Source organism: Rattus rattus, chromosome 10 (genome assembly GCF_011064425.1).
Source record: "Rattus rattus isolate New Zealand chromosome 10, Rrattus_CSIRO_v1, whole genome shotgun sequence".
Taxonomy (NCBI): Eukaryota; Metazoa; Chordata; class Mammalia; order Rodentia; family Muridae; genus Rattus; species Rattus rattus.
In genome coordinates, this window is record NC_046163.1 from 59,257,244 (window position 1) to 59,400,161 (window position 142,918).

The 142,918-nt window shown below is 48.8% G+C and overlaps 2 protein-coding genes and 2 pseudogenes across 3 annotated transcripts; 2 read left to right on the top strand and 2 right to left on the bottom strand.

Moving 5' to 3' along the window:
- Nucleotides 1-2,676: 2,676 nt before the first annotated feature.
- Tmem63a (transmembrane protein 63A) lies at nt 2,677-36,522 on the top strand. Its single transcript, XM_032915227.1, is given in 25 exon segments — nt 2,677-2,937; nt 6,520-6,719; nt 8,437-8,516; nt 11,444-11,507; nt 12,395-12,432; nt 14,191-14,333; nt 15,157-15,172; nt 15,174-15,206; nt 15,650-15,758; nt 17,618-17,688; nt 20,804-20,884; nt 21,084-21,207; nt 21,397-21,530; nt 22,646-22,695; nt 22,698-22,782; nt 23,279-23,432; nt 26,492-26,598; nt 26,711-26,797; nt 27,203-27,265; nt 29,887-30,049; nt 31,284-31,389; nt 33,252-33,419; nt 33,968-34,083; nt 34,378-34,440; nt 35,601-36,522. Coding segments are annotated over 25 exon segments (2,427 nt in total). The 5' UTR covers nt 2,677-2,933; the 3' UTR covers nt 35,769-36,522.
- A 16,329-nt stretch (nt 36,523-52,851) lies between these two features.
- On the bottom strand, nt 52,852-82,039 carry LOC116911348 (epoxide hydrolase 1). 2 transcript variants are annotated; one of them, XM_032915267.1, is made up of 9 exons: nt 81,889-82,039; nt 65,417-65,604; nt 63,300-63,480; nt 58,838-59,065; nt 57,838-57,967; nt 57,150-57,358; nt 55,220-55,328; nt 53,700-53,825; nt 52,852-53,272 (listed from the first exon to the last, which is right to left on the bottom strand). In XM_032915267.1, exons 2-9 carry the CDS (start codon nt 65,597-65,599, stop codon nt 53,071-53,073), a joined length of 1,368 nt encoding a protein of 455 aa, XP_032771158.1. In that variant the 5' UTR covers nt 65,600-65,604; nt 81,889-82,039; the 3' UTR covers nt 52,852-53,070. The 2 variants fall into 2 exon arrangements, with proteins under 2 accessions (XP_032771158.1, XP_032771159.1); XM_032915268.1 differs by lacking the exon at nt 81,889-82,039 and adding an exon at nt 69,101-69,268.
- A 33,934-nt stretch (nt 82,040-115,973) lies between these two features.
- LOC116911284 lies at nt 115,974-128,847 on the top strand (annotated as a pseudogene).
- Nucleotides 128,848-137,314: 8,467 nt separating this feature from the next.
- On the bottom strand, nt 137,315-137,706 carry LOC116911081 (annotated as a pseudogene).
- Nucleotides 137,707-142,918: the final 5,212 nt, after the last annotated feature.

Consider the following 142,918-nt stretch of genomic DNA (forward strand, 5'->3'; position numbering starts at 1 on the left):
AGCCACCTCTCCAGTCCACTTTTTCTTTTTCAAGACAAGACAGGGTATCTCTGTGTAGCCCTGGCTGTCCTGGAACTCACTCTGAAGACCAGGCTGGCCTCAAACTCAGATCTGCCTGTGTCTGTCTTACAAGTGCTGGGACTAAAGGTGTGCACCACCTTACCTGGTTTTAGTTTTTTTATTTTTGTTTTTTGTTTTTTCCAGACAGGGTTTTTCTGTGTAGTCTCAGCTGCCCTAGAACTCACTCTGTACGCAAAGCTGGCCTCGAACTCCCAGGAATTTGCCTGCTTTTGCCTCCTGAATGCTGGGATTAAAGGCATGCACCACCACTGTCCATCTGACCTTAAATGTTTTGTCTTTTTTTTTTTTTTTTTTCCGGAGCTGGGGACCAAACCCAGGGCCTTTCGCTTGCTAGGCAAGTGCTCTACCACTGAGCTAAATCCCCAACCGACCTTAAATGTTTTAAAAGATTAAATTGTGTGTGTTTGTGTGTGTGTGTGTGTGTGTGTGTGTGTGTGCGTGCGCGCGCGCCACCAGGTGCTGTCGAAGTCGGATGGAAATTTTAGGGAGCCAGTTCTCTCTTTCAACAGTGGGTTCTGAGAATCAGACTCTGCTAGTCAGACTTCTGTGGCAAGCACCTTTATGCCCTGAGCTTAAACCTTGAACTTCTCCTCCCGTGTCCTCATCCAGAATGATGCACCAGAATGATGTAATAACATTACAGGCTTGTGCCACCATGACTGGCTCATGGCTCACTAAGTATCATGCATGCTACCCAAACTCTCTGCCCACTCGAGCTACATCTCTGGGCTTTGTCAGCTCACACACTCTGACCCCTTGCAGTCTTCTGGATTTTGAGACAACTGTAACATACTGCAGACCAGACATGGAAAGCCTTTCCCCTCATTACGGGCTCTGAACCTTTTCTTTGGTAGTCACGACATTATCCTAACATAACTGGGGCTAGACCCCAGGGCACAGACCAGGCAGGTGTCAGCATCATCAACAAAGACAGAAATGAGGACTAAAGATGTGTCGAATGAGAGCCAGGAGATCAGTCAGAGCCAATCTGAGGAGCCAAGGGAATGACCAGGGGCCTACAGTCAGGGACCTAGAGAAGCTGGTTGTGGGGTCCTTAACAAAGAAACAAGGACAGAGGAAGGCTCTGGGAAATTAACTATTAGCTAGGTGCTTACGGGGATGGGGGACGGAAGTCGGAAGAGACAGGAAAGAGGCAACCCTTTTCAGATAGCCGCTGGCTGGGCTAGAATCAGGACCAGGGAGGCTGCGAGGGTATTTTTGTCTTTACTGTAGAAGATGAAAGCTCGGGCGTGGAAGTGAGGTCAGAGAGGCAGCTGTGCCTTGGGGAAGGAGGAGCTGTTCAGGCTTGGCGGTGTTAGTGCTGGCAAGAACTCCACAGCAAGCTTTGGTCCCACTCTTTTCCTTGTGGAAACTGAGCCCTGCAAGTGGGTGCTTTGTGGCAGTGGCCCTGCCAGGGTCCTTACTCCATTCCTCTAACACATCCAGCGCCGGTCCTGCCCTGCGTGAGGACACAGATCAGGTGCAGTGGCTGCTGGTTAGCTGAAACCTCAAGTCCCAGCCAGAGCACACCTGATGCTCAGCGGGTTTGGCCCCAGTTGGCAACGCTGGTAGCCGGGACGGATGTGTAACGTGTGTTCCTAGGGAACGCTGGAAATGCTGTACTTTATTTGGGAGCAGGACAGAGCTTTGGAACTTTCAAGCTCTCTTGGCTACAGATGGCTGGGAGCAGAGCAGCGTAGGTTCACTGTGTCCTGGTGCTCCCCCGCCCTGCAACCCAACTGGGCCAGCTTAGAAGTTCCTGCGGACATTCAATCACGAACATTTGCAGATGCTCTCCAACGCCGCAACCATCCTAGACACAGTGTCCTCTCAGTGGGGATGTGCTAGGGCACAGAGAGACAGTCGGGACACGCTCTCCCAGCCTTGTGGGCGTCAGCTGGTTTGGTCCCGCCCGTAGACCTCCGTGAGGACGGCCACGCGTGGACCAGAGTCAGAGAACCACAGAGAGGCTCATTGCTCGGCGCACAGTCCTCAACGTTCAGCTGGCGCCGGCGGGAGCCAAGAGTCCAAATTAGGCAACGCGTGGAAACAGTTCTGCGCATGTGCAAGAGGCGCCGGAGTTTCACTTTGTAACTTTTAAGTGGTGGGGACGCCGCCCCGCCCCGCCAGGTACCGACTGACCACTCCCCCGGGCGCGCGCGCCGCGCCGCCGCCGCCGCCGCAGGTAAAGTGGGAAGGGGAGCAGAGACCCAGGCCGGACCCTCCCAGGACGCGCCGGCCCGGGTCCTCTCGGGGCGGGGCACCTCGGGTCGCCTTCCCCGGGGACTGTCTGGTGACAGTAGCCGGGTAGGTGGCTAGAGAGTGCCAATCAAATCCCGCGCCGCTGGGACTTCCTGACAGCCCTTGGCTGCGTGGCGGATCCTTCCCTCCACCTCCTCCGCGGGCTTTGGAGTTTGTCTGTGGGGTCCGATCTGCCCGCCTAACCCGAAGGGCAACGTAGGAGCCCTCTCTTTAATTCTTACCGGGCTAGACCCGGCCTGAGCGCGCTTCGTACGGTCCGGGTGACCACTCATTCCTGCCCCGGTAGCACCTGGTGGAGGAGAACTGGGGACTTGGGGAAAGGCGGGAGGGGGAGGGACGAGCTGCCACGGCAAAGAAACCGGATCCGACCACAACTTACCCAGACCCGATAAGCCTGGCTACCTGACACCTCGGGTGAGGTGGAGTTGTTGTCTTTCAGCCCCAACCAGGGGCCAACAGCTGTAGGGACTTTTGTAAAAGGCCTGGGAACATCTTTTCTGTCCCGAAGCTCTGATTGGGTCCCAGGGCCTGCCCCGTTGAGAGTTTGGGGTGCAAATGAGAAGATGGTGGGGTGCTGAGCATTTGTTTGCATGTGTGAGTATTCGTTGGATGTGGGATGGTGGCAATTGCAAAGTGTGTGTACCTAGGCACGGCTCCTGAGACCACAGTGTCGAATTGCTTTTTAAAAGGCCCCCTCACCCCGCGTAGTGATGCGGTTGGAATACAGCCTTTTGCCTTGCACATTCTAGGCTTGCGCTTTGCTCTGAGCACCATTCCCGCCCCTCGGGGACTTGTTTGATTTCTTCCCCACACCCAGTGCCTCCTCTGTCTGGCCTGGCTGCCCCTTGGTGAGTGTGTTTCCCCTGCCCTCTCAGAGATGTTCCTGCGGAAAGGCAAGAAAGTTTTGTCGGGCTCATCCCTCTGTCTGCTCCTGCTGCTGCTGGGTGGGGACAGGCTGCTCCAACTGGAGGAGCCTAGGGTCTGGGACTGTGGGTCTCAAAGGCCTTCACTTGGCTTCTCACCCTTTCACTTTCCAAGCCTTCCTTGTTTGCTCTGTTGTATTTGATTTCCCTGATTCTAGCCCACGGGGGTGGGGGGGTGGGAGGGTGGAGGTTGGAGGGTGGGAGTGGGTGGGGAGGATGTCAAGGCAGGGCAGCTGCCCTTGGTGACTGCACCAGGCAGAAGGCCACCTGGTCGAGGAGGCCTGAGACTGGACCTGCCTGTGCCCAGGCTGTCCTCTCTGCTGGCTGACCTCCCTTAGTTCTTCTGTTGTGTTTTTGAGTCAGGGTCTTACTAGGTAGCCCTGGATGACCTAGAACTCACAGCGATCCACCTGCCTCTGCCTCCTGAGTGCTGTGGTTAATGGGTGTGTACCAACATACCCAGCCTCCCTTAGTTCTTACCAAACTTTATAGATTCTCCTGTGAAACCTGCTTGGCAAGAGAAAAATGACTTAGGAGTGTGGCTGGTCATTAGGGAAAGGGAGCCACAGGAACCCTCCGGGGGTCAAGGCTCCTCTGTTTCTCCAGGCCCCTGAAAGAGACTTTGGTGAGTCACCCTTCCTACCCCCAGCACCGCCCCAGCCCCTCCCTTCCTAGGGCCGGCATTCCGTCTGTGAGCATTTATGAGGATGTTTTTCCTTTTCTCTTTCTGAGCCTTCCTTATTTGTTCTGTGGTGGCTCATTTCCCCTAATTCTAGCTTTAGGGCACCTTGAGGTGCTGCAGCAACCCTCTGGGTGTCTAGATGAGGCCTTGGCTTGGTTTGCCACCTCAAGCACCAGAGCCACTGCGCTCCTGAGGGAGAGAGGCCCTCCTGACTTTGGCAGGGCCTGGTTCCAATGGACAAGAGATGTGAAGCCTGGAGCTGCCAATCCTGCTTGGTGAGGAGAGAGGAACAGGGAGCCACAGAGGAACCCTGGCAGGTGGTGGGGAACTTGTTCTAGGAATTTAGGTGCAGAGACAGGTAGGAAGAAACTCACTGGGCAAGACCAGAAAATGGGATGAGAGTCACTTGGGCAGGCCTCAGAGTAACAGCAGCGTAGAGAGAGTTTCTGCTCTAAAACACAAACTGGAAGAAAGTGGCTCCCCTGTGACTTATGTGACCCTGGTGGCATCAGGACAGTGTGTGGATGTTGGTGCTGCAGGGGCAGGTTAAAGTGGACAGCCTAGCAGGAAATGAGAAGCAAGCCAGAGGCCCGACTGACTCATTAAGACTTGGAGCTGTCTGGGGTGGGCGGTGTGAGGATCTGACCCAACTGAGGACTTCTCCAGCAGATGCCCACAGTCCTTCCTCACTAAGTGTGTCAACAACGCAGCCTTGCATCACCAGGCAGGGATGTTTCGAAGTATTGATGTCCTGGTGATTTTTTTTCCCCTTTGAAACAGCCTTATGTGGAGATTTCCATCAGTGCCTGGGGTGCCTGGAACCTCAGGAGGTGTCAGCCCTGAGGCAGGAGCCTTGTCTGTTGGTCTCAAGCTTTCTGTGTAGCCAAGGCTGGCCTTAAAATCCTGATCCTATTTCTTCCTTGAGTGCTGGGATGGCAGGTCTTCTGGGACCATTCCTTGCTTCTCTGGGTGAGGTTTAAAGGAGAGAAGCAGGAACGTCAGCTCTAGGTAGAAGTGCCATTCGTTTCAGCCACTAGCCCTATGGCACCAAACACATGTCTACCTCCAGCCACCGGACGTTCCGTATAGAAGGAGAAAGTGATCCAGTCTCTTAAGCCCAGTCTCCTCCCTCATGCTTCCCTCACCTTCTGTCAGGCAATTGTAAGTGTGAGTCTATGCTTGAGCGTGTGTGTGTGTGTGTGTGTGTGTGTGTTGCATATGTGAGTCTGCACAGGCATGTGTGTGTGGGTCTATGTGTGTCTGCACAGCAGGGTCAGTAGTCAGAACTGGGACCCTACCCCACCCAACACAGAACACCTCACCAGCACTTTCCTAGTTCACACATCTGCTTCCGGTTTGTTATACCCTCTTTTCTTGTCACTAATACTTCTGCCACTCTTGCAGGCAGAAGAAACAGACTTTGAGGAAGGAAGTGCTCTGAGAATTACGATTTGAGCAGACTTTGGGAGGTGGCAGCCTAAGGAGGGAGGTGGGTTCTTACGACTTCCCACTCATAAACGATGTGAAAAGCAGGCCAGAACCTGGGCACCAAAGTCCTTGGGCTTCAGTGCCAGGGGACAGACTGTAGATTTCCATTAAATTTGCCAGGGGTTCTGGAAGCCTTCGGAGTCAACGCACAGCCTGCAGCTGTGCCTATTTGAAACACTGAACCTTCTGTTAGAGGGGAGGCATGACCGTAAGAGGGTGGGGCTGAGCACAGCTGTGCCCTGAGCCTTGCCCAGAAGAGGGCGGAGGCTTCGCTGCTCTGACTGCCCCGCCCACTTTTGCCTCTCTGGGAAGCCCTCTGTGGTCGCAGTTACAGGCTCTGCGACTCAGGGTTGGAGGTGCCATCCTGCGGCACCGAGCTTCTTAGTCTGGGAGATGAGTGGCTATTAAGTGTTTGGAACTTGGATTTCAAGAAAAAGCCAACCAGCTTTGGAGACCCCAGCTCTGACATTCTGAGGATAGCCGGAGTGGGCTCTTGTTCTCTCTAATGGACCAACAGTGTCCCTGGCTGTTCCTCAGCTGGCAGCTGAGGCTTCTTCCTCTCCCTAGCCTTTGTGGACCTCTCTCCTCTCTCCTGTCTGTTTCTCAGTGCCCTGAGGATTCCCAGTTATTTTCCCAGCAGTACTTGAGGCTAAAGGAAGCTTAACAGTGGCTACCTCTGACCACCCCCACCCCTTCACCTTCTTTACTCCTTTTTGGGGGCATCTGGTCTTTGTATCCCTGAACTGGTCGTCTAATTTTTTTTTTTTTTTTCCAGAGCTGGGGACCGAACCCAGGGCCTTGCTAGGCAAGCGCTCTACCACTGAGCTAAATCCCCAACCCCTGGTCGTCTAATCTGACCATCTAGGCTGTCCCTGCAAATGGAGCTAGTCTTTATGGACTCTACCAGGCACAGAGAGAAGTCAGGCTCTCCTGACTCTGTGCTGATGGTTCTCTCTCTCTCCTGGTTCTGTGCCCTACCTGTGTGGGGCTGGGAAGATGGGAAGCACTTACCTTTAGCTGTGGCAGCATTGGCTGGTGGGAAACTCCAAGTTCACACTCTGTTCTTATACTTCTTGTTCCTAGGGAGAGAAGACATAATGACCAGCTCCCCATTCCTGGATCCCTGGCCATCCAAGGCTGTATCTATCCGTGAGCGTCTGGGTCTTGGGGACCGTCCCAATGACTCCTATTGCTACAACTCAGCCAAAAACAGCACTGTGCTCCAAGGGGTCACCTTTGGAGGCATCCCCACTGTCCTGCTCCTAGATGTTGGTTGCTTTCTGGTAAGATCCCCTCTCAGTTATTTGTTTAACCCCTGAGGTTCTGTGACCCTGGACATGGGGTAGGTAGACCTTGAGTTCTGGAAACATTATAATGTGTCCTTCCACAGAGGATCTGGAGATTGAGTAGGGCCTTGGGTGTCAGTGTGATCCAGATTACACAGCCACTAGCCAGTCCCTGTCTTATCTCACTGGCCCTCAGGGTGGGTGGCATGAGAGATGGGAATGGGAGACTATGGACCAGGTTAGAGCAGGTGCAACTTCTAGTGTGTGAGTGGTGCTTCCTTTTGCCCTGGGATGCCTGGGGCTTTTGGAACCAGAAATAGATTCTTTGAGCTGACCTAAGGGGACATGTGTCTCTTTCCTTAATGCTGACTGCCTGTTCACAAAGATTCTTCCCATTTGAAACAGGAAGGGCATTTCTTCCTAATTTTGGTTTCTAGGACCAAGGTCTACATTGTTGCCCTAGAGGTTGGCTACATAGTTGCTCATCAGGGTTGCTATGGGAACTGCCTGCTTCCACCTTGGCTTTCAGGGAAAATGAAATTCCTACTACCAACAAGCATTCCCAGCACACTCCTTTGGGCAGGAGAAGTTATCCATGCTTGTGGGCCCAAGAGAGGGGAGCAGGCAGAGTGTGGCAGATGGGAAGAGTTGGCCAAGGTGAGGGGTCTGGGCAGGACTAAGTGGGGCCCAGGTGGGTTGGGGAGCTGCTTAGGGAGAAAGTCACTTTCATCTAGATTGTGCTGGTACATGTGATTTTTTTTTCGTGAGGGACGGGGTCTCACTATGTTGCTGAAGATGGTCTCTGAGCTCCTGGCCTCAAGCAATCCTCCTGTCTCAGCTACCCAAATAGGCTTTAACAACCATGATGGATTTGGAAAGATTATCGTTATTTGCACGGGAGAGTGAATCTAAGTCTTCTCATACTGTACCATTCCGTGCTACCTCCAGACCCTCTGAGTTTGGATTTTTATTGTGGGAATTTATACGGTCAAGTGGGGACTATGTTCGAACCAGAGAAGACCTAGATGTGGGGGAGATGACTACACCATGTGCAGAGAGGCAAGCAGTGACAGATGGTGACTACGTCCCAGGGGGCTTGTGTTCTACAGTGGGACTCATCTGTCTTTGGGAACGTATCACCCACTTCTGGCTCACCTTAAGAAAATCCCCCAGAAATTCAGGGTCGTGGATTTCCCTTAATGAAATAACATCTGCCCTCAAAAACCTAGTACATCTAGGGCGCCAGGTTCCACCCCAGCACTAAATAAACACATGGCCAGAGCAGGCAAGCCTGTGCTACTTGAGATGTCTTTCCCCCTCTCTGACTCTCAGAGAAGCCCATATAAGTTGGGGAGAGAGGCAAAGACACACTAGAGATCTGGCGTTAGTGGCAAGCCTGGGCAACCTGGTGAGGGCTTTACTCTAAGAACAAGGTTTTGGGATGAGGTAAAGAGGAGAGTGGTCTTTCCAGTCTGGTCAGGCCAGGCCTCACCTTCTGACTTGGGGTCTGTTGTGGCTGATAGGCTTCACTAGAAAGACTGCATCCAAGCCCGAGGCTGTGTGACACTGTTGGTGATGTGGGCACGGTGGAGGAAGGTGCCAGGCTGCTGAGCTGTGGGCTCTTTCTGGGCTGGATGGAGTCCTCTGCCCTCTGAGTCTGGCTGCCCTAGGGCCCAGACAGTCTACCTTGACTTGATTTCCTTTTTCCTTTCAGATTTTAATACTGGTGTTTTCCATCATAAGGAGAAAATTCTGGGATTATGGCCGCATAGCCCTGGTATCAGAAGCAGGCAGGTAAATAAAACAGCAGAACATTTTTTACCTAGAATGTGAGCACGTCTGTGCATCCTTCTGAGTGTAAATATTGTATATACACATGTGTGCACTGCAAATATATGTATGTATGTTGATGCATGTATGCTTACATGTATGTATGTATGTATGTATGTATGTATGTATGTATGTATGTTTATGTATCTGTGCTTCTGGGATGGGCTGGAGCCAGGCCTATGCCAGGAGCTGTATCTTCCTTTCTGTTGCTCACCAAAGCCCCTGTGAGGCCTCACTGCTTAGAGCTCTGTTCACAGGAAACCAAGGGCTGGAGATCCTCTGTCTCCTGGGGCTCTGGTTTCAGGCTGCGGAAGATCAGCATTGCTTTTAGGGTTTTGTCACCACTGAAGGAGGATGCCATTTTCTTGCTCACCTTGCACACGTCTTGTCTCCCTTAGACTATCATATTTGAAGTTAATTACCTTGGCCAGGGCTGGCTTAGTGAGTAAGAAGGAAGGCAGGTGTGGGGAAGATGGCCGCCTTCCTTCCTGTTCAGGGCTCAAGTTGGACAAGCCTGTTAACAAAACATAGGCTCTCTGGCCAGACCGAGGCCCTTCTGGTTCCGTGCTGGGTGGGGACAGCTCTGAGCACTTTACAAAAGGTGAAGAGGAGTCCTAGAACCAGACTTTCCTGTTCTGTCTGGCTGCCGTGGACCTCTGGAGCTTGTGTCAGATGAGGCATCTTGAAGCAAGTGGGAGACTTCAGGTGCCCCCTCCAGGTCTGTCCCAGGGGCCCATGGTCACTGCTTCATCTTCTGAAATGTTGCAGTGGTGGGATGAGGAAGGAAGGTACATTTAGGGAGATGCTTCTCTACCCCCAGAAGGTAGATCTCTTCGACAGTTCCTAGTCAGCATGGGCCTGAGCATGTCCTACCTCAGACTGCAGGAGAGACTGTGCGAAGTGTCTTCAGTGTGGATGGCTTACTTCCTGTTAAGGATACAACCATTCACACTTGGGGCTCGTTTGCTATCCTCTTCCCTCTACGTCACGGAGCTGAGGAGGGACATCTCATTCCCTGACAAGGGTCTTGGAGTACACTTTGAGACAGAGCTGTCTGGTTCCGAGATGCAGTGAGAGCTGGGATGAGTCCCAGAGACAGCCTCTCGGGGAGCTCAAACAGCACCTGACAGCTTACTAATGTAATTTTATACCCCTTAGCCATAGCACCATGCTCCAGGTTCAGTGAGAGACACTGAGGAAGATGCCATGTGTTGGCCCCTGGTCTCTACATCTACATGTGTGTGCACATACATCTGCACCTGAGTGCACACACCAGACACACACACCCACACACACACACACACACACACACACACACCCCACTGTATTTAACATGTCTGTTCATTCACTCTGAGATATACACTTTAGTATTTTCTCACCATTTCTCACTATCTATCTATCTATCTATCTATCTATCTATCTATCTATCTATCTATCTATCTATCTACCTACCTACCTACCTACCTACCTACCTGGATGTCTTTTCTGTCCTGGCCTCCCAGGTAGGCCTTCTTTGAACTTGTGATCCTCCTATGTCACCCTTCATTGAGTTACATTGTTACAGATGGTTGTGGGCCACCATGTGGTTGCTGGGAATTGAACTCAGGACCTCTGGAAGATCAGTCAGCTCTTAACTGTGGAACCATTTCTCCAGATTTATTTATTTATTTATTTATTTATTTATTTATTTATTTATTTATTTATTTATCTATCTATCTTTCGGAGCTGGGGACCGAACCCAGGGCCTTGCGCTTGCTAGGCAAGCGCTCTACCACTGAGCTAAATCCCCAATCCCCTATTTTTATTTTTTTAAGACAATCTCTCACCTTCATTTTTTTCATTAATTAATTTATTCAATACACATCCCAATATCAGCCCTTCTTTCCTTCCAGACTCCCCACAGTCCTCCCCCCACCCCATTTCTCTTTCTCCACCCCTCCAAAAAGGGGAAGCCCACCCTTTTACAAATTTTTATTTTTTTCTTTTTCTTTTTCTTTTTCTTTTTTCTTTCTTTTTTTTTTTTTTGGTTCTTTTTTTCGGAGCTGGGGACTGACCCCAGGGCCTTGCGCTTCCTAGGCAAGCGCTCTACCACTGAGCTAAATCCCCAACCCCACAAATTTTTATTTTTATACGCATGGGTGTTTTTGCATGCATGTCTGTGTACCACTTGTGTGCTTGGTGCTGGCAGAGGCCAGAAGAGGGTGTCGACAAGAGGATGTGGGGTCCTCTGGACCTGGAGTTACAGATGGTTGTGAGTCATCATGTGGGGCTGGGATTTTAACTCAGGACCTCTGGAGGAGGAGCCAGTGCTCTTAACCACAGAGCCATCTCTCCAGCCCCATATGCATGTGTTTTGAGGGGGACCCATTCCAACGATGAGGCTTTGCAAGTATTGTTAGTTTTCCCTAACAGTTTCCTGGGTGCAGGGGTAACTTGTTCCCCTGCTCCCTCGCGTCCCTGTGTCCGCTCTTTCTCAGGCTGTTTCTCTGGAACGAAGCCCCTATTTCCTGTCATTCCAGTCACTATGGTAGGATAACATGCAGCATTACACATTGGTTTGGATGTGTTTGGAAAGGTACTGTAAACAGGCAACACCCTCAAGTTCCTGCAGGTGGACCAGTTCAGCGCTGAGGTTGGAGGGTGTCACATTGCTGTGGTCCCTTGATGCCCTGGCCCTGTGCACAGCCCATCCAACACAGTTTTACGCCTTGTGGGTTTATGAGTGTTGCTTCTGGTTTTTGAAGTAGTTCGTATTTGCTGCCACCACTGAGAGTCAATAGCTTTGATCCCGAACTCTAAGATTAGAAAACAAAACACTGGGCTTGTTGTATTCAACCTTTTTAAATTTCAGAATGATTTATCTTTTCTTCCCCTCCCTTTTGTGTCTGCAGTGAGGCCAGATTCCGGAGACTGTCATCTTCTTCCTCAGGGCAACAAGACTTTGAAAGTGAACTGGTTGGTATCCGATGGATGGTTGTTTTGTGGCTTGAGGGCAGAGGGTTCTGCCCGGTAGTAATGATTAATGGAGGTCTAGGCAGTCGCACTCCTTGTTTAGTGACTAACAGCACTGTGGTCCGGGAGTGGTCAGCTCTGGAGAAAGCTCCCCTCTGTATGAACAGAAACGTGAGGACTTGGAAGTACCTGGAAGGAGATAGTGGTTAAATGACCCCTCACTGCGAAGCTCCATTGGCTTCCAGGTAGAGCAGGTTGTGCATTTCCTGGGCTTTGCCAGCAACTTCTCTCTGACGCTTAGGGTTTTTATAGAAGAGTTAATTATTGACGCGTCTGCTAGATTTTGAGCCAAATGTGGGCAGGAATCCCGCCTCATACAACCTTGTCCCCAGCACTAGATATCTGGCAGGTACTCAGTTACTGTTGACTGAGTGATGAGCAAATATTTGTCTTTCCCAGATGGTAACAGGCTAGCTTTATAGAGCAGTAAGACCCAAGAAATCATGGAACCTACACATATTCCTTCCCCTCTCTAAGGCCTGTGCTGGGGTACTCTCCAATTCGTCAGACTGGTTCCTGCCGTGTCTTTTTTTTTTTTCTTTTCTTTTTTTTCGGAGCTGGGGACCGAACCCAGGGCCTTGCGCTTGCTAGGCAAACGCTCTACCACTGAGCTAAATCCCCAACCCTGTCTTTTTTTTTTTTTTTTTTTAAATCCCCACCTGCCTTATAAAATGTAAGAATTAGGAGGGCAACTCACCAAATGTATGAAGGGAAAAAAATCCTCTTTTACACAGCTCGGAGTAGAATGGTGATTTAATCTCAAGGATCTGATTGAGTTTGCCTCCCAAAGACATAGGTGCTGGATGCTAATACCTGTTCTCTGTCTCCAGGGATGCTGCTCTTGGCTATCGGCCATCTTCCGCCTACAGTGAGTAAGACGGGGGTGTCTGTTGGGGCATGTGACTTTGTGTGGGTGCTTGGCCATTCAGGAGGAAGTAGTTGAGATGTTTGATTCTGAAGTGGTGACTGTCATACTTTTCCAGTGTATAAGGCCTAGAGCAAAGGTGGCTGTGAAGTCCCTGTGGTCAGGGTTACAGGGACGAAGGAGGCCTTCTGTGTACACAGTCCTTCTGGGGCTCAGACATCTCCAAACTGCAGTTGGATTTCAGAGGTTCTCGAATCTAGTGATAAACTTTTGAACCAAATGAGGTGTCTGAGTGGAATTGAACCCAGGGCTTCGTGCATAGTAGGCAAATGAACTATATCCCCAGCCCTTAGCTAAACGAATTTAATTTCCCCACTTACTCATTCTGATGCATATAAACCCATATAGCACAGTTCCTATCCGTATCTAGTCAACGCTAGATATCAGGTAGAATCATTCCTGTCTAAAGCAAAACAAAACAAACACCCCTCTAAAACAAAACAAAATTTTAATTAGATTCCATAATATTATAAAGGAAAAGGACATTGTAGAACGATTGGGGAAATTGGCTTGGGAATTCTGAGGTCCTCTCCCAGGGCCTCAGTTTCCCCACCTGATTTGTGTGGGAGTCTGGTGGGAGTTGTCCCTGAGGTTGCTGGCAGGAGGCAGGGTCACAAGGAGAAGCCAGTGAACTTCCTGAAGCAACAGGAAGCAGATGGGCGGGTGCGTGGCTTGCTTGGAAGAGGGAAGATGTTAGGCGCAAAACTCATCCGAAATGAGGCACTGAGCAAGTGTGGTGCCCGCTGCCGCTGCGTCTGTGAGCTCCCTTGGGAGTCGGATGTACTTTAACTCATAGCATCCCGGAGCTCTGCTGGGTGTGTGAGGCAGAAATGGACAGTCAGTTCTGAGCCCATTCGGATGTGACAATCGGATGTGACCGTGTAACTCCACAGTATGGTTCCGGACATCAGTGCTGGGCTGTGCAAATTCACTTTTTTCATGCTTCTTTGCTTGTTTTTCTGGCCTTACCACACAAGGCTTCCCTGGTCTCTGGAGCAGGAGCCTTGGAACCCCTCTGTGTGCAGAATGGGGAGGAGTAGGTGGAACCTCTGACCCTCCTCCCTCTATGAAAAGGAAATCTGGCTGTTGTGAGCCTGGGACTTTCCAACCGACCCAGAAATTCTTTGTGGGTCGGAAGGTCCATCAAGTTACTTCCCTGTTTCTGGGGTCATGGCGTCGGCAGAGTTATACAGTTGGATGGAATGAGACAGAGAATGTTCAAAACACAGTTCACCGCAGTCTCCCAGCCCATCCTGGGGTTGGGGAAAGGGAGATACAGTGAGGAGGAGGGCCCAGGTGAATTGTATGGCATTCCCAAAGTGGCTTTCAGTAGCCATCTTGCCATGGAAGCGAGTAAGGATTGTGGAGAAGTTGTATGCACACGCTTCATCCATCCACCATGTGACAGGATCTAGCAGCAGAACACGGGAGATGGTAATTCATTTGCTGAGAGCATGATGCTAGCATGGGAGATGGCCTGGGATCTCGTGTCAGTAGCTTCACCTTGACACGTTGTGTGGTCCTTAAGGCCATGCAGTTTTTCTGTGCCTTTGTACCCTCGTATATCTACATTAAAGATGTAGCATAAAATGCCATCTCCTACGATTCTCATGATGGCTGGATGAATTCTCCGTGCAAGGCCCTGCAGGCCTGGCTTCCACCGCTACCTGTTAAGAGTGTCTCTGCGTGTGTCTTGGCCAGTGATGACCAGATCCTGGAGTGGTGTGGAGAAGATGCCATCCACTACCTGTCCTTCCAGAGACACATCATCTTTCTGCTGGTGGTGGTCAGCGTCTTGTCCCTGTGCGTCATCTTGCCTGTCAACCTCTCAGGAGACTTGCTAGGTGAGACCCTGACTTGGCCAGTACCTGTGTTGGGAGAGAGTGGGGCTCTAGGGAAGGGACTCAGTTTGGTAGAGTAGACCCCGGGGAATGTGACACAGTCTTAGGGTGACTTTGGGAAAATTATCATCCAAATAAAGATCTAGAAGAGAATCCTTCCGAACCTGGGGTGCAGGATGGGACCCCTTAAATATCAATTTTTGGTTCTAAGTAGGGAAAAAACTGGCAAACCAACCACAAAGCCTATAGAATTGGGCAGGTTTCAGCAAGTGTCTTTTTGCTTGTCTTTTTGAGACAAGCTCCAACCATGTAGTCCAGGCTAGCCTTCCCTTGCCCTTCTGAGTATTGGAATTATAAATAGAGCCACCACCCCCAGCTTTAGAAGTGTATCTTTCAATTTCCTACCTTGATCCAAGTCCGGAGGCCACCATTCGTAGGCCTACATGCCTATGATGACGTAGTCAAAGTCATTGTGGAATAATTATATCTCCTTAGCTTCCAAAACGCCTCCACAGATCCACTTGTGACATCCAGGTTCTCCACTTTCTTTCTGGGGACAACCAAGGATGCTACTAATTCTCATCAAAGCATCTTTAAAACAAGCCTCAGTGCCAGGCGAACTTAAATTCTGCCTTTGCCGGCACGGTGAGCTGTAATGGAGGTCCTGAGTGACGGAGGTTTAAGTTGATAGATGTCGTCTTCTGTCTGGTCTAGGCATCTTATACTGCCTCTCCTCCGAGCTCCAGACCTCTATAACCCAAGGTCAGTTAGTCCTCTTCCCGATTTCTCACTGTGACCCTGCCACTAAGTGTCTGTTTCTCTGCAGATAAGGACCCTTACAGCCGGGAGGACAACAATAGCAAACCTGCAGACAGAGTGAGTATGGTGGAGCCCTGGAGACACCTCAAAGCTGCTGGGCTGCTGGACTGCTGGGCTGCTGGGCTGCTGGGCTGCTGGGCTGCTGGGCTGCTGGGCTGCTGGGCTGCTGGACTGCTGGACTGCTGGGCTGCTGGGCTGCTGGGCTGCTGGGCTGCTGGTGTGAACATGTCTTGGGAAGCTTATTTTTCAGGAGGCTTAGAGCCCCACGTCAGGACAGAGAAGCTGGGGTGTGAGCGAGCGTGTCTCAGGCAGCTTCGGTTTCGTAGACAGCTTAAAGCCCACATAAGAATAGGGGTCTCTCCGAAGTACTGTGGCCTCTGTTGGGGGCAAAGTCACTGGCTCTTAGCAAAGTGCCCATTGAGGGTGACTGAGCCCCAGCCTTGTACCTCATCCTTTCTGTGGGGATGCCCAGCCTTGGTAACAGGTGATATCTTCCTTAGCAATGACCTCCTCTGGCTGCACACTGTCTTCTCCGTCATCTACCTCTTCCTCACCGTGGGCTTTATGTGGCACCACACGCGGTCCATCAGATACAAAGAGGAGAGTCTGGTGAGTGAAGCTGGGGCTGGGGGGATGTCCTAGGAGGGTCTCAAGTGAGGGAGAGGGACAGTTCCCATGGCCTCCACAGAACCACATCAGTAGTGAACTTGAGGGGTGCTGGAACCTAATTTCTGTCTTTATGCACTCACCCGGCATCACCACTACCACCTCCACTACCACACCACCACCTCCATCACCACCACCACCATGTCCACCACCTCCACCATCACCACCACCATTACCACCTCTACCTCTACCTCCATCACCACCACCACCACCACCACCATCACCACCTCCACCACCACCACCACCACCACCACCACCCACCACCACCACCACTATCACCTCCACCACCACCACCACCACCATCACCTCCATCACCACCACAACCATAACCACCACCACCACCACCACCATCACCACCATCACCACCACCTCCACCATCACCACCTCCACCATCACCACCTCCATCACCACCACCATTACCACCTCTACCTCCATCACCACTACCACCACCATCACCACCTCCATCATCACCACCACCACTACCACCACCACCACCACCACCACCAGCAGCACCACCACCATCATCGTCATCATCATCATCATCATCATCTATCATTGTTTTTGTAAAGACAGGGTCTTGTGTAGCCCAGCCTCATTTGAGGTAGTCATGCAGCCAAAGATGACCTCATGCTCATTTTGCCCCCACCTCCCAGGTGTTAGGATTACGGGCACGTATCAGCATCTTCAGCTTAGTGGTAGGGTCATTATTATTTAACTTACTGGTCAACGGCAGTGGAAATTTTCCTTCATTTTGTCTGTGGCTACTTGATCTGTGGGGTCAGGGCTTTAGCTGCTGCTCTGAGGTGAAGAAGTCTGTGGAGGACTGTTGGCCCGTGGTTAGAGTGCTTGCCTGACGTGTGCCAGACACTGGTTGATAACTCAGCATGCAAAAAAAAAAACCACACCTCCCACTCTAGTTTGCTTCCGGTTACTGTGATAAACACCATGGTCCAAAGCGACTTAGGGGAGGCAAAGAGTTTATCTCAGCTTACCCGTCCAGAAATTGAAGGACGTCTTGGCAGGAACTGAAATAGAAAGGAAGAATGCTCCTCACTGGCTCACCCCTAGGCTCACAGCCTTCTAACTTTCCTATACAGCCCACAACCACCTGCCTAGGGATGGTGCCGCCCACAGTGGGCTGGGGCCTCTGACATCAATCATCTATCAGTAAGACTGTGACAGTCTCTCACAGATATGGCCACAGACCAATCGGATCTGAGTGATTCCTCAATTAAGGTTCCTTCTACCGAGGTGTGTTAAATTGACAAAAAGAAACGGGCTGGAGAGATGGCTCGGTGGTTAAGAGCACTGACCACTGCTCTTTCAGAGGTCCTGAGTTCAATTCCCAGCAACCACATGTTGGCTCACAACCATCTGTAATGAGATCTGATGCCCTCTTCTGAGGTGTCTGAAGACATCGACAGTGTACTCACATACATAAAATAAGTAAATAAATAAGTAAGCAAATCTTTAACAAACAAACAAACAACTAGCATCTCCTCCTCCAAGCCAAAACAGCCTGGCTAAGGCCAGGTGACCCCCTGTGATTTGTTGTGTGACTCCTTAGAGCCGTGTCCCTTTCTGGAATCTTTCTCAGTTTCCTCGCTGTGCAAAGGAGGCTCATGATTCGCTTTGGAAAGAGATACCATGCATCTAACACCCCTGGGCCTCTTCAAGGCCAAGCATGAGAAACGTGAACCTCCTATCTGCCATCTTTCTTGTGATGTGAGAGAGATGACACCCCGCCTCGCCAGTCACCCTGGACTTTCTCTGTGACTTTCTCATGGTATGTTCCCTGGCAGGTGAGACAGACCTTGTTCATCACAGGACTCCCCAGAGAAGCCAGAAAGGAGACCGTGGAGAGTCACTTCCGGTAAGAGAGAGACCCTGTGAGCCACTCATGGTGAGCAGGGCTGTGGAGGCCCCGCCCCTGAGGCCTGTGCTACAGTGGACGTCTGTGTCTTCTGTCTGAATATGCAGGGCTGGTCCCTCTCTGCTCTAGGTATGGAGTGGCTTCTTGGTGTGGCCCTGATGAGCTGTGCCAGCAGCCTGGCTGGGTTGGTATGCACTCTGTGTAGCAGTTGTGGTTAAGGCTCGGGGTCCCAGGATCCAGTGTGCAGGCTGAAGTCCACGCTGGATGAGAGCTGTCCCCAGGTTCCTGGATGCTGGCTGTCTCTAGGGAAAACGTCTGACTCTCAGGGGCTCTGGGACAGCCTCGGCAGCCACAGGCCCTGCAGGTAGAGTAGGAATGCTCACAGCCACGAGCACAGGAAAAGGCTCAGCTTTGGCCCAGAATTCCACAAGGCCACTCCCTGGCGGGGGTGTCAGCCTCTCTTCATCCCTTGTCAGTTCTGCCACAGCAGCAAATACCAGGAGTTAGCTGCCGGTGAACTTTGTGCAGCCTGTGAAGAAAACGCTAGCTGAGTAGTTAGCATAAACAGAACTGTAAGAGAATGTTTAAAATTACTGACCGGTCTCCAGCAGCCACAACTATTTAGAAAACATTTGCATATACATCAACATATCTGCATATCGACAAACATTTGCATATATAGAATATATTTGCATATTTACTTGACACTGGAATGATTATAATTTTTTTTTCCCCATTTCTTGAAAAAGTTCCTCCAAGTTGCCTGGTAGGCGGCTTTTGGAAATAGTGTGCCCACTTCATGCCCGGACTTTAGGAAGATGTGTGTCCTCATTGCCATGTAAACATTGTGTGACTTAGACACCCCCTGTTTAGGAAGGCTTCCGGGGGGAGACTGTGGCTGTGCACAGCCACGAACTTGTGACTCTGCTCCACACCGGGTCCCGTTCACTGCGAATCTCCTTCTCAAGGCCTTTTTCCCCCTCATCTTTTTGTGGTTCTGATTATCGAATCTTACCAGACAGAGGCTCTACCACTGAGCTTCATCCCCACTCAGCCCTCTTCTGAGCTCTTGTCGGGGTCAGAACTGGTCCCACTACCAACAAACTTGTTGGCTCCTCCATGGGCTTGCCTTCTCACACACTCACTGAAACCCAAGCTGAAGCAGGCTGTGTTTCCAGGACCCAGACTACAGCAGGTGGTGCCTGAGAGGCCCTGGAGTCCCAGGGGTCACATGGACAGCGTTTTGTGTATGGAACAGGGGCATTTTGTGGTTACTCTTGGCTGACCTTGGAGCTAGGCTGCCTGGATCAGCTTCTGGCTCAGATATTCACTGTGTGATCCTAAGCCTTCCTTGGTGAGGCAGGCATTTTATTGACTGGTGTGTGTGTGTGTGTGGTGTGTATGTGTTTGTGTTTGTGTGTGTGGTGTATGTGTGGTGTGTGTGTGTGTGTGTGTGTGGTGTGTGTTGTGTGTGTGTGTGGTGTGTGTGTGTGGTGTGTGTTGTGTGTGTGTGTGGTGTGTGTGTGGTGTGTGTGTGAGTGTGTGTGTGTGTGTGTGTGTGTTGTGTGGTGTGTGTGGGTGTGTGTTGTGTGTGTGTGTGTGAGTGTGTTGTGTGTGTGTGGTGTGTGTGTGTGGTGTGTGTGAGTGTGTGTGTGTGGTGTGTGTGTGTGTGCGGTGTGTGGTGTGTGTTTGTTTGTGTGTGTGTGTGTGTGTGTGTGTGTGTGTGTGTGTGTGTGTGTGTGGTGTGTGTGTGTGTGGTGTGTGTGGTGTGTGTGGTGTGTGTGTGTGTGTGTGTGTGTGTGTGTGGTGTGTGGTGTGTGTGTGTGTGTGTGTGTGTGTGTGTGTGTGTGTGTACATCTTCCTGCTGTTTCCTACTGTTGTTAGACCCTGTAGAGGTCTGTTGCCGTTAGGAAAGCTGTACGATTTCAGCCATAGCCAAAAGTAGACCCATCCCTAGAACAGATGACCAATCTCTTCCTTTGAGTAGCTGGAAGAGCTCTTTCTTTTTGGTGCTGGGGATGGGACCTGTGACTGAGCCTCACCAGTGAGCCGCGCCTCAGTCCTGGTATGCTCAAATTTCCCATGAGAAATTTCCACCAACCCCAAAACAAATGAATATAAATTTGTCAATTTAAGGCAATTACTTTCATGTTTTTGAAAAAAAGATGCCTCTGGGGCTAGTGATGTAACTGTAATAAGCAATTCCTATATGTTTAGCATCACATGGTCATGGGTTCAATCCTAGCAACACACACACACACACACACACACTCACCACACATCACACACACATATCCCACACACACCACACACACACACACACAGACACACACACACACACACACACCACACACACACACACACCACACACACACACACACACACACCACACCACACACCACACACACACACGCACACACACACCACACACACCACACCACACCACACACACCACACCACACCACATACACACACACCACACACACACACACCACACACACTCACACATACCACACACACTCACACACACACACAGCACACACAAACACACCACAACACACACACCACACCCACACACACACCCACACACACCCCCCACACACACCCCACACACACACACCACACACCACCCACTGCCACACACATGGGACTTCCCTCTTTATGTAAGCGGCTCAAGTGGTACTAAATTCTAACTGGCAGCAGACACAGGCAAATTCCACCGCACCGCACCACACCACATACCATACCACACCACATACCACACCACACCACATACCACACCACACCACATACCACACCACACCACATACCACACCACACACACACATACACACACACACACACACACACACATTCCACACACACACACCACCCCCCCACACCCCCCACACACCACATATACCACACACCACACACACACATACACCACATGCCACACACACACACACACACACACACACACACACACACACCCCTCTTTGTATTTGGAAACTTAGGGGCACTTATCAGACAGAAACGTCATGACTCCCATGGAAGGGTGAGTGGGGTGGTCAGTCATTCCTGCAGGGATGGTCTCCTTCAATGGCTTTCTTTGTCCCTGTCTTGCTGGCCACAGGGATGCGTATCCCACATGTGAGGTGGTGGACGTCCAGCTGTGCTACAGCGTGGCTAAGCTGATAAACCTGTGCAAAGAGAGGTAAGCGAGGTGGCCTGCAGTTTTCCCATCCCATGCCCCGGGATGCCCACTTCCTACCTTCAGCGGGCGGCGGGGAGGATGCTCCTGCCTCTTTCTGGATCTCAAAGCTAAACTCTCAACCCTGCCGGTGACTGATGGCTGGCTGTGGTGTGGTGCCGGGATGGAGGATCTGAGTTTGTGTCTCACCCCAACCTTACAGGAAGAAGACCGAGAAGAGCCTTACCTATTACACAAACCTGCAGGTGAAGACAGGCCGACGGACCCTCATCAACCCCAAGCCTTGTGGCCAGTTCTGCTGCTGTGAAGTACAGGGCTGTGAGCGGGTGAGGCATTGCCTCCTATCTCTCTGGATCAGGGGACAAGCCTGGGTCTGGGGCTAAGGTGGTAACAAGTGATAGAGTATATGTTTAGCATGCACGCACTCACGCACGCACGTGAGCGCATACATACACACACATACACACACACAGTCATGGTCACGTCACCCACCCAAGGGCTGTGTCTCCCGGCAGGAAGATGCTATTTCTTACTACACTCGAATGAACGACAGCCTGACCGAGAGAATTACAGCGGAAGAGTGCCGGGTCCAGGACCAGCCCCTAGGAATGGCCTTTGTCACCTTCCGTGAGAAGTCCATGGCTACCTTGTAAGTATGGCTGAACCCCTGATCCCACCTGCTGACTCTTGTCTCTTGTGTAGGGGCACACTGCTCTCACCTCTCGGGGGAAGCCCAGTTTATGTCTGAGTGACAACCAATAGGGCATGTCTCCTGCTGACCCCTACCAGGTGCTGTCACCAGCCACCCCAGTCCACCCTGTTGCTTCTGTGTGTAGCATTCTGTCAGATGGATTGACACTCAGGACCCAAGGCCCTCCTCTGTTGACAAGTGGACAACCGCAGGGAACCCCTGGAGCACTCTGGGTGTCCCTAGCTACAGGATCCTGGAGCTGCAAGCTTATATGATGCCCACAGGCCTAGGCTCTTGTGTCATCTCACCTTAGAGCATTGAGTGTGTGTAGGGTACAGAGAGGGGGAACCAAGCCTTGTGTGCTTTCTGTGCCTAGGGCATGGTGGCTCTGGGGTGGGTCTCTGGGATGTTACCTCTTGCCTCAGACTGTACCAGGAGGAAGAGGAGACAATGGGGTAGCAATGGAGATTCTGTGGGTTTCTTGATGGGCAGCCAAAGTGGACGGAAGCCTCAGATGGTGGGGATGGGCCAGAGTCCTAGGAGGGAACTTCAAGAACGGGCAGTGTGTAATGTGACTTGATGCTATTCCTGACCTGGGGACAGAGTGAGGGCTGGGAAGGTGGAGCCACTGGGCTGGAACAGAGTCAGCTTTAAGGTCCGGTGTCACGAGGAGGCATAGAGGTGGCCCGTTGGAGCACGCTGTAGTAGGGCAGTGCAAACAACACGTGAGCTGGGCCAGGTATCTGGGATGCTAACCTTTTGCCCATTGAGTCATGGTGAGGACGAATCGCCCCCTGAAGTGTGGCAGGCCTGGCGTTTCCTTCTGATCGTTTGAGACAGGGTCTTACGTAGCTAAGATTGGCTTGAACCTTACTCTGTGGCCGAGGCTGGCTTTGTCTACTCGTGATCCTCCTGCCTCAGCCTCTCCAGGGTTGGGATTACAGGCCAGTCTTTCCTCGCACTAATTATAATAAGGTAGCGACAACGGGGTGGCGTCTGTGTTCTCGCTCTTTTCTGTCTGCAGTCGCTGTGGCTCACAGTGAACTCAGTAACAGCCTTGTGTTTCTTGACAGCATACTGAAAGACTTCAACGCCTGCAAGTGCCAGGGCCTCAGGTGTAAAGGGAACCCCAGCCATCCTCCTACAGCAGAGAGCTCTGCGTCTCCAAGTGGTCGGTCACCTTTGCCTCCTATCCTGAGGACATCTGCTGGTAAGTGCAGACTGGGGACCTGTGGGAGAGAGACCCCGCTTCCTGCGGGGGATGCCTGCTTACCTGGGGCATAGATGTGGCCTGGCCCTTTTTTTTTTTAACTTTTAAAAACAAATTATTTATTTATTTATTATTTTATTTTATTATTATTTTTTTGTTTGTTCTGAGACAGGCTCTCAGTATGTAGACCAGGCTGTCCTTGAACCCAGTGATCCGCCTGCCTCTGCTTCCTGAGTACTGATAATAAAGGCATGGGCCACCACTGTGCCCAGCTTTTAAACAAATGTTTAAACATCTACGGTATGCCAGATACTCTCCTATTTTCGTTGGTTTAGTTATTTTAGTTTTGCTCTTGGGGTCCAGAGGGGCCTCAGCCACAGCCCTAGTCTGGCCTCCCTACGGTTGACCGGCCGTGCCTCAGCCACAGACACCACTGTTGTTGTAGAAGGTCTGTGTCTGAGAGAGTAAGCCTCTCGGCTGGTGTCACCCTCCGCAGGAAGAACCTCTCCATCCAGGGTGTGCGCTGGTGGCTCCAGTGCCTGGGCATCAACTTCTCCCTGTTTGTGGTGCTGTTTTTCCTGACCACACCTTCCATTATTATGTCTACCATGGACAAGTTCAACGTCACCAAACCCATCCATGCACTGAGCGTGGTGACCAGCCTGCAGAAGGGGGCGGCGGGGAGCAGTGAGGCCTGGGCATGGAGGGTTTGAAACGGGGGCCTGGATTACTCAGCTTTGTCGTGTGTGTGTGTGTGTGTGTGTGTGTGTGTGTGTGTGTGCGTGCGCGTGTGTCGTGTGTTTGTGTGTGTGTGTAAGTTAGAGAAGGACACTGGTTGTCTTGCTCTATTGCTTTGAGACAGTCTCTTGGACCTGGCAATAGGCTGGTGCCTAGAAACCCCCCACCCCCACCCCACCCCACCCCATGATCTTCCTGCCTCCACTACCCACAGTGCTGTGGGCACAGGCATGCTCAAACCTGGCTTTCTACAAGGGTGCTGGGGATTTGAACTCAGGTACTCATACTTGCACAGCAAGCAGTCCTATCAAATGGAGCAGTCTTTGCCCTTTTAAGCTGAAACAGGCCTGGCGACGTTTATTGTAGTGCCTTATGGTAGTGCAATTATATTCACTTAATGGGACCAGTCTAATGCTCATCAGGAAGGGGCGTTTCAGTTGAATAAAGTGTATTTAGTCTGGAAAAAATGTGAAAACTTTATGAAAAGTCACATAGCCATTTTGGTAAGGTTATAATGAAAGTGGAATATGCAGGGGCATGATGGCTCACACCTGCAATCCCAGCACTTGTGAGGGAGAGGCAGGAGGATTAATGGAAGTTCAAAGCCAGAGTGAGAGACCCTCTTTCAAAAACAGACCAGCCAGGTCCGGAGAGATGTCTCGTGGTTAAGAGCACCTACTGCATTTATAGAGGACATGGGTTCTGGTCCAGCACCACGTCAGAGAGTTTATAATTGCATGTCACTCTGCTCTCCACGCCTGACTGAACGTGTGTGCATATACCCACAAAGGCAGACACACACACACACACACACACACACACACACACACACACACACACACACCAACCAACCAATCAAAATCCCCAATACAACGTAGAATTCCTTTTAAGCAGTGATTCCAATGATACACACACACACACACACACACACACACACACACACAGAGACAGAGGCAGACAGACAGACAGACATACAAGGGGTGTAAGGCACAAGACACATGAAAAGAGCTTTGTTGGTTGGGGAGATGGAACAGCTTAGATCAGAGGTTCTCAACCTGTGTGTCAGTACTCCTTTGGGGGTCAAACAACCTTTTCATAAATGTAGCATATTAAATATCCTGCATACCAGATATTTACATCACAATTCATAATGGCAGCAGAATTACAGTTATGAAGAAGCAATGAAAATAATTTTTTTTTTTTTTTTTTGGAGCTGGGGACCAAACCCAGGGCCTTGCGCTTGCTAAGCAAGCGCTCTACCACTGAGCCAAATCCCTAACCTGAAAATAATTTTATGGTTGGGGACCATCACAGCCTGAGGAACTGTATTAAAGGGTGGCAGCATTAGGAAGGTTGAGAACCACTGCGTTAGAAGGTCAGGCGTGATAGATATTCAGATGTCATACTGCACATCTGTAATCCAGAGTGTGGGAGGGACCCTGGCACTGTGGTCCTGGCTTTTCCATCCATCGATGGTGAATTCTCAGCCTTAGTTTTTCATTGATGAGCTGGAGTGATACCTAGAAGGAGCTCTCATCTGACTCAAAATACATTAGAAACCACGTGAGTATACACAGCCTAGTTTTCTTTAGACTGACAGCTGGTCAAATTCATCCTTTTGCCAATTGATGTGGGGACAAGGCCTGTTCTTTGGAAGAGGGATCTGCTGGTTAGAGTTCCCTTTGTCTGTCTTGCATAAGCTACATTCTTTTTTTTTTTTTAATATTTATTTATTATGTAAGTACACTTGTAGCTGTTTTCAGACACGCCAGAAGAAGGCATCAGATCTCATTACAGATGGTTGTGAGCCACCATGTGGTTGCTGGGAATTGAACTCAGGACCTCTGGAAGAGCAGTCGGTGCTCTTAACCACTAAGCCATCTCTCCAGCCCCATAAGCTACCTTCTTGATAATCACTTTGATTCTATCTTGGCTTTCTTTAAGTAAAGGAAGAGTTTGAACTGTGCCTGTTGCTCCACAGTAAAACAAGAAAGCAGGCACAAAACACTTCATTCTGTCCTGTGAGAACCCCAAATAGATGAATAAGTAAAGCAATCACTTAAACATATTTGCAAAAAGCACTTAAAATCTAGAACCTTCTAGAATTCATGTTCCTTGGTTTTTCATACTCAATACACTCTTTTAAAAAATATATATTTTACTATTTTATATAGGTATATTTTGTCTGCAGGTATGTCTGTGTATCCCATACATGCCTGGTGCCAGAGGAAGCCAGAAGAGGGTGTTGGATCCCCTAGACCTAGAGCCACAGATGGCTGTGAGCCACCATGTGGGTGCTGGGAATTGAACTCATGTCCTCTGGAAGAGCAGCCAGTGCTCTTAACCACTGAACCACCTCTCCAGAACCTGGTTTACTCTTATGTAATTCAACAACATATTTTCAGAAATTTTTCTTTTCAGAAAAAAATTCTTTTAGAGATTTCTTTTCAAAATGTTTAACTTTATCTTTTAAAGTTTTTATATAATTATTTTTGAGGTGCTGGTGATGGAATCCAGGGACCCACACATCCTCAACAAGCACTCTTTATGGACCCATACCCCTAGATAGCCCAGATTGGTTTTTTAAAGCCAATTTCTTTCTGTTTTTATGTCCCTTCAATCAGTGAAAATAAATTCTGTAACGTTTGTAACTAGTATGAACAGGATTGGGATCAGACAGCTTAGAGTTGACTGGGGGGCCACGTGGAGAGGAGCCTGGCCTCCAACTAGCAGCTGCCAGCTTTGCACTGGCGTTGGAGAAGCCTCCCGCATCAGCCTGTAACTCCTTTCTTTGCTGTGAATGGCTGTGTAGCCGTAGAGTGTAATGTATGTTCACTCGCCCACGTTGGAGGACTTTCCACCCTTTACCCAACACAGCTTTGGCTCTGGAGGATGGCAGTGAGCCCCTAGGACACCAGCGACTCCAGCCACTGCACCATCTTGACTCTCTATGTTGGTCCTTGTCTTCCAGAACCCCGTCATCAGCCAGTTCTTCCCCACACTCCTGCTGTGGTCCTTCTCCGCACTGCTCCCAACTATTGTGTACTACTCCACGCTGCTGGAGTCTCACTGGACGAGGTGAGCATGGCCTGGGCCTCTCACCCCTCCGCAAGGGCAGCGGCCACATTGCGGGAATCTTACTTTGACAGCTTACAAACTCACCAGTGGTTCCCCCCTCCTCCCCATGCAGGTCAGGGGAAAACCGGATCATGGTGTCGAAGGTCTACATATTCTTGATCTTCATGGTGCTGATTCTGCCCTCCCTCGGTCTCACCAGGTACCTTCCACCTCCTGCCTAGCCCCAGTCAGACTCAGGACCTGTCCTTGCTGTTAGTCTGGAAATCTAATAGCCCTGAAAGGCAAAAAGCTTGTGAACAAAACTTACTGCCAACTTCCCTGGTAGGGAGGAGCTAATCCTTGTTGTGTTTATCTTGTTCAAGGAAGTGCCAGTTAAAGTATGTGTGACCTCAGGGGACAAATGTCTCAAGATTGGGGCTGCTTTTAGAGTGGAAGAAATCGAAAATGTCTCACGCTTTCCTCACGAGAGTGTGAGGAAGAAAACTGGAGGGTTGAACTCTTGATTGGTGTTGAGCAACACCTTGGGTTTCAACTCTAGTATTGAAAAACAAACAAGCAAACGAACGAATGAGTAAGAAACTTATGGAATTAATTTGCTTTTCAGCTTGGATTTCTTCTTCCGGTGGCTCTTTGACAAAACTTCCTCCGATACCTCCATCAGACTAGAGTAAGGACTGGCTCAGCCTCCATCCAGAGTGTGGGGGGAGGGTGGCAGTGGGTGGGGTGAGGGAGGCTGTAGCTCTGGGTAGGGCTGCAGTGTGCTGCTCCCCCCCTCGTCCCCCCACCCCAGCTTCAGAACTGGCACTTCCCTGGAAATAACAGGCCGTGCACTGACAGCAGCCCCTCCCACATTCCTGGAACCTGTTGTGGGAGCTGACCTACTTCGTGTCTCCTTGCAGAAATGTGGTTGTCTTTTAGCCCAGGACTCAATTAGCGGCCTCTACTCTCCTTGTTTGAGGCTTACTTACAGATCACAGAGCCTCTGGGGAAGGTACTTCTGGGTTTTAGTGATGCCCCAGCCACAGAAGGATAATTATTAAACGTAATGTCGGTGTAGCGTGTGGGTGGTTTTTGTCAGGAGAATGGAGCCCAGTTTAAGGCTGGTGTGCGTCCCTGTTTGTTCTCGAAGCCTATGATACAGCTAACTCCCTAATAGTAATATTATTTAAAATGGCTCTATGCGAAATGTTTATGAGTCCTTTACTTAATTAACCCTCACCAGAAGCTATGCGGGTGGGTGAGGAGATGGATCTGTTTGTAACCTGTGTGTAAAGTGCTTGCCGTGTTTTCTAGGCACCAGGGGACAGAGACAGGAGGATTGCAGGAGCTCATTGACAAGCTCTAGTTCAGTGGGAGAGAGACAGAGTCTCAAAAAATAAGGTGGAAAGCCATAGACAAAGATATCTAGCATACACACACACACACACACACACACACACACACACACACACACAGAGACAGAGAGACAGAGAGACAGAAAGAGAGAGAGAGAGACAGAGAAAGAGAGAGACACAGAGACAGACAGAAACAGAGAGAGGGGAGGACAGGAGGAGGAGGAGGAGGAGAGGAGGAGGAGGAGAGAGAGAGAGAGAGAGAGAGAGAGAGAGAGAGAGAGAGAGAGAGAGAGAGCCTGTGAGGTAGATGTTATTCCTGTCTCCATTTCACAGATAGTGGGGTGCGGAAATATTGGTTATCACCCAAGGTTATCCAACGAGTTTCTCATCCTATGCCACTATACTTGAGGGCTTTCAACAGCCCCAAAGGTTTGGGAATAATTACGGGGGAGGTGAGCCTGTAAAGATGGAGCAATTGTTTCTTGCTGACTTGGCAGCTGACTCGGCAGCTGACTGGGCAGGAGCAAGTAGCTACAGACACACACACACCTACCCACCTCACTCCTTCCTGGGTAGATGTGGCTTCTGACTCCCACATCCAGTAGCCAGCTCGACTCCCACATCCAATAGCCAGCTGGCGGTTCCTATTCTCTGACTTCTCAGCCACACCTGACACACTGGCTGAGGCTCTTCCCAGACACAATGTTTCCATTCAGATCAAACCCTGCTCTTGCCTTCCCTACCCACAGCATCTCCTTTGCAACTCCTTGTGACATCCTGCAATGCTAGTTGTTGGCTAAGGAGGGCTCTATCCTAGCCCCTCCTCCTCTGGTCTCATGGCTTCATTGCTATTTGGTTACTGTATTAAAATACGTACAGGGCGAGGGGTATGCTGGGCTGGGCTTCATCCCCAACACCAAGAAGTTAAAGAAAAAAAATCTGAGTATCCACACTACCACTTTGGAGTCTTCTGTCTCCTGCCTCAGCTTCAGGTGAGCCCCTGCTGGGCACTGTGGACTTTACCTGCCTTACCCAGATCTGCTCTGCCCCAGTTCTCCTCATAATTCTCCCATGTTGGCACCCCCAAAAGCCTCGGAGCGTACCCTATCTTTTCCCTCTCTCTCCTCCCCCTCCGGTCTTATCCACAGACTTCCCCAGTTCCATCTCCAAGAAAGACAGAGAATCAGACCCTGCCTCCTTACCTCTCCCAGCACCACCCTCCTCCAGCACAGCCCTACAGCAGTGTCTGCCGCGTCTTTCAGCCTCCCGTTCTGCCTCCCCTCGCCCACTGCTTTCCAGACCCACCTGCCCTGCCCTCCTACTGTTACTTGGCACTGCCAGGCCCACAGCTCTTCACCGATGTCATTATCCATGGTCTCTTGGTGTCCAGGTGCTCTGCATGCTCAGTGGCCTTTTTTTTCCCCCTGGTGCTGGGGACTGAACCCAGGGCCTTGCGCTTGCTAGGCAAGCGCTCTACCACTGAGCTAAATCCCCAAACCCCGCTCAGTGGCCTTTTGATGGGTCTTCCAAGCTCATTGACATTGCCCTCCAGCTGGACAGCCCCCGCCCGGAGCACTGCCTGCCACCCTGTAGATACCTATATTTGATTGTGTCCCCAGAGACTGTGCAAGTGCAAAGAGAGCAGAGTCTGAGGCCTGTTTTTTTTTTTTTTTGTATTTTGTTTTATTTTAATTTTGAGAAAAGATCCCGCTGTGTAGCCTAGAAGGGCCTAGAATCATGATCCTCCTGCCTCCGCCATCTCAGTGCTGGGATTACCCATGTCACGGCTTGATTTTATGCTTGGCTTTCAGTACAGTAGCTGACACACAGATGGTCACCACAATGTGTGCTGAATGAGGGGTTTGGGGAGAGCCCTCCCAGAGGTCCCCCATTATTTTTCTAGCTAGAAGGAAGCTCTGAGCCCCCCAACTAACAGACCTGTATCACGTCCTAGGTGTGTCTTCCTGCCGGACCAGGGTGCCTTCTTTGTGAACTACGTCATCGCCTCAGCCTTCATCGGCAGCGGCATGGAGCTGCTGCGGCTGCCCGGCCTCATCCTCTATACCTTCCGCATGATCATGGCCAAGACGGCCGCTGACCGCAGGAATGTTAAGCAGGTACCACCTTGGGTCCTGCCCAGTGCTCCCTGTCTGTGGGTCTCTCAGTTCTCTGGGATAAATCCTAGGCACAGTGACAGGAGCTTTTCAAACCTGGGCTCAGGGTCGCCTCTGCCTGGAACCTCTTTGGATCGTGGCAGGTCTTTCTCTAGCTTCCTTTCTGACTCATGGGCCAGAGAAAAGAGCTTGGGGTTTTTGTGGTCTAATGCGTCTGGCCACACAGTGTTTTACTCCTCTCGTTGCCGGTACAGAAGGAAGGAGCGATTTGCTTTGGCTTTCGGTTTGAGGGAAGAGCTCATCATGATGGGGAGGTGTTGGGGGTCCGAGCATTTCTACCTGCAGTGTGGTGGATCACTGGTTCACTGGGTCCGATTCGGAAGCAGGGAGAGAATGCTGCTGCTCAGCCCTTTGTCTCTTCCTCCTTTCATTCAGCTAGGGACTTTAGCCCACAGAATGGTGCCGCATACATTGTAGGGATGGCAGTCTTCTCTCTCAGTTAAGCCTCTCTAGAAACTCACAGAGAACTGTCTCTGAGGTGATTGTGACTCCAGACAAGTTGAGAATCAAGGTCGATCACCACACAGAAAATTCATAGCTAAAACCTATGCATCCAACGCTTTAAGCCCCTGCGGAGTAAGAGAGAGATAATATACAGCCCCTAGACCTCTTTCCTGGGGACCTCTGTTTGGACCTTAGGAGCCCCTCCGATGTCCAAGCTCTTTCAGGCTCTGCCACTCATTCCAGAACTCTGAGTTGTGTGGTGTGGGGTCACTTGTGCCTTGGTGAGTTCTGTTAGGGGGAGCAGGAGGCCAGCAGTCCTCTGAATTTTGTGATGGACGTCCCTGATCTTGTTTTACAGAGGTACAAACTGAGCTGGCCCAGGTTACCTGAACGAGGGCTTAGCTGATGGCAGGGAGGATGCCCAGTCTGTGTGGAATCTCTCTATGGTGTATCCTCCCGCTGTGTCTGCCCCAGGAGCTCATAGCCCTGGTGGGTGGTACAATTAGAGAAGGGGAACCCCGTGAGAGCACACACCACCATGCCCTGGAAGATCTGGGTGTGGACTGAGAGAATCTGGAGCTGGTTGGAGAAGAGAAAGCCAAGTGTTAGCATTCCTGACTACCTAGTCCTCCCTGACCCATTGGGCACCCCCCACCCACCATGCTCTGAGAGCATAGAAGGAAGTCTGGGGACAGAAGCAGCTTGTGAGCTCCTTAACCCTTTCTCTCCCTAGAACCAGGCCTTTGAATACGAGTTTGGAGCCATGTATGCATGGATGCTGTGCGTCTTCACCGTCATCATGGCTTACAGCATCACCTGCCCCATCATCGTGCCCTTTGGTAAGTGGCCCTGGTGTCCGTCTCAGGACTCATGGACAGCTGACCCTGTCACACCTGCCGGAGATAGCTTATCACCAGGTCACACGGATTCCCAGCAAAGTGCCCTCTCTAGTTACTGAAATATAAAATTTCCTTTCCTTTCCAAATCGTTGCTGCTGCTGACCTCTACGGTGGCCTCTCCCAACATGTCTGCTATGAGTCTCTGTGTTGGCACATCATGGTATCTTGTTTGGATTGTGAGTGTACATGTGTGCCTGTGTGCATGGGTGAGCATGGGTGCCCGTGTACTCAGCGTATAGACCAGAGACAGATATTTCCCTTCTTTTCCTCCCCTCTCCTCCCCTCCCTCCCCTCTCTTTTCCTTCTTTCCTTTCCCTCTTCTTCCCTTCTCTTGTCTCTCCTCCCTTTTCTTCCTTTCCCTTCCCTTCCTTCCTCTCCCCTTTCCCTTCCCTCTTCTCCCCTGCCTTTCCCTCCTCTCCCCTGCCTTTCCCTCCTCTTCCTTTCCCTCCCTTCCCCTGCCTTCCCATCCTTTTCCCTTCCCCCCCCCCCTCTCTTTTCTTTTCTTCCTTTCCCTCCCCTTCCCAACTCTTCCCTTTCCTTTCCCCTGTCTTCTCCTCCTCTTCCCTTTCCCTCCCCTCCGCTGGCTTCCCCTCTTTTTCCCTTTCCTCCCCTCTCCTCCCCTGCCTTCCCTCCTCTTCCCTTCCCCTCCCCTCTCTTTTCTTTTTTGAGACAGGGTCTCACTTTATAGCCTTGGTTGGCCCGGAACTCACTATGTATATATGTACACTAGATTGAGGTTGGCTCAAACTCCCGAAGATCTTCTGGCCTGAGCCTCTGCCTCCCAAGTTCTGGTATTAAAGGTGTGTGTTATCTTGTCCACTATATTTTTTGAAATGGTCTCTTGATAAACCCAGAGATCTCTGACTGGCTAGACTGGCTAGCTCTGGGGCTCTGCCTGTCTATTCCCTCCTCCCAGTGCTGTAGGCACAGAAGTGCTCCTACACCCAGTGCTTACACGGGCACTGCATCTGATCTCAGGTCCTCATGCTTGCGGCAGGCAACTCATGATGTTGTCGTCATCGTCGTCGTCATCATCATCATCATCATCATCTAAACCATATAGAGTTTACAAAGACTAAGTCTTGCTATGTTGTAACACAGGTCAACTTCAAACTTGGGACCTTCTACCTTCCCCTTCCAAACATTGGGGTTGTAGCTATGTGTGCTACAATGACTGGCTCTTTTTAAAAAAACAAAACAAAGCAAAACAGATTTATATATTTTAGTATATGAGTACATTGTAGCTGTCCTCAGACACACCAGAAGAGAGCTATCAGACCATCCCATTACAGATGGTTGGGAGCCACCATGTGGCTGCTGGGAATTGGACTCAGGACCTCTGGAAGAGCAGTCGGTGTGCACTTAACCACTGAGCCATCTCTCTAGCCCTGACTGGCTCTTTTTAATGTAATTTAATTTTTTAATTAATTAGAGGCTAGAGAAGTGGCTCAGTGGTTAAGACAAAGCACACACTGTTCTTGCTCAGGACCCGAGTTCAATACCCAGCATCCCCACCAGGCCCTCTCTGAAACCCCAGTTTCAGAAAACTGACACCTCCCTTATCTCCGTGGTCACATGCACAAACTCATAAACACTCACAAAAATAGATAGTGAAATCAAAACTGTTAATTTATTAGGTAAGTAATTGATTTTTTGAGGCAGGGTCTCTGTAGCTCTGGCTGTCCTGGAACTCACTGTGTAGACTATGCTGTCCTCAAACTCAGAGATCCACCTACCTCTGCCTCCCTGGTGCTGGGATTGCGGCCCTGCAAGGTCTCCAGCTCACAGCCTCTCTTTTGCAGGCCTCATCTACATCCTGCTGAAGCACATGGTGGACCGGCATAACCTGTACTTTGCTTACCTCCCGGCCAAGCTGGAGAAGAGGATCCACTTTGCTGCCGTGAACCAGGCCTTGGCTGCTCCCATCCTCTGCCTCTTCTGGCTTTTCTTTTTCTCCTTCCTCCGTCTGGGTGAGGGGCATTCCGTTCTATGCCCAGTGCCAGGCCTCATGGTACCCCCCCCCCCAGCCAGTAAGATCACTAGCCTCAGTGTGGTAGAACATGGCGCTCCTGGGGGAGGGCTGGTTGATGTGGCATTGACAACCCAGCTACTGAGCTTGGTCAGGTGTGACAGAGCCCCAGGAATCCCCATGGAGAAGAAGCTGCTGTCAGTTCTGGGGGGGACTAGCCAGAGGATATGGTACTCTGCAGTCAGCCCCGGGAGCCCCCATCCTGTCTAGCGAGCCCTAGGCTCTGGAGGTTGGTGGTAACTGTCCTAGCAGGCTCACTGTCAATGGCTACTTGGGGTCCCAGTGTGTAAAACCCAGTCAGGGATGGGTCTAGCCATCATGTGGGTCATATACCCTGTGTTGTGTGCTTTTAGCAGCGAGGCTACCATTTTGACTGTTGGACTGAGGGGCAGGGATGGGGACTGGGGAGAAGTCACCCATAGTTTGTGCACCCGGCCTGACCCCTTCCTCAACAGGACAAACATGACAGGAAGGCCCCTGTGTTCCCAGGTCTGACGGCCCCTGCTACTCTGTTCACTTTCCTGGTGGTTCTGCTTACCATCCTGGCCTGCCTGCTCTACACCTGCTTTGGATGCTTCAAGCACCTCAGCCCATGGAACTACAAGGTACTGGGCTGTCTACCACGCCTCAGGGTGGACAGCAGCGAGAGCGGCTCTCTCTTCTTCCCCCCTCCCCATGTGAATGCAGTACCAGTCTTCTCCAGCGTTTCTTTGGGAGTGGGGTGTGTTGTGGCTTCCCTCCCTCCCGCCCCTATTCCGGGCTCCTGTTCCTGGTCTCACTTGAGCTGCACTGGGAGCCTGGTGCCCGCTGGTCCTATTGTTCTTCTGGGTTTGTTTGGAGGGACCTTAGTTCAGAGAGATTGGCTCTGTTTGTCATTGTGTTTCTGCTGTTGTCCACAGACGGAGGAACCAGTTGGTGACAAAAGAAATGAAGCTGAGGCCCCCGCGCCCCCGCCATTCACAGTAAGCTTTCTGTGTTTCTGCCCCGTGGTGGCTACTGTTTGCCATGCTGGTTGCCCGGTCCCACCCAGAGAAGCCACTGGGAACATGCTGGAACAGTTCTAGCTAAAAAGAAACCCCAGGCCAGTTGTCAGTGTCGTTTTGAATTAATGTCAGTTAAGAGAAGTCCCTAGTCAGTCGGGATGCCATATCTGTTCACTGGAAGCCACCTTGATGACTGAGATGTGCCCAGTCCACTTGTCTCTCTGTCCCGCTGCCTGGAGAGTTGGGTCTCCAGCTGTATCAGGAGGTTCTCTGACAGCCATGGGGCAGACAGCAAATGCATGGGGCGCCTATTCCAGAAGGGGGTGCCAGGCTGGAAAGTCCCCCTCTTCTTCCTGGTGTTCCCTGACTCTATCCTCCAGGGTGCTCCCTCAGGGAAGAGTGTGGCCCGTGAGCCCCGGATGGTAGAGTGTTAACCTCTGCTCCTCCTAACAGAGGTGAGGGTAGGATGCTGGTCTCCTCAGCCTCAGGACTTCCAGCAGCTACCTCCTTAGGGAAAGGACTCCTCAAAGCCCGGGAGTGCTGGGGTACGCCTTTAATGCCAGTACCTGGGAGGTAGAGGCAGGTGGATCTCTGAGTTCAAGGCCAGCCTGGTCTAAGAATGGAGTTTCGGGACAGCCAGGGCTATGTCTTGAAAAAAAAAAAAAAGGACTTAAACCCCCGATAAGTAGGTATTCAGGAGCGTAGTTACCCAGAGGCAGCCATGGCACTGGCCCTGCCAGCCAGGAGAACAGGTCATGTGGAGGTTTCAGATCCTTCATTCCAGCTTGGGCCTGGGAGCTAACAGACACACATTCCTACGGACAAACAGACAGTTCCCAAATAAACAGACAGTCACCCAGAGTACAGTACCAGGAAGGAGTGTTTCCTCTGAGAGCTGGAGGAAGCTGATCTTCCTTTCTTCATTCATACGATCGTGAGAACTGGGTTGTAGATGGCTTCCCATTTGGCTCTGGCCTCTGAGAAGTGTACGGTTGACATATTTTGGGTCCAGGTGCCCCATGCGAATGCTGTTTCTTGGTCTGTGTCCTGTTGGGAGAAAGAGGGGCAGTGGGCATGACCAGGATGTGGGATGTCAGACTTGCCACCATCCAAGATTTAACTCTTGCCTTTGCCAACAGCCCTATGTGCCTCGGATTCTGAACGGTCTGACCTCAGAGAGGACAGCACTGTCCCCACAGCAGCAGCAGACCTACGGTGCCATCCGTAACATCAGTGGGACTCTGCCTGGACAGCTCGTGGCTCAAGATCCTAGTGACACTGTGGCTGGTGCCTACCAGGAATCCTAAGAATGGGCAAACTGGAGCAAGCCGGTCTGGCAGGCTGGGAGCACCTAGGAATACTGAGGGACACTAGGGGCTAGTGCCCCAGTCAGGTTCTTGAGGTTTTTGCTGTTTAAGGCTCCTGCCTTGTGAGAAGTGGGAACCAGCAGGTCTTGGGACTTAGGTCCTTGACTGAGGGTATACCGTGTGACTGCAGTCCCTAAGCGCCATCTGTAGGTTTCTTTTCTGTTCCCAGTGTGGGGAACATTTGCAGCTCCCTCCTGTGGTCATCTGAGGAAATGCACTTTTGTTCCCACATCCACTGCTAGGGATGATATGCAGTGGACATGACGTCCCTAGTGGTTTGCAGCCAAGGTCATGTGTTGGAATTTTGCCCTTAGAGTGATCGTATCTGGAGACTACTGGTTGATGGAGAGGTGCGTCCAGGGAAGACTTGGTCCCTCTGAGTCCTGGAGCTTAGCCTTCTGCAAGCCCTGCAGCGGTTGGGTCTGAGATGGCGCCCACGTGACTCCGGGATCCGTGGATTTGCTGTAGGGTCCAGGAATATCTTGTTCTTGTTGAGGGCAGCAGGGCAGCAGGCTACGGCCCACGGGCTTTGTAGCCGCCTCTGCTCCTGCTGTGCTTCTGGGTTTTTGTATCATGTTGCCTGAGATTCTGTGATGGGGTCAGCAGACAGGGACACTAATAAAGCACCCACTGGGCTGGCCGTGAGACCCCACCGCTCGTGCCTCTCCCAGGTTAATGTACGGTTTTCCATGTCCACGCAGCCTTCATCCAGCCTCTACCTGATAAGTCCGCTCTGTCCAAGATAGGAGGGGCAGTGTCAAGGGCACCCTGGAATTAGGAGAGGTCAGAGAGAAGAGGGTGTTGTCCCTTAGTTTCTTCTGAGTTGGGCAGCTTTTTCTGTCTTTTTTTTTTTTTTAAAGAATTATTTATTTATGTATATGAGTACACTGTCACTGTCTTCAGACACACCAGAAGAGGGTGCCAAATCCCATTGTAGATGGCTGTGAGCCACCATGTGGTTGCTGGGAATTGAACTCAGGACCTTTGGAAGAGCAGTCAGTGAGTGTTCTTAACCACTGAGCCACCTCTCCAGCCCCACTCATTCTTCTTCTATAGTGGGATCTGAGATTGGGCCCTAGCGGTCAGGCTGAGGCCCAGGTCCACATGGATGAGAAGGAGAATGCAAGACACATATGGGGATGAGTGGGACTTAGCATCCGTTGGGTAAAGGTGTGGGCCAGGCCAGGGCTGTGGCAGACCACAAGCCAACCATTTGGGCCTTCTCCATTCCAGCCCCCTTACGACAATGGACAAGGCAGGGTCTCCCATTCCTCCTTTCACAGGTCTGGTGGCCCTTGGCTACTCGAGCCAGCCAGCCAGCCGCACTGCCTTTTCTCCTGAACTTTGTGGGTGTCGGGATGGTACCATCACTACTCTGGGGGCTGCTTGGCACAGGGTGGCCCTGGCCAGTGACTGTTTGCCAGTCCGGATTGATTCAGAGGGCCCAGTGGGCACCAAAGCACCGGGCAGAAGTGTGAGCTGACCTCTGGGAGGAGAGCGAGTGTGGCTTGTTTATTAGTTTTATGATGCACAGGACGGTCTGAAAGAAGGGAGCAAGCCAGAGATCCTTCGTGGGCGTGGGGCAAGTGGGGAGATCTAGCTTAAGGGTTAGGTGAGCAGGAAGGCACTGGATAAGAGTAAAATCCTCAAAGTTGCCTTGGGTCTTGGCAGCTTGGGGGTGCTTGCCACACCTGCAGGGTGGAAGGAGAGCTTTGGGGACAAAGCAATGGTTAGTTTTCTTTCCTCCAGGCTAGTCCCTCTGTGGGGAGGCATGGCTACATCTGTCTGGAGCTGGGGTACCTGGAGGCACCTATTTCTTAAAGTGGCCTCGTGTTTTAAAGTCTGAGACATAACTTGGGGATGGTAAGAGGTAGAGGAGCGGACCTAGGCTCCCAGAGCCTGCAGGGCACAGAGACTTAAGTTCACTCAGAATTGTGCGTGCAGCATCTTACTTCAGGAAGACTGGGGAGGAGGCAGGGCTGCTGAGGCTGCAGGTGAGCCCTGCGGGCATCACTGGCTCCCTGCCACTGATACAAACTTGCGGATGTCCTGGGCGGGAAGCTTGGGCTCTTCAGAGGCAGCAAAGTGACCCCCACATTCCTTACAGGAATAGGAGATGCATTTGGGGTTCTTGATGTACACCCATTTTTTTTTCTGGGACATGCAGTATTTCTCAAGGAAAGGCAGGATAGTGGTGCACACAGAGGCCTTCATTCTGGGCAGTGTGTGTGTGTGTGTGTGTGTGTGTGTGTGTGTGTGTGTGTGTGTGTGTCTGTGGCTTAGCACTGAGGTCCTGCTTCCATGTCTCTAAAGTGTCACTAGAGTCTCAGGGCCAAGGCAGGCCATGTGGAACTATACTGACAAGGGCAGACTCAGGAATTAGTGAGCCATTTCATAAGGCCTGGGTTCTACTTACTAAGGGCCCAGTGCCTGGGAAGACCATGTAACAGGTCATGCTAGCCTCTAAATATCCATGTTGCTAGTCTGTTTCCTGTCTGTCACTTGAGGGTCTCCATACAGTCCTTGCAAATCCCAAAGCCTCTGTCCCAGTCGGTCAGGATCCTCCTGAGGACGTCCTGTCTTTCTTACCATGCCACCGTGCCTTCTTTGGATTAAAGACCAAGAGGTTACCAGCTCCAGCCCCAGAGGTCCCCGCCCTGCTCAGCCAGGCTTTCCTCTCATGCCTATGGAGTATGACAGACACCCTGACCCATGTTCTCCTTGCAGAAGCTCTGGGAGGAGATGATGGTTGCTGTCATCCGGTCGATCATGATGCTAGCCAACAGGGAGAACCTCAGGGAAAGCACACAGGATGCCCAGGCTCAGTGCCCAGGCTCCTGCCTATTCTGCTTCCCTCAGATGACCAGTGCCGTATTCTTCCACGGGCCGCTTAGGCCAAGGTCCTCTGGATCCAGGCAGACAGCTAATAAAAGTCCTGACCACGGCAGGCAACAGTTCCTGAACACACCAGCTTTCCTTCATGAGTTCATCTCAGTAACCTGTCTCCATGGGAAGTAACATCACCTCTATTTCACCACCAGGTGGCACTCTGCACCCAGGTGCTTTGAGCCCAGAGGTGCACACCAAACTGCCCCCACCGTCCTCCTGGGCTCTCCAGGTCTCTGCTAACACTACTTTCCTGTGACCGGTCTTCTACCCCAGTTCAAGATTCCAGGTTTCTCAGTGCAATGAATTTCCCACTCTTAGGATCTCAAGGGACTTGAAACTGGCAGAGGAAGACGCTGGTCTCCTGTCTAGTGGCAACATGCTAAAAGTCAAGGCACCCAGAGGCTACATTTGGCCATAGTAATAAAGAGCCCTGGAACTCTTGACAGTGATTTGCCGTGTCTGGGTCCCAGTTTGTCCTCTGGTACAACAGAATGAATGATACTTGGAAGACACGGGGTGGGGCATCAAAGCACAGAGAAGGTAGGTCCCTTACTTTGGCCACATGTCAATCAACTTGACGAGGACAAAGGCTTAGAAACCGACTGGAGCAGAATTTGAGGAGAGGCTTTGGGGAAGTGATTGGACGTGAGGGCTCGGACCTCATTATTAGGCAAATCCACAGATGGCCTTGTAATATGATAGCATTTGGGAGGTGTTAGAAATCAGGGGGGAGGCCTGACTGAAACAGGGTGCTGCGGGCCTGTTCTTGGGGCTCTGTCCTGCTCTCTGTCCATCTGCTTGAGGCTCCACATACCTGCCTTGATGTTCTGCCTCACTGCAGACCCAAACCAGCCAGATATTCCAGCTAAGAGCTCTGAAACCATGAGCAGGATAAATTCTCCTTTTTAAGTTCACCATTCCTTGGTAGAGATGGGGAAAGGCAAGACTCAGGGACAGGTTTAGCCAGGTTGGGGACAGTTAGGAAAGACATCTCTCATATATGACCTTGACCGAGTCTCGAAAGGAGTGCAAACGTGGTGGTGGTGGTGGTGGTGGTGGTGGTGGTGGGGAGGTTGCAGAGAGAAGGCTAGCTTGGCAAACACCACAGGGCTACAGGGGGGCAGGCAGCCTTAAAGCCCAAACCGTACTGTCTCGGGGACCAAGTCTTGTGCTGGGGGGTCCTGAGAAGCCCACATTCTCAGGAGCTGGGAGCTCATCAAGGGGCTGATGAATCCCAGTTGTCCCGGAAGGATGTGGCCTTTGGCAGGGTTATAACCACTGAGATGCCCCAGAGCTTTCTGCCCTGTGCAGAGCCCCTGCTCTTGTCTCAGGCTGCCTCCTGGGGAGGATTGCCATGGCTCCTGTGCTGTCCCCTGATCTGTTGTCTAGAACTTCAGTGGTCCACAGTTGTCATGTAGTTTCCTGTCCATCCAAAACACTGCTTCCTCTGAGTTTCCCAAACTGGTTCTTTCTAACAGGCTGGGATCCACGATTGGCCCCCATTTCTTGCTGCCCTCTTTGAGGACATCTTAACCCAGCAGATAGCAGTGTCAGCATCTGTCTTTATTTTCAGGTCTTTCTGCTGGAGAGGAAGAACTTCAGTCACTTCCTTCACACAGTCTACAGGACCCTGATGGCACTAGGGTCCTCCTACTCCCACCCTGGCTACTCTCCACATCCCTGTCACCTGCTCCCAACCTCCTCTGCAGCTCTTCTCAGTCCTGTATTCAGAAACTGTCCCTGCTGCTCGGGCCCATAGAAGGGCACCCTCTACTGTTTGTGTGTGTGTGTGTGTGTGTGTGTGTGTGTGTGTGTGTGTGTGTGTGTGTGTGTGTGTGTGTCTCCTGTCTTCCTGTCTGTCTCTCTGTCCTTTTCTTTTTCCTCTCTCCCTGCGTTGTATTCAACAAAGCTTCCCAGCTTCCCTATCCTTCGAATTTTCCCTATTAGATCAAACTTGGCTCTGAAAGACCCCTCCTCTGAGCTCTGCATCCGTGGGTCCGGACTCTGAGTGAGCATCTTTACCTGAATGCTCTGCAAACTTTGTCCCTCAACACAGCCATGCCAAAGATGATCTTAGTGTCTATGCTGGGACAGACCATTTGACGTTCAGGCCAGTATGCATGTATGTACACACTGATGCGTGTACGCACACCTACTTAGTCACAGCGTTCAGTGGCCTGCACATTTATACCCATGCACATGCACACATGCACAATGTGTATACACACACACATATGCAGTGGTCAAGAGCATGTATGTACACTTACACACCTGTGATTGCTGATACACATACACACTCATAGTTGTGCACACTTGCCTGTGTACACGTATGCATACACATGGTCCAGGAGCCTGCACCATTCATACCTGTGTTGGCTCTTAGGAGTGTTTGCACACAGACACACACATGTCTATGAACACTCTAGCATGCGAACATGCATGCTTAAACACACAAGGTTCAGGGGTCCTCACACTTATGCCTACAGGCTCCTTCCCTCCATCCTCCATTTTCAGACATTAACATCTGGGCCAGAAACCTTGTCCTGTGTCCTCCCTGTAACCCCAATTTCAGCTTCCCTGGCTCTCCTCTCTTCCCACTGGTGTCTGTCCCTGCCCCTGCTCCTGGTCCCCAGACCACAATACACAGGCTGCTCTCCCTATCTGGCCATCAGCTTAGCTCCAGGTCATAACTTAGCTGACGTATCAGCAGCCATTGGCTGAGACAAGTCAGTCACTGGAAGAGTTTGCTGCTTACCTCAGCTTTTTGGCCAATGACCTTTTCATTCTCTGAAGCGTGCTTTAAAGGACATTGATTTGCCTCTGCCCTGCTTTTGCTAATGGAGAAGAGGCAAGGAGATCCTAGAGTTTTGAGGGCTAAGGAGGCATGGCAGAAATATTCCCATGGAATGGAAAATAGGACGACTTAGGTGACGAAGCTTCCTTGGAAGGAAGACGATCCCCAAGACTAAACCAAATATGAATCATGTGGACTGGAGCTGTGCCATGTCCACCCCCTTACCTCCCGCCTGAGTCTACCTTCTCATTTACCACATCTACCGCTTCCGCCTGGGGTATGCGTCTTCTTTCTGGACCCATAACTACCTGGCTGTCACTGCTTGGACATCCACACTTCCCACACCACTATGGTGCTGCAGGCATCAGTGTAGGGAGCGTACCGTGTCCTTGCCAGGGCCCTAGTGGGGTTCCATCACTCATGGATCCTGCTGAGTGTGCTCTGGGCAAACAGACTCAGGGCGAGGACTTGTCCAGGTGACCTCCCCGGGGAATGATTTTGTGACCCGTCTTTGATCGGTGACCCTGTGATCTGCTCAAGCCTCTGAACAAGTCCAAACTCCACTTGCATTTAAAAGGCCCTTCCCTATGCTTCAGTTCCTTCTCCCACCCAGTAGATGCTTGCTCCCTAGTTCTTCAGGGCCGGGGTTCACATTCTCTGTCATTTCCCCGCTAGACAAGGCAGATGCTTCCTCTGGGCTGACACAGGCTTTTGTACACATCGTTAGGCCTTGTTCATCCACCATCCATTTCTTCAAAGCTCACTATATCCAGCTGTTGTGGGTGCTGAGCTGAGAGTTGGGCCAGAACAGCGTTCCTGTCCCTAGGCAATCCTGTCCGGTTTCATTCTCTCTTTGTCCCCACAGCTCTGAGATTGGTGCTTTCTATGTCACCGAACACGGAAAGAAGGCACCAGCCCTGGGACTGGGTCAGAGCAAAAGCCTACACTAGGCTTAGGAACAGGATTCAAGCTCTGTGCTCTTGTGGCTTTTGTCCACCGGGATTTCTAGATATAAAAGCCATTCCTGATAGTGGCCACAGTGTAAGAGAAGGTCGCAGGCTACCTTTGGCTGGTGAACCATGGTGTGCCGACATTTGCTGACAGCTGAGTGAGTCACCTGGTCCCAGTGAGAAAAGAATGGACTGTCTAGGAGACAGGGTCCAAGGCGCTGGGAGTGAGATGGGATAGCAGTCCAGCAACCCAGCCTCGCATGTTAATTCAGCTCGTGAACAGCTCAGTGCGACCATTCACTTTTGTTCTTGCCGGCAAAGGGTGTCGATCCTTGATGCCCTCACCTGATGTTTCCACCTTGAAAGGTTGGAAGCTCCCATTTCTGTGGCTGAGGGCTTCCACCCTGGGCTTTGCCAACCCTTTTCAAGTGGTAAGGTCTCCTCCGTATCCTGGGAGACAATCCAGAAGATGACAAGACCCAGCTCGGGAGCCAGGAGACTTCTGGGAGATCGAATGGGCAGGGAGAGATAATGAGCTGAACATTACTTCAATATGACAAAGGGGGTTCACGAATAGACTTGCTTAGGAAGCACTGGATTGTATAGAAATAAATTAAGCTGAAGGGCTCTGCCTCAGTGTCACTGGGACGTAACTGTGAGTGAGGCGACGCTCCACCTGCTCTTCCTGATCAGTTTCTAGAACAATGAGAAATCGTTGTCCTTCTGATTTAGTAGGAAGTTAGGTTTGTTGAAGCTGGGCTCACCAGGAGCCTCTCCTCTCGTTAGAGCGGAGCAAACATTTGACAAATTGCCTTGAAGGAATGGCCTCAGAGCTGCTCAATTCTAGTTTAAGGCATAGACAACCGTGCTCTTCAGCCTCTGTGACATTCAGTTGCTCAAAAAAAAAAAAAATGCCCTTAGAGATAACCAAAGGTCTTCATTTTCTCCTTCTGCATCTCTTGCTTAATTGCTTAAAAATGTAACTTTCATGGGGGTATGTATGGACAATGACACACGACATGGGACTTAAAGACTGTCTACAAATGGAAGCATGTGTAAGATTGCATCACAACTGGGCTGGAGAGATGGCCCAGTGGTTTAGAGCACTGACCTCTTCCAGAGGTCCTGAGTTCAAATCCCAGCAAGCACATGGTGGCTCACAACCATCTGTAGTGAGATCTGGTGCCCTCTTCTGGTGTGTCTGAAGACAGCTGCAGTGTACTTATATATAACAAATCTTCAAAAAAAAAAAAAAAAAGAATTAATGAAGTCCCTCCTTTTGCCTCTGAGTGCTGGTTGAATTTCTCTTGGGTTGGGTGATTTTCCATTACAAGATGAAGGAAGTAGCAAAAGGAGTGACTTGGCCAAGACTTGGTGCCTGGCAGGCCAGAGGCTCCAGCTGCTTCTGCCCCATGGACCCCTGACTTTAATACCTGACCCCCGACTTTATTCATGTTTGTCCTGTGATATGTTTTTCAACAATGACAGAATGAAAGCCATGCTTCTTGTCTCAGCTGTATCAGAAAACACAAACATCCCACAATCCATGAGGAAGATCCTTCTGTGTGACTGCTTGACAGTAGCTGTCACAAAACACTGACCCTAGGCCTTCACACAGCCACCATGGCCTCAAAGAAATGCTTCTGCAAGGAGTCAGTGCAATAACTGTGTATGGGATCTCAGTCTGAGGCCACTATCCTTACTGATCACCATTGGCAAGGACCATTAAAACAAACAAACACACCCTGCCATGGTCTTTTTGTGTTTTCAGTTGCTCTGGCTGGGACTATAATCTACAATCTTTTTTTAAAAAAAAGACTTATTCGTTTATTATATATAACTACACTGTAGCTGTCCTCAGACACACCAGAAGAGGGCATCAGATCCCATTATAGATGGTTGTGAACCACCACGTGGTTGCTGGGACTTGAACTCAGGACCTCTGGAAGAGCAGTCGGTGTTCTTAACCGCTGAGCCATCTCTCCAGCCCTATAACCTACAATCTTAACCACACTAGGCTGTTGCAGGATATTTGATCAACTGTGAGCCCTAAGGTAGTGTTTACTGGAAAAACCTGGTTCTAGTTGAGGTGTGGCTTGTTGGCCTGCATGCAGGAAGCTCTCCACGGAGATCTCTGGTTCAGCTAGGTGTGCAGGGTTCAGGCAAAGGGAAGAGAACTCGGGCAGGGAGGGGAAGGAGGGGAACTGCTCGCTTCGGTTGTTTGGCAGGGCTGAGCCAGCAGGAGCTTCTGGCGGCGATTTCAGGAGAGCAGATCTCTTTCCCAAGCAGCAGCGTTACAGCTCTTAGGACAGAAGCTCTCAGACGATGGAGTAATTCCTGCACACCTTTAATCCTTCTGAATAGGATTCTTAAATACAGTTTTGGGATGGGTCAGGGTATGACAGCAGGTACTTCCTATTGGTTTGGCCTGAGAGCTTGGGAATACATCATCTACATATTTGGGGGCGTGGTCCTGCGTCTACGTGATTGATCTGTCTAGAGCCTACATGACCTGTGGTCATGTCCTCATCTGTGGAGGAGGGGTTTGGGGTGTTGCCCTATGCGACTAATCTGTCTCCAACTTCTCTACAGGGGGCTGGGGGGGTGCTGTAGCTAAGTGAGAGGGGCCTGATCTCCTGGGAGACCGGGAATGCTCCTGCCATCCCTTAGGGTCCTCAGGGATTTGACCTATCTCAACCAGGAATCCTGATACCTGGTACCTTTCACAGCCCACTGCTCCACAGTGGCTCAGCCTTAGCATACACCTTTAATCCTGCTGGCTGGGATACAGACAAGTCCTTAGTCCACACTTTTGATCCCAAACAATGACGGTAAAGTTAGTTTGTACAAGTGTTGAGGGTTGGTCTTTTGCTATGTATTATAATGCTAAATTCTTCATCCCAAGGTCTAAGTCACCTCAAGAGAAATGTTCGAGTATGCCAAGCTTTTGTTGTACAAACCTTGCTCCTTAATTTAAAACTATTGGTTGAATAAAGATGCCTGTAGCTTGTAGCTGGGAAGTAGAGAGATAGGCCAGGCTTTGGTTTCCAGGGTTGGGATCTGAGGAGAAACCAGGGAGAGAGGAGGAGGAGGAGGAGGAAGAAGAAGAGGAGGAGGAGGGCAGTGGCTCCATGTAGTAGATAGATCATGAGCATATGATCATGAGGCTGGCCAGATGGAGAAGGAGCAGCCCAGGCAGAATATGACAAATGGTATCTTTGGATCATTGACAAAGAAGTAGATAAAATCGCACAGAGGGTTGATATCTGCTCAGCTCTAATGCTTTTTAAGGCTTATTATACATATAAAATTTTATGTCTTTTATTTGGGAACTAAGTAATTTAAGATGGGGTTTCTACCCCCAAATTATATTTACTGCATCATAGAAGGAAGCATCCATATTTGAAAGTGATGACTAATTGAGTGGCAGACAAAGTGACGAATCAGAGAAAGACTCGGCAGAATAGGATATGCCCAACTCTGATAAGAACAGAGAAGAAAGAGAGGTGACTTAAGAGAGAGCAGCACAGAGAGGGGAGAGAGCAGTTCTACAGGGGAAGCTGCACAGCGACAGGCTAGGCACAGGAAGACAGAATGAACCAGAGAATGGGAAGAAGCCAGAACATATTGCCAAAGGTAGTGTGAGGCCAAGCAGAGCAATTCTGTCAGAAGCAGAAAGAAGCCCGTCTGATTCAGTTAGTTTGTAGAGGATTTTTGAGCCAGAATAGCTGAGTTGAACCATCCAGCCAGAGTTCAGAAAGAACTAGAAAGATTGAGCTTATTCAGCAGCAAATCTCAGAGGCTGAAAACATTCTAGGCCTATGTTAGATTGTATGGAGGCTGGAAGCTTCCAGGACTGAGGCTTAGGGTAGCAGACAGGGACAGTAAACCTCTGAGACAACAATTACTTCAGGCAGAAAGATACATTTACACCAGGCCTTCCCTTTGGAAACATCCCTCTGTTCCAGCCTCTTTGACTGTGTGCATTTCTTATGATGCTCATGTTCTGTCTTTGGGTTCCTATTCCTGCACAAAACATCAGAACCAAGAAGCAAGTTGGGGAGGAAAGGGTTTATTCAGCTACACTTCCACATTGCTGTTCATCACTAAAGGAAGTCAGGACTGGAACTCAAGCAGGTCAGGAAGCAGGAGCTGATGTAGAGGCCATGGAGGGATGTTACTGACTGGCTTGCTTCCCCTGGCTTGCTCAGCTTGCTCTCTTAAAGAACCCAAGACCACCAGCCCAGGAACGCACCACCCACAATGGACTGGGTCCTCCCCCTTTGATCACTAATTGAGAAAATGCCTTACAGCTGGGTCTCATGGAGGCATTTCCTCAAGGAAGGCTCCTTTCTCTGTGATAACTCCAGCTTGTGTCAAGTTGACACACAAAACCAGCCAGTACATGTTCCCAGCACTGCTTTAGGCTTAGATTTTTAAAACCTACTTTAATAAGGGTTCTTAAATGCTTAATCCTCCCTTCTAGCCCACCACCCACCAGAAGTAGTGGAAAAAGAAAGGTTGATAGAGCAAAGGTGGGTCTGTTTAGAAATAGTTCTTTGGAGTGATTCCAATGTTTGTTGCCAGCAGTCCAGCCCTCTAGCAAAACACCCACAGGAATCGGCAATGGCAGTCCAGTCCACTCGGCAATCACCACCTATGAATCAGCAACAGGCAGTTTGATCCAGAAGAAACTGCAAGGCTCTACCAATCAGTCTAAGTCTGTGGAAGTGACAAGAAGCTGCTGGAATATACAAGCAGTTCTTTGGTGAGTTACTCTCAACAAAGTCACTTAGGGGTCATTTATATTCTTCCTAAACGTCATGCTTCCTCACACGTGTCGGCTTCAACAAAACATTCACGTGTTTGCTTCAGGAAAACACTACTGTTTCACGTGTCTGCTTCAGCCAAACATCCTTTCACCTGTCTGCCCCAGCAAAACATTATATGACATAGCTGAGTTTCCAAAGAAACCAGAAGTTTTCACTTCACTTTGCTGTTTTAAATAAATGGTAGCATCCCAAGACTGCTTTTTGTATTTATTCTGAGGAGGGTTCTGGTTGTGACCCCCATGGTGGCCACAAACCTTGGACCTCCAGACATTTTTTTTCTATTTTTTTCTTTTTTTTCTCCATCTTTATTAAATTGTGTATTTCTTATTTACATTTCAATTGTTATTCCCTTTCCTGGTTTCCAGGCCAACATCCCCCTAACCCTTACCCGTCCCCTTCTATATGGGTGTTCCCTTCCCCACCCTCCTGCCATTACCGCCCTCCCCCCAACAATCCCATTCACTGGGGGTTCAGTCTTGGCAGGACCAAGGGCTTCCCCTTCCACTGGTGCTCTTACTAGGTTCTTCATTGCTACCTATGCAGTTGGAGCCCAGGGTCAGTCCATGTATAGTCTTTGGGTAGTGGCTTAGTCCCTGGAAGCTCTGGTTGGTTGGCATTGTTGTTCAGATTGGGTCTCGAGCCCCTTCAAGCTCTTTCAGTCCTTTCTCTGATTCCTTCAACGGGGGTCCCACTCAGTTCAGTAGTTTGCTGCTAGCATTCACCTATGTATTTGCCGTATTCTGGCTGTGTCTCTCAGGAGAGATCTACATCTGGCTCCTGTCGGCCTGCACTTCTTTGCTTCATCCATCTTATTTAATTGGGTGGCTGTATATGTATGGGCCACATGTGGGGCGGGCTCTGAATGGGCGTTCCTTCAGGCTTTGTTCTAAACTTTGCCTCCCTATTCCCTCCCAAGGGTATTCTTGTTCCCTTTTAAAGAAGTAGTAAAGCATCCCCATTTTGGTCATCCTTCTTGAGTTTCATGTGTTCTGTGCATTTAGGGTAGTTCAAGCATTTGGGCTAATAGCCACTTATCAATGAGTGCATAGCATGTGTGTTTTTCTGTGATGGGGTTACCTCACTCAGGGTGATATTTTCCAGTTCCAACCATTTGCCTATGAATTTCATAAAGTCATTGTTTTTGATAGCTGAGTAATATTTCATTGTGTAGATGTACCACATTTTCTGTATCCATTCCTCTGTTGAAGGGCATCTGGGTTCTTTCCAGCTTCTGGCTATTATAAATAAGACTGCTATGAACATAGTGGAACATGTCTCTTTGTTGTATGTTGGGGCATCTTTTGGGTATATGCCCAAGAGAGGTATAGCTGGGTCCTCGAGTAGTTCAATGTCCAATTTTCTGAGGAACCTCCAGACTGATTTCCAGAATGGTTGTACCAGTCTGCAATCCCACCAACAATGGAGGAGTGTTCCTCTTTCTCCACATCCTCGCCAGCATCTGCTGTCGCCAGAGTTTTTTTTTTTTAATTAATTTATTTATTTTATGTATATGCGTACACTGTTGCTGTCTTCAGACACACCGGAAGAAGGCATCGGATCCCCTTACAGATGGTTGTGAGCCACCATGTGGTTGCTGGGAATTGAACTCAGGACCTCTGGAAGAGCAATTGGTGCTCTTAACCTCTGAGCCATCTCTCCAGCCCCTATTTGGGACTATTTTGAAGGGTGTCATTTCCCTAATTTCTTTCTCAGCTTGTTTCTCTTTTGTGTAGAGGAAGGCTACTGATTTATTTGAGTTAATTTTATACCCAGCCACTTTACTGAAGTTGTTTATCAGCTTTAGTAGTTCTCCGGTGGAACTTTTGGGATCACCTAAATATACAATCATATCATCTGCAAATAGTGATATTTTGACTTCTTCCTTTCCAATCTGTATCCCTTTGATCTCCTTTTGTTGTCTGATTGCTCTGGCTAGGACTTTGAGAACTCTATTGAATAAATAGGGAGAGAGTGGGCAGCCTTGTCTAGTCCCTGATTTTAGTGGGATTGCTTCAAGTAACTTTTCTTCACATTGTATGAAGGTGTGTCTCTGTATTTTTTTTGTTTTTGTTTTTGTTTTTGTTTTTGTTTTTGTTTTCGGAGCTGGGGATCGAACCCAGGGCCTTGCGCTTCCTAGGCAAGCGCTCTACCACTGAGCTAAATCCCCAACCCCGTGTCTCTGTATTTTTAATTGTTAATTCTGTTCGGGTTTTTTATTTTCTAAATATCCATCCTTCCTCAACTGTCTAAAGGCAATCTAGAAATGTATCAGAGGTTGTCTCTTCTACTGATTGGTTGTAATAAAGATCTGACAGCCAACGGCTAGGCAGGAAGTACTAGGGCAGAATTTCTGGCACAGAGAGGAGGATACAGGAGAGGAAACCAGATGGGGGAGATTCAGAGTGGACATGGAGGGAAATGAATGGATCAGAGCTGAGCAGAGAGGTATGGAGGTGCCCACATGGCAGGTTATAGCCTAGATAGTCAGTTTAAGTTAAATGAGGCAGCTGGGAGACGGCCCCAGCAAAAGGCCTAAGCTTTAAACTGTAAGAGAAGTCTTGGGTAATTATTATCTGCTGGTGTGGGTCCTGTTTGCTTTCTTAGTTTATTGTTCCTCTCTGTACAATGTCCTCTGCTGCCCCTGTCATTGGAGGCTGGGTATGTGTAGGGACTGTGGGAACGTGGAGAGCAATCGCTCTAGCTGCAGGGCAGATGCCTGCAGTTCACTCAGCCTGAGGCTGAAAACATCGAAGACCCTGTTTCCAGAAGGTGAGACCATGTCCCTCTCGGCTCCTGTCACAGTCCTCAGTGCCCTGCACCACAGCCAGCACAGACAACCATTGCCATTTCAGACCCAGCTCTCAGGTCCTGGAAGCAGATGAGAACAATGTCATCGGGAGAGCAGCAAGCAGGGGCAGCAGGAAAGATGGCCGACTTGCAAATCAGCTCTCTACCCAACTGCAGCAGGGAGAGACCAAAACACTGCTGTTGTTCTCCTTGGGGACACAAGTCAGGCCTTTTCCCCTTTCTGGGCAGAATTATCCCAGCATGCTCTGCTGTCCACCAGGGCTCAGCGCTGGCACCTCGAGCCCTCCTGAAGCAGAAGGCCTATGGAGCTCTGTACACCATGGCATCCAGAGCCCTTGGGAAAGGCAGGGTAGACTGAGCCTGAGTCCCCACCCCTCTCCCTCTGTACCCTGCACAGTCCCAATGACTCAGCTAATCTGCTGCGTGCACAGAGCGGTTACACTCTGGACTTCAGACAGCAAACTGAACTGCAGTGACCCAAACCAGATGCCAAGAGATCATTGCTGAAGCCCCATCTAAAGAAAGGGCATCCAGGGTGTCAGGGCGGCTCATGCCAGCTTTGCCCAGTAGTCTCCTTTTGTGTGGAGCTTTGGTTGTGTGTGGGAAACTGCAACCTGAAATGTCAGAAATAATTCACCATGTAAACCATGTGCCATTCTGAATGCCATGATGAGGTCCCCATTGTCCTGCTCCATCCCCCCCACATCATAAGCCTCCTTAGCCCACTGCATCAAACTGTATGCTAGGTGCCCGTTAGTCACCTCATAGTGCTTAGCTGTGTCCAAGCCTGACTTCGCTGATAACAGTCCCAAAGCTCAGGCCCAGTGTCTCTCACAACACTGTACAGAATAGAGCTGTTAACACTCAACTGAATTACTAGTTGTTATTAATGTCTCACTAGGTCTCATCATAAGTAGCTTCAGCATGAGTGTGTGTGCATGGGTCAATGTGGTGTAGTCTAATATTTTCATCAGTAAGTGGTGGGTGAGGCTTCAGCGATTTCCTGTATCTGTCTGCTGGGAATCTACAGACCTCCTCTCTAGGTAAAGGGGCAGCTTTGTAGGGTAGATGCCCATCCCCTGGGCTGTAGTCACTGGGCCACAACAGAAGGTTCTGGGAATGCTGGAAGCATTCACTGGCTGTTTGTGAGGCCATGTGAGGACCTGTGACAGCCACATGGGGGCGGCAAACGTGTGCCCTCCTGAATTCAGCAATCTTATTTGGCATTTGCTACAGAGGGAAGTGCCAGATAAGACACCAGGAGACACCAGGACCCATTTCCTTCCTGGGCCTCCTCTTCTTTAGCCCTCAGATGTTGCTATATAAAGAGAGACTGAGTCTCTGAGCCCCAGGACCTCAGAGCAGTAATGGCTGCTACCCAGGGCAGGAAAACAGCCTTGGATTTTCCAGTTGGTATCTCCTTGAAGTCAGAGACTCTTCTTAGAAGTCTGTCCTTGGACAAGTCCCTGATGAGAAGGTCTCTGGATACCATCATTACCAAGGACATCTGAGGCCTTGCCAACACCAAGAGAGCCCTGGTGAGAAGGTCCACAGAGGTCATCATAACCCAGGGGCACCTGGAGGGCTTCAGCAGCAAGAGAATAGGTCAGAGGGGTGTGGGGGAGCCTCATTCTCAGCCTGTGCCAGGGAGGAGGTATAGTTGACACACACCCAGCTCCATAGCCAGCCTGGTCTCTCATATAAAGTGGGAATCTTCCAGAATGCAGCGCCGGGAAGCTGTGTTTCCTCAGAGAAGTGAGGGGGAGCATCTCTGTGTCTACCTTGCAGTGGTCGGATCTGAGATGGAGTCAAGGTGGGTTCCAGAGCCTCAGTACAGCCCCACTTAGGGACTTGATCGCTGATTGTGGCAGGCCCCTAGCAGCTGTACACATATGTCCACATATGTTGTTCTGGGCGTTTCTATCATGTTACCTGGAACTCTGGCTGGATCAGAGTGGAGGTTTGAGGTCACCAGAGTAAACAGAGATAGGAAGACTATAAGTAAAGCACACACTGGGCCCAGCTGGTAAGACCCCATCTCGCTGCCCTCCTAGGGATTCTAGCAGGCTCCTCGAGTGTCTGCTCTTTCTAAGATGGAGGTGCAGTGCCATGGGGGGGCCCTGGAAGGAGATGAAGACAGAGTGGAGGTAGAGCGGGGGCCGGGGGAGCAGGTTGGGGGTTGGAGTGTCCTCAGTCCTGAAGCTGCCAACTGCAGAAGGTCAGGCAGCCTCTTGTGCTGCCCCAGTGTGATCTTGGAGCTGGGCAGCCATATTTAGCTAAGGCATCCCTGCTGCCTCTTGGAATGCCTAAGATATAGGATCATGGCAGGGAGAGGCCCTGCTCTGGTAGAGCAGAGTCAGCATGGGGGATCCTTCCTTCTACCTCAGCTGACCAACATGGGACCAAATGTAGCTTTGCAGACCACGCTGGGCTCGTTTGGAGACATGGCTGGACCTGGGATACTTAGAACTCCTCAATGATGACTGCGAACCATACAATCTCTGCTCTCAGTGCCCTCTGTACTGTGAGTGGGTCAAGAGGTGTCAGTAGTCTTCTGAGGCTGCCTAGTTCAGCATGGCCTTGACTGCTGGTGGCACCTAACTGTCCCTCCTTCCTAGTCAGCAGGGCCAAGTTCAGAAGTCCCAGCAGGACTCTCCAAGACAGGGGATGGGGAGCACATGCAACTCTCTTTTGGAAGGGAGGGCCCCTGTGGATATTGAAGAAACACATGGCATTTGGCCCACACACTCGTAGAAATAAATCCATTTATCATTAAAGCCATGTAGCTAACACAGCTATGTAGTGGGATGAAGTATATGGGGGTAACATATGATTCTGTGGGGTTTAAGTCTGGGTCCTCGAGTGTGGTCAGGGAACAAACTTATTCCTCAGAAAGGGGTCATCTTCCATAAGTGTGACTCGGGAGGAACCAGGGCTGCTGCTAAAGCCACGGTTGGTATCCAGTGTCACTACTGCAGCTCAGCCAGGGACACGAACTTGCGGATGTCCTGGGCCAGAAGCTTGGGCTCTTCAAAGGCAGCAAAGTGGCCCCCACGTTCCATGTAGGAATAGGAGATGAGTTTGGGGTACTTGGACTTCACCCACTTTTCTGGGGCATGCACTAGCTCGGAAGGGAAGGCTGAAAAGCCAGTGGGCACAAAGACCTTCATCCTGTGGAGAAGAGGGATGAGGTGAGGCTAAGGCCCTGTGTTCCCCTGTCTCCAGAGAGGATACTCAGGGCCTGGGGAGGACTCAGTTAGTTCAGATGGAGCCATAAGGACAGGGCTTCCATTACCCTCCGTTATAGTCCCTCCTTTTTATTCATTAGGGAACTTCTCTGCCAGGGAGGGTCATCCAGGCAGGGCATGGGCAACCTCTGAGGCCCATTTTGCTGGTCTATCTCTTTGCTCTCACCTGAGGGTCTCTATATAGGCCTGTGAATCCCAAAGTATCTGAAAACAGGCCAGAACCCTGACGGAGTGGATACTTAGGACACTTGGTGTCTTTCTTACCTTGCCATCAAGCCTCTTCTGAGTTAAAGGACAGATGGTAACCACCCCCAACCCCAGGTGTCCCCTCCCTGCTCAGCCAGGCTTACCCCTCATGTTTATGGACCATGATGCCCTGGCCTAAATTCTCCTTGTAGTAGCGTTGGGAGGAGACAATGGTTCCTGTCGTCCAGTAGATCATGATGTTAACCAGCAGATCATCCAGGGAGAACTTCCTAGGAAAGCACACAGGAAATCCAGGCTCACTGAAAGCTGTGGTGTCAAGAACAAAGGGGCTGCCCCTGCAGGGTCACCACATCAGACAATGCCTAGCTCTCATATGCTGGCAGCCCAGAGAAGGACTGGACACTCAGGGGTGTGGCCTTCACAGAGAACAGCTCCAGCACTCCCTGGTTGTAGAAGAGCCCCTGTGTTTAGCCGTACACAGTCCACTACAGAGTGTTCAAATCCATTCTGTGACATTGGCTGACATCCTGTGTCAGGCCTATGGTCTTCTGAGTCTTAGCTGTGGCCAGCTACAGCTCCATGTGGCCCAACCCTGCTGATCCTTTTAATCCCAGTTGCTGACTCCTCCACAGGTCTCAGCATTGGATGTGTTCTCATGGGCCACGGGTCTACCACAGCCCAACCTCCCTTGGCACCCTGTTTACGAACATCTTAGTTTTGAAGACACCAATGCCCACTGTGTCTGGGTCTAGAATTTCAAGGTTTCTATGTCCCACAGGTGTTGTGATCTGTGAATCACCACATCTGCCTCCTTCGCCATGTCACCCCCTCTTCCTAGGCTGCTGCACTATCTCGTCTAATGTTACCCCTTCTACCAGCTGCTCTCCCCACCCCCATCTCCACTCCTATCCCTTCTCAGTCAGGCACCCTGAAACTACTCATACTGCTTGGGTCTGTAGCAGTGAGGCTCTTATCAGGTTCTGTCCTCTTAGTCTGTCTGTCCCTCTGTCCTTTCCTGTCTCTCCTCTGTAGTCAGCAGGGCTTCCCAGCATCCCTAGATGCTGCTACTCACATTTTCTGTGATATCTACCCAAAATCAACCAGACCACTTGGAACTCGCTCTCCCACACAGTATCTTATCCAAGCTCTACCTTTGTGAATCCAGGCTCTGAATAGACACCTGACTCAGATGCCTTGCAGTCTCTGCCTCTCAATGTCACCGTGCCAAAAGTGAGCTTGGCACCAGTGCTAACCTCCTGTGACATAGCACTGTGTCAGAGGGACACAGCAGCTCACTCTCACACCCATGCACTCTCACAGCTCTGTTCCCTCCCATTGCTCTCCACAGAACTCACGGGCTGTATAGGTCCCAAGTGAGAGGGCTCAGCTCTTCTACCATAAAGGGTATTTGTTATTGTGGGGAATTCCTGGCACACATATTTTGTCTGACCAGCAACTGTGGTGCTGAACTAATCACAGGCCTTTTCTTGCCTCAACCTCCTCATACAGAACTCCACTGACCATAGAGTAGGAGGTGCACAAGCCAAGCACTGGAGAAGCTTGCTGGCTTCCCCACAGGGTGCCTGGAGACAGGGATGGAATGTCAGACACAGAGAGGCAGAGCCTTGGGCTGAGGTCTGACAGAAAGGTGGTGGGGCCTCACCTCTCCAGGCCTCCGTCCTCCAGTTCACGGTATTCTGACTTGGTCCAAGTGGAGAACTTCTCTAAGATGTAGGCAGCCAGGCCCACGGGAGAGTCATTGAGAGCACAGCCTGGATGGGAAGGAGCAAAGGGGGGATTCAAGCCTGGCACCAGAGAGTATGTGACTCCAGGAGACAGGCGTGGGGTGCTCCAGAGGGGCAGCAGGTCCAGCTGGGCAGAGCCCTGGCCTCAGTAGCCTCATACACAAGTGGAGATCAGTATGCCCTCTCATTGTACAGGACTCACAGACCATATGGGCTCCAACTTGGTGTAAAATTGGGTAATCAAGTATAAATAAATATTCATATACTTATGAGTTAAAGTACAATTCCAGTCATTGGAACAGCAGGGGCAGCGGCAGGTCACTGGGTGCGTAGCATCTGTGAGGCTCAGGTACCAAGACCACGGTTAAAAACCACGGCAGGGATGACAGGAACCTCACAGGAGTCATGGAGCTAGAGGAGCAAGGGCAGAGTCCATGCTGTGTGACTTCAGTCACTGAAGGTTAAGACAGGCAACTGCTCCCTAGAACCCCTAGTTAGGGGAGCAAGGAGGACTGAATATTCAGGTCCTGAAAGAGGCCATTAACTATGTCTGGGCACATGCGGACATGCGTTTACAGCATGTGTGAGGCACCGGCAAGCTCTTATGGAGAGTGCAGCAGGAGGTAGGAGAGCTGGAGTCTGACTTCTCTCTGTTGTAGTTTGCATTTTTTTTTTGACATTTTTGGTCACAGTACGAACATCTGCTTTATAACCTGAAAGAAAGCCTGACTTTATAAAGTGCTATTATGTGGGCGTGGAGCTACCATGGGAACTGTGGGAGTCTCCACAGCGGGCAAAATGTCCTGAGTGGACTCCGGGAAAGATCCAGGGGACACCTGACAGTCCTTGAGTCTTCTAGGGCATCAACAGTCAAACTGTGGGCCATGGCTCCCTTTGGGTCAAATGACCCTTTCGTAGGGGTCACGTATCAGATACCCTGAATATTAGATATTTATTTACACGATGATTCATCACAGTAGCAAAATTATAGTTATGAAATAACAAGAGAAATAATTTTATGGTTGGGAGTCACACCGTGAGGAACCATTTTAAAGAAACAAAGCCTTGGAAGGTTGAGAACCACTGTTCTAGGGTGGTCCTACCTAGCTTTGCCTTCTCGCTTCTTTATAGCTCTGTAAACAACAGAAAACCAGCAAACGGTTCTGGCCTATCAGGAAGAAACAAATATTTTCAGTAGTTTTTTTTTTTCTTCCTTCTGTACTGAGGGTTGGACCTTGGTATTTAACAGGTCGCATTCTGCCTGCCCAACATGTTTGCCTGTTCTGAAATACGGACTCAACCTGAGGCACACGGGTTGACTTGGCGTTCTCCATCCTCTTGCTGCAGCCTCCAGTGCAGCTGGGTTACAGACCATCCAGAGGCACTCGGCCTCTGTGTGTCCTCAGGTCTGGTTACTCTGGGTCTTAATGAGTGTTGTATTCACTCGGAAACAAATTCGTATTCTCAATACCTTTAAACAAACTATTATTGTTTGGTCATCTGTAATTTTCTGTATAAATTACATTTTTTAGTTTCTTTTCTTTCTTTCTACCTCTTCCCCCCAACCCCCACTCTCCAAGTAGAAAGTCTTGCCATGTAGCCCAAGATACACTATGTAGACTAGGCTGGCCTAAAACTTGTGGGGTTCCCCTAGCCTCTGTCTCTCATACGTGACACTATCGCTGTGATGAATGGCGGATCACTTGTCACTCAGTGTGATGCCCTGGGTTCAGTTCTCAGTACAGAAAACAAAGATTTCTGCTTCCTTGTCAGGGGTTTCTTGCTGTAAGCTATGTTCTTGGGGGGCAGTGAGATGCCCTCCGGGCCTCACTGCCCTGGTGTGCTTACCCACAGTGTCTGGCTTGGTGGCTTGGATGTGGAAGTAGCCACTCTCCCTCATGATGCTGTAGAAAACCTTCTCCTTATAGGGGTACAAGAGCTCGATATCCTTCTCTGTGTAGCCAAGGAATCTCCCGAAGCGTTGGCCCAGGAGAGGAGTCACGGTGTAAAAACTTCTCGAAATGAAAGCCATATTTAAGTGCAGGCCTTTCACGTGGCTGTGGGCAGAGGAAGGGGCATGGGTGAGCTTGGCTGCTGTGAGGGACAGGACTGAGAGGAGATGGAGGAGGAAAGGAGAAGCCACAGAATGGAAAAACACAACCCAGCTTCCTTCAGCACCTGTCCCTCTGGGGCAGACACAGAGTCGGACCTGAGTGGTTGGGAAAGAGGAAAGTGTTCTAGTGTCCTTGTCTTCTGGCTGTTCTAGACCTTGTCCCACATGGACTACTATAGACCCCTTCCTCTGCTTCAGACAGCCGCCAAGCTATCCCAAGGGTCAACCTGTCCTCTCCCACCTAATGAGCGAAGATCTGTTTACTCTGCCCAGGTCCATGAGAATCCGGGATTGGGGGACCTGGCTAAGGGAGTCCCAAGTCTCAGACACTCCTGAAGAGGGCCTGGGGTGTCCTGTGTAGATTCCGCCCACCCGCAGAGCCTAGTGAGGCTGCGCCATGACTGTAAAACTATGTCAACTCACTTGGGAACCATCTGGGCCATGTTGGTGCAGATGAGGGACCCCCAGTCCCCGCCTTGAATGTAGAATTTCTGGAAGCCCAGCCGTGTCATCAGCTTGTAGAAAATCCTCGCAGTGGCCACCGAATTAAAACCTGAGTATGAAGGGGACAGACAGGCTGTTCTGTATGGTCTGGAGAATGGTCTAAGGTTGCTATGCTTTGGGCTTTGAATGAGTTTCTTGAGTACAGCATTAGAAGATAAAATAGCAAAACCTCATCAAATCACAGGTTCACATTAGGCTGTAGAGGTGAGTGGAGGCACCTCCCTGAGAAAGCAAGCAATAAGGGGACCTTGACACACCCAGCAGTAGTCAACAAGGGAAGTCGAGGCAGTCAGCTAGAATTCCCAGGGGAGAATTTTCTCCCCATGGATGAGCCTCCATTGTAGGCATTTTATGTTATGGAAAAAACAATAGCGGCGTCTGTTGGAAATAAGTTTGTCTTCTCAGCTGTCCTTGGAATGCAGCGTTTTTAATACTCTGAACCACTTGCTGTTTTTTCCTCTCCCCATTACAGAGTTAGGGCCAGCCTGACCCACGACTGCATGTCCTGGAGAACACTTGGAGATAAATGTGCTTGAGACTCAAATAGGGAGTTGCAGTGGAGTGACAGCATCCTTGCTTCCAGAGCCTGCTTTACTGAGATCCAAAAGCACGTGACAACTTACCAGTGCAATGAGCACTGAACAGGGAGTCATGGGTAGGCGCTAAGGAGTCTGGGAAATCCCCCAGACCTTTTTTCCCTAGGCTAAGGAGAAGGTAGCTCACAAGAGACCAGAGAGTAGAAGCCTTGGTGCCCCAAGGAAGACAGAGACCACAGGGCCGCACGCCTGGTTCTGCCTTCCCAAGGGCACTGCAGCCACCAAAGGATCTGGGCTCACACAGCATAGAGCTCAGGGTGTGGCTGCCCCTAGCAGGCACTGCGATGATGGAATACAGTCTGGATGTGCCCCCTTCATAATACCTTTCTTGCTGGATGCCTCTGAGTAGCCATAGCCAGGAATGGAGGGACAGATGACTTCAAACACGTGCTCGTCACTCAGACCGTGGGTCTTGGGGTCAGTCAGTAGTGGGATGATCTTGTAAAACTCATAGAAGGATCCAGGCCAGCCATGCACCATCAGCAAGGGCTTTGGGGTGCGGCCTGAGGGCAGCTGGGGAGGCTTCACATGGATGAAGTGGATGTCAAGTCCTGGGGACAGAACAGTCAGGTGAGGGACAGGGCATTTAGGCTGAGGGAAGGATGGTCCACTGCAGCACAGTCCTGTGGAGCAACTCTCATCCATGTGCTCACCTAACACACGAAAGAGCTCATGGCCATCAGATTAATGTCCATGTCATAGCCATGGTATAGCTCAGTTTTACAAACACTTCTGTGCACTGTATATTCACTTACATGGGGCTATATTCTTATAAAAATGAAGTATTTTAATTTAATCTTCAACTATTTTCTCTATATATGTGCATTATATATAGTATATATAATACACTAATATATACATAAACACACACATATGTAGGTATCCTGATAGTATCTCACTCCCAGGACTCCCTCTCATGATCTTGTTCTCTGGTTTTCTAACCCATCACATCTGGGTAGTGTTGCCTGCATGCACACAGCCATGGCCAATCTAGAAACAGCTACTACCCCAAAGAAAAGTGACTTCCCCACTGGTGATGGTTTGCATGTGCTTGGCCAAGGGAGTGGCACTATTAGAATATATGGCCTTGTTGGAGGAAGTGTGTCACTGTGGGGTGGGCTTGGAGACCTCCTCCTAGCTGCCTGAGGATGCTCAGTCTGTTCCTGGCTTCCTTCAGGTGAAGATGTAGAACTCAGCTTTGCCTGCACCATGCCTGCCTAGATGCTGCCATGTTTGTGCCTTGATGATAACAGACTGAACCTCTGAACCTGTAAGCCAGCCCCAATTAAATGTTGTTCTTTATAAGACTTGACTTGGTCATGGTGTCTGCCCACAACAGTAAACTAAGACCTAACTAAGACCCTTAGCAGCCACCAGTATCCAACAGCATCTCACCAAGGGGATGCCATGCTGGAATTATTGACTGGCTTGACCTTGTGCATGAATGCCACAGTCATGTGTGGCTTATATCCTGATGAACCTGCCTGACCTGAAAAATTTAGAAGTTAAAAAATGTATTAAATATCCACTTATTTAATGTTTTAACAGGCTGACAGATCACTTGCCTAGGATATGTGAGTCCACGTGTTCAGTGTTCAGCAACACACACACACACACACACACACACACACACATGCACACACACAGACACACACACATGCACACACACAGATACACACACACAGACACACAGAGACATATACAAACACACACACACTCTCACACACACACACACACACACACACACTCACACACAGACACACACAGACACACACAGACACACACAGACACAGACACAGACACACACACACACACACACACACACACACACACACACACACACACACGAGAGCATTTAACATACCTAACTAGTCAAACATGAAAGCTTAGCTTCCCAGTTCCCTACAGAGTAGCTTGCTTGTTCTGTGGTAATGCGGCTGAGTGAGTTGTGCCTAGTGTGAGTGTCACTAGCCTGGGAAAAGGACCAAGTGTGGTCTCTACAGAAAACACATTGACTTCACACTACAGAAAACCATGAGCTACACCACCGAGGGCCAGAGACTTTATGCAACTCTGTAGGCAGAGGATTGAAGTTCTCAAGTATAAATTACAAAACTGTACAAAGTAATCCTTCAGGAGGATTAAGGTACAACTGAGTAATTTTGTTGTTAGTGGTATATGTATTTAAGTTTTTCTACTATGAACAGATCTAAAATGTGTCAGTTTTCCACATGATTGGGCTTAAGCATTTCTTACCATTTTTTAATTATAAAACCAAACTTTTTTAGATTTATCTTATTGTATGCATGAGTGTTGTGCTGCACGTGTACTTGTATACTGCATGACTGCATGGTGCCTGCAGAGGTCAAAAGAGGGCACCTGATGTCCTGGGACCTGTTGTGAGCCATCAGGTGGGTGCTGGGAACCCTGGCCTCTGCAACACTAGAAAGTACTCTTAATTGCCCAGCCTTCTCTCCAGTCCCCAGACTAAACCTTCGCCTTCTTAAAATTATTCATTAAAAATGTTATCTGTTCACTTTGAGGAGCTGGAGCGTCTCCCCACCACAGCACCCTGCACACGGGGAGCGTCTCCCACCACAGCACCCTGCACACGGGGAGCGTCTCCCCCACAGCACCCTGCACACGGGGAGTGTCTCCCCCCACAGCACCCTGCACACGGGGAGCATCTCCCCCATAGCACCCCCATGGGGAGCGTCTCCCCCACAGCACCCTGCACAGGGGAGCGTTCCCCAACAGCACCCTGCACACGGGGAGCGTCTCCCACCACGCAGCACCCTGCACACGGGGAGCGTCTCCCCCACAGCAACCTGCACACGGGGAGCATCTCCCCCTCAGCACCCTGCACACGGGGAGCGTCTCTCCCACAGCACCCTGCACACGGGGAGCGTCTCCCACCACAGCACCCTGCACACGGGGAGCATCTCCCCCATAGCACCCCCACGGGGAGCGTCTCCCCCACAGCACCCTGCACACGGGGAGCATCTCCCCCATAGCACCCCCACCGGGAGCGTCTCCCCCACAGCACCCTGCACACGGGGAGCTTCTCCCCAGCCCACTTAGTCTTTCTGGAAGTTTCTCTGCTTCAGACACCACACAGGTGGAATTGTGAGTCTGCCCTGTGTGACGACATCTCTCACCCAGGACAATGCAATACCCTTAAGATTTGCCATGGTATCGCACCAAAGAATTTCCTTCTTTCATTTTGAAACCTGGTATCTGGTCCCAGGTTGACCCTCAGTCGTGATCCTCCTGCCTCTGCCTTCCAAAGGCTAGGACAACAGACAACCACCCCTGATTCGCTGTCTCCCTTTTCTAAAGTGAATGACATTGATGAACACACTCAGTGCTGTGCAACTCAGGGCTCTGGGCTTTAGTCTGACCTCACTTTTCAGGATCCTTCCCAGGCCCTGCTGACCTGTGCTCTTAGGTTTCTTTCAGTGTAGTTCACATGTCCAAGAAGCACTTCCAGAAAACAACTCACTTTTAACAAAACCAACGTTAACTTTTCCCACTTTAATTTGCCAGGGTCCTTCTCTGTGGGTAAACTTATTCCCACTTTCAAGTTCATTTTTAATGGATAATTTTATCATTTTTGGACTAAAATGCAAGGAATGAGGTTGTTTTTTATTCAAATTTTCATACCTCATCATCTGATATTGAAATTAGAAATAGGGGGCTGGAGAGATGGCTCAATGGTTAAGAGAACTGACTGCTCTGACCTGAGTTTAATTCCCAGCACGCACATGGTGGCTCACAACCATCTGTAATGGGATCTGATGCCCTCTTCTGGTGTGTCTGAGGACAGCTATAGTGTACTCACATACATGGAATAAATAAATAAATCTTTAAAAAAATTAGAAATAAACACACGTCCCCACTTGCATGCTCACAGCTCTCCCTAGAAGCTCAGGTTAGCGACACAGTGACAGGGACACTTGTCCTAGTCTTCCCTCATAACAGTCGCAGTCTGATAATTTAAGGTTACTGTTATCATTGTTAATTCTTATTAAATCAGATATAGAGCCTGCCCAACGGTGGATCACCTTAGTACCATGGAACATCACACTTACTGCCACTGAGCCACTGAACTGTGCACTTAACAGTCATCAAGGCCAGACAATTTTATGGTACATGTGTTTGGCCACAATAAAAATTAGAGCATTAAAAAATTAACAGCATCATCTGGTATTATTAAACATACTGTGCTTCATTCAGAGTCTGTGTGTTCATAAAATTTTGTTTTCTGCTAAGGCAAGTATTAATTCAGACAAAATGATTCTGGGGTCACCCTTCCTGGAATTAAAGTGTTAACCTTCTGACTTGATGGCTAGTCTGAGTGATAGCATGGGGCGGGCTGGGCTATGAGGTTGAGGGCCATGGGTGGACAGGACAGTTAATCACAGGACTGACCACTGGGCACCCACATAGAATTGCCTAGCCCGAGGCTCTATCAGGGGCTGAGCTGAGGCAGGACATGTTCAGACCCCAGGCTTCCTGTATAGATGCCGCTCGAGGACCTCTCTACCTTGCTGACTGGAGTTGGCAGTTGCACTACCATTGCTCTGCCTTTCGTCCAGTGCTGTAGACCAATGGTTGTTGACTCAGCATTGTTGCACATCCTGGCAAGATGGTGAACCCCAACACCTCAGTGACCTACCGCTCGATCCTGGGGTGCTACTGCACAGTTGAATCGTGCAGGAAGGCTCTCCTGAGGCTCACACCATCCCTGCTTCCCCCATCCTGGCTGCTGTTCTGGAATCTCACCTTCGATCTTGGTCTTGAAGTGAGGGTACTGGTTGAGGATCTCCACCTGCTTCCTCCAGTCAAACTCGTTCCTCCAGTAGGACACCACTTTCTTCAGGTAGTTGGAGTTGAAGCCATAGTGGAAGCGGCTGCCCTCCAAAGGTGGGGATACCCGGAACCTATCTATCCTCTGGTGTAAGTCCTGCAGTGAAGAAGCCGGGGTGGGTGGCAGAGACAGGAGAGTGCTTGTGTGCACCAGAGTGAACCCCACAGCCATAGACGGTCACCATGGAGAAGCCACAAAGGGCACCATGTATGTCACTGGATCCTTGTGAGGCTAATGGATTCTCTCCTGCGGGCTTCAGATTCCCCTCTCACCTTTCTCTGAACTGGAGGGAGGGGTGGGGGTGCAGGGAGAGAATGGAAGGCTTTGCACATGACATAAATGATGTGTTCTCCCTCTTAGCTCGATTCCAGTCATGGTTTCATTTCTTAGGTGTGTGAACAACACTCATTTTAATCCACCAAACAACCTATAGGCCTGGAGTTGTCAAACTTTGTAAAGAGTCACATAGCAAGATTGTAGGGAAGATGCAAGGGTTCCACTTTCTCCTCATAACAAAGGAGATGCCATAGATGACCCTACAGAAGCAGAGAAGCCATGGGCACAGATGACCCCTGCAGGAGCAGAGAGGACATGGGCACAGGTGACCCCTGCAGGAACAGAGAGGACATGTGCACAGGTGACCCTTGTAGGAACAGAGAGGCCATGGGCACAGGTGACCCTTGCAGGAACAGAGAGGCCATGGGCACAGGTGACCCCTGCAGGAGCAGAGAGGCCATGGGCACAGGTGACCCCTGCAGGAGCAGAGAGGACATGGGCACAGGTGACCCCTGCAGGAGCAGAGAGGACATGGGTACAGGTGACCCCTGCAGGAACAGAGAAGCCATGTGCACAGGTGACCCCTGCAGGAGCAGTTATTATTCTGTTACTTTCGTTTCCCCCCACCCATTTACAGACACATGCAGGATTCATGGGGCAGTTAATGAACAAGTGGCAGGCTACACTTGCCCTTGAGCCACGGTGTGCCCACCCTTGCTGGACAGGATCAAATGATCCTAACAGAGGCAATGGCCTGCCCCGGGCACAGGCTCCATAGGCATTGGAAGCAGATAAAAGTTCAGCGCTCCAGCCAAGGGCTGTGCCTGTTGTCTCCTGCAGTGGCTCAGTGTCATTATTCACAGAGATTTTATGTCCCTTGGCCTCCCCCAAACAGGTTAGGAAACCTTAGACTCCATCCTGGACTGATCCTCAGAGCTCAGCGTCCGCCCTCAGCAGCTAGGGCCCAGCACGTCCCACACACGAACCTCAGCTGCCCCTTGGCCCCCGTCCAGACCCTGCTCTCAACCCTTCCTCCTGGGAACTTCTGTGACCTGTTGTTCATGGCCCAGTGACATTAATCTCCACTGATATGTGGGCCACTGTATCTCTTGATGACCTTATCGCGTGTGGATGCTAAATGCTCAACTGTGTGTGGGAAGGGACTCTGTGATCTCCCACACTCCCAGAGCACAGGGTGAAGGAACGGATGGGCCATGTATGGTCGGGTCCCTTGTGGTCCCGGCTGACTGGCCCCCTCGGAGACTTCCTTCTCCCCCTCCTCTACCCACCAGCCTCTCCTTTCTGACTCCAGCTCTGTATGGAAAGGCCAGGGCCCCTAGACCTGTAATTCTCAGTCTGTGCTCTCCAGTGCCTGTGACCCCTGCTGTACTATTCTCAGTTTCAGGCCTCACTTTGAGAGATGCCACAGCAGGTGACCATGGGCAGGCGATGGGTGACAATAGGGATATGGTGGGCCCAGGAGTGGTCAACACACAGTAGGGGCTTTCCCAATGTTGACCCTGTGGTCTCCTTGCTACTGCATGTCCTGAACTCCACTCTCCTCTGTACAAATGGGGTTAGTAAATTCCTTCTAGGAGCAAAATGCACATGCCCTTCTGGAGAAGAGTGGCCAAGAAAAACTCAGGATGGTCCATTTCCAAAGCTCCATCCTCAATCATGTCCCCACCCTGGCCCCAGGGGACCACAGCAGGACCGCCCCTTTGGTGTCCTCCCTGCCTGGGAAAGGCTGTCTCACCTTGATCTCCTCATCTGATGTTTCCACCTTGAAGGGCCGGATGCTCTCATCTTCTTTGGCTGATGGCTTTGACCCCGGCCCCCACCATCCATCTCCTAGTGGTAAGGTCTCCTCCTTGTCCCGGGAGACAAACCAGTAGATGACAAAGCCCAGCAGGGAAGCCAGGACAAGTTCCAGCCACATGACTCCTGGGGGAGGAAGAGGACACATCAGCAAGAGGGACAAGCCGTCCTGGTGCTGGGCTCTCCAGAGATTCCAGTTGTCGGAAAAGCTCCTCCCCTGCTCATTCCCCAACGTGAGGGTTCTTCTCAGCTGTCACCCTGATGGGATGTAGGACCTCCTAGGAGACCAGCCTCCATGTGTGACTGTGAGGTGCTTCAGGAGAGGTAACCTGGGGACAACCACCGTGAACTTGGTTGGTGCCTTTCCAAGTGTAAGAGCCCCACGGTGAATAAAAGAAGAAAGAGATCTGAGCTCCAGCACTGGTCACTCTGCACTCTGTGGGTTCAATGTAACTGACCAGTCCCCTCAAGCTCCTCAGAGGCCACACCTGTTCTGCCGTGATTGACTCCATCCTCAAGCACAGACCAAACAAATTCTTCATCAATTAAAGACTCTTACAAGTCTTTTGTCACACCAACCAGCAGATAACTGACATATGACCCTCCTGCACTTAATTCATGTTTGCCTTGTCAGAAAAGTGAATGTGGGCAGAGATAAAATGGCGTTTCTTGTGTCAGACTCCAAAGAAATGCTTACGAGGAATGGAGTGTTCTATAGGACTGACAGCCGCTGTGGAAGAAGCCTCTGCCATGCTCTAAGTTTGCACAGAGGCTGCCATGCTCACACAGAAGCACTTCTGCAAGGGCAACCGTCCTACCAGAGACTTCCTGCCTCATTCTGAACCCACTTTCCTTATTAATCACAGTGGGCAAGATTACTGCTTCAAAGTTATTGATATAGTGCATTTTTGTTTTAATTTTATCTGTTATTGCTATTACTATTACTACTCTTCCTCCTCCTCTCCTCCTCCTTCTCTTTTCTTCTTCTTCTCCTTCTCCTCCTCCTCCTTCTCCTCCTCCTCCTCCTCCTCCTCCTCCTCCACCTTCTTCTTCTTCTTCTTCTTCTTCTTCTTCTTCTTCTTCTTCTTCTTCTTCTTCTTCTTCTTCTTCTTCTTCTTCTTCTTCTTCTTCTTCTTCTTCTTCTTCTTCTTCTTCTTCTTCTTCTTCTTCTTCTTCTTCTTCTTCTTCTTCTTCTTCTTCTTCTTCTTCTTCTTCTTCTTCTTCTTCTTCTTCTTCTTCTTCTGTCACTTGTTCTTGGGACATAATCCCTGGTCTCAAATATTATAGGCAAGGTCTATAGCATGGCTAAGTTACACTGCCAGTTCCATATGCTTTAATTTTGCCTTTAAACATCTCCCTTTGTTTCAATCTTTTCTAATGTGGGCATAGTTAATGGTCTGTGTATTCTCCTATATTTTTGGTTGTGAGCCTGATCTTTAATGGCTGAGCCATCTCTCCAGCCCCTATCAGTGTATTGCGTTTGACTTGCTCTGCTGTTCCTAAGTTAATAGTAACACTCAGAGAAACACTGGTTCTTGTTTTGTCTTAATGATGTTTGAGATGGAGGTTGGCAACAGTATCCAGGCTGGCCATGAACCCCAGCCATCCTCCTGCCTCAGGCTTACCAGTACCCAGGAGTACAGGTGTGGCTTATGTCTGGCCAATAATGTTCTTATTTAGGCCAGCGATGCTAAAGACACACAATATAAAAATCTGAAGAATGTTAGAGAGACAAACTCAATCATAACTCTACTAGGTAGTGAGAAGTGCCCATCCTCCAGGAACTGTATGGCAGCTCCAACAGCACTGGGTGGGGGCTGTGTAGGCTGCGTGTGGACGCTTGGGGCTTCTGAGGGGCATTCTGGTCTGGAGGCTGCTCAGGAGGTCCTCTCTATACCCCAATGTGTGAAAAGAGGGGGTACATTCTATGTGGGGTCCTGGAAGGAGGGTTCTTCACAGGGTACAGGGAAAGTGGGAGGTCCTGGGACCCTGAGTCCAGCTGAGAGTGGGACAATGTTAGGGGGTTCACCCTCAGCTACGGCTGTCATCTCTGGGTATTTTAAATAGCTCATTTCAAGTGTACAATCCACTTGTTTGGAGTGTGCTCATCCACACAACAACCATCCACACAGCAGCTAATGTTAGGACATTGTCATCCCAACAAAGAGAAACCTTACACCCTGAACATGTCGCTTCTCTAGTCCCTGTCTATCCTGGGCCCTCTGTAACCATGTCTCCAGTTTCTGTGGGCGTGTGCTATTACGTTTCAGAAAATTCAAGCTGGGTCTGGATCTTTTTGTCTTTTCTCTCGGGAGGAAGAAAGAAGAACCACACCTCTGCAAACCAACACCAGAGAGATCCAGCCCAGCATTGTGGCTAGGCTCCTTAGCTTCCATCTTCCTAGGACACTGCCCAGCTTGGCGGGAACATGAGCCTATCCTTGGAGCAAGGGAAGAGGAGGCTTCCCTGGTCACACTAGGGTCAGGCCCAGTCTCGAGTTACAGAGTAGGGAGTGGAATCTCCAGGCAAGAGAAAGCCTATTGGAAAACCACCTGTGTGCACACAACCTCCCAACATCAGGCGGTCAGGGACTCCATCAGTGTTGTAGGGCCCCAGGTTTATTCCTGCAGAAAGCTGCCCATTTAAGCTAAGAACTGGCCCACTACATGCCATTTCCAGAGATACCACTCAGAAAGCCAGCTGTGGGGCTCTATGGAGGTGTGGGTGATGGGTGGGGGTACCTGCACCCTGATGTGGAAGGAATCTCAAGTGGAAACTGCTTCTGTCTGGCAAGGACTCTACTGATCTCCCCTGACCTACTGTCAGTCCCAGAGCCACCTCTGTGCCTCCCTTCATACCTTTCCCATCACCAGGAACTGGTGCCACACAGATATAACCTCCTCCATGGTCAGCCCCTTTCTGACCAGAGACCTTAGCACCCCACATCGGATACTTCCACAGATCTCAAGACAGGCAACCTAGGCATCATCAGCCAAAGTCACTGGGAAACTGAGGTCCCAGTACAGCCTGGACTCCACGAAAGCCATGCCCTGTGAATATGGCCTTCAACTTCCTACCCATCTCCCTCTTTGGGCTGTAAACGTCTGTGTGGCTCAAAGTCTCTGTGAGAATGTTTCCTGAGAGTCTGGGTGCCAGAGAGAAAGTGTTGCCTATCCTAGTGAGAGGATACTGGTGTGTGTGTGTGTGTGTGTGTGTGTGTGTGTGTGTGTGTGTGTGTGTGTGTCTGTCTGTCTGTCTGTCTGTCTGTGTGTGTTTTTCTCTCTCTCTGTTGGTGTGCATTCTATCGTTTCATTCTCAGGCCCCTAGACCAAGGCTTTTGTCTCTCAACCTTAGGCTCCCTCAGCCCTTGTCCTCAGATCCCTGGTCAGTCAGGTGGTGAGACCAGCTTGAATAAAACAAGTTAGAAATGGCTGAAGAGGAGTCCTTTTGAATTCAGACAGGGATTTTGCATTTTTTCTTTTCATTTCTAGTGACTCTCTGTCCCTACCCAGGGTCACTGAGAGAAGACCAATTTTGCATGATGTCATTATGAGAGCTACAGGTAGAGTCAAGTAGGAAAGCTAGCCAATCTGCCCAGGGAACTTGAAAATCACCCCCATACCTGACTGCAGCAGGGAGGTCCAAAGTGCTCCTGTTGTTTTCCCTGGGAACTGAAGTGTCTGCTTTTCCTTTTCTGGGAAGAATTACCCCAGCATGCTCTGCTGTTTACCAGGGCTAAGTGTAGGCTCTGTGAGTCCTCCCTGGTCGCAGCACAAGGTGAGAGTGGCTGAGTGTGATTCCTACCAAACCTGACTTTTTATGCTTTCATAGCCCCAATGACTCAGCTGATCTGTTGTGCACACAGGGCAGTTATCACCCTGGACTTTAGACAGCAAACTGAACCACAGTGACAGTGACAGTGACCTGGAGGGTCCAGTGCTGGAGCTCTATTGGAAGAAAAAAAAAAACCCACAGAATATAGGCAAAGGTCATTAGGATGACTCATGCTGGTCTTGCCCCAGTGCCCATTCCTTATTCGAGGTTTTGTTTACCCATGGGTGACTGTGGCCTGAAAGTGTAAACAGACATTTTTTAGAAATAATTCTTGGTTTAAAACTGTGTATTGGTCTGGCGAGAAGGCTCAGCGAGTAAAGGCACTTGCTGCTAAGTCTGATAGGCTATGTTTGATCTTGGGAATCCACATAGATCCCCAACTCTAGAAGGTTGTTCTTTTACCTCTTCACATTCTCTCCATCCCCAAGAGACTCCAAGCAAACAACGAAACCCCTAAGTGGTGACCATAAATGGTGGCATCTCCTCTTGTCCTGTTCCATCCCGCCCAGGTTGTAAATGACTCTTTTGTTCAATGTAATTATGATGTATACACTATGTATCCATTATGATGTATACACTATGTATCCATTATGATGTATACACTATGTATCCATTATGATGTATACACTATGTATCCATTATTCTTTTTTTTCAATGATATACACTATGTATCCATTAGTTATATAGGGGCACCCTAGTGATCACAATGGTGAACTTGAATTCAAGTAACCCTGTGTCACTTAGTAACAGCATCTAAGTGGTGTCTTGGAAAGTATTGTTCTCCAAAAAAGCTCAAGAATATAGTTGGGGTACAAAGCAACAGAGCAAAAGAGTAACTTAAAGGCTTTGTTTCTTAGAATAATCCAGAATATTAGTATTATCCACTATGTAAAATGATGTTGTACTTTGCTCAAGTATAAGTCATTGGGCCTTGGAGTCACTGGGCCTTGGACTACACAACAGGACTGGCTGCAATGTCTCAGTTCACTGCACTGACCACCGCTTATTACTTAATAGCAGGTAATAAAGGCGCGCAGGAATGTTATTTCTGATTAGCCTCCAGTAGCCACTGGCATTGCCTTGCTGCAGGTAGGGTTTGCTGCATTTGTCAATCAATAGTACAGGCAAATCCACTATTCATGGACCTTTAAAAACCAACCAACCAACCAACCACCAACCAACCAATCAACCAACCAACCAACCAACCAAGGAACTGACCCCAACACTTACTTAAGGTAAGAATCAGAAAAGGACGATGGCTAGCCCCATGCTTGTGAGGATTACAATTTATGCCCAAAGAATGTATTTCTGTCACTGTGCATGCTGGATGTCCCCTCTCTAGCTTGTTCCCTCAGTATGTATTTACAGTCCAAAGCCTTCATACCAGCCCGGGGACCTCAGCACACTGACAACCACAAGCCCATGTACTGTGGTCCCCAAGGAGTCTCCTAGACTGTGCTTTCCGCCTCCACCTGGAAGGTTAATAAGCAAAGCCTTTCCCAGGAGCATGAGTGGCCAGTGCTGCCTGGAAGAGATGGAGCCTGGAGTCTGATCGATCCGAGCTGGGACCCACTTTCATAGGTAGATCTTTGCCCACACACCCCTTCCCCTAGACCGAGCATCGATAAGTCTACAATCCACAGCAGGATAGACTTGGGCCATGCTGCATTCAGAGTCTACAGAAAAGGGGGTTCTAGCACCCTTCCTTATTCCACTGACATATCTGATAGCTTTTCTTCTGAAGCATAACTATCAAGACGTTGGAAACCCCTGGATAAAGAGTAAAGGTCTGTATGAAGTCTACTAAGGTAGGAACTCCAGGTGGCTACGGGCACCTCTCCTGTGATAATTCACCTGGACTCTGGCTTTTTCATAGACCTTTTAGGAGAGGTCAGCCCCAGATGGCTCAGTTCCTGGAAGAGCTGGTTTCGTGGGTCCCCTGGAGGATGTGACATGCCAGTGTCATTAACAGTCAGGTACCATGCAGTGTCGGTGAGCTGGGTAGCACGGTAGCACACTTGGTGAGACAGTGAGGATGCTGCCTGACTGTCCTCCAGAGCTTCTGTGTCATGGCGCCACAATTAGAAGCTCTGATGCATTTGGCTTTAGGACAGGAGACTCTTGGAAGCACAATAAGGGGGTTGGGGGTCCTAGTATGTTTTCTGTCTTTGGTGGTTCCATTTGCAGTTCTCCCACAGCAGCTGTGAGATTCTGGATAAGTTATAAAACCCCTCGAGCCTTTGTCATCTGAAGTGTGGGGATCATCAACCTATCAGGCTACTAATGAAGAATGAACGGCCCTGAGCAGGTGCTCCGCCAACGTGGGTGTCCTTCCCTTTCCCTTAATTCACTGTATGGGACTCTCATAGCCAGGCCTTCTATAGCAGCATATGTGCACAGAACCAGGCTGGAGGTGAGAGAGTGGAGACACCTATGTCCTGGGATGTCCACTGTCCTGCCCATGTGTCCTCACCGAAGCCGTGATCCAGAAGGATTAAGCCAAACTTAGCCCATATAGGCTTGCGACTCTCTGTGTTCTGTAAACTATGTCCTAGGGGAGCATGTCTGTGCTATTAGCTCAGAGAAGTCCTGTTCTCATTGTCAAGGGTCCCACTACTGTCTACTGAGACTCTCTACCTTGTAGTGGACAGCTGCGACCAAGTCTTCTGTGTGGTCTATTTCTATTGCAGTATTCAAAACACCAAAGTAGAGGGGATATGGGGAAACAAAAAGGCAAGTCCCAAGTTCCTTTGGGACATGCTAACACCTGAAACCGGAGGTTAATTTATCTTGTTCCAAAGGTTTCATTCTCCCAGTAGTCTTTTTATTTGTTTTGTAAATTTTCCAATGAGAAGAACGCTGTGCCAGAGAATTGGAGTTGGAGAGGGAGCTGTTCCAATGGAGGCTCCTAGTGTGTGTGAGGAGATGCGTTTGATGCCCCGTGTTACAAAAGCAAAAGGAAACCATATTTTTTTTTCTTAGCGTTATGGTATTCTTCACAAGGAAATGATTGGCTGCTTAGTAAAGAAGATGCATTATAAAACCAAGGCCAAAACAAACAGCTGGATACATATGTTACAACATTGTAACCACGGGCTGGGAAGATGACTCAGACGAGCACCAGCTAGTCTTTCAGAGGACGGGGATTCCATTCCCAGCTCTCACATCTATCTAAAACTCTAGTTCCTGGGGACCTGGCATCTGCGCATGCATGATACACATGAGGTGCACAGACTACATGCAGGTAAAATATCCAGGTGCACAAAATTTAAAAAACAAATTACAGAGTAATGCATAGTAACTGGAGGACAATGGTCATTCACTGATAAGCAGCCAAGTCCTCATAAGAATTAAGGTTATACATATTTTAATGTTAGCTGCTGCTATGTATCTCACCTTGGTGGCCGAGTGCTTGTCAAGCATGTATGCTGTGTTGTACCCTCAGTGCCACGGATTAAACATTGTGCTTATTGGCTTTTGTACCATTCAAATAATTTTAAACCAATGCATGCGTCATCTACTGAAATGCGAAATTTAACTTTCCATTTTTGAGCCATGAAAAGCTTTATCCATGAATCTATTTCAATGTGTCTAGTGTCAGCTGTCTTTACAGTCCGAGAGTCTCATACGACATGCTCAGGCAGGTGTGACGTATGTGACTGGGACTCTGCTGTGTGGCTTTCTTCTGTTTGTGATGTCTACGAGACAAAGATCATTCTGGAAACCTAAGGGCACCAATCTGATGTCGGCCCAGTGAAAATGTAAAGTCATGGAGACAAAGTTGGCAAGGTGGAGGTAAGGTAAGGAGAGGGGGCAGGGAGCTGGGGAGGAGGTCATTGGAGAACTGGTGTCAAAGAAGGGGTATCATTTACATGCGTGTGGCCCCCCTGCTGCCTCTGTAGGTGACAGAGACAGATGTCTATTCTAGACTTCCTGTGAGTCTCTTCCTTTCTACCTGCTACCAGCTCCATTCTCAGATGTTTCCCAATCCCCAGCCCATGTGGCACTGGACTGTGACCCTGTCCTCCTAAACTTTGTCTTCGTCTGGGCTTTCTAATCATGGGTCATTACCCACTGACCACTGTCAGGTTTCTAAAATAGATTCGCTGGCAACCATTCCTTATTTCACTGACATATCTGTAAGTTCCACAACTATTCTTACAAAGCATAACTATCAGTCTGGGATCTCTGCCGGCATACACAGTCCAGGCACCTGCCTGCAGGGCCTCCTCAGGATGGCCACAAGGGCTGACTGACCCCTCTCTACCCCAATCTCTGCCTACCATGTGTCTTATGGAAATTTAACTTTTCCTCTCCCTGCCTGTGTGTGTGTGTGTGTGGAGAGAGAGAGAGAGAGAGAGAGAGAGAGAGAGAGAGAGAGAGAGAGAGAGAGAGAGAGAGAACCTCAAGGAATTTATTTGCCTTGGCTGTGAGACAAAGCAGAACTGGTTAATGGGACCTCCAAGGCCCGTGTGGTCTGACGACCCATCTCCCCCTGTATGAGCTTGAGCCACAGACCCTAACCATCTTTGTTTAGTTCCTGTGCTCAGCCACCTCTCCTGTTGCAGAGCTCTGAGGGGGCTGTTTATTCCTGCCGCCTTCATTTCTGTTTGCGCTTAGCTGTCATACCAGGGCCTGTGCCCCTCTCACTGTAAGCAAGCATCCTTGGTTCCCTTCTGTATTCTCAGAGCCTGGCACTTACTGAACGATTATTCAATACTGACCGAATGAGAAGAAACGTTCTCTGGATCATAACGTAGACACTACAAGTTTTTATTGACAAAGATTTTAAATTCTCTTTAAGTAACAGCATACAGCTTATTTCTCAGTCCAGTCTGCGGGGCTAAAGGACTGAGGATTACTGTAAGTGTGGAGGAAGACTAGAGAGAAGTGTGGGGTCAGGGGGCAGTCACTGCGAGCCTCAAGGTCTGGGTCAGCCAACTGCCCTTGGAGAGAAACCTGTTCCCTTTACCCAGTGCTCAGCCAGGCATGTCCCCTGAGATCACCGTCTAGTACCAGCTAATAGTGACACAGCAGATGTGCTCTTCGTAAGGCAAATCACAGGCTTGGACACTCAGGGGTTTTCCAGCACAAAGGCCAACCAAGTAAGTGCAGAGAGCCCTGCTAGTGTTGGCAGCAGACCCTGGATCTGACTGGACAAGAGGAGTGCTCCCTCATAGAGACTGTGTGAGATCACCTGGTGGTGTCCTGAGTTCCTGGCAGCTCCTCCTGGGGGCATCCACACTTTGGCTTGGGCTTGGGAATTGTGGGGGCTGAGGGCAAGATGTCAGGCCAGAGGGAGTGGGAGGTGTTGCCTCCTACTGGCCCTGGATCTGACTGGCTCTGCAATTCCATCTTCCTTCCTTGGGACATTAGGAAGCTCTAAGCAGGGAAAGGGAAGCTTTGGTCCCCCTTGTGTTCCAGCTTGCCACACAAGAGAAGGGTGCAAATGTTTTTGCCGACAGCTCCCAGGCCTTCTGGTAGTGCTGCTAGCTCACCACTCCAGGTTTCAGGCTGGTCACTGAGGGATAAGCAGAGGCTTCCTGGGACCTCACAGATGGCTAGTGGCCAGTCTCTTTCCCCTCATTGCCACCGTCCCTGTGCTGTGGTGGCTCAGCTGTGGTGTGCCCTCTGTGCTGGGCCTAAAGTTTCATTTCTCTCAGAGCATGGCCTTGGAGTTGAGCTAAGGAGAACAGGCCAGAGTTGACCAGCAAGAGAAAGTTCGAGTGCATTTAAAGGCATCATTGAAGAGAGGAAGAACAGGACAGCGTAGGGAGAGCCTAATGGGGAGCCATGTGGAGGTAGCATAGCCACATGTCAGCAGAGATGGCCAGAAGATTCATGATCTGGGGGGTGTGCTCTGCTGAAGCACACCAGGGGCTAGGGCCAGCCCAGTTGGAGCCCAAGCCTTCAGTGCTGCCCCTGTACCTTCCTAAGGACAGGGACTGTGCTTTTCCGGGCCTCAGTCTGGTCACCACCACAGAGGAGTTAACTAGTTAACTAGTTAGGGAAGGCAGGGATCGTACAGGTGGGAGGGCAGGCCCTAGGTGGGAGGGCAGGCCCTGGATGCCTATAGAGAGGAATGGATACTTCCAGTGTAGGAAGCCACTTAAGATTATTGATTCAACCCCGTGTTTATAAGCTTTAAACCTAAGGAGGCTGGGAAGGCTAGCTCGTTAATCAGTTAGAAATTATTATTTTATTTAGTCTCAGGTAGATTCTATTGCAGATGTGTCTGAGATCTCATTAACAATGGCCTCTGGACTCTACTTTTTGGGTTCTCAAACAAGCATGTTCCATTATGGTTTGTGTGTGTGTGTGTGTGTGTGTGTGTGTGTGAGCGCTGGGGATAGATTCCAGAGCCTCCCTCATGTACGCACATCCTCTCCCACTAAGCTGTCACCCAGCATGGTTTCACTATTTCCCTCAATGCTGGACACGGGTTTTTCAGTCCTATAATGATGGAAGGACAGGCAGAGCTGCATTGTTAGGTCCCTGTGCCCTCTCCCATCTCCAGCTCTGCCAACCCAAATAGGAGGTCAAGTTTTCCACTGGCTTAAACTGTCTGGAAGTGCGTCTCATCTCCTTTAAGGAGGAAGGTTAGCCCAGGCCTGCTGCTGAGCTGGGCTGAGAGATGCCCTTGTTGGGGTAGCAGAAGTAGACTGCCCAGCATGCGTTATCTTTCTCCCCACCACAAGCCACTCTGGGCATTGTCTTCACCGTAGCCAGCTGATCCTCAGTGACGCAGCCTTGTGGCCTGGAACCTCGAGGCCTGGAAGTTTCCTCACAGGCATACAACAGGACTGCCTAGTACCTGGGGGGCTTCCAATTCACCTTCCTTGCTGCCAGGGTGCAAGTAGAAGTTCCTGAGGCCTGGCTAGCCTTCCAGCCAGAGAGAACCCTCTGCTCGCTGGGTTTTTTATTGATGGCTGGGAGAGTGGCTGAATTTGCCTGTAGCAATGCCTCAGTCACAAAAAGAGCATCAAGTCTCCAAGGGCTTTAAGTAAGGAGTTCAAGTGTCTGTGGAGGGAACTGGGTGTGGCTCCATGGTAGAGCACTTGCCTAGCATTTGTGAGACCCTGGGTTCGATCTTCAGTGTAAAGAAAAGGAAAATCCCTAGGTAGCCTCTGATGTTAAGATGACCTGCCAATCATCACCTCTGGTGTTAAGATGCCCCGCCCATCAACAACATCTCCTCCTTGAACACAGGTTCTCAGAAAACAGGATCCTAATGGGCTGGGAGGTCTCCCACAGCAGAGTGCACAGTGGGAAGAGAACAGAGTCACCTTCTCCCCCTTGGCAGAGGAGTTCATTCCTATTTTATGGGTGTTTCTTTTTCTCTGAGGGACAAGCTGGTTGGACAACCTGAATAATCAGGGAAGACCAGCTCCCCTAACCTGCCCCGCCATTCCCAAGCACTTAGGTCCAGAAACTTGCAGTCTGACTGCCTTGTATTGTAAAAAGATACAAGAAACAAACAATCCAAGGAAGATGATTTGTTTACAACTTAGATAAGAGAGGGTTTCTAAGTATCTCCAGACAGCATCATCTTAAAATTTAGGCAAGGGAGCATCTCGAAGTTTCTCCAGACAGCATCATCTTAGAGTCCATAGAAAGCCAAAGAACAAAGGTAAAACATTTACCTGTGAGCATGTGAACAGATGACTGACTGTTCCATGACATGGTGAAGGGGAAGGCTGTACTGCAGATATGAAGGAGACAGCAGGCAGAGGCCTCTGGAAGAGTCCAGAGCAGAGACAGAGAGCAGTAGGTTGAGCAAGGCCAGCAGACTGGATCTGGCCATGATAGAAACAGAACAGCCTGGGGTGGGGGATGGGGTGTTGGATGGGGAGGGAGCCATGAAGACCAAGAGCAGACCCAGGGTGTGCATGGCTGAATTAGCAGGGTTATGAGGAAATGAACAGCTGGGGAGGAAACCCATGAGCTGGAGAAGTTTGGGCTCCTGGAGAACTAGGTCCTTGTGATCCTGAGGGAGCTTGGAGGCAGCATGGGCTGAGATGCTGATAGGCGCCAGAGTTAGCCATTGTCCCCTCTGCAGTGCTAAGGAAATGTCTCCTTTAGTAGAGGGGAGCCAGCTCACAAGTCCTTGAGCATTGCTGGTTTTCCTCTAATCACTAGAACTTGGGGAAATGGCCTTTCATTTGTATGTGACCGTGAGACAGGCCAATCTGTCCTTTCCTGGTGCCAAGGGAACCCAGGTGCCTCTGCTCTCTGTTCTAGAGATGGATTTTAAATTCCACCCTTCTGTCATGGCCCATCTGGTCTGTGGGCCATGTCCAGTTTACTCCTTTCTCTCTCTGTTCCAAACACTTCAGAATGCCTCTGGCTGTACTCTCTCTCTCATATACAAGAAAACCCTCTAGTTAACCATCCTGTTGAGTACCCGTGTCCTCAGTTTACAGAAGCTGCACTGTGGCTCTCTGATGCCACGTGGAGGCTCTGGGACCTCCCACCCCTGGCCATGGCATCCCACAGCCTTCCCAGGTCCTCAGGCAAACTGCAGGCCGATGAAAGCCAGTCAGATGTGTCCATGGCAGGAACTCTCACATGATCAGACATCCACTGTCCAGAGGAAGCTCAGAGAGGACCTGGACCCTGACATTGTGGTAGAAGGTGGTGATGATACAAAGACAGGGAAAATAAGGGGAGATAGAGGAGCCCCTCAACCCCAGGATTTGGTTAAATCTCTTCAAAGGGTTTTCAAGCTGCTTACAAGGAACCATAATCCTTTGAGAAAAGCTCCCAAAAAAGACTGAACCATGCTTAAAGGTCAAAGCACACATCTCCACCTCCTTGTGACATGCAGTGAGAATTCCTTTGAACTTTTTGACCCTTGTCTCTTATCGGCAAACAAGAGCACAAAGAACTCCACAAACCACTGTGTAATCCCAGTTGCTAAGTAAAATGTAGATAAAAATGAGTATGCGAAGACATCCTTTCTCCAGGCCATCACCTTTGAGGAGCAGAGATAACGTCATGAGGAGGAAGAATACAGTAATAACTAGGCCTAGGGTGACGGAGATCCTAACGTACCCTAGACAGAGGGGAATGGAGGGCCACTAGGCACTTACCCTTACCCACTGCCTCGGTTAGGGTTTGTATTGTTGTGAAGAGACACCATGACCACAGCAAGTCTAACGAGGAAAACATTTAATTGGGACTGACTTACAGTTTAGAGGCTTAGTTCGTTATGTTTATGCTGGGAAGCATGGCGGCATGCAGGCAGACATAGCGTTGGACAGGTAGCTGGGAGCTCTACATCTGATCTGCAGACAGCAGGAAGAGACAGAGCCACCAGGCCCAGCTTGAGCATCTGACACCTCAAAGCTTGCCCCAGTGACACACTGTCTCCAGCAAGACCACTTAAAGGGACCACTCCCTATGAGCCTATGGGAGCCATTCTCCTTCAAACCACCTCACCCACCCACCACGGAGCTTGCTCTCAGCTGAGGCTGGGCGTGGGTGGGGCAGGTAGAGGATGCAGGAGGGCAGGTTAACTGCAGTTTCCCTGAAGGTAGGATGCGACGCTTGAGCAGCTGTCATTCCTGATGAGACAGGACTTATCAGTGATGAAACTGTCCCAAGTCACCCACAAGGCTGTAAAGAGTCCCTCGCTCACGTTACTGTAAGCCCGATCATGTCACCAGTTCATCAAGTTGCTCTGTGAAATCATTTGTGGTTGCTGCCTCTCTAAGATGAATGGATTCTTGTTCGTGTCGCTCCTTCTAAGTTCATCTTAAACTCTTGTCTTAACAACTCCAACTCTGCTTCACACTGAGTCACCCTTACACTCCTTCTGCACCAGAGGTCTAGATGCTGGCTGCCCCTGACCCGATGCTGCACCCTGACCGGATGCTGCAGGGAAAGTCACAGGCTGCACAGCCCGAGTGCTGAGCTGTGTCCTTGCAGCTGAGGAAGGCCTGGCTCTTGAATTTATCACCACAGGTGTTATTCTAACCCTAAGGACTGAAGGGCATTTCCCTTGTTTAAAGAGCACTTAACGTTCCGAGAGGATGGCCGGTCAAGGTAATCTGAGCGGTAAGTACTCAGAGACTCCCACACTGTGCCACTGCTCGCCAGCCTCTGCAAGGCCAGAGGCAGCAAAGACTCTACTTTCTTGAGCACAAACGAGGCTTGTTTGTCAGTTGGCCAAGTAGAGTTTTCTGCAGGGATGTTTTAATAACACAGCTGAAACAATATTTCCCCCTAAAGTGAGCTCCTCGGGCCTTGGAGGAGTGCACAAGCGTGGCTCTGCCAGTGGCTTGGCTCCATAGGAAAGTGCAGAGGACCCACTGGCAGCCAAGGGAAGGCAGGCACTGGGCCAGGAGTCAGATGCCCCTGCAGGCCTGTGATGCTGGGAAGGAACAGGCTGGCCACTCTGAGAGGCAAACAGTTGCTCTCTGGGGAGAAAGCATGAACTGTGATTTTCCCCAGTAAATCAATAAATCCAGTAGCAGGGCCCTTTGCTCCTTTGAACCAGTTTGTGGAACTGATTATGTATCTGAGGATGGAGATCCAGTCCCCCCATTCCCTGGGCACCACCATGCAGGAGAAGGTTCTTGGCAGAGGTCTGGCTTCCTCTTGGGCGCCTTTTCCCAGTCTTGTGGACAGAGCTCTCTGGAGACTCCACCATGCCAGGAGCTTGGCCTGAAAACCACCTGCAGGGGACCCCAGAAGGCCAGTGGGACTGAGTAGTGGCCCTCCTGCCTCCAGTCTTGTCCTTGACCTCCGTTCTCCCCCACCCCACCAGCCAGGCTGTGTTCCCATACTCTGAGGTCTTAAAACAAGAATCAGGAAGTGGAATGTGGGCCTAAGCTCTTCAATACTTGAGCCTGGGCCAGAATCCTGGGGAAAACAAAAACAAAGTGTGCAGAGGCACCAGATAAGTAGAGCTGTGCCTGGGCATGCCGGGGCGGCTGTGGATGGGAGGGAGGATGCTGCTTCTCCTTACGGGAATTTCTGTGGGTACCACTGGTGTGCTCACTGGGCACTGGGCAGAAACTGGACTCTAGCATCTGGCGGAGGCTCTCACCCTTTCACTAAAAATCTCTCCCCCTGCTCACCATACCTTTCCCTCTCAGTTCATCTGGGGTAGCAGGTGTGCAAGGCACAGCCAAAGGCAGTGCAGTGGCACCAGATAATGACGTGGGGTTTAGTGTTGGTGCTGAAGGTCACACAGCTGACCACTCCAGGAGCATCTGAGGGTCTCGGGAAAATCTTGGTCTCTTGGAAGGAGGGGCAGCAGAAGCTTGGGGCCTCTCACTGACCTCGGTCGCTCCTCTCAGAGGGCAACTGAAGACGTAAAAGCCACCCACACCAGGCACACCTCTGCCTCAGGACCTTTGCACGTTCTCTCCTCAGCCCTGTGCAGCTGGACACTGAGGAGTGAGGCCCACCCCTAACCCTTTGGAGAGTGAAGGTGTTGCTTCTGTGAGGCTTTCCCTTCCACTCAACAGCCCTGGTCTCTTTTTACGGTGTTCTGTTTCCTACAATTCAGAAATATAATTTATATTTTATAAATAGATATTCATTTATGTTTTGGTGCTGGGGATTTGGCCCAGGGCCCTGAATTTTGCTTGTTGTCTGAGCTAAAAAGCTCCCAGAGCCCATGAGAACACATTCCCTCTCACCACACACACACACACACACACACACACACACACACACACACACACACACACACACACACACACACACACACCCGGCTCAGAGGTTAGTGGCTGAACAGTCAGTCTGGGTATTTGAGCACTGCCCCACTGGACACACTTCTTCAGGGACACAGGAAGCCATCACATGGCTCTCCTCGTGTGGTTATTAGGGAATGGAAATTGTTTGCTGAACACGCCCACGTTTTTGCTCCCTCCCACCCTCTGAAATCTTGTGAAAGGTCAGACCATGCACACCCAGCGAAAGCCTCCACTAGGGGAAGGAAGCAGCTATCACAGTGAAAAACAACGTGAGCCTCTGGGGCTTTGTGACTTTAAAAGAAATGATCAGGACGAAATCGGAAGTAGAGAAGCAAATGTCGAACTCTACAATCTTGCCAGCAACATAGAATGCACGCAAAGGCGCAGTAGTCCGGTTAACATGCATGCATATGCACCGGATCCCTCCACCTCCCTCCCGACACCGCCAATCAGATGCAAGAAAGGCGATCCAGACTTTGGGCTGCAGGAAGTTTAAATGGCAGTAGGTGCAGCCTGGAGAAGTTAAAAATTAAGAGTCACTGCATAAACAACGTCCTCAGCTACCTGGATCGGCTCAGGTGCAAGTCGTAAGCATGGAGCCCAAGGGACAGATGTGCATCTGCGGCTAGAGAACCAGGGGGCTGAGGAGCCAACACCGCTGTCAGGCTTAGCACCCACCCCTTGCTTCCGAGGCGCAACCCGACTGCCCTGGGAGGAAGATGGGGGTATTGGATGCAGGACTGGGAAGCACGGCCTACTGCACGCCTGGTTCAGGCTTGCGGTATGGGGAAGCGCATTTAGCTGCGGGAGTTACACGCAGCCCTCGTAACTCTCACGCTGGGGTGCCGCCGCTGTCCCCGGAGCTTACTGTCAGGGTCACGCTCGCGCTCCTACTCCCGAGGCGGCTGGTGTGCAGTTTCTCCTCTCTCCAACTCCTCTTGAGCCTCTCTGCGGGTGGCTGTGCTTTGGAGACCCCAGCTGCCCGTTGCCCTGCTCCCTTCTAGCCCCGCCCCGTCCTTGGCCCCACCCCCGAGTTCCCTAGTTGGTCTAGGCTAGCTGAGCGGAGAGCACCTAGCTAAGGTTTCACCTATTCTGGCAAAGACTGCTGTTCTGAGCAGGACTTTGGCAGTTTAAACTCTGCAGTCTGTGGACTCTAAACACAAAAGCCCGAGCTGGTGGTGTTACAGCCTTCCTCTCACCTTCCTAGCAATTCGCTGTAATCATTTTATGAGCGAATCGGTCAGTGAACAAACATCTGGGGATAAGCTTGACCATAGGATGCTTGTTTCCCACGGGCAAGGCGCTGGAGTTCATTCCCAGAACCGCAAACAAAATAAAGAATGAAGTGTGGGTATGCCCACAAAAACCTTAAGTTTGTCTTTAAGCACACCCTGTGAGGCTGGCTGATCTGAAGCCCAGCAGGCTTGGCCACCAAGCAAAGGCCAGCACAGGGAGGAAGGAGACAGCACTGCCTAGCAGGCAAGCAGGAGTGGGCCAGCCACAGCTCCTGGCACCCTTGAGGCTAACCTTGTCTTGATAAACAAACAAACAAATAAACAGACAGACAAGTGAAACAAGAAAAGAAAAAGGAGAGTAAGAATGAAAAATAGAAGATAACACCAGTTCCTGGTGATGGGTGTATCAGCCTGTGAATGTGGTGAACGCACTTGTCTTAGTCAGGGTTCCTATTGCTGATATAAAGCATCACGATCAACAGCAGCTTGGGGAAGAAGGAATGGGTTCTGCTGGAAACTCTCAGATAACTCCATCATGGAGGAAGTCAGGGTAGAAACTCAGGACAGGGACCTGAAGGCAGGAACTGAACCAGAGGCCGCTGTTTCTGGCTTGCTCTCCATGGCTTGCTCAGCCTGCATTTTATACAGTGAAGGACCATCTGCCCAGAGGGCTGTTGGGCTGGGCCCTCTCACATCCATCAATCACTAGTTAACAAATGCTCCAGGTGAGCAGTCCTTCTAGGCTCCGCCCCACAGTTGCCTGGCAACAGCCAGGCATACCTGACAGTATAAAAGGGGCTGCTTGCCCCACTCCTCACCTTCTCTGTCTCTTCTCTCCTCATTCCCCTTCCCCTCTCTTTGGCTGGCCTCTACTCTTGTTCTCTCTCTGTATCCTCTCTCTCTCTCTCTCTCTCTCTCTCTCTCTCTCTCTCTCTGCCTTTCTCTGTCTCAACTCTCTCAACTCCAGTCCCCATAAATAAACTCTTCTACCCTACACATGTCCTGAGGCTCAGCATGGGCTGCAATGGCACCCCTTCCCTCCCCAACTCCCCACCTCCACATCCCTAGCTTCCTTTTCTTTTTTTTTTTTTATAAAACACAAAACTCCACAGTCCTGCCTACAGGCCAATCTAATAAAGGGATTTTTTTTTTCCAACTTTGATTCCCTCTTCTCAGAATACCCTAGCTTGCAACAATTTGGCCATAAATAAATAACTAACCAAAACCCAACCAGGTCACCACTGAACCTGCAGTGTCGGACAGATTTACGGACTGGGTGTGGCGCTGTGCTCTGAGCCTTACTTGGAAAGTAGAAGGCCCTAGATTGGATCGTCAACATGATAAAAAAGAAACAAAACACAGCAAAAAAAAAAAAAAAAAAAAAAAAAAACAAAAAAAACAAAAAAAAAACCAAACCCAAAACCCATGCCATGCGGACTACATCTGAAGAGAGCTGCTGTTGGAAACAAAGAAGACCAAAGGCTCCCCTCCCCCTTGCCTGTAACCCACTTGCCGTGAACTCTAGTGTGGTGTGAGCCGTTTCAAAGTTTAGTTTACAGGAAGGCAGTGACTAAACATGTGGGACTGAGAGTTCATCGGAGCAAGGAGCAATTCAGACAGACTTTCTGCGCCTTTTGCCAAAAGCCATCCAAAAGTTCACTGAGTGAAAGAATGGGTACAGCATGGCCGCCGGAATATGTTATGTTAAAAATAAATGAATGAATAAATAAGTAAATAACAGAGAGAGGAAGAAAGAAAGAAAAAAGAAAGGAAGGAAGGAAAAAAGAGGTTGATTCTCAGCACGTGCTTTAGAGTCCCGTCCCCCCCCCCTCCCCCGCTCCCCGGCAGCTCCATCTGGGTCTTAAAGCCTTCCCTTTCTGTGGTGAAGTCTTAGTTACTGTGCAGGGGCTGGAGGGAGGCATGGGAACTGTGTAAGAAGCGAGGCCTAGCGAGAGGTCTGCAGGTCACACCCCTGAAGGGAATCCTAGGACCCCAACCACACCCCTGTTCACAACACCAAATTCCCTGGCTATGAGAATTTTCCCCCAGTGTCTGTTCCTGCCCTACTGGGTCACCACAGGCCCCAAGCAGGGCCAACAGATCCAAACCTGAGGTCGCTAAGGTCCCACGCCAGGACAGACTTGATTTCCTTATAAGCTGATTATTTAGAATCCTTGTGAGTGCAGTGGGAAGCTGACTCACACACAGACTGGTCCAAAAGAAACTTGGGACAAAGGGATCTCTCTGGTTCTATTAGCACACTGAAGTGTATGCTGGCCTCTAGTTATCACAAGTACCTGTTGCAGAGGCCATGCTGGCCTCCTGCCTCTTCTCAATTCTTCCTACACCCTACCCTGAACTTCTCCAGCTCGTAGACTCCCTCCCTAAGGCGGCTCATTCCCTTGTAAAGGCTCTGTCCCCTCTCTCTTGCCTTTCTGTCCTGTTTGGCTCTTTCTCCACCCCACCCCCGTCTCGTGGTCAGGTCCACTCCACTGGCCACGCTCAGTTTACTTCTTTCTCTCTCTACTCTGGATTCATCCAGATGCCTCTGGTTGTGCTCTCCCTCAACATGTACAATAAAAACCTCCCACTTAACCATTCCCTGGAGCAGTCATGTTGTGTGTACATACATGTTGTGTGTACATACATGTTGTGCGTTCACACATCTTGCGCTAGAAACCCTTAATTCACACACATACAGCAAATGTGAAAAATGTGTGGCTGGCAGTTTGGATACAAACTGCAGAATCACTCCCCGTTCTCCTATCCCTAAAAGAAAGCCAGACAAGTATGGTGCAGCAGTGCTGGACGATGTGCAGATGTTTGGACATTGACTCAGGGAGAACACAAGTTCAAGGCCAGCCAGAAACTGATCATTGGACAGACTAAGACATCCTGGAGCTAGGACTGGGGTGTATGCTCTGTAACCTGAGCGTTCAGGAGGCTCACGTCTCAAAAATAATCATCTTGAGGCCAGTGTGAGCTAAACAGCTCTAGAGTCTGTCTCAAGAAATCCAAAGTCACCAAACAAATTTAAAAATTTTATTTAAAAATGTATGTGTGTGAGTGTTTTGCCTGCAGTGACCACAGAGGTCAGAAGAGGGTGTCACATCCCCCTGGAACTGGAGTTATAGATGTTTGTGAATCTCCATGGGGGTGCTGGGATTTGAACTCTGGTCCTCGGCAAGAGTAGCCAGTGCTCTTTCCTGCCCAGCCATCTCTCCAAACAAACACATTCTAAAAACCTCAAGCCCCAGATGTGTCAAGTCGACTGTGCTATTTCCATGCTGACTCTGATCTCTCCAGCACTGATGGAAGGGCCTATCACTCATAAAGTTCAATGAAATGTAAAATGCAATTTCTAAGTGAAGCCGCCATGACAATACTTCATTTCCCAATGGCAGGGTGCATAAAAGGTTTTCTCCCACATTTTGTTGGTGGTAGTATTTCATGGCAGATTGAAGACCCTGATCAACACAGGGTGCAGCTTTCTCCCCTTAAGCCAGGCATTGAAAGAGTGGCGAAAATGTAAAGTAATGCCACCTTCTCCCTATAAGTTACTATAACAACCTTTGACACGCTGCTCGGCAGGAAGGTGCCTTAGCCAGGTGTGTGCAATCCCTGAGGTGGAAACCCAGAACTCGGGAGGCAGAGGAAGGTGGGTTCCTGTGAGTTCAAGACCAGCCTGGTATACATAGCAAGTTCCAGGACAGCCAGAACTACATAGAAAGATCCTGTTTTTAAAATACAAGAAGAAGGAGCTGGAGAGATGGCTCAGAGGTTAAGAGCACTGACTGCTCTTCCAGAGGTCCCGAGTTCAATTCCCAGCAACCACATGGTGGCTCACAACCATCTGTAATGGGATTCCATGCCCTCTTCTGGTGTGTCTGAAGACAGCTACAGAGTACTCACATATGTAAAGTAAATAAATCTTTTTTAAAAAGAAAGAAAAGATGTCATAGTGTTCTTAATTAGTTTTATGTATTTAAAGGGATCCTGATTAGAACCACGCTATAGACTGTGGTGTGCCCTCATGTACCTTAGAACCCTAACTAAATATTAGGCAGACAAAGAATAGTAAAACTATACTTTTGGCACTAGGCTTAGGAACAGGACTCAAGCTCCATGCATGGTGCAGCTTCCAGAACCACGAAGATGGGATGGCACCCAGTCTTTCCCACATCTCCCTCTCAATTGGCCCTGCAAACCCTAACCCACAGTCTGTACAGGGCCAGGGGAGAGGCCCTGCTATTCTGCAATAAAGGTTGCTCCCTGTCCTGGAGATTCCTTGACTGTAGGGGGAGCTGCTGAGTTCTGAATCCTCTGTGTCACTAACTTGCTGAACCAGACTCTTTTTCTGTAGGTGTCCCCACATCTCCATCCTCCACACAGGGTGCCCTTGGTGGCAGGGGGCCAAAGCAGTTTAACTAATTCACTGCTACACACATGAGTGTGCTCTCACACGTGCAGGGACACACACACACACACACACACACACACACACACACACAAGCCTCAAGCCCACAGTAACCATCAACACTTGTGGAGGTTCATCCACGCTGGCTTCCAGGGGGTAGGAACCTTGTCACACTGTCTCTACCATGACCAGGCAGGACTCAGCATTCAATGTGTTGGGAACTGTGAAGTTTTCAGGTTTTAAAACAAGCTGTCAACAGAACCTGGGGATAGAAATGGTGAGCAGCTCTTCTCTCAATGTTGGCTGATATCTCTAGTTCCTGGGGTGCCCTTGCATGAACTGGGACTCTTGAGCCTTCAGAGTTCCTCTACCCCTCATTTCTCCCTGTCTTTACCCCTGGAAGAGGACTGAAAATCAGGATGGGGATGGACAATTTAAGCCCTGTGAGCACACAGTGAATTACACTAATGGAGTTGTTTGGAGGAGCCTGGGACTTTGCAGATGTGGAACCTTGGGAACTCACCTCCACAGAGAATGCAGTCTAAGTAAATGTTCTGAGGTCCTTGTTAGGGGCTTTTGTTCTGTGAGCAGTGTTCCTAGGAGGAATGAGCTTCTTTCAGGGTTTGCTTCTCTTGAGACTATTTACCCATTGTATCTGGCTTAGTGTCCTGGATGTATAAGTAGCCACTCTCCCTCATGAAGCTGTAAGAAATCGTCTATTTGAAAGCATTTAAGAGCTCCATATCCTTCTCAGTGCAGCCGAGAAATCTCCCAAATCACTGGCTCAGGACAGGGTTTAGCAGTAGATGCTTTTTGTAAGGGGAGTTTTATTCAAGTGCAGGCCTTTCCTGTGGCTGTGGACAGAGAAATGGGCACAGGTAGGCTTTCCTGCTATGAACTGGTGTGAGACGAGATGAGGGAGGACTGGGACAGGCCACGGAACTGAAGAATGTACAAGTCAGCTTCCTTCAGCAATCTGCCCCATTGGGAATCTGTCATTGTAGAGGTGTGAGGTTCAAATTGAACCTCTTCTGAGACCTCTTGAATGAGACTCACAGAGGCGGTGATTGATGCAAAAGCAAGAGGAGTTTAATCATTCCAACATGTTGGGGCCGTACCACTTCAAGGGGAGACAGCCCTGAGCAGACTCTAACAGGGAGTTAGATACCTTTCAAACAATTGGGGCAGAATTTAAACAATTGGGGCAGATTTTGCACCATGGTGGTAACTAGGTAGGGGTACTATGCACATTTGGTGGAGCAAAACAACTTTCAGATCAACTCAGTGTAGACTCAGTGTACCGTTTAGGACTTTCAGTTGGGAGTCAGGTAGCTTCATGTGACAGTTTGGCTTGCAGCTGTTCTAGGAACTAAATCAGCTTTTTTCTTCCTGGAAGGGAGGGGTCCTTGTGCTCAGAGGTTTGTGGTGGGAGTTTTCCCACTGGCCCCAGATTGGCTCCAACTCTGGCTCTTTTAGAGGCAAGGAACTGGAAAGGACAAGTTCTGGTCAGGGCTGTTTAAGAGTCTACCAATCATGAAGGTCTATCAGGTGTGTCCAGCCTGCAACCTGTGGAGGACCTGTGTACCAGGGAAGTCATGAATGCCATTCAGCGCATCATAGATGATATCAGATTGTAGTGTCAAGGATTCAGCCTTCATCTCTGACCACTGCGCTTTTTTCCTGGGTGCCTGTCCAAAGGTCAACACTTTTGTCCTATTTCAGGGTCAGTGTGTTCCATTCTTAGATACTGATGGGAGGGGAATTCCCCTTTCTGTACTGGGTCACCATGGAGGACTTGGCTTAGAGGGAGTCCCATGTCTGAGACATTGCTGAGGGGGAATTGGGGTCAACAGATCTATGTGCACTGTATAGCTGCTACCCAAACACAGATTCTGGTGAGATGGTGTTAGGATTCAGGACTCGCTGAAGGAAGACCCCAGACTCAAATAGTACGCAGGAGCAAAGAGCATTTATTCTGCAGAGACAACAAGCATGTGGGGGTGACCCTAGACAAATGTACACAGGCCTTTTTATAGAAAGCCGATGGAACTCTCTAGAAGGACTAGGTAATCTCTAATGTGATTGGTAGGGGCCAAAGCCCTGACACTAGTACAATTTTGATTGGCTACTATGTTAGGGTTAGGTAATCTAAGAACTCATTGGTTGGTGCTGGGATGTCCCAGATGGATGGCATTCCTATGTCCTGAATGATTAACCCAGGATGGGCTGCACAGTACAGATGGGCTATCTTGAGATAAGGTGTCTCCCAGTTATGTGGCTATCTTAAGGCTTTTTTCGGGTAGGGGATTTTATCGTCTTGTTCCTGGATTTTGGGGTCTGCTACTGAAGCAGATGACTTATGGCCTGGTTCCTGACTGGAGACAAATGGTAATGATACCATGCTTGTATGACTTCATTGACTCACTTAGGAACCATCTTGGCTATGTTGGTGCAGATGAGGGACCCACAGTCCCTGCCTTGAATGTAGAATTTCTGGAAGCCCAGCCATGACATCAGCTTGTAAAAGATCCTCGCAGTGGCCACCGAACTGAAGCCTGAGTGTGAAAGACATAGACAAGGGAGTGGTGAAGGGGTCTTCTGAGGGCTCAGGTGCCTGTGAAATACCCAGACTTGCCTTCTCCTAAGCTGAGAAAATAGGATCCTACAGAAGGCTAGAAAAAAATCTTAGGGCTGCAAGGGCCTTACACAGGGAAAGGTGGTGAGAGCTGCCTTTGTCAGGGTAGGGCAGTGATTCAACCCTCAGCCAGGGAGGGCAGGTATGTGCAGAGCTTGGCTAGCTAGGGCAGGCTGCAGGGTAGAGTTCTGTAGCATGACAGTCACACAAATTACCATTCATCTGCTCATCTACTGTACAACAGAGTTTGCTGGTAGATGATAAAAGCCAATCACCATGTCATGTCTGTGGTGTGATCCAGTTTTTGCAAAAGTTGGCCTAAGATCAACTACACTCTGAGCTTGGGGTAAAGAGGGACCTGGAAAGGTCTGGTATGAGGCGTGAGTTTGGCAACAACGTGAAGCAGGAGCCTTCTTAGACCAGATCTATTCTGGGGAGCACAGAAAAGAAACCTAGCTGGAGACTTGCTGTGTCTGGGAACTGAGGCCACCAGATAGCGTCATGGGTGGTGTAGAGAATCACAAACTTAGGCCCAGTAGAGGAACCTCTCTTGAAAGCATCAGGTCTAGCATAGGTGCCAGCCCTGTTAGATCATATAGGATTGTTTTAGTGGGCTGGTGTCTGAGGTGAACTCAAGGTTAGAACTGTCCTCTTTGAACATTTGTACCCGGGGGAGGCGTTATGCCGTAACACACTAATAACTGTGGTTCCTAAGTAAACAGTGAGTTGAGGCTGTGTTCCCAAGCTTGCTACCCATAAAAGGACAAAGGTGTTTAGTGCCATCTTCCCTTGGGCATTACCTGTTCTGTTTTCTCTTCCACAGGCCACGTGTCCTACCTTCAGGTTCTGTATATTGTGCCTCGAGGAGCTAGATTTGCCTGTGGTTTTGTTAAGCATCTCCATATCAGATTGTCTTTAAGGTTAGTAGTCATTGATTTGACAGTATGTAGGATTATTTGGGTGACAAACGAGCAAATTTGTGGTGAGGAATTATCTAGATTATGTCAATAGAGGTGGGGAGACCCATCCTAAATGTGAGTGGCACCCTTCCACGGAAAGTTGAGTGTGAGCATTCATTATTCCATGCCTCCTGGCTGCCAATGAGGTGTGACCAGCTGCTCTAAGATCTGCCCATCATGATGGCCAGTACACCTGACTGTTAGCTGAAATGAACGCTTCCTTCCTAAAACTTGTGTGTGTGTGTATGTGTGTGTGTGTGTGTGTATGTTTGCACATGAATGTATGCAGATGTATGGGTGTGTGTGCAAGTGTGCTTAGGCCAGCAGAGAACATCAGGAGTCCATCTCTAATACTCTTCCACTCTCCTTTAAGAGAGGGTCTACTGTTGATCATGGAACATGCATTTTGTTTTTGTTTTTGCCTGGGCTGGGATCCCCCCAAGAGTCTCCATACCCTGACCCCTTATTTCTGTCATCATCATTGTGATCTTTCTTGCTAACTTGGTTGGTATTGGGATCGTCTATGAGATAATGTGAGAAAGTCTCCATAAAAGGAGGGAGAAGACATTTTGATATGGGGAGCATGAGGTGGGGGAAGCCATGTAGGACAAGCTGTGGCAAGCGAGTGAGCTTCCCGGAGGTGGTTCCCTGTTTTTACATGGCTGTGATGGGTGTGTCCTGAAGAGGCATGGACCCCAGGGGCTTTCTCTCCAGGTTGCTTCTTGCTGCTGATATGCCTTTCCATGCTTGCTGCTGCTGTATTCCTCATATATCTGACATGGTATGGAGAGACGCTCACTGCCTATAGTTCTCTGGGTATTAATCCACTCTGTTAGGCAGGTGTCTTGCAGAATCAATATGAAGATAGATTTTCATGTAATGATGCTGTTTTGACAAACTGATGATTTCATAATTCCTGATAATGGTTCTATAGCACTCCTCAATTGATTTAAGAAATTTTAAGCACCCCCCAAAGAAAAAGCTGCAAAAAGAGTTCTGTGGGCCTTCATGTGTCACAGGCATGTAAATCGCACAAAAAAAAAGAGATCGAATTGGGACAGATTTATGATCAAGGGGAATATTCCTTCTAGGTTAGGAATGAGTCCACTAATCTCAGTAACCAAGGGCATAAACTAGGAGTGGGCAATTAATTATGGGTGCGAGAACAGAAAAATAAATAATTAACTAGTTTATATATACAAGACTTCAAAATAATAAGGCACAAGACAGATGTCCTGCCTCTTGTCTAAACCTTGTTAACCTGTGACATAAAAACTATAGTTTAATGAACTTGTGGAGATAAAATATTGATAATGTTTAGTCAGGTCTTTGAGTCTTGATGGAAAGACATGCAAACAATTCTGATGTAACTCCTTAAAGCTCAGTGACCTATGACATGAACTATTGCTTTGAACTTGCTATGAACTTATGGAATGTAAAAATGTTTGCAAAACCATGCAGCCAATTATCCTGCTGTAATAATTCAAACTGCTTTTATGATAGTGGCTTTTATGGCCATGAGATAATCTTTCTTCTTATGTAGAGAACTTTGCAGTTTTTATTACTCTTGCTCTGTAGTACACTTGAAATCAGGGATGGTGATACCTCCAGAAGTTCTTTTATTGTACAGGACTTTTTTAAGAAAAGCTATTCTGTTTTTTCCATATTCTGGTTTTTCAAGGTTTGTAAAGAATTGTGTTGGAATTTTGATAGAAATTGGATTGAATCTGTAGATTGCTTTTGGTAAGGTGGCCATTTTTACTATGTTACTTCTACTAATCCATGATCATGGGAACTGATACCTTCTTCAGTTTCTTTCCTCAGAGAGTTGGAATTTTTGTCATACAGGTCTTTCACTTGATTGGTTAGAGTCACACCGAGATATTTTATATTATCCGTGGCTCTTGAGAAGGGTGTTATTTTCCTTGTTTGTTTCTTAGCCCAGTTTTCATTTGTACAAAGGAGGGCTACTGATTTCTTTTTAGTTATTTTTCTATCTAGCAACTTTACTGAAGGTGTTTATCAGCTGTAGGAGTTCTCTGGTGATTTTTTGGGGGGTCGTTTATACGTACTATCATATCATCTACAAATTGTGATACCTGACTTCTTTCCTTTCCAATTTGTATCCTTTTGATCTCTTTAGTTGTCTAATCGCTCTGGCTACAACTTCAAGTATTATATTGAATAGATGCAGAGAGAGTGGGCATCCTTGTCTTGCCCCTGATTTTAGTGGAATTACTTTAAGTTTCTTTCCATTTAATTTGATGTTGGCTATTGGCTTGCTGTATATTGTCTTTATTATGTATAGGTATAGCACTCATATCCCTGATATCTCCAAGACTTTTAACATGACATGATGTTGAATTTTGTCATAGGCTTTTTTAGCATCTAATGAGATGATCATGCAGTTTTTTTCTTTTAGTTCATTTACATAGTGAATTACGTTGGTAGATTTTTGAATATTGAACCATCCTTGCAACTCTGAGTTGAAGCCTACTTGATTATGGTGGATGATATTTTTGATATGTTCTTTTTTTTAAATATTTCTTTTTTTTTTCGGAGCTGGGGACTGAATCCAGGGCCTTGTGCTTGCTAGGCAAGCGCTCTACCACTAAATCTCCAACCCTTTTTTTTCTTTTTAAAGATTTATTTACTTATCACATATAAGTACACTGTAGCTGTCTTCAGACACACCAGAAGAGAGTATCAGATCCCATTACAGATGGTTGTGAGCCACCATGTGGTTGCTGGGAATTGAACTCATGACCTCCAGAAGAACAGTCAGTGCTCTTAACCACTAAGCCATCTCTCCAGCCCTTGATGTGTTTTTTTTTTTTTTTTCCAGAGCTGGGGACCGAACCCAGGGCCTTGCGCTTGCTAGGCAAGCGCTCTACCACTGAGCTAAATCCCCAATCCCCCTTGATGTGTTCTTAAGTTTGGTTTTTGAGTATTTTATTGAGTAATTTTGCATCAATGTTCATAAGAGAAATAGGTCTGACATTCTCTTTTATCATTGAGTCCTCATGTGGCTTAAGTATCAGGGTGACTGTGGCCTCATAGAATGAGTTTGGCAGTGTTCTTTTTGTTTCTATTTTGTGGAATAGTTGAGGAGTATTGTCCTCAGCTCTTCTTTGAAAATCTGGTAGAATCCTGTGCCAAACCCATCTGGATCTGGGCTCATTTTTTTTTTTTGGTTGAGAAACTTTTAATGAGTGTTTCTATTTCCTTAGGAGTAACAGTAGTATTAAAATTGTTGCCTCATCTTGATTTAATTTTGGTAGGTGGCATCTGTCAAGAAAATTACCCATTTTGTTTAGATTTTCCAATTTTGTTGAGTACAGATTTTGAAGTAAAACATAATGATTCTTTGGATTTCCCCAATGTCTCTTATTATGTCCCTCTTTTTATTTCTAATTTTGTTGAGTCGGATACTGTCTCTCTGTCCCTTTGTTAGTTTGGCTAAGGGTTTGTCTAGCTTGTTGATTTTCTCAAAGAACCAGCTCTCAGTTTCATCGATTTTTTTTAAATTGTCCTCTCTGTTTATAATTTATTAACTTTAGCCCTGCGTTTGAGTATTTCCTGTCATCTACTCTTCCTGGATGTATTTGCTTCTTTTTGTTAATAGAGTTTTCAGGTTGCTGGTCTAAGATCGTTCCGGTTTCTATATGAAGTCACTTAATGTTGTAAACTTTCCTGCTGTCATTATGTCCCTTCAATGTGGGTATGTTGTGCCTTCATTTTCACTGAGTTTTAGAAAGCCTTTTAACTCTTCCCTGTCCTGGTGGTCATTCAGCTGAGAGTTGTTCAGTTTTCATGAGTTTGTGGACTTTATGTTGTTGAGTCCCAGCTTTAGTCCATGGTGCTCTGATAAGATACACAGAGCTATTTCAATTGTGTTGTCTCTGTTGAGGCTGGCTTTATGACTGACTATGTTGTCAATTTTGGAGAAGGTTCCATGAGGCGCTGAGACAAAGGTCTATTCTTTTGTGTTTGAGTTAAATGTTCTGTAGATACGTGCTAGGTCCATTTGATTCATAGCCTCTGTTTGTTTCATTATTTCTCTGCTTGGTTTCTGTCTTGACGATCTGTCCATTGGTGAGAATGGGGTGATGGAGTCTCCCACTATCGATGTGCACAGTTTGGTGTGTGATTTAAGCTGAAGTAATGTTTCTTTTATAAGTGTGGGTGCCCTTGCATTTGGGGCATAGATGTTCAGAATTGAGATGTCATCTTGGTGGATTCTTCCTTTGCTGGGTATGAAGTGTTCCCATCTTTTCTGATTAAATCTGGTGGAAAGTCTATGTTATTAGATATTAGAACGGCTACTCTTGCTTGCTTCTTGGATTTGTTTTCTTGGAAAACTTTTTCTAGCCCTTTAAGATAGTGTCTATGTTTGTTGCAGAGATGTGTTTCCTGTAGTCAGTAGAATGGTGGATCCTGTTTATGCACCCACCCTGTTAGCCTGTATATTTTTATTGGGGAATTGAGTCTGTTGATGTTGAGAGATATTAATGACCAGAAATATGTTGTTGGTAGTGTGTGTATGTGTGTGTGTGTGTGTGTGTGTGTGTGTGTGTGTGTGTGTGTGTGTGTGTGTGTGTGTGTGTGTGTCTTGTGTGGCATTGCCCCTTTCTTTTGGTTTGAGGTGTGGGTTATTTATTTCCTGTGTTTTCTTGGATATAGCTAGCTTCCTTTGATTGGAGTTTTCCTTCTAATATCTTCGGCAGAGCTGGATTTGTGGATAGATATTGTTTAAATTTGGTTTATCATGGGATATCTTGTCTTCTCCATCTATGGTGATGGAAAGTTTTGCTGGGTATAGTAGTCTGGCCTGACATCTGTGGTCTCTCAAGAGCCTGCAAGATATCTTGTTCTTTCCCTTCCAGCTTTTAGAGTCTCTATTGAGATGTCTGGTGTAATTCTGATAGGTCTGCTTTTATATGTTACTTGGCCTTTTCCCCTTGAAGTTTTAATATTCTTTGTTCTGTATATTTAGTGCTCTGTTTATTATGTGGTAGGAGGATTTTCTTTTCTAGTCCAACCTATTTGGTGTTCTGTAAGCTTCTTGTATGTATAAGCACATCTTTCTTTAGGTTGGGAACTTTTCCTTTTATGACTTTGTTGAAAAAATTTTCTGGGCCTCATAGTTGGGAATCTTCCTTTATCATGTCCCAGTTTTCTTGGGTGTTTTGTGTCATGAACTTTTTAGACTTTTTGATTTTTTTGATCAATGTATCAATTTCTTCAATCATATTTCCTACACCTAAGATTCTGTCTTCCATCTCTTGTATTCTCTTGGTGATGCTTGCCTCTTCAGTTTTTGTTCTCTTCCTTAGGATTTTCTTTCTTCAGGATTTCCTTAGTGTGTGTGTGTGTGTGTGTGTGTGTGTGTGTGTGTGTGTGTGTGTGTGTATTTCCATTTTCAGGTCTTGAACTGTTTTCTTTTTTCATTTCCTTCACCAGTTTGATTTTATTTTCCTGTATTTCTTTAAGGGATTTATTACTTTCCTTTCTAATGGCCTCTTTCATCTTTGTAAGATTAAATTTAAGGTCATCTTCTTCTGCTTTGGCTGTGTTAGGATACCTGGGGCTTGCTGTAGCAGAATAGCTGACCTGTGGTGGCACCACATTGCCCTGGCTCTTGTTGATTGTGTTTTTATTGTGTCCTTTAGCCATTTGGTTGTCCCTGGTGTTGGCTGAATGTTCCTGACACCAGCAGGGCTCTTCAGAGAGCGAGGCAACATCTGACAATGGATCTCAGGGAACAGGCTGATGCCCACCTCCACTGCTGTGCCCCAGATGGACCCAGAAGTAGGGGTTGCTGGGGAGTGGGCTAAGTGGATGACCCAGGGGCCCCAATGGCTCTTCAGGATGGCAGGAAACGTTTTTTAATTCTTTGTGAATTTCACATCTTCTCATCCTTCCTTATCACCCTTTGCCTTTGCAATCTCCTTACCAAGATATAATTGTCTCATTTCGGGTTTTACTGCTGTGAACAGACACCATGACCAAGGCAAGTCTTATATGGACAACATTTAATTGGGGCTGGCTACAGGTTCAGAGGTTCAGTCCATTATCATTAAGGTGGGAGCATGGCAGTATCTAGGCAGGCAATGTGCAGGAGGAGCTGAGAGTTCTACATCTTGTTCTGAAGTCAAACAGGAGAAGACTGGCTTCCAGGGAGCTAGAATGAGGGTCTTAAAGACCACCCACATAATAACACACTTCCTCCAACAAGGCCACAGCTTCTAATAGTGCCACACTCTGGACCAAGCATATTTAAGCTATCACATTCCACTCCCTGACCCTCATAGGCTTGTTCAAACACATGAGTCTATGGGGGCCATACCTAAACATAGCATAATTAAAAAATACATTTAGTCCAACTTCAAAAGTTCCCATAGTCTATAGCAGTCTCAGCAATGTTAAAAGTCCAAAGTTCAAAGGCTTTTCTGAGATTCATCTAACCATTGAACTGTAATTCCCCAAAATATGACATGAAACCCTCAGGGCAATCTCAAAACTCTGCATTTCCATGTCTGATGGCAAAGTGGTCTTCAGATCTCTAACTCTTTTTTCATCTTTGTTGACTGCAATAAACTTCTTTCTCCTGGGCTGGTTCCACTCCGTTAGCAGATATCACATGGCTCTGGCATCTCAAACATCTTGAGGTCTTAAACAGTTACAGTTTCTTGTTTTAATGTCTGGAATCCTCCAAAGGGCTTGGGTCATGTCTCCAGCTCTGTCCTCTGTAGTACTTTAAGCTCAGGTTGATCCACTCCGCCGCTGATGGTGATCTTGGTGATCATTCCATGGTACTGGCATCTCCAATACACCGGGGTCTTCCATTGCTTCTGGGCTTCAACTATAGCCTCTCACAGGCTCACTTCATGGTGCCAAGCCCCAACTGCTTTGCATGACCCCTTCAGTCCTGGGCCATTAACTGCAATTGAGGCTGCACCTTCACCAGTGGCCTTCCATGGCCTCTCACAATGCCAAGGCTCAGCTGCTCTCCATGACCCCTTTATACCTTCATTATGACCAGTACCACCTGGGTGACTCTTACACATTACCAAGTACAGCTGTAGCATGAGGTACAACCTTGGCTATCTCTGGAACATGACTTCTTCGTGCTCTCAGAAAACACTTTCCAGATTTCACCTCAGTGATGCTGGTCTCTTCTTAATCACCACTAACTTCTTAGCTCCAGCTAGCCAGCATCACTTGTCCCAATAGTCCCTTCTACTCTGGACTCTAAAGGCATAGCCACATGGCCAAAGCTGTTGATTTCTGCTTCTTGCTGGGGCTGAAACATGCCCCGCCCCCTCCCTTATTCTATTACCAGCGTTCTGTTTTCCAACTCCTTCACTGCCTAAGCTTGGCTGTCCTGGAACTTGCTCTGTAGATTGACCTTGAACTCAGACATTTGCATAGCTTTTTCTCCTGAGATTAAAGTTATGTACCACCATGCCTGGACCTAAATTTAGCTGGGTAGGCTCTTGCCTCAAAGTTCCACTCCCTTAATCTAGAACCTCCTAGAACATAGCATTCAGCTCCATTCTACTTTCTGGTGTCCTTCTAATACTTGAACCATTTACTTTATATTTTTTTTCCTTTCTCAGTTTGCTCCTTTTCATTAAAACATTCACCATAAGAGAAAACTTTAGTAACTATGTAACAGAATTTATTCCAGACTGTTTGGAGGTTTCAATTTTCAAACAATTACTCTAAATCCTTTCACCTTAGCCTCAGGCAGACTCTTTGGACAATGGCAAAAGTCAGCCACATTCTTCACCAAAATACCACAAAAACAGTCTCTATACCACATACTGAAATTCTTCTCCACTAAAACCTCTTGGGCCAGGTCTGCACAGTTCAAATCACTCTCAGCAACAAACTCTTCCATTCCTACTCGGAGAGCCCATTAAGCCCCACTTCAAGGATTCTACTGCTTCCCAAATTCAAAGTCCTCAAAACCACATTCTTCCAAACAAAAGCATGGTCACGCCTATCACACCAATAACACACGTCTGGTACCAACTAGGCCACACCTCATAGTCCTTCCTAAACAGTTCAACCAGCTAGGGACCAAACATTCAAATATATGAGCCTATGGGGCCCATTCTCATTCAAACCACCACAGGGGTGAATATGGTCTAAGTATATGATATACTTGAATGAAATGTCATCCAGAAACATCAATTTGTGTCATGAACACATACTAATAAAAACATACCATGAGAATGAACTGCTCATTTTGACAAAGACTGTAACAATCCCACACAACACAAGAAAATATAGTAATGAGGGAAGAGGAAAGAAAAAAAACGATTCTTTGATACAAGGAAGGTCTCCTAGAGAAAAAGAGGCTTCAAAGCTAAGGATGCACAGCTTACACATTTGACAAAGAAGAAGAGGAATGGGAATGGCTTTGGTCTAACTGGTCTCATGCCCCCTTGATCCCTGTCAGCAGCAATCCCACAAGATGGTGTCAGAAGATTAGACAAGGAGCATCTGTTCTGAAAGCATGGGACAAACACTGTTGTCTACAGTGGATTAGTGGCACAAGTTCTCTTGGTGAACGAACCTCTGAGGGAAATGTTTAATGACGTCTTTATCACCCAAAACCTATGGCAGCATCTTGAGAATATGACCCAGGGATTTCTAGAACTGGAGTCAGTCTGAGGAGTCATCTTTAAATGTGGACGCATGGTCCTTAAAATCTTCAGAAATCCGCTGAATGTGGTATTTAAAATGCTTAATGCAAAAGCTTCCCATAATAGACAGAAATGCCAGATCCTAGAGGGAAGCCCAAGGTCTCCAAAGAAAACACTGGGGCCCTGACTACTTCACCTGGATTTTGGTATAAATAACCAGTGGTCTAAAATGCCCCATGTCTTGCCTGCAATGACAGATTGCACTAATCTTCCTGGTCAAAGTAAGGTCAGTCTCCTATGTTCCTCCTCTACAGGAAAGTCTCTCAGACTTGGGTCTGGCAGCCAATGGCCAACACTGCTCTGTATGGCAGCTGAAGATTAAATGCTGGGCTGTGTGACAGACAGAAACCTATGACCACTGCCCCCAACAAAGCCATGGAGACCACAGGGGCCTATGGCAACTGTCTAGGTAGTGAGTATATCTGTGTCACTTTCTTTGATACATGGACCGTTTGGATTATTCTTCCTATTCTAATTTATCCTTCTCAGATCTCCGATAATATGGACTGTCTGTAGCTTTACAGTGACAAACACATGAGCTCCTTCTCCAAGGCTCCAGCTGCCTTCCAGTCATATGAAGAAAGTCTGGTCTCACTTTCCTAGAGCTTAGATCTCCAGCTGAGAAAGACAAACAGTACACTGTGTTACCAGACTCTGAAGAGAGATAAACTCACAAAAATAACCATTTACCACTTCGTTATTTAAAAGAACTTGGTTTACAGTGACTGCTGTCAGCAGTCGACCACCTGAGTGTTATGGTGAATGATTGGATGGGGAAAAAGAAAGCTTAGTGTTCATGTAAGCTCGGAGGGTCTAAGAAAGCATTCTAAGGTGTATAAACTCAAGCCATAAAGGTCTGAGGATTTGTGAATTTAAGTAAGTTGTAAGGGTCTAAAAGGTGTTTTAAGATACGTAAATGTTGCAGTTTGTTGCAGTTTCCTCTCCAACCTGAATCGGCCAGTACAAAGAAAATGCAACTCAATTAATATGAAAACAATCTAGCGTCTAGATTGGGCAGATCCACCCTACACTGTCCTATTCCTAGCTCCCAAATCCCTCATCCCTTGCACCTTTTATTTGCCAGGTCTCCAGCTTCTCCTTCTCCCACGACAACTCTCTCCTCGCTTCTTTCCTTTCTCCTCCCCCTGGCCCCTCCCCCTCCTGACTCCTCCCCTCTCCTGACTCCTCCCCTCTCGCTCCCGACTCCTCCCTCTGCCCAAATCTCGAGCTCTTGCCTTTATTTTACAAATTCAGAGAGAACTCCAAGGCAAACCACAACACGTAAATGCAAGTTATAAAAGGTCTAAGAAATTAATTTAGGGTATATGAATAAAGGTTCCTATTTTGTAAAAGTATCTTTTATTTTCCTGTTGTATTTGCCATCCTGGAGGCTTACTACCTCTGTCTGTTAACCTAGGCTGAGTCCTGGAAACTCCTAGTCTCTGTACCGTCTAATCTAGAATGCTTCAACCTCTGAGACTTGCTGCTGAATAAGCTCGCCCATTCCAGTTCTTCCTGAACTCTGGCTGGCTGGTTCAACTCAGCTGTTCTGGCTCAAACTCCTCTCCAAGCTGACCGATTCGAACTGGCTTCTCTTGGTTTTGACTGTATTGCCCTGCTTGGCCTCAAACTAACTGACCATCTGTTCTAATCTCCTGCTCCTTTTGTTCTCTGGCTCCTTCTGATTGTCACCGGAGCTTGTTCTCTCGTCACCCTGTCTCTGTACAAACATTCCTGTCAAACTGCCTCTTTCTCTCTTTTTTTCTCTCTTTGCCTCTTTTCCCTCTCTCTTCTCCTGAGAGCTGGGCATATCCTGTTCTGTCAGCTCTTTCTCTGATTTGTCACTTTGTCTGCCATTCAATCAGACCTTGTTTTCAAACATGGGTACCTCCGACTATAAATTAACTTTACCTTCATCCTTTGGGATTAAATGTGTGTACTAAAGGCCTGTCTGTGTTCCAGTCAGAGGGATTAAAGCTGTGTGCTAAGAGATGAGCCATCCCACGAGACAATCTTAGGGTTCCCAGCATGATCAAGTATCCTGCAACCTTGTTTTCTTCCTCCTTTATGCTATGTCTGTATTAAAACTTCTAAAGTTCAAAATTTTGGTATCCACCAATGGAGTTCTGATAGGCTGGTAAAACGTTGACTACTGATAATCACTAATAATACTAACACTAATAATATAATAATAATATAATATAATATAATACTAATAATCACAACCACAAGATTTTAAATTTCCGTTGGTTGTATTCTAAGGACAGAGTTAAAAGTGCTTCTAAACCATGCTAAAAACCATCTCTCTCCAATCTACGTATCCAGTCCTCTGGAAAGAGTGTTATACCTTTAACCCAGTATCATTTTGAGGTCCCAGGCTTTTACTATGACCCAAAAGCCTGAGTCTACTGCTCTTTCTACAAAGATGAATTTCAGTGCAGATCACAAACAGTGGTAATGCCGACATGTCTAAAATCTTTATCTCTTTTTAAATTTAAAAAATTCACGTAAGCTTCAGTGGTGTTGACTTGGATTCATCCCTTGCAGAGATTAAATGAACCCATATTAGTGCTATCAACCAAAGGCCTGTTTCCCTATCTGCCTGTTCTCTGTATTTCTGAAAGTAGGATACCTCGCCCCCTCTCAACTACCAGGACCATGGGGTCTCAAGTGCACACTCAAGATAAAAGTTTCCCCTAAAGTCCTTAACTTTACCTTCTGTCCTTAGTCCATCTGTCCCAGCAGATTTTAAATCTACTGCAGACTGTTGCATCAACTTGCCAGCCAGCCCTCCGTGTTCCCTCAGAACCTGCATCCCAGGTGGTCCAGCCTCACAAACTTCTCTTATGGGACTTGCAACCTTCCCTAGCCCCTGATGGTCCTGCAGAGCCTGGAGTAAAACAGGCTGTGCTCCCTTCTCTCTCTCTTGCTGTCCTTGGCCAGACACACAGACACAGACACAGACACAGACACAGACACAGACTCTCTCTCTCTCTCTCTCTCTCTCTCTCTCTCTCTCTCTCTCTCTCTCTCTCTCCAGCTCAGGGGTAGGCTTCCTTCCCCTGTGACTCTTTCCTAACAATCCAGCCATGTTGGTTACACCGATCCTTTTTACACTTTACCCTCCTGGCCTCTGATTTCCTGGTTTCCTGGTTCTCTACTCCCCACTCTACTCACCTGGCTCAGCTCAGGGTCCTGTTCCTGTCTTTGCCTCTGGCTATGCCATCCCTTTTATCTACAGTAAACCTTCTTCTCCATCATACAACTATTATCTCTCTCTCTCTCTCTCTCTCTCTCTCTCTCTCTCTCTCTCTCTCTCTCTCTCTCTCTCCTTCCTTTCTTTTGTGTTTTATAAAAAGTTACAAGAGAGAGAATATGTTTGGTGGAGGTGAGGTATGGTGTGAGGGAAAGGGAGTGCCTCTGCAGGCCCAAGTTGAGGCATCCCTTCCCCTTCGGAGGTACCAGCCACAGTATGGCACAGTATAGAATAGAGTTTATTCAGTGTTAGGGTTTAAATCTCTGCCCCTGCCTGGACAGAACACACCAAGCCAACATGGTTTCACGTGGAGAGGTTTAATGAGAGAAGAAGAGTAGAGGAGAGAAAAGGAGGCCGACCATGGGCTCATGGAGGGAAAGGGGGAGGGATAGGGAGAGAAGGGATGGGGTGGGGAGCAGAGAAAGGAAGAGCAAAGAGCAAGAGAGAATGAGGAGGGGACAAGCAGCCCCTTAGTGTCAGGCACAGTTGCGTGTTGCTAGGCAATCGTGGGGTAGAGCATACCTGGCTGTTTCCCGGGAGCTATGGAGGTGGAGCTTAGACAGAATACCAACATTCAAGACATCAGGAGGGGAGTTGAGAGAGAGAGGGAGAGAGGGAGAGAGGGAGAGAGGGAGAGAGGGAGAGAGGGAGAGAGAGAAAGAAAGAGAGAGAGAGAGAGAGAGAGGGCCATGAGTACTTGGAGAAAGAAAGAAAGAAAAAAAGGGGGGGATGGGGAGAGAGGGGGAAGAGGATAAGGGAGCAAGGACAAGAGAGCAAGAGCATAAGAGAGCTATTGCCAGGTAACTGTGGGTCGGAGCCTAGACTAAATGCCAACACTTCCTTCCTTCCTTCCTTCCTTCCTTCCTTCCTTCCTTCCTTCCTTCCTTCCTGCCTTCCTTTCTTCCTTCCTTCCTTTCTTTTCATTTAAACTTTAGGAGGTGGAGCCTAGCTAGAGAAAATAGATCATCAGGCTTAGTCCCTGGAAACCATAACACAAAGTAAACTCTTTCTCCTTTAAATTGCTTCAGTCTGGTCATGTTTGGTCCTAGTAACAAAAAGAGCATATAATACAAGTTCTATGGAAAAACAATGTGTCTTTTAAGAAGACATTATTTCCCTTTGACCCCTAGAAGTACACATTTGGCCATGAGGACATCCCTAGCGACAGTTAGGTGTGTGTGTGTGTGTGTGTGTGTGTGTGTGTGTGTGTGTGTGTGTGTGTGTGTGTGTGTGTGTGTGAGGGGTTGGGTGGGTGGAGGGAGGTGTTCTTTGTTGTTTCCTGCCATTAGGCAGGCTAGCTGGCTCCCGGGCTTCTAAGAACTCTCTTGTCTCTGTTTCCCATTCTAGACAAGCTGGGATTAGAGATGCCCATGCTACCTATCTGGCTTTTAATTAGTTCTGAGGATCCCAGCTAGGGACTTCACTCCAGGCTGAAGGCTGTGATTATGGCTACTGCCAAGGGCTGGAAGTCTTCACAGCACAGACCTACAGGAAACGGTAACACTAGAAGCATCACTTGTCACTGCCTCTGTCTGCCATGGCTGCTGCTCACTGTAGCCAAACATGGAGGCAGAGGGGACCCTCTCTGCTAGAGACCCTCCCTTGTGTTCAGGTAGAGTACAAGAGCCCACAGCAGGACAATTGGTGGCAGTGAGGGGTAAGTCATTGGCTACACTGACACCGAAACAGAGTGACCAGAAGTAGGACCTAGCTATAAGCCCCACGACCTCTCTCTAGTCCCTCCCTCCAGCTGGGTCCCAAACTTTCCACAACCTTCCAAAGCAGAACAAGCACCCGAGCCTTATAACTCATGAGCCCGTGTGAGGCATTCATAACTCTTAGGTCTCAGAGAAAGCCAGGACGGGTGACTGGGTGAGTGCCTAACTGGCAGGTCAGGGAGGAAGCTGTCGCCAGACTCTCCCAGCATCACCAATACCTATTACAGAGCTCTGGCTCCTCTCAATATTTCTTACTTTGCCCCTCTCCCATGGGCCTTTGCAGCCTCTGAGCTTCACCCTTTCCCCCAGCTTCTCTGATCCCTCTGATAACCTCAGCTACTTTTGCTACATGGCATCTCTCAGTCTCTTGGCTCATTTTTGGCCTCTTGGCCCTGCCTTTCTGCTGTCTCTTCTCTTCCTCTCTTACCCCAAGCCCCTTCTCTCATGGCCCAGTTCAGTCCACACCCTTCCAGGTTCCTCTGGCTGTGCCCTCCCTCACATCTACAATCAACCATCTCCTCGCCCTGTACTTAGGGGCAGTCATGTCTTCCTATCTTCACTGAACAACATTCTGACGCAGTCTCCATAGACTTAGAGTCATCTCTGCCAAATGCGTCCAGCGGAGCTTCAGAAGTCCCCGTAGTCGGACAGTTGCAACAATGTTCAAACTCTCTAAAAACTCTTCTGAGACTCAAGGCATTTTCTTAGCTGAGAGCTTCTGTAAATAAAAGTCCCTCTATATATACAGCATACAATCAGCACAAGGCATCACCCCCCTCCCTCAGGGCATCACGAGAGGCTCTTCCAATTGTCCCAGGCTCTCTCTCTTACCCCCAGCCACTGGGGAGATGTCTCTTTGATGGTACCAGTCTCCTTGGCAATCATACTGCTTTGTCTGGACCTGTCTTGTGTGCCCTTGTCCCTGTCCCTTTCCTCACTGAACTGCACTTTTTTTTTTCAGGTTTTCCTTTACTTTCTGCTTTTAATTTGCACCATAAACCTCACTAAATTCAGCAAACATTACCCGCGTCATATTGTGTACGTTGTGCTGAAATTTCCAACATCAGGCAACTTGGTCCATCACTTTTGAATTTAGCCTCAATCTGATTTTCAGGACACAGGCAGAACACAGCCGTGTGTGTGTGTGTGTGTGTGTGTGTGTGTGTGTGTGTGTGTGTGTGTGTGTGTGTGGTGTATGCCTCCAGTTAAATTCTTTCTGTATTGTTTCTATTTCCATTTTCAATCCCTTCACCTGTTTGATTGTGTTTTCCTGTAATTCTTTCAGGGATTTTTGTGTTTCTCTAAGGGCTTCTACTTGTTTACTTGTGTTTTCCTGCATTTTCTCTAAGGGAGTTCTTTATGTCTTTCTTAAAGTCCTCCATCATCATGATCAAATGTGATTTTAAATCTGGATCTTGCTTTTCTGGTGTGTTTGGATATTCAGTGTTTGCTTTGGTGGGAGAATTGGGCTCTGATGATGCCCTGTAGTCTTGGTTTCTGTTGCTTGGGTTCCTGCGTTTGCCTCTCACCATCAGGTTGTCTCTGGTGTTACCTTGTTTTGCTATTTCTGACAGTGGCTTGACCATCCTATAGGCCTGTGTGTCAGGAGTGTTGTAGACCTGTTTTCCTGTTTTCTTTCAGCCAGTTATGGGAACAGAGTGTTCTGCTTTCTGGCGTGTAGTCTTTCCTGTCCACTGGCTTTCAGCTCTCCCTGTGGGCAGGAACCAGAAGGGCCTGCTCTTACTTCTCCTGGGTCCCTGTGTGCAGGGGGCCCAGATGGTGCTAGGCGTTTTCCTCTAGAGTCAGAAATGTGGGCAGAGAGTAGTCTCCTCTGGTTTTCCAGGCGTGTCTGCCCTTCTGAAGGTCTAGCTCTCCCTCCCACGGGATTTGGGTACAGGGAGCTATTTGACCGGGTCTGTTCAGATCCGGGCACAGTCTGGACCGCAGGGCTCCTGCAGCTTGAGTGCCCCTATCTTCCTGTGCCCAGAGGCCCTATACAGTTTCCTCTTGGGCCAGGGATGTGGGCAAAGGTGAGCATAAGTGGGGTCTCTCCTGCCCTGCAGTCTCAGGATTGTCCACACATCTGGGCAATCAGCTCTCTCTCTCATGGGGTTTGGGAGCAGGGAGCTGTGGGCCGGGATCAGCAAGGTCCAGGCGCCAGCTAGAAACGGGAAGTGTCCGGATCCAGAGGAATTTTGCCTTTGTGTGTCCTGAGTTCACCAGGCAGGTCACTTGGAGCAGAAAAGTTGGTCCTACTTCTGGTCTCGGGCCCGAAGTCGCTCCTTGGGGCGAGGTTTCAGCTCTCCATGAGGGCAGCAACCATAAGGGCACAAGGGGCCCAGATGGTGCTAGGCATTTTCCTCTAGAGGCAGAAATGTGGTCAGAGAGTAGTCGCCTCTGGTTTCCCAGGCGTGACTGCCCCTCTGAAGGTCTAGCTCTCCCTCCCACAGGATTTGGGTGCAGGGAACTGTTTGACGGGGTCTGTTCAGATCCGGGCGCAGTCTGGACCGCCTCCATTTCAATTCTTGATAGAATCCTTGTCCCCTGTGAAACTTCAGGACCCTTTATTGTTTGTAGCTCTCCCAGAGAGTTCCCGTCTCCCATCCAAATCCCACAAGAAAGGCCCACAGAGCTCTGTTTACGGAATCTGAGCTACAGCTCACAACTCTGCTACATTCCTTTAAGAAACCAGCTCCAAACTGAAAACCACATGGTCAAGGGTTAATCACAGAAACAATAGCCCCATTTCTTGAAACCAAATTCCTTTCCAGCCCCTTCTCTCAGGCTGTGATAAAATAATTGGCTGAACCATCCAAGAAGGGAGTGGTTATTTGGGGGCGTGGCTTAAGAGGATACAATTGGAAGCCAGGTACAGGCCTTTAATCCCAGCACTTGGGAGGAAGAGGTAGGCGAATTTCTTGAGTTTGAGACTAGCCTGCTTTACAGAGTTCCAGGACAAGCCCGGGCTACACTGAGAAACTCTGTCTCGAAAACAGGAACGAAAATGAGTATCCGTTCCATAATGGTCCAGAGCACGTGTGGCAGCTGGAGTGGACTCAGACCTGAGACAATGGGGGTTTTTACTCAGATCTGATTGGATCAGAAAGTAGAGAGGCCAGGCAGGAGTCAAGGCCAGGCTACGAACCCCCAGTGACCCACTATATTCGAGTGGACGTGTCCACTTCCCAAAGGTTCCACATCCATTAGAACACCACCACCGGCTACAGGCCAAACATTCAACATACGGGCTTTCATTATGATGACCTGTGAACGTCCTCCCCATCAACCCATATCCGCTTGGGGCTTTAGTCTGCAGTAGAGTTCCAGGGTCAGTAGACTTTCTACCCTGGATTATGCAACTTGAAATTAGTAAGTAGTGACATTTTATTAACGCCAGTTTGTACGTTAAAACTTTAAAATGACATGCCAAACAGGGAGAGCAAAACCAGACGAAGCGCAGAGGATATGATTCTGTGGCAGGATAAGGCTGGATCTGAGGCAGGGGCTTGGACTCCGGTGAGAGCTGAGGCTTGAGCTCCACTCAGGACGAGCTGCCAGAGCAGGGTGGCCGGGTGGGGTCTGGTTCTCCTGCCTCTGCTTGTGGTAGCTCTCCTACCCAGGGAAGCAAAGGAGTGTGGCATAGTTGAAGGTGGCCTATGTCACAGTACACGTGGAAAGCCTCCTGGAGAGTCACAGAATCCAGAAGATGTTTGGACTTTGCTGTGAGAAGCAGAGGTGCATCCATGGTCACTGTGAGGCCAGAGGGCACGGCTGGCAGTACTCTGAACTGGTGGCCTAGGAAGACCCTCTCCAGACTTGGGGATCATAAGAGAGTGAACTGGCTGGTTCTGTGTGTCAACTTGACACAAGCTGGAGTTATCACAGAGAAAGGAGCCTCCCTTGAGGAAATGCCTCCATGAGACCCAGCTGTAAGGCATTTTCTCAATTAGTGATCAAGGGGGGAGGACCCAGCCCCTTGTGGGTGGTGCCATCCCTGGGCTGGTGGTCTTGGGTTCTATAAGAGAGCAAGCTGAGCAAGCCAGGGGGAGCAAGCCAGTAAGTAAGATCCCTCCATGGCTCTGCATCAGCTCCTGCTTCCTGCCCTGTGTGAGTTCCAGTCCTGACTTCCTTTGGTGATGAACAGCAATGTGGAAGTGTGAGCTGAATAAACCATTTTAAAGACAGGATCTCTCTGAAACTTACTGTGTAGACCAGGCTGGTCTTGAACTCCCAGGAATCCACCTGCCTCTGCCTCCCGAGTTCTGGGTTTCCACCTCAGGGATTGCATATACCTGGCTAAGGCACCTTCCTGCCGGGCAGCAAGTCAAAGGTTGCTATAGTAACTTATAGGGAGAAGGTGGCACTGCTTTACATTTTCGCCACTCTTTCAATGCCTGGCTTAAGGGGAGAAAGCTGCACCCTGTGTTTATCAGGGTCTTCAGTGCAGGGCACTTGCATACATGCAGGCGAAAACACTTGTGCCCCTACATTTTCAAATAAAAATTTTAAAATTTGTTTGTGCGGCTTTGGGTTTCCTGAGACAGCATCTAGCTCTGTTTAGCTCACACTGGCCTCAAGATCATTACCCTCTGAGAGCTGAGCTGCATGCTGGGATTGCAGGGCTCAGCCTCACAACCGAGCTCCAGGGTGTCTTGACCTGTTCTGCCGATTAGATTTGCACTGTACGTTTTGACACACAAAGGTCTTTCGTTTTCCTTTTCTTCTTTCCTTTCTTTCTTAAGATGGAGTCTTCTTTTACACTGGCCGGCCTTGAACTTGTGATCTCCCTTCCTCAAAGTCCAAGGCATCTGGGTCAGCGCCATTGCACCATACTAACCTGGCCGTCTTTTGGGGATGGGAGTGGTCCTGTAATTTTTATCCAAACTGTCACCCACAGTCTGTCAAGTCTGGTGTGTGTCCCTTCTTCCCGAAGCTGCTTTTCATCACGATGTTTAACCTCAGCAATAGGAATCGTGACTAAGACAAAGGCGTTTACCACATTCACAGGACAATACAGCCATCACCAGGAACAAGTACTAGAGTGATATTCCCCCTGCTCTCCCCAGGGCTGTGTAGTCCTGATGTCAGGGAATTCACTCTTAGACCAGGCTGCCCTGATATTCAACCATCTGCCTACCCCTGCCTCTGACTCAGAAAATGCTGGGAATGAAGGTGTGTGTCACCCCTGCCCAGCATGTTAGAGTGTTTCCATCCTCACTGTGTTAAGAACGATGCGTTTACCGGCTTTGGTGAATGGTCTTGTGGGAACAATTTAGAGGGCAGCTGTGGAACAAGCCTGGACTGCACACCGTAGAGGAGGACCGCAGGTGTGACAGAGGGTATGTGGAGGAGGGGAGAGAGCTGCAGTGCCAGGAAATCCCAGGTTCCCAGAGACACGCTATCCAGGAGTTCCATGGAGGTGGGAAGGAGTTGAATGTGTTCACTGGAGAGAAACTGGCCCTCAATTAGAATGGACAAGGCTTGGGCATGAGGAGCAGGGAAGGAGGCTGGAGACCGGGGGGAGAGGTGAAAATTAGGATTCCTACCTTCAGATGTGTGCAGGGTGATAAACTTGGACCCCACAGCAGGCCTTGCTAGGCCTTCACAGTGGTGCGCCTGGGCATCTGTCTGTGTGGGCATCTGTCTGTGTGACTGCTGAAGCATGTGAAGGCTATAAGCTAGCCTTAGGAGGGCTGTGGGGGAAGACGGGGCACTGGGCAGGCTGGCCAATGGAGATCAGGTTAGCCTCAAGGGTGCCAGGAGCTGTGGCTGGCCCACTCCTGCTTGCCTGCTAGTTAGTGCTGTCTCCCTCCTCCCTGTGCTGGCCTTTGCTTGGTGGCCAAGCCTGCTGGGCTTCAGATCAGCCAGCCTCACAGGGTGTGCTAAAAGACAAACTTAAGGTTTTTGTGTGCATACCCACACTTCATTCTTTATTTTGTTTGCCGTTCTGGGAATGAACTCCAGCGCCTTGCCCGTGGGAGACAAGCATCCTATGGTCAAGCTTATCCACAGATATTTGTTCACTGACCGATTCACTCACAAAATGATTACAGCGAATTGCTAGGAAGGTGAGAGGAAGGTTGTAACACCACGAGCTCGGGCTTTTGTGTTTAGAGTCCACAGACTGCAGAGTTTAAACTGCCAAAGTCCTCTTCAGAACAGCAGTCTTTGCCAGAATAGGTGAAACCTTAGCTAGGTGCTCAGCTAGCCTTGACCAGCTAGGGAACTCGGGGGTGGGGCCAAGGACAGCTGGGGTCTCCAAAGCTCAGTCCCAAGCACTGAGACTGGAGAGGAGTTGGAGAGTGGAGGAATTGCACACCAGTCACCGCTGGAGCATGAGCGTGAGCTCGACCCTGACAGTTAGCTCCAGTGACAGCGGCGGGACTCCAGAGCGAGAGCGGCCAGGGTTGTGTATCTCCTGCGCTTCCCCCTACCCTAAGGCTGTTCCAGGCCAGCAGTTAGTCAGGTTTGCATCTTCTGCCCCTCCCTGTTAGCTATGCAGTCCCAGTGTGCTCAGAAACAAGGGGTCGGTGTCAGGCTGGCTCCCTCCCCCGCAGGTGCAGGTTTGTCTCATTGTCTCCAGGCTCGCTCCTCGCCCACACACCTGAGACGATCCAGGTAGCAGAGCGCGCTGGTCATGCAGTGACTCTTAATTTTAATTTCTCCAGTCCATGTCTCCTTCTGTTTAAATTTCGAGCGGCCGGAAGTCTGGATCGCCTTGCTAGCACTGGGTTGGCCAGATTGGGAGGGAGATAGAGGGATCCATTGCAAACAAATACAGGGTTGTCAGCCTTTGGACTAAGCCTTTGCTAGCATTCTGCCCCTGCTGGCCAGGAATGTAGAGCTCCGCACTTATTTGGCATTATGGTTTGTTTGTTTGTTTGTTTTTTTAAGTCACAGAGCCCCACCTCCTCACATTAGGTTTTACTATGATAGTGGCTTCCTTCCTCAAGTGGAGCCTTTCATTGGTTGTGCAGTGCACAGACTGGGCAGAAGACTGGGTGGGGATAAATAAAGCAAAAAAACACAGGCGTGTTTAGCCAGCAGTTTCCAACCCCAAAACTCATACGAAAAGAACCAGGTGATGGCTTCCAGTGTCCCTGAAGAAGTATCTCTAATGGGCATTGGGGACATTGATTGATTGCTCAGCCACTGCCCTCCACCCTGGGGATGGCACGCATGTGTTCTCATGGGCTCTGGGAGCTTTTTAGTGCAGACAACAAGCAAAATTCAGGGCCCTGGGCCAGATCCCCAGCACCACAAAATAAATGAATATTTGTAAAATATAAATTATATTGTGAACTGCAGGAAACAGAAAACCATAAAAAGAGACCAAGGCTGTTGAGTGGAAGGGAAGGCCTCACAGAAGCAACACCTTCACACTGCAAAGGGTTAGGGTGGGCCTCACTCCTCAGTGTCCAGCTGCACAGGGCTGAGGAGAGAACGTGCAAAGGTCCTGAGGCAGAGGCCTGCCTAGTGTGGGTGGCTTTTACATCTTCAGTTGCCCTCTGAGAGGAGCGACCGAGGTCAGTGAGAGGGGCCCCAAGCTTCTGCTGCCCCTCCTTTCAAGAGACCAAGATTTTCCCTAGGCCCTCAGATGCTCCTGGAGTGGTCAGCAGTGTGACCTTCAGCACCAGCACTAAACCCCACGTTATCTGGTGCCGCTGCACTGCCTTTGGCTGTGTCTTGCACACCTGCTGCCCCAGATGAACTGAGAGGGAAGGGCACGGTGAGCAGGGGGAGCGATTTTTAGTGAAAGGGTGAGAGCCTCCGCCAGACCCTGGGGTCCAGTTTCTGCCCAGTGCCCAGTGAGCACACCAGTGGTACCCACAGAAATTCCTGTAAGGAGGAGCAGCACCCTCCCTCCCATCCACAGCCGGCCCGGCATGCCCAGGCATAGCTCTACTTATCTGGTGCCTCTGCACACTTTGTTTTTGTTTTCCCGAGGATTCTGGCCCAGGCTCAAGTATTGAAGAGCTTAGGGTCACATTCCACTTCCTGATTCTTGTTTTAAGACCTCAGAGTATGGGAACATAGCCTGGCCAGTGGGATGGGGGAGAACAGAGGTCAAGGACAAGACTGGAGGCAGGAGGGCCACTACTCAGTCCCACTGGCCTTCTGGGGTCCCCTGCAGATGGTTTTCAGGCCAAGCTCCTGGCATGGTGGAGTCTCCAGAGAGCTCTGTCCACAAGACTGGGAAAAGGCGCCCAAGAGGAAGCCAGACCTCTGCCAAGAACCTTCTCCTGCATGGTGGTGCCCAGGGAATGGGGGGGACTGGATCTCCATCCTCAGATACATAATCAGTTCCACAAACTGGTTCAAAGGAGCAAAGGGCCCTGCTACTGGATTTATTGATTTACTGGGGAAAATCACAGTTCATGCTTTCTCCCCAGAGAGCAACTGTTTGCCTCTCAGAGTGGCCAGCCTGTTCCTTCCCAGCATCACAGGCCTGCAGGGGCATCTGACTCCTGGCCCAATGCCTGCCTTCCCTTGGCTGCCAGTGGGTCCTCTGCACTTTCCTATGGAGCCAAGCCACTGTGTAGAGCCTTGCAGAGGCTGGCGAGCAGTGGCACAGTGTGGGAGTCTCTGAGTACTTACCGCTCAGATTACCTTGACCGGCCATCCTCTCGGAACGTTAAGTGCTCTTTAAACACAGGGGAATGCCCTTCAGTCCTTAGGGTTAGAATAGCACCTGTGGTGATAAATTCAAGAGCCAGGCCTTCCTCAGCTGCAAGGACACAGCTCAGCACTCGGGCTGTGCAGCCTGTGACTTTCCCTGCAGCATCCGGTCAGGGTGCAGCATCGGGTCAGGGGCAGCCAGCATCTAGACCTCTGGTGCAGAAGGAGTGTAAGGGTGACTCAGTGTGAAGCAGAGTTGGAGTTGTTAAGACAAGAGTTTAAGATGAACTTAGAAGGAGCGACACGAACAAGAATCCATTCATCTTAGAGAGGCAGCAACCACAAATGATTTCACAGAGCAACTTGATGAGCCAGTGACGTGATCGGGCTTACAGTAACGTGAGCGAGGGACTCTTTACAGCCTTGTGGGTGACTTGGGACAGTTTCATCACTGATAAGTCCTGTCTCATCAGGAATGACAGCTGCTCAAGCGTCGCCTCCTACCTTCAGGGAAACTGCAGTTAACCTCCCTCCTGCATCCTCTACCTGCCCCACCCACGCCCAGCCTCAGCTGAGAGCAAGCTCCGTGGTGGGTGGGTGAGGTGGTGTGAAGGAGAACGGCTCCCATAGGCTCATGGGGAGTGGTCCCTTTAAGTGGTCCTGCTGGAGACAGTGTGTCACTGGGGGCAAGCTTTGAGGTGTCAGTGCTCAAGCTGGGCCTGGTGGCTCTGTCTCTTCCTGCTGTCTGCAGACCCAGGTGTAGAGCTCCCAGCTGCCTGTCCAACGCTATGTCTGCCTGCATGCCGCCATGCTTTCCAGCATAAATGTAACGAACTAAACCTCTAAACTGTAAGTCAGCCCCAGTTATGTTTTCCTCGTTAGCCTTGCTGTGGTCATGGTGTCTCTTCACAACAATACAAACCCTAACCGAGGCAGTGGGTAAGGGTAAGTGCCTAGTGGCCCTCCATTCCCCTCTGTCTAGGGTACGTTAGGATCTCCGTCACCCTAGGCCTAGTTATTACTGTATTCTTCCTCCTCATGACGTTATCTCTACTCCTCAAAGGTGATAGCCTGGAGAAAGGATGTCTTCGCCTACTCATTTTTATCTACATTTTACTTAGCAGCTGGGATTACGCAGTGGTTTGTGGGGTTCGTTGTGTTCTTGTTTGCTGATAAGAGACAAGTGTCGGGGTAGAAATCTTGACTCGCATCCAGACAGAGCACACCAAACCAACACGGTTCCATGTGGAGAGGTTTAATGAGAGAAGAAGAGTAGAAGAGGGGAGAAGAAAAGGGGTAGGGGATGGGAACAGAAGGGACAGGGAAGAGGGCAAGAGAGCCGAGAAGAGAAGAACAAAGAAGAAGAGGAGGGGGGGACTGGAGAGATGGCTCAGTGGTTAAGAGCACTGCCTGCTCTTCCAGAGGTCCTGAGTTCAATTCCCAGCAACCACATGGTGGCTCACAACCATCTGTAATGGGATCTGATGCCCTCCTCTGGTGTGTCCGAAGAGAGCAACAGTGTACTGACATACATAATAAATAAATATTTAAAAAAAAAAAAAGAGGAAGGGGCAAGCAGCCCCTTATATAATGTCAGGCACAACCGGCTGTTGCCAGGTAGCTGTGGGGGTGAAGCTTAGACAGAATAGTCTAAGTCTATAGTCACGGTCACAATAGGGACAAGGAGCTGTCGTGGGGAGGGAAGCCCAGGAGCTAGAGACATTTTGGGAAGGGAAGGATCAGAAGAGCCAGGAAGCCAGCATGGATTCTGAAATCTGCAGCAGGTGCTGCTGATAGTGCGGGACCTGGAGGCCAGCATGCCTACAGTTCCCCTTTGGTAGAGGGGAACAGCCTTCACCAGTTCCTGACGAATGCTGGCTTTTCTCTACCCATCAGAACATGGAGCTGACACAGTTAACAGCCTGTCTTTTGGCTGCCCACCTAGACCATGCTCTCCTGCCTGAGGATTGAATGCGATTGGTTGGAAAGCTAGTTTTTAGGTGTTACCAGGCACAAGTTACTTCCAGAATCTAACCCAAATTCCATCCATTCCGAACTACAAGTGTACCTACAGCCCCATGCTGAAGCCCTGGTGGGAGAGAAGGTTTAGAAATATACTTATGCCCCTCCCTGGGCTACCAGATGGTCTACCAGACTGTCCCTACATTTTGTTTCATTGCCTTGATATTTTTCTTTCTTTAAGTGGACTTACGTCAAAGAAATGGACTTAGGGACGAGGAAATCTGCCAGGTTCCCAATAAGTGGATTCTTAGCGCTTTGAACGATGGGTGGATTTTTAGGACTCCCGTTCTCTGCAGTACAGGCTGGAATTTAAAATCCATCTCTAGAACAGAGAGCAGAGGCACCTGGGTTCCCTTGGCACTGGGGAAGGACAGATTGGCCTGTCTCACGGTCACATACAAATGAAAGGCCATTTCCCCAAGTTCTAGTGATTAGAGGAAAGCCAGCAGTGCTCAAGGACTTGTGAGCTGGCTCCCCTCTACTAAAGGAGACATTTCCTTAGCACTGCAGAGGGGACAATGGCTAACTCTGGTGCCCATCAGCATCTCAGCCCATGCTGCCTCCAGGCTCCCTCAGTATCACAAGGACCTAGTTCTCCAGGAGCCCAAACTTCTCCAGCTCATGGGTTTCCTCCCCAGCTGTTCATTTCCTCATAACCCTGCTAATTCAGCCATGCACACCCTGGGTCTGCTCTTGGTTTTCATCCCTCCCTCCCCATCCAACACCCCATCCCCCACCCCAGGCTGTTCTGTTTCTATCATGGCCAGATCCAGTCTGCTGGCCTTGCTCAACCTACTGCTCCCTGTCTCTGCTCTGGACTCTTCCAGAGGCCTCTGCCTGCTGTCTCCTTCATATCTACAGTACAGCCTTCCCCTTCACCATGTTACTCTTGTTCTGTCGTGGAAAATTTGTTTCTTTTTTTTTTTTTAAGTTTTTTAATTTATTCTATATGAGTGCTCTATCTGCATGCACATCTGTGTGCTAGAAAAGGGCAATGGATCTCATTACAGATGGTTGTGAGCCACCATGTGGTTGCTGGGAATTGAACTCAGGACCTTTGGAAGAGCAGCCAGTGCTCTTAACCACTGAGCCATCTCTCCAGCCCGGAAGATTTGTTTCTTAAATCCTTTTAAAATATAAGGAAGTGATACCACAGACTCTGGACCTAAGTGCCTGGGAATGACCCAGTAGGAAATGTAACAAGACCTAAAGGTGACTGGTCACATTGAATCCAGTGACAGAGTACAGAGAGAGTCAAGTGCTGGAGCTCAGATCTCTTTCTTCTTTTATTCACCGTGGGGCTCTTGCACTTGGAAAGGCACTAACCAAATTCACGGTGGTTGTCCCCAGGTTACCTCTCCTGAAGCACCTCACAGTCACACATGGAGGCTGGTCTCCTAGGAGGTCCTACATCCCATCAGGGTGACCGCTGAGATGAGCCCTCACATTGGGGAATGAGCAGGGGAGGAGCGTTTCCGACAACTGGAATCTCTGGAGAGCCCAGCACCAGGCCGGCTTGTCCCTCTTGCTGATGTGTCCTCTTCCTCCCCCAGGAGTCATGTGGCTGGAACTTGTCCTGGCTTCCCTGCTGGGCTTTGTCATCTACTGGTTTGTCTCCCGGGACAAGGAGGAGACCTTACCACTAGGAGATGGATGGTGGGGGCCGGGCTCAAAGCCATCAGCCAAAGAAGATGAGAGCATCCGGCCCTTCAAGGTGGAAACATCAGATGAGGAGATCAAGGTGAGACAGCCTTTCCCAGGCAGGGAGGACACCAAAGGGGCGGTCCTGCTGTGGTCCCCTGGGGCCAGGGTGGGGACATGATTGAGGATGGAGCTTTGGAAATGGACCATCCTGGGTTTTTCCTGGCCATTCTTCTCCAGGAGGGCATGTGCATTTTGCTCCCAAAAGGAATTTACTAACCCCATTTCTCTACCAACTTCTCATTCCCTACCCGAGACCTAGGAGAGCTACGAGTAGAACCATTGTGTGCACTATTGACTGAAGAAAGCTCCCATCCCCCAACTCCCTATCTGCCCACTTGAGGAGCTACAGAGTGTGAGGGAGAGAGCTAGCAGATGTCCCTGAGCTGATTTGTAAGTCACAGCTACAGAGGAGAGTGGAGTTCAGGACATGCAGTAGCAAGGAGACCACAGGGTCAGCATTGGGAAAGCCCCTACTGTGTGTTGACCACTCCTGGGCCCACTATATCCCTATTGTCACCCATCACCTGCCCATGGTCACCTGTTGTGGCATCTCTCAAAGCTGAGCCCTGAAACTGAGATTAGTACAGCAGGGGTCACAGGCACTGGAGAGCACAGACTGAGAATTACAGGTCTAGGGGCCCTGGCCTTTCCACACAGAGCTGGAGTCAGAAAGCAGAGGCTGGTGGGTAGAGGAGGGGGAGAAGGAAGTCTCCGAGGGGGCCAGTCAGCCGGGACCACAAGGGATCCGACCATACATGGCCCATCCGTCCCTTCACCCTGTGCTCTGGGAGTGTGGGAGATCACAGAGTCCCTTCCCACACACAGTTGAGCATTTAGCATCCACACGCGATAAGGTCATCAAGAGATACAGTGGCCCACATATCAGTGGAGATTAATGTCACTGGGCCATTAACAACAGGTCACAGAAGTTCCCAGGAGGAAGGGTTGAGAGCAGGGTCTGGACGGGGGCCAAGGGGCAGCTGAGGTTCGTGTGTGGGACGTGCTGGGCCCTAGCTGCTGAGGGCGGACGCTGAGCTCTGAGGATCAGTCCTGGATGGAGTCTAGGGTTTCCTAACCTGTTTGGGGGACGCCAAGGGACATAAAATCTCTGTGAATAATGACACTGAGCCACTGCAGGAGACAACAGGCACAGCCATTGGCTGGAGTGCTGAACTTTTATCTGCTTCCAATGCCTATGGAGCCTGTGCCCGGGGCAGGCCATTGCCTCTGTTAGGATCATTTGATCCTGTCCAGCAAGGGTGGGCACACCGTGGCTCAAGGGCAAGCGTAGCCTGCCACTTGTTCATTAACTGCCCCATGAATCCCACATGTGTCTGTAAATGGGTGGGGGGAAACGAAAGTAACACAATAATTACTGCTCCTGCAGGGGTCACCTGTGCCCATGTCCTCTCTGCTCCTGCAGGGGTCACCTGTGCCCATGTCCTCTCTGCTCCTGCAGGGGTCACCTGTGCACATGTCTTCTCTGCTCCTGCAGGGGTCACCTGTGCCCATGTCCCTCTGTTCCTGCAGGGGTCACCAGCCCATGGCCCTCTGCCCTGCAGGGGTCACCCAGCCCATGGCTCTCTGCTCCTGCAGGGGTCACCCTGTGCCCATGGCCTCTGCTGCCCTGCAGGGGGCCACCTGTGCACATGGCTTCTCTGTTCCTGCAGGGGTCACCTGAGCCCATGTCCCTCTGCTGCCCTGCAGGGGTCACCAGCGCCCATGGCCTCTCTGCTCCTGCAGGGGTCACCCAGCCCATGTCCCTCTGCTCCCTGCAGGGTCACCAGCGCCCATGGCCCTCTCTGTCCCTGCAGGGGTCACCTGTGCCCATGGCCTCTCTGTTCCTGCAGGGGTCACCTGTGCCCAGGGTCTCTGCCCCTGCAGGGGTCACCTGTGCCCATGGCCCTCTGCTCCTGCAGGGGTCACCCCAGCCCATGGCCCTCTGCTCCTGCAGGGTCACCTGTGCCCATGGCCCTCTGCTCCTGCAGGGGTCACCTGTGCCCAGGGGTCACCTGTCTCTCTGCTCCTGCAGGGGTCACCTGTGCCCATGGCCTCTCTGCTCCTGCAGGGGTCACCTGTGCCCATGGCCTCTCTGCTCCTGCAGGGGTCACCTGTGCCCATGGCCTCTCTGCTCCTGCAGGGGTCACCTGTGCCCATGGCCTCTCTGCTCCTGCAGGGGTCACCTGTGCCCATGGCCTCTCTGCTCCTGCAGGGGTCACCTGTACCCTTGTCCTCTCTTCTCCTGCAGGGGTCACCTTTCCCCATGGCCTCTCTGCTCCTGCAGGGGTCACCAGTGCCCATGGCCTCTCTGCTCCTGCAGGGGTCACCTGTGCCCATGGCCTCTCTGCTCCTGCAAGGATCACCTGTGCCCATGTCTTCTCTGCTCCTGCAGGGGTCACCTGTGCCCATGTCCTCTCTGTTCCTGCAAGGGTCACCTGTGCCCATGTCCTCTCTGTTCCTGCAAGGGTCACCTGTACCCATGTCCTCTCTGCTCCTGCAGGGGTCACCTGTGCCCATGGCTTCTCTGCTTCTGCAGGGTCATCTATGGCATCTCCTTTGTTATGAGGAGAAAGTGGAACCCTTGCATCTTCCCTACAATCTTGCTATGTGACTCTTTACAAAGTTTGGCAATTCCAGGCCTATAGTTTGTTTGGTGGATTAAAATGCATGTTGTTTACAAACCTAAGAAATGAAACCGTGACTGGAATTGAGCTAAGAGGGAAAACACATCGTGGGTGTCATGTGCAAAGCCTTCCATTCTCTCCCTGTACCCCCACCCCATCCCACCAGTTCAAAGAGAGGTGAGAGGGGGAATCTGAAGTCCGCAGGAGAGAATCCATTAGCCTCACAAGGATCCAGTGACATACATGGTGCCCTTTGTGGCTTCTCCATGGTGACCGTCTATGGCTGTGGGGTTCACTCTGGTGCACACAAGCACTCTCCTGTCTCTGCCACCCACCCCGACTTCTTCACTGCAGGACTTACACCAGAGGGTAGATAGGTTCCGGGTATCCCCACCTTTGGAGGGCAGCTGCTTCCACTGTGGCTTCAACTCCAACTACATGAAGAAAGTGGTGTCCTACTGGAGGAATGAGTTTGACTGGAGGAAGCAGGTGGAGATCCTCAACCAGTACCCTCACTTCAAGACCAAGATCGAAGGTGAGATTCCAGAACAGCAGCCAGGATGGGGGAAGCGGGGATGGTGTGAGCCTCAGGAGAGCCTTCCTGCACGATTCAACTGTGCAGTAGCACCCCAGCATCGAGCGGTAGGTCACTGAGGTGTTGGGGTTCACCATCTTGCCAGGATGTGCAACAATGCTGAGTCAACAACCATTGGTCTACAGCGCTGGACAAAAGGCAGAGCAATGGTAGTGCAACTGCAAACTCCAGTCAGCAAGGTAGAGAGGTCCTCGAGCAGCATCTATACAGGAAGCCTGGGGTCTGACATGTCCTGCCTCAGCTCAGCCCCTGATAGAGCCTTGGGCTAGGCAATTCTATGTGGGTGCCCAGTGGTCAGTCCTGTGATTAACTGTCCTGTCCACCCATGGCCCTCAACCTCATAGCCCAGCCCGCCCCATGCTATCGCTCAGACTAGCCTTGAAGTCAGGAGGTTAACACTTTAATTCCAGGAAGGGTGACCCCAGAATCATTTTGTCTGAATTAATACTTGCCTTAGCAGAAAACAAAATTTTATGAACACACAGACTCTGAATGAAGCACAGTATGTTTAATAATACCAGATGATGCTGTTAATTTTTTAATGCTCTAATTTTTATTGTGGCCAAACACATGTACCATAAAATTGTCTGGCCTTGATGACTGTTAAGTGCACAGTTCAGTGGCTCAGTGGCAGTAAGTGTGATGTTCCATGGTACTAAGGTGATCCACCGTTGGGCAGGCTCTATATCTGATTTAATAAGAATTAACAATGATAACAGTAACAGTTTTGTTCTGTGGGGCTTTCTCTGGTGCACACAAGCCAGACGTTTTGGGAGATTCCTTGGCTACACAGAGAAGGATATCGAGCTCTTGTACCCCTATAAGGAGAAGGTTTTCTACACCATCATGAGGGAGAGTGGCTACTTACACATCCAAGCCACCAAGCCAGACACTGTGGGTAAGCACACCAGGGGAGTGGGTCCCGGAGGGCATCTCATTCCCCCTGAGAACACAGCTTACAGCAAGAAACCCCTGAAAGGAAGCAGAAATATTTGTTTTCTGTACTGAGAATTGAACCCAGGGCATCACACTGCGTGACAAGTGATCTGCCGTTCATCACAGCTATAGTGTCATGTATGAGAGACAGAGGCTAGGGGAACCCCATAAGTTTTAGGCCAGCCTAGTCTACACAGTGACTTCCAAGTTATCTTGGGTCACATAGCAAGACTCTTGACTCAAAACAAAACAGAACAACAACAAAAACCAACCCAAAATAAGCCCAAAAATCAACCACTAAAAATATAATTTGTAAGGAAATTGGTAAGATGATCAAAATGTAGCTTGTTCAGTGGTATTTGGAATACAAATCTGTTTACATGTGGATACAGACCTCACGAACTCCCATAGAATAGCCAGGCCAGGTGACATACCTGGGTCTGTAACCCAGCTGCTCTGGAGACTGCAGGAAGAGAATCCAGAACATCAAGGCCTGCCTGTGTGCCCTGGGCAGCTACCAAGTCTCAGAGCAGACAGAGATGTTGGGGAGACAGCTTAGTGGGAGCCTATTTGTCTCTAACCTGTTAAATTCCTGTGTGCAGCCAACTAGTACAGAAGAAAAAATACCTCTAAAAATGTGTTTCTTCTTACTACTCCAGAGTCATTTGTATTTTCCTGGTTTTCTACTGTTTAAAGAGCTATAAAGAAGCTAAAAGGCAAAGCTAGGTGGACCCACCCTGGAACCAATACTTTGATCCTTCAACAAGAGTTCGTCGTGTTTTGACCCTCCACCATGAAATAATTTTTGTTGCTATTTCATAATTTTGCTACTGCTGTGAATCACAATGTAAATATCTGATATGTAGGATATCTGATATATGACCCCTGTGACAGGGTCATTTGACCCCAAAGGGGTCACAACCCACAATTTGACAATTGATGTTCTAGAAGATCCAAGTACTCTCAGGTGTCCTCTGGATGTTCCCCTGAGTCCACTCAGAGGACACCTGTGTGTCATTTTGCTCACTGTGGAGCCTTCCACAGTTCCTGTGGTAGCTCCTCACGCACAGCAAGGACAGCCCCTGATCATAATAGCACTTTATAAAGTCAGGCTTTCTTACCCACTCCCACAACACCTAGAGGAAGTCCGACTCCCAGATGCTCTAATGTGCCCAGGATCAGAGGTAAGGAGGCCATAACACTGCTCCAACCCTGGGAGTAACTGGGACCCCCGGGATCCTGGGATGCAGGAACCCCTGCCCAGCCAATGGCACAGGTTCCCTTCCTGTTTGGACCAATGCCCTGAGCAGACCTTGGGCACTGGCTCAGCACCAAGTACCACAACACCCAAATGAAGCTGGACTCCCAGGTGCTCTAACAGGGCCAGGATCATAGGATCACAGGATCACAGAGGAAGCTCGACTCCCAGGAGAATGGACACGACCAGGATCTCAGGATCACAGGAACACAGGATCCCAGAATCATAGGATCACAGAGACAGCTGGACTCTGAGGAGTTCTGACACAACCAGGATTACAGGAGGAACAGGCTCCAATAACAGACAGCAAGGGCAGGTAACACTAGAGATATCCAGAGGGCGAGAGGCAAGCACAAGAATATAAGGAACAGAAACCAGAGCTATGTGGCACCATCAGAAATGAGTTCTCCCACTGCAGCAAGTCCTAGATACCCCTTCACACCTGAAAAGCAAGATTGGATTTAAAATCCCATCTCATGATGATGATAGAGGACTTAAGGAAGGACATAAATAACTCCCTTAAATAAATACAGGAGAACACAGGTAAACAGGTAGAAGCCCTTAAAGAGGAAACACAATAATCCTTTAAAGAATGATAGGAAAAACAGCCAAACAGGTGAAGGAATTGAACAAAACCATCCAGGATCTAAAAATGGAAATAGAAACAATAAAGAAATCACAAAGGGAGACAATCTTGGAGATAGAAAACCTAGGAAAGAGATCAGGAGTCATAGACACAAGCATCACCAACAGATTACAGGAGATAGAAGAGAGAATCTCAGGGGCAGAAGATACTGTAGAAAACATTGACACAACAGTCAAAGAAAATGCAAAATACGAAAAACTTCTAACCCAAAACATCCAGGAAATCCAGGACACAACAAGAAGAAAACTTTCCTAACCTGAAGAGATGCCCACGAACATACAAGAAGCCTACAGAACTCAAAATAGACTGGACCAGAAAAAAATTTCCTTCCCTCACATAATAATCAAAACACCAAATGCACAAAACAAAGAAAGAATAAGTAGGGAAAAGGTCAAGTAACATACAAAGGCAGACCTATCAGAATTACACTAGACTTCTCAACAGAGACTATGAAAGCCAGAAGATCCTGGACAGATGTCATACAGACCCTAAGAGAACACAAATGCCAGCCCAGGCTACTATATCCAGCAAAACTCTCAATTAACATAGATGGAGAAACCAAGATATTCCATGACAAAACCAAATTTACACAATAGCTTCAAACAAATCCAGCCCTACAAAGGATAATAGATGGAAAACTCCAACACAAGGAGAGAAACTACACCCTAGAAAAAGAAAGAAAGTAATCTTCTTTCAACAAACCCAAAAGAAGATAGTCACACAAACACAATTCCACCTCTAACAACAAAAATAATAGAAAGCAACAATCATTTTTCCTTAATATCTCTTAACATCAAAGGACTCAATTCCCCAATAAAACGTCATAGACTAACTGACTGGATACATAAACAGGACCCAGCATTTTGCTGCATACAGGAAATGTGCTTCAGTGACAAAAACAGACACTACATCAGAGGAAAATGCTGAAAAAAAAAAAACCAAGCAAATGGTCCCAAGAAACAAGCTGGAGTAGCCATTCTAATATCGAATAAAATCAACATTCAACCGAAAGGAGGAAGGGCACTTTATACTCGTCAAAGGAAAAATCTACCAAGATGAACTTTCAATTCTGAACATCTATGCTCCAAATGCAAGGGTAACCACATTAATAAAAAAACCTTACTAAAGCTCAAAGCACACATTGCACCTCACACAATAATAGTGGAGACTTCAACACTCCACTCTCAGCAATGGACAGATCATGGAAACAGAAATTAAACAGAGACACAGAGAAACTAACAGAAGTCATGAACCAAACCTTCTTCTATATGCCTTCTTCTCGGCACCTCATGGTACCTTCTCCAAAATTGATCATATAATTGCCACAAAACAGGCCTCAACACATGGAAGAAGATTGGAATAATCCCATGCATCTTATCAGATAACCATGGACTAAGGCTGGTTTTCAATAACAACAAAACCAACAGAAAGCCCACATACACATGGAAGTTGAACAATGCTCTACTCAGTGACAGCTTGGTCAAGGAAGAGATAAAGAAAGAAGGACTTTTTAGAATGTAATGAAAAGGAAGGCACGACATTCCCAAACTTATGGGACACAACGAGAGCAATGCTAAGAGGAAAACTCATAGCTCTGAGTGCCTCCAAAAAGAAACTGGGAAATACATACACTAGCAGCTTGACAGCACACCTAAAAGCCCTAGAACAAAAAAAAGGCACATACACCCAAGAGGAGTAGATGGCAGGAAATAATCAAACTCAGAGCTGAAATCAACCAAGTAGAAACCAAAACAAACAAAAAACCCCCCAAAACAAACAAACAAACAAACAAACAAAAAACTATACAAAGAATCAACAAAAACAGGAGCTGGAACTTTGAGAAAATTAACAAGATAGATAAACCCTTAGCCAGACTAACCAGAGGGCACAGAGGCAGTATCCAAATTAACAAAAACAAAAATGAAAAGGAAGACATAGCAACAGATTCTGAGGAAATTTAAAAAAATGATCAGATTCTACTACAAAAGCCTATACTCAAAAAAAAAAAAAAACAAAAATGGAAAATCTGGAGGAAATGGACAATTTTCTAGACAGATACTGGGTACCAAAGTTAAATCATGATCAGATAAACCATCTAATCAGTTCCATAACCCCCAATGAAATAGAAGCAGTCATTAAAAGCCTCCCAACCAAACAAAAGCCCAGGACTAGATGGGTTTAGTGCAGAATTCTATCAGACCTTCATAGAAGACCAATACTCTTCAAACTATTCCATAAAATAGAAACAGAGCAAACACTATCCAATTCATTCTGCGAAGCCACAATTATTCTGAAACCTAAACCACTCAAACACTCAGCAAAGAAAGAGAACTTCAGACCAATTTCTCTTATAAATATCAATGCAAAAATAATAAAATTCTCGCAAACCAAATTCAAGGACACATCAAAACGATCATCCATCATGATCAAGTAGGCTTCATCCCATGGATATAGATAAATAAATGTATATCAATAAATGTATATCAATAAATGTAAATCCATCAACGTAATCTACTATTTGAACAAACTTAAAGAAAAACAACACATGATCATCTCATTAGATGCTGAGAAAGCATTTGACAACACCTCTTCATGATAAAAGTAATGGAGAAATCAGGAATTTAAGGCCCATACCTAAACCTAGTAAAAGCAATATACAGCAAACCAGTAGCCTCAAACTAAATGGAGAGAAACTTGAAGCAATCCCACTAAAATTAGGGACTAGACAAGGTTGCCCACTCCCTACCTATTCAATATAGTACTTGAAGTCCTAGCCAGAGCAGTTAGATAACAAAAAGAGGTCAAAGGGATACAAATTGGAAAGGAAGCAGTCAAAATATCACTATTTGCAGATGATATGACAGTATTCTTCACTGACACCAGAGAACTCCTAAACCTGATAACAACTTCAGCAAAGTGGCTGGATATAAAATTAACTCAAACAAATCAGTAACCTTCTTCTACTCAAGGGATAAACAGGCTGAGAAAGAAATTAGAAAAATGATACCCTTCACAATCACCACAAATAATATAAAATACCTTGGTGTGACTCTAACCAAGCAAGTGAAAGATTCGTATGACAAAAACTTCAATTCTCTGAAGAAAGAAGTTGAAAAAGATCTCAGAAGATGGAAATACCTCCCGTGGATTGGCAGGATTAATCCATGCCAATAGCCATCTTGCTGAAAGCAATCTACAAATTCAATGCAATCCCCATCAAAATTCTTAATTCTTAATTCTTCTTGGAGTTAGAGCGATTTTCAAATTTATTTAGAATAACAAAAACTCCAGGATATCAAAAACTATTCTCGACAATAAAAAACCTTCTGGGGGAATCATCATCCCTGACCTCAAGCTATACTACAGAGCATTAGTGATTAAAAACTGTATGGTATTGGTCAGAGACAGGGAGGTAGATCAGTAGAATTGAAGACCCAGAAATGAACTCACACACTTGGCCACTTGATCTTTGATAAAGGAGCTAAAACCATCCAGTAGAAAAAAGATAGCATTTTCAACAAATGACGCTGGTTTAATGGGCGGTCAGCATGTAGAAGAATGCAAATCAATCCATGTTTATCTCCTTGTACAAAGCTCAAGTCCAAGTGGATCAAGGACCTCCACATAAAACCAGATACACTGAAACAATTAGAAGAGAAAGTGGGGAAGATCCTTGAACACAGGGGCACAGGGGAAAATTTCCTGAACAGAACACCAATGGCTTATGCTTTAAGATTAAGAATCAACAAATGGGACCTCATAAAATTGCAAAACTTCTGTAAGGCAAACGACACTGTCATTAGAACAAAACAGCAACCATCAGATTAGGAAAAGATCTTTATTAATCCTATATCTGATAGAGGGCTAATATCCAATATATACAAAGAACTCAAGAACTTAGACTCCAGAAATCAAATAACCCTACTTTAAAATAGGGTATAGAGCTAAACAAAGAATTCTCAATTGAGGAACACCTAATGACCACGAAGCACCTAAAGAAATGTTCAACATCCTTAGTCATCAGGGAAATACAAATGAAAACAACCCTGTGATTCCACCTCACACCAGTCAGAATGGCTAAGATCAAAAACTTAGGTGACATTAGATGCTGGCAAGGATGTGGAGAAAGAGGAACACTCCTCCATTGTTGGTGGGATTGCAAGCTGGTACAACCACTCTGGAAATCAGTCTGGCAGGTCCTCAGAAAATTGAGCATAGTACTACCTGAGGTACCAGATACACCACTCCTGGGCATATACCCAAATGATGCTCCAACATATAACAAGGACACATGCTCCACTATGTTCTTAGCAGCCTTATTTATCATAGCCAGAAGCTGGAAAGAACCCGGATGCCCTTCAACAGAGGAATGGATACAGAAAATGTAGTACACAATGGAGTACTACTCAGCTATCAAAAACAATGACTTCATGAAATTCTTAGGCAAATGGATGGAACTAGAAAATATCATCCTGAGTGAGGTAACCCAATCAGAAAAGAACACACATGGTATGCATGGTAAGTGAATATTAGCCCAAAAGCTCTGAATACCCAAAATACAATTTACAGACCACATGAAGCTCAAGAAGAAAAAAAGAGATGAAAGTGTGGAAGTCCTTAGAAGGGGGAACAAAATACTCACAGGAAGAAATACAGAGGCAAAGTGTGAGCAGAGACTAAAGGAAAGGCCATCCAGAGACTGCCACACATGGGGATCCATCCCATATGCAGTCTCCAAAACCAGTCATTTTGGATGCCAAGAGGTGCATGCTGACAGGAGCCTGATATAGCTGTCTCCTGAGAGGCTCTGCCAGAGACTGACAAATACAGAGGCAGATGCTCATAGCCAACCATTGGACTGAGAACGGGGTCCCCAATGGGGGAGTTAGAGAAAAGAAGAGGTAATGGAGGGGGTTTGGAACCCCATAGGAAGAACAACCATATCAAACAACAAGGCACCTCAGGGCTCCCAGGGACTAAACCACCAATCAAAGAGTGCACATGAAGGGACCCATGGCTCCAGGCACATATGTAGCAGAGCATGGCCTTGTCAGAAATCAATATGGGGAGAGGCCCTTGGTGCTGTGAAGGCTCAATGCCCCAGTGTAGGGAAATGCCAGGGTGAGTAGGCAGGAGAGAGTGGGTGAGTGGGTGGGGGAGCAGGGATGGGAGGATGGGATGGAGGGTTTCTGGGGGGAAACCAGGAAACGGGATAACATTTGAAATATAAACAAAGAAAATATCCAATAAAAGAAAAGAAAAATATAGTCAGACTTTCTTTCCAGTTGTGAAACAGATGTTTGCCTTATTCCTAGAAGTGTAAAAAACGCAGATGACAACAGAGAGAAGTCAGACTCCAGTTCTCCTGCCTACCAGCTGCACTCTCCAGAAGAAGTGGCCAGTATTGTGCCTTACACATGCTGTAAACACACGTCCCCAATGTGCCCAGACACAGCTGATGGCCTCTTTCAGGACCTGAATATTCAGTCCTCATTGCTCCCCTAACTAGGGGTCCTAGGGAGCAGTTGACTGTGTTTATCCTTTGGTGACTGAAGTCACACAGCATGGACTCCGCGTCCTTGCTTCTTTAGCTCACCATGACTCTTGTGAGGTTTCTGTTATCTCTGCCTTGGTTTTTAACCATGGTCTTGGTACTAAACATCCTCAGTTTGCCTCAGAAATGCTAAACATCCAGTGACCTGCCTCTTCCCCGCCCCCGCCCCCGCCCCCGCACCCGCCCCCGCCCCGCCCCTACTAATTCAGTGACTGGAACATGAATAGATCAGTATTTACTTATAACTATTTATCCTACTTTTTACCAATATACAGTCCATAAAGAGTGTGAATCCCATGAGTTTATAGGGCATATTGCTGTATGAGGCTACTGAGGCCAGGGCTCCAGATATAGGGTGCACAGTTGGACCTGCTGTCCCTCTGTGGCACCCCACACTTCTTTCCTGGAGTAAAATATTCTCTAGGGCCAGGCTTGAATCCCCCCTTGCTCCTTCCCATCCAGGCTGTGCTCTCAATGACTCTCCTGTGAGCCTGGCTGCCTACATCTTAGAGAAGTTCTCGACCTGGACCAAGTCAGAGTACCTGGGTGACCCTCCCTGGCAGAGAAGGTCCCTGATGAATGAAAAGGAGGGACTATAACAGAGGGTAATGGAAGCCCTGTCCTTATGGCTCCATCTGAACTAACTGAGTCCTCCCTAGGCCCTGAGAGTCCTCTCTGGAAACAGAGGAGCACAGGGCCTCAGCCTCACCTCATCCCTCTTCTCCACAGGATGAAGGTCTTTGTGCCCACTGGCTTTTCAGCCTTCCCTTCTGAGCTAGTGCATGTCCCAGAAAAGTGGGTGAAGGTCTAGTACCCCCCCACGCATCTCCTATTCCTACATGGAACATGGGGGCCACTTTTCTGCCTTTGAAGAGCCCAAGCTTCTGGCCCAGGACATCCGCGAGTTTGTGTCCCTGGCTGAGCTGCAGTAGTGACAGTAGATACCAACTGTGGCTTTAGCAGCAGCCCTGGTTCCTCCCGAGTCACACTTATGGAAGATGACCCCTTTCTGAGGAATAAGGTTGTTCCCTGACCACACAGGACCCAGACTTAAACCCCACAGAGTCATATGTTACTCCCATATACTTCATCCCACTACATAGCTGTGTTAGCTACATGGCTTTATTGATAAATGAATTTATTTCTACGAGTGTGTGGGCCCAATGCCATGTGTTTCTTCAATATCCACAGGGGCCCTCCCTTCCAAAAGAGAGTTGCATGTGCTCCCCATCCCCTGTCTTGGAGAATCCTGATAGAATTCAACACTAAGCCCATCTGGTCCTGGGCTTTTTTCGTTGGGAGACTATTAATAACTGCTTCTATTTCTTTAGGAGTTATGGGGCTATTTAGATGGTTTATCTGATCCTGATTCAACTTTGGTACCTGGTATCTGTCTAGAAAATTGTCCATTTCTTCCAGATTTTCTAGTTTTGTTGAATATAGGCTTTTGTAGTACGATTTGTTGTTTTTTAAATTTCCTCCATTTCTGTTGTTATGTCTCCCTTTTCATTTCTGATTTTGTTAATCTGGATACTGCCTCTGGGCCCTTTACTTAGTTTGGCTAAGGGTTTATCTATCTCGTTGATTCTCTCAAAGAACTAGCTTTTGGTTTTGCTGATTCTTTGTATTGTTATCTTTGTTTCTATTTGGTTGATTTCAGTCCTGAGTTTGAGTACTTCCTGCCTTCTACTCCCCTTGGGTGAGTTTGCTTCTTTTTGCTCTAGAGCTCTCAGGTGTGTTGATTTATTGCTATTGTAAGATCTCTCCAGTTCCTTTACCAAGGCACTTAGTGCTATGAATTATCCTCTTATCACTGCTTTCACTGTGACCCATAGGTTTGAGTATGATGTGTCAACATTTTCATTAAATTCCAGGAGGTCTTTAATTTCTTTCTTTATTTCTTCCCTGACCAGATTATCATTGAGTAGAGAGTTGTTTAATTTCCACATGTATGCTGGCTTTCTGTTGCTTTTGCTGTTATTGACGAGCAGCCTTACGCCTTGATGGTCTTATAGGATACAAAGGATTATTTCAATCTTCTTGTATTGGTTGAGAGTTGTTTTGTGACCAATTACATGGTTGATATGAGGTGCTGAAAAGGTGTATTCTTTTGTTTTAGGGCAAAATATTCTGTACATATCTGTTAAATCCATTTGGTTCATAACTTCTATTAGTTTTACTGTGTCTCTGTTTAGTTTCTGTTTCAATGACCTGTCCATTGGTGAGAATGGGGTGTTGAAGTCTCCCACTATTATTGTGTGGGGTTCAATGTGTGTTATGAGCTTTTGTAAAATTTCTTTTATGGATGTGTGTACCCTTGCATTTGGGGCATAGATGTTCAGAATTGAGACTTTGTCCTGGTGGATTTTCCCTTTGATGAATTTGAAATGTCCTTCCTCATCACACTTGATATCTTTTGGTTGAAAGTCTATTTTATTGGATATTAGGATGGCAACTCCAGCTTGTTTCTTGGGAGCATTTGCTTGGAAGACCTTTTTTATCCTTTAACTCAGGGATAGTGCCTGTCTTTGTTATTGAGGTGTGTTTCTTTTATGCAGTAAACTGCTGGATCTTCTTTGTGTATACAGTCTGTTAGCTTATGTATTTTTATAGGTGAGTTGAGTCCATTAATATCGAGAGATATTAAAGGCAGATGACTATTAGTTCCTGTTATATATGTTTTTGTAGGTAGCTTTATGTGCTTGTGGTTCTCTCCTTTCAGCTGTGTTGTGAGATGCTTAATATCTTGTCTTTTCTTTGGTGTAGATATCTTTCTTGTGTTGGAGTTTTCCTTCTAGGATCCTCTTTAGGGCTGGATTGAATTTGGTTTTTTCCTGGAATATTTTGGTTTCTCTATCTATGTTGATTGAGAGTTTTGCTGGGTATAGTAGCCTGGGCTGGCATTTGTGTTCTCTTAGAGTCTGCATGACCTCTGAACAGGCTCTTCTGGTTTTTATAGTCTCTGTTGAGAAGTCTGATGTGATTCTGATAGGTATATCTTTGTATGTTACTTTGCCCTTTTCCCTTTCAGCTTTTAATATTCTTTCTTTGTTCTGTGTGTTTAGTGTTTTAATTATTATGTGACAAGAGGATTTTCTTTACTGGTCCCATTTGTTTGGTGTTCCATAGACTTCTTGTACATTTATGACCATCTCTTTTTTTAGGTTGGGGAAATTTTCTTCTATGATTTTGTTGAAGATGTTTTCAGGTCCTTTAAGCTTGGAATCTTTGTTCTCCTCTAATTCCAGTTATTCTTAGATTTGGTCTTTTCATTGTGTCCTGAATTTCTTGGATGTTTTGGGTTAGGAGTTCTTTATGTTTTGAATTTTCTTTGGTAGTTGTGTCAATCTCTTCTAAGGTATCTTTGACACCTGAGATTCTTTCTTCTATTTCTTGTATTCTGTTGGTGATACTTACATCTGTAATTCCTGACCTCTTTCCCAGGTTTTCCATTTCCAGGTTTGCCTCCATTTGTGTTTTCTTTATTGTTTCTACTTCTACTTTTAGGTCTTGGACTGCTTTGTTCAATTCCTTCACCTGTTTGTGTTTTCCTGTATTTCTTTAAGGGATTTATTTGTTTCCTCTTTAAGGGTGTCTACCTGTTTACCTGTATTTCTTTCAGTGAGTTATTTATATCCCCCTTAAAGCACTCTATTATCTTCATGAGATAGGTTTTTAGGTCAGCTTCCTGATTTTCAGGTGTGTTGGTGTATTCAGGGCTTGCTGTGGTGGGAGAACTGGCTTCTGATGATGCCCAAATATATTGACTTCTGCTGCTTATTGTCTTGCGCTTGCCTCTCACCATCTGGTTATCCTTCATGTTTGCTAGTCTGGGTAACTCTGTTCTGGAGTTTGCCTCTTTTGTCCTCGGAATGCAACAGATCTCCTGGTAGGCCTATAGCCCGGTCTGTAGCGGATCTCCTATAGGGTCTTCCAACTGGAGGGTCTTCAGAGGGGCAGAGAAACTGCTGATTTGTTGCCCTGGCTGCAGTAGATCTTCTGGGAGACGTTCAGACTGTTGGGTCTGAAGAGGAGCAGTCAAACTGTTGTCCTGTGTGAAGCTGTTCTCAGGGGTGCAGGGAAAGGTATGGACTGTAGTTTCTGTTTCCTTGCGTGCAGCTGAACTTCAGGGAGGCTTTCAGTCTTTTGGGTTAGTTGCTCTGAATGCCACAGAGCCCCTGGGAGGTCTTCAGACTGTGGTGTTAGTTGCCCAGTTGTCCTGTGTAAGAGGTACTCCTGGGATGCCTCCAAGTTGTGGTGTCCTGGATGCAGTGGATCTCCTGGGATGTCTCTGGCTGTGGTGTCAGATGCCCTGGGTACAGCAGATCTCTTGGGATGCCTCAGCATGTGGTAACAAGTGCTCTGAGTGCAGTGAATCCTCTGGTAGGCCTCAGGATATGATGTCTTCTGGGGAGCAGACTGGCTATCAGTCTATCCCAGGAGAAAGGACTGGGTGGAAGGGGAGTGGTATTCAGTGGCCAGGGATGGGGTGGGGGGTGTGGTGGCATGTGATGGGTCCCAGCGACAGCTGTGGGACTTCGGGAGGGTTCTTACCAAATGCTCTGAGTGCAGTGGATCCTCTGGTATGCCTCAGGATATAGCCTTTTCCAGGGAACTGAATTTATTTCTAAGAGTGTATGGGCCAAATGCCATGTGTTTCTTCAATATCCACATGGGCCTTCCCTTCCAAAAGAGAGTTGCATGTGCTCCCTATACTCTGCCTTAGAGAGTCCTTTTGAGCCCTCTGAACTTGGCCCTGCTTACTACTGAGGAAGAACAGTTAGGTGCCATCAGCAGTCAAGGCCACGCTGTACTAGGCAGTCTCAGAAGACTACTGGCACCTCTTGACCCACTCACAGTACAGAGGGCACTGGGAGCAGAGATTGTATGGTTGGCAGTCATCATTGAGGAGGTCTAATTATCCCAGGCCCAGCAATGTCTCCAAATGAGGCCAGCATGATCTGCCAAGCTGTGTTTGGTCCCATGATGGTCAGCTGAGGTGGAAGGAAGGATCCCCCATGCTTGGCTCTGCTCCACCAGAGCAGGGCCTCTCCCTGCCATGATCCTATATCTTAGGCATCCCCAGAGGCAGCAGGGAAGATGCTCTTAGCCAAATGTGGCTACCTAGCTCCAAGATCGCACTGGGGACAACACAAGGGGCTGCCTGACCTTCTGCAGTTGGCAGCTTCAGGACTGAAGACACTCTTATCCCCAACGTACCCCTCCCCACTCTCCACCTCCACTTTGTCATAATTCTCCAACGTCTATAAAATAAACATATAATCTCTTGTATGACGTTGCTCTAACGCATCATTAAGCAGGCTCTGCATACTTAATTCAGAATATTGCATCCCTATGGGATGCTATTCTAACTCATCGAGCCTTTGTGGATTTTTCTCATCTGGAACTACATTTTCTGCTGTTGTGGTAGGTTCCAGATTGGAATTAAAGGTGGACACTCCCACACTTCTTTCCCCTTTTGGTACCTTCTCCTTCTCTTGCTCCTCCTCCTCCTCCTCCTCCTCCTCCTCCTCCTCCTCTTCTTCTTCCTCCTCCTCCTCCTCCTCCTCCTCCCCCTTTTTGTTTAGACAAGGTTTCTCTGTGTAGCTTTGGCGGCCTCTGTATTGACTTATATTCCTCTAGGCTTATAGTCAACAGTATGGCTAGGACATATTTTAGTTTTTGAGGAAACTTCTTCATACTGATTTCCATGGTGGCTGCATTAATTCGTATTCCAGATCCCTTGTCAGTTTTGGATGTTGTGTCCTGAGCTATTAGAGAAAATTCACTTCGGTGAATTGTGGCTGCTTTATGAATCTGTCCACACCACTAACTATCACACCCTTGAGACCCAGCCTACAGCAGGTCAATGCTGGCCGCTATTCCAGGCTAATCCAGAACACCGCTCACTGCCTGCTATAAAGTAAGAATTGGAGGATGCTGAACTAACACGCTGCAATCAAACCTTCTCTGTAGTCTGAGATCATGAGTCTCAAGCTCCCTTCCTTGAGCAAAGTACTAATATTCTTACCCTAATTAGAATATAAGAGAGCAATCTGAGTTTCACATTAGATCTGTTACCTTGCCCTCCACTCTAGCTTCACTAGGGCTTTTAAAAGACAATGCTTTCCACAAAATTTCACCCTGTGGCAGCCTACAACTGAGGAAATTATAGACTACACTACATTGACCCAGGCACACACACTTGTGCTGAAGCTACTTATGATGAGACCTAGTTAGACATTAACAACTAATAATTCAGTTGAGTGTCAACAGCTCTATTCTGTACAGTGTTGCAAGAGACACTGGACTTTGGGACTGTTATCAGTGAGGTCAGGCTTGGACACAGCTCTGTGATACTGTGATAACCGCCTCACAGCCGAGCACTATGAGGTGACTAAGGGGCACCTAGCATACAGTTTGATGCAGTAGACTGAGGATGGCTTATGATGTGTGAGAGTGGGGGATGGAGCAGGACAATGGGGACCTCATCATGGCATTCAGAACGGCACATGGTTTACATGGTGAATTATTTCTGACATTTCAGGTTGCAGTTTCCCACACACAACCAAAGCTCCACACAAAAGGAGACTACTGGGCAAAGCTGGCATGAGCCGCCCTGACACCCTGGATGCCCTTTCTTTAGATGGGGCTTCAGCAATGATCTCTTGGCATCTGGTCTCTGGGTCATTGCAGTTCAATTTGCTGTCTGAAGTCCAGAGTGTAACCGCTCTGTGCACGCAGCAGATTAGCTGAGTCATTGGGACTGTGCAGGGTACAGAGGGAGAGGGGTGGGGACTCAGGCTCAGTCTACCCTGCCTTTCCCAAGGGCTCTGGATGCCATGGTGTCCAGAGCTCCATAGGCCTTCTGCTTCAGGAGGGCTCGAGGTGCCAGCACTGAGCCCTGGTGGACAGCAGAGCATGCTGGGATAATTCTGCCCAGAAAGGGGAAAAGGCCTGGCTTGTGTCCCCAAGCAGAACAACAGCAGTGTTTTGGTCTCTCCCTGCTGCAATCAGGTAGGGGGCTGATTTGCAAGTCGGCCATCTTTTCTGCTGCCCCTGCTTGCTGCTCTCCTGTTGACATCATCGTGCAGAATTGCTCTCATCTGCTCCCAAGACCTGAGAGCTGGGTCTGAAATGACAGTGGTTGTCTGTGCTGGCTGTGGTGCAGGGCACTGGGGACTGTGACAGGAGCTGAGAGGGACATGGTCTCACCTTCTGGAAACAGGGTCTGCGATGTTTTCAGCCTCAGGCTGAGTGGACTGCAGGCATCTGCCCTGCAGCTAGAGCGATTGCTCTCCACGTTCCCACAGTCCCTACACATACCCAGCCTCCGATGACAGGGGCAGCAGAGGACATCGTACACCTTCTCAGAGAGGAAGGTGTCTAACGGAAGGAGTAGGTGCCTCTGGAGACAGTAAGAAAGCAAAGAAAGAAAGGAAGGAAAAGAAAGGAAAGGAAGGAAGGAGGAGGGTGGAGGGAGGAAGGAGGGAGAGGGAGGAAGGTGGGGAGAGAGGGAGGGAGGGAGGAAGGAGGGAGAGAGGGAGAAGGGAGGAGGAGGGGGAGGGAGGGAAGGGAAGGAAGGAGGAGGAAAGGGAAGGAAGGGGAAGAAGGGGAGGAAGAAAGGGGGAAGGAAGGAAGGAAGGAAGGAAGGAGGAGGAAGGAGAAGGAGGAAGAAAGGGAAGGAAGGAAGGAAGGAAGGAAGGGAGGAGGAAGGAGGAAGGAGGAGGAAGGAAGGAAGGAAGGAAGGGAAGGAGGGGGAGGAAGAAAGGGAAGGAAGGAAGGAAGGAGGAGGAAGGGGAGGAGGAAGGAGGAGGAAGGAGGGGAAGGAGGAAGAAAGAGAAGGAAGGAGGAGGAAGGAAGGAAGGAGGAGGAAGGAGGAAGGAGGAGAAAGGAGGAAGGGGAAGAAGGAGGAGGGAGGAAGGAAGGAGGAAGGAGAAGGAAGGAGGGAGGAAGGAAGGAAGGAAGGGAGGAGGAAGGGGAGGAAGGAAGGAGGAAGGAGGGAGGAAGAAAGGGAAGGGAGGAAGGGAGGGAGGAAGGAGGAGGAAGGGAGGGAGGAAGGAGGAGGAAGGGAGGGAAGGAGGAAGGAAGGGGAGGAAGGGAGGAGGAAGGAGGGAGGAAGGAGGAGGGGGAAGGAAGGAGGAAGAAAGAGAAGGAAGGGAGGGAGGAAGGAAGGGAAGGAAGGGAGGGAGGAAGGGAAGGGAGGGAGGGAGGAAGGGAGGGAGGAAGGAGGGGAGGGAAGGAAAGGAGGGAAGGGAGGAAGGAGGGGAAAGGAAGGGAAGGAAGGGAGGGAGGAAGGGAGGAAGGGGAGGGAGGAAGGGGAGGGGGAGGAAGAAAGGGAAGGGCGGGGAGGAAGGGGAGGGAGGAAGGGAGGAGGAAGGAGGAGGAAGGGAGGGAGGAAGGGAGGAGGAAGGAGGAAGGAAGGAGGGAGGAAGGGAGAAGAAAGAGAAGGAAGGGAGGAGGAAGGAAGGAAGGAAGGAGGGAGGAAGGGAGGAAGGAGGAGGGAGGAAGGAGGGAGGAAGGAGGAAGGAGGAAGGAAGGGAGGGGAAGGGAAGGGAGGGGAGGAAGGGAGGGAGGAAGAGGGAGAAGGGGGAAGGAAGGGAGGGAGGAAGGAAGGGAGGAAGGGAGGGAGGAAGGAAGGAGGAAGGAAGGGAGGAGGAAGGGAAGGAAGGGAGGGAGGAAGGAGGGAGGAAGGAGGAAGGAAGGGAGGGAGGGAGGAAGGGCGGGCGGAAGGACGCCAGGGAGGAAGGTAGGTAGGAGGGGAGGGAGGGGAAGGAGAGAGGGAGGAAGGGAGGGAGGTAGGTAGGGAGGGAGGGAGAGAGGGAGGGAGGGAAGAAGCAGGATGTTTACATGCCCACCAGCTGTGTAGAGAAGGACATGCGTTCTCTATTACAGTTTAAAGCTCAGGCCCTTTGCTGGGGCCGTCTCCCAGCTGGCTCGTTTAACTTAAACTATCAAACCTATAGCCTGCCATGTGGGCACCTCTATACCTCTCTGCTCAGCTCTGATCCATGTCTGTTCTCTCCATGTCCGCTCTGAATCTCTCCCACCCGCTCTCCTCTTCTGTGTCCTCTCTGTACCCAACAGTTCTGCCCCATCACCTCCTGCCTAGCTATCGGCCCTACGATCTTTATCACACTCAATCAATATCAAGACACCCCCTGATGCGTTCCTCGATTGCCTTTAGGCAGGTGAGAAAGGATGAATATTTATGAAACAGAAAACCCAGTTGAAAATACAGAGGCTCAGACAATGTGAAGAATGTTCACTCCAACATATAAGTAGATAAATAGAACAGGGGAAGGGAGGAAGGAAGAAAAAGAGAAAGAAAAAAAAACCCTGCTCACCGGTCTTTTTCTTTTTCGCTAGTCAGTTCTGCTCTTTATTGTCCTTGTCACCTCAGGCCTTGACTGCACACTTGCGCAGTGGGTACAGCGGCCCCTTCCTCTGCTGCTTCTTTGTTTTGGCCTCTCTTCCTGCTTGGTGAGCCTGCAGCGCACGGCTCTCGTCTTCTTGGGTGGCAGGTCCAGCGGCTTGTACATCTTGCCCTTGTAGTATTTTCTGAGGTTTTCCTTTTGAGTAAGATTAATGACAGTGAGGATACGGGCGATGAATTTGCCTACGACTCATATCTTGGAGAGCTTGGACGCAGCGCTGCCTGTCATTTTGGCGACATGAAGCTGGGACAGTTCCACCTTCCAGATCATCCAGTTGTTTCAACAGCTCCTCCTTCTTCTTGCCGTGCAGGTCCTGAGCCTTAATCTCGGCCATTGCTGCATTGTTCACGGCTGAAGCCACCTGGTTCTCAAGAGTCTTTTCTTGATCCCCTACAGTGAGAGGAGCACGTCTGTAGGCAATCCAGGAATGCTGGTCTCACCACCAGACTAATAGTTACCACAGACGAGGGTCCTGGAGACAGACATTCAGGGTACCTTGGTTAAGAAAGGAAACCTTCAGCCTGGCAGGGGGAGATGGGCCACTCTGCAGTATCCCCATGCTGCCTTCTGACAGGGAAGCGCAGAGCCAGCTCCTGGTCCTCTGAGACTCTCAGGAAAGTGGGCTACTGAGACTCTGAGATACAAAGAACTTACAGTCAGAAGAGGGAAATGTGTGGGAAGTTCAAGTCTGTATTCACGGGGCATAGCTTCTAAAACTGGCAAGTGTGAGGTCTAAGTGTGGCCGTGGCTCTCCTTAACGGAGCTTGGGTTGACTCTTGAAAGCTGCAGTGGTATCTGACATGGGATGAGGAGTTGTCTGATCAGAGGAGCTGTCCATGGAGAGGGTTGACTCTGTGGCAGCAGTTCCTATTAATGGATGGCTGCGAGGGAAGAAACAAGTGACTTGGGGGCTGATGAAGGGCCCAGGGAGGTCAGTAGGGCCCCTGCCAACACAGTCAGTTTCCACATAAGAAACACATCAGGAAGCAGGTACCAAAGAGCTAACCACAGTTCTGTGGAAGACGTGGTGTTGGCCCTCTGTGCACCGATACATTTAGGAATGGCACCCACTGGCCCGATTTTCAGCTTTAAGATCCACTTGGTAGGAGTAGGCTGGGGCCTCTGCAAACACTCAGGGAGAGCCTGACTCACAGGCAGAGTGCTTTCCTGCCTTGGGCTCCCACTGCCTCCAGTGACCTTGGGTGCATCTTCTTCCCTCCACGCTGTCTTCCTACTTGCCCTGAAGGCATTGTGTTCTTTAAACCTCTTCTCTGTACTCAGTCCTTGGGCTGATTCTTTGCAGAAGCATTTCTTTGAGGCCATAGTGGCTGTGTGGAAGCCTAGGGTCAGTCTTTTAAGATGGCTCCTGTCAAGCAATCCCACAGAAGGACCTCCCACATGAATTGTGGGATTTTTGTGTTTTCTGGAACTTCTACGTGAATTGTGGGATTTTTGTGTTCTCTGGTGTAGACAAGACAGGAAGCATGGTTTTTATTCTGCCTTTGTTGAATTTTTTTTGACAGGATGGCTCACCATGCAGGACATTAATCTACTCTTCTGTGTGAGAACACCTGAGGCCTCACCTTTCCAGAGTAACCATGAGAGACCCAACCCATGATCTAGACAGTGTCTGCTTAGTGCCTACTAGCGGTTAGATGGGGTACAGAAGGATTTGGGCTCAGTTTCGGGGTGGTTTTTCTGTGCAGTTCTTCCCGTGTGCAGTATGTCCCCCTAAGAGGTAACAGACACACCAGATGAAGCTCTTCATGTTCCTTCGGTGCTCACAGGGCACCCGAACACAGAAACTGGGCAACGTGGGATAAAGTGAACAAAACAAGAACTTATCAGAACAAGAAGCGATAATGGTCTTGTGGATAAGCTCTACCTTAAAAAAATCAGACATGGCTTCAAGTACTGGTAGCTGAAGAAATCTATTGCAACACACAGGTTACTCAGATGACAGGGTTTGGGGGCTAAACAGGAGACAGGAAGTGTTAGCATCTAAGCTCCACCCCCCCACAGTTACCTGGCAACAGCCAGCTGTACCTGACACTATAAAAGGTGTTGCTTGCCCTCTCCTCACTCTCTTGCTCTTTCCCTCTTCCCCTCTTTCCATCTTCCCCTCTTCCCCTCTTCCCCTTTGTCCTTTCTCTCCCCATTCACCTCCCCACTTCTGTCCGCATGCTCATGGCTGGCCTCTACTCCTCTCCTCTTCTAGTCTTCTCTCTCCTGTCCCTTTCCCTTGTCTCGTCCTTACATTAAACCTCTCTATGTGGAATCATGTTGGCCTGCTGTGGTTTGTCTGGATTCGAGCTGAGACTTCTACCCCAACAGGGAGGACACTGGTCCTCGGTTACCTTAGCACCGACATCACCCAGAGAAAGCAAACCCACAGAACTTGGCTGGCTGGAGCTGGCTCCCATGCTTGAGTAGGTGAAGCTTGACGCAGAGAAAGGAAGGGAGAATCAGGGACTTCTCTGTAGCTTCTTGGGTCCCCTCATAGTCAAACTTAAGCAGATTCCAGAGAGCCGAGAGCCTGCGGAGCAGCCTGCAGGGCCTGCCCCTTTGCTATTGGGAAGAGGAGAGCCGTAAAGAATGAAGTTGGACATGGTTATGTGGCAAACTGGCATGGTCTGGTGCAAACGGCCCCGGGGTGATGTGAAATAAAAGTTCCCCGTTTTTACTAATGAGGCACTAAACAAAGCACAGTGAGATACAATCCCAGGTACTCTGGCTTCCAGAGTGGAGATGTGCCCAGCTCTCGGCATCCCTTCTGCAGGGAGGCCATCATTGACTGTGTAACAATTTTAGTGAAACTGTAAAAACAGCTATGCACACCCTCTAGGGCCGTGGTTCCCAACCTTCCTAACACTGCAGCCCTTTCACACAGTTCCTCATGCTGTGGTGACCACCAACCATAGAGGCAGGTCACCAGCATTTCTCACTCCTTCCACCTCCTCCATTACCGCAAAGGCTAAATTCCTAGATTGTGAAGCCAAGCCACTTAGGAGCCTCTCATCGTCCTCTTTGACAAAGTGGAGGGCCTGTCTATGCCAGCTGTGGTAGGCTGAGAACACTCACGTCCTTCCCCTTACTGCAGGAGGGCTGTTCCACAGTGGGGGGAGGGCAACTGAGAAGACCAGATCTGGGAGCTGATTCCAGAACCCTGTGGGCAAACCAGTTCCTTCGAGGAGAAGGAGGCCGCCGACCTTTCTTCCCCTCGACTCGAGAACAGTGCTTTAGAATTTTTCTCATGGGAAAGGGCAAGCTGCAAGAGCTCCAAAGCCCTTCTCTAAGAATGGACTCTGTAGAAAAGACTTCAGGAAATCTTCAATACGAAGAGTCCACAGAGAATAATAGACGTTGGGTGCTTGGCAGCCAGGAGGAGGCTAGCAGCTCCTTGAGAACCAGCAAGCTAAACTGTACCTCCAGGCCACCAAAGGGACCTAACAGGAAAGAAGGGCCAGCCAGAATCAGAAGCAATCAACATGACCTGCCCAGGAAGCTCTGGGAATGCTCCCTGACAGTGGCGTGCCCATGGGAGGCCCTGGGTGCTGCCACGGAGAAGGAGGCCAGCTCAGAAGAGCACAAGAGCTCCTTCTCCTACGAGCTCATGCCACAGCTCAGCATTCTTATGCTCCCTGTAATTTTCAGGATGGCTTTATAAGCAAGAACCAAGGACAAGAGGCTGATTACATAATCTCAAGGCACATCAGGGTGATACAAAGGCCTGCTAGGTCCAAGCCCTGGAGAAGTGAGAGCAGTGGATAAGGACCAAGATAGGGCCGTAAACCAACAACTTCAGGCACTGAGATCTGGACAGAACCTCCACAAAGATAATAGAGTAGCCGGCAAGCTTTAGAATGAATACTGCTAAACTTATCAAAAAACCCGACCGTATTAATTAAGGTGAGGGAGTGGGAGACCTTAGCCACGTACATTTCCAGGTACTCTTTGTAGGCAAAGACCTGTCCGTGACTCTTCTTCTGGAGCACAGCTGGATACAGTATAGAGATTTATCAGCAGGTGAGAGGGTAAACAAACTTCACAGGATGGAATCCTGCTACGATGATGTGTACGTATACTTGTGGGAGTCTCAAAAACAAGGTAGAAAAATAATGAGCCTTGCTCAACCGAATGTAGATAATCTGCTCCCATTCAAAGGACTGTGTGAAGGGGCAAGTCCAGCCCTGGAGTAGAAAGTGGGTCACCAGTTGTCTTCTTAGCCCTGAATGTGTTTGGGTCATATTGTAGAAATTAAAGAAAACATTCTTTACCCTGACCACAAGGAAGACATGTATATAGACTAGTGACAGGTGAAGAATACACTCTATCTATCTATCTATCTATCTATCTATCTATCTATCTATCTATCTATCTATCTATCTATCTATGTAGATATCTAGATATAGATAGATTATATATATATATATATATGTATATATATATATTAGGAAGATGTTGGAAACATAGTTGTCAATCTCCTGAAAGAGCACAGTTTCTCCATCTCTTAGTCACTGTTATTGAAACCCAAGGTTCAGCTGTTGCAAGTGCACACTGGTTTATATAATTTATGAGCTTTATCTTCCCCTCTGGGTGGTGGTGGAGGAGGAAGAGGAAGATTCCGAGCTCTGCTGCCACCCTGTCCACCTCGACCAGGAGGTGGTGGTGGAGGTCCTCGATGAGGGCTCATATCATCATAATCTCTTCTAGAAGGAGGCATGGGACGCCCACCCTGACCAGGAGACATTCTGTCAAAACCACCTCTTCCCCGCATGGGGAATCCCACAGGTCGTCCTCGGCGGTCATCAAACATCATTGTAAAACCACCATAATCATAGGTTTCATCATAGAAGTTGGGATCATAAGGTTGCGCACATCCTTTGATGGGAGACTCAGATATAAGGTCAAGGATGATCTTGATGCATTCTACAACCCTATCGGGCTTTCCTCCAATAAGAACAACTCTGTCAGTAGAATGAGGGCAGCATTCCTGGAAAAGCTTGATTGCTGTCTGAGTGTTTTCTCGAAGTTCTTTGATTTTAGCACCTTTAACACCAATAATTCCTCCGGCCAGACTTTGATGAATCAACAGTCTCAGCTCGCAGTTGAAGTCACTCCCTTTATAATGCTGGTAATTTAAGCATTCCACAGCATCAGATTCGAGCGGGAGCTGGCTGGTTGCAGTGGGTGATGGCAATGGTAGAGACTTCGAGCTTCCCAGACAGTCACCCACGAGTCCTCTGCAACACTGAAAAGCTTCCATGTCTTTATCCGACTGGCCCAGAATATCTGAGGAATTTTTCTGTGAAGCAGGAATTATGAAGGACTTGCCTATCTTGTCCTGACAGGGTTTGTCAGCCAACATTTTTCATGTCCTGCTTATCCAGAGCATGGGCAACAAACTGGTAGCAGTTGAGACAAGGGTGGTACTTTGCCCCGTGGCTGGCTTTGCTACATTTGAAGCAAATTCCATACAGAGGTTCTTAGTTGCCCAATCTCTTCTTTGAAGTAGTATGGGGGTGCTGCCAGGAACAGACATGTTTCATTGTCAAAAAAGCCTTAA

Excerpts from the sequence above, each read along its gene's own strand:
- LOC116911348 (XM_032915267.1), bottom strand. The coding sequence starts at position 65,599 with ATGTGGCTGGAACTTGTCCTGGCTTCCCTGCTGGGCTTTGTCATCTAC. Across the intron at positions 63,481-65,416 it reads CATCAGATGAGGAGATCAAG|GACTTACACCAGAGGATAGA; the intron begins GTGAGACAGCCT and ends TCTTCACTGCAG. Across the intron at positions 53,273-53,699 it reads ATGGTCCATAAACATGAGGG|GATGAAGGTCTTTGTGCCCA; the intron begins GTAAGCCTGGCT and ends TCTTCTCCACAG.